This window comes from Zonotrichia leucophrys, chromosome 1, assembly GCF_028769735.1.
Source record: "Zonotrichia leucophrys gambelii isolate GWCS_2022_RI chromosome 1, RI_Zleu_2.0, whole genome shotgun sequence".
Classification (NCBI taxonomy): Eukaryota; Metazoa; Chordata; class Aves; order Passeriformes; family Passerellidae; genus Zonotrichia; species Zonotrichia leucophrys.
This window is the reverse complement of record NC_088169.1, coordinates 101,814,228-101,957,623: the sequence shown is the minus strand read 5'-3', so window position 1 is coordinate 101,957,623 and position 143,396 is coordinate 101,814,228. Positions and strand designations below refer to the sequence as shown.

Sequence of the window (143,396 nt, the reverse complement as noted above, 5' to 3'; positions counted from 1 at the left end):
GAACATCCCGCTGCTTCCCGAGCCTCTCCCGCCGCCGCTGGGAACATCCCGCCGCTTCCCGAGCCTCTCCCGCCGCAGCCCATCGCTGCCCGCGATGCCCTTGTGACGCTGTTCGTGGTTCTGATCGCCGCCACGACCCCGCCGCAGCCTGTCGCGATGCTGTCGGGGGTTCTGGCCGCTGCTGCGCTGCTGCGGCTTGTCCTGCCCGGCACCCAGCCCGAGCGGCGATGCCGAGGGTGTCCCGCCGTCCGTCCGTGCGGCAGACCCGCTGTCCGCGACCATCGGAGCCGCGGCTCTCGGGAGCGCTGCACGAACTCCCCCCGGCAGGGAGTGCACAGACGCCGGCTGCGGATCGAATGCCGACGGTGCATCCCAGGATCCTGGTGGTCACGTCCCTGTCCTCCATTCTCTCTCTGTGTCGTTCTTTTCCCGTCTCTGCTTGACTTTCTGGCCTTTTCTGGTCGGGACATGTGGGAACCCAGGACATCCCTCTGGCTGTCCAGGACGGCCAACGCCCGTGCCAGGGGGCTCAGAAGCCCTGGCATGGAGCCCAAAGCACCTGTGGTTTTGATTATGACCCATGGAGCAAATTACCAACCTTGTATGAAGATCAGCAAGTCACAACAGTTTATGTAGAATAGTAGTGAAGTTATCACGGGGCGGAAAAGTAGATTTTGGGGTTTTTGGTATGGGGGTTCAGGAGGCAAGATGGAGGGAACTGGGCGTGTCCAGCCTTTCTCCTTCTTCTTCTTGGCTCCATCTTCTGCTGTGATGCTGGCACCTACAGATTGGTTTAGAGTAGAAGCTCACTGTCTAACATAGGTGATAGGTATTGGGAAGTAATTGTGAACATTGTATACGTAGTTTTTAGTATAAAGACATAACACCGCCCTGGGGGCAGGCAGAGTGCCTGGAACTGTCCTGCTGGACGGATCTTGGCAGGGCAGGAGAAAATTTTTTATAGATAAGATGCAATAAACAACCTTGAGACCGAGAAATGAAGAGCTCTGACTCCTTCTTCAAGCGCTCGGGCTGGGAAAAGAGACTTATTAACATTCTCGGGGTCACAGTGACCCAAAAGACCCCGAGAGGGACACACACCCACCTTTATCAATAAATAGTTCTCATGTGTAATATTTGGCTCATTTGTGCTTGATTTCATCTGAGAAGTCCGTTAAAATGAACACCCCATGGTTTCTCTTACAGCAGAACACAACAAGGACACAATCCATAAATCAGGACAGATTGAACAATCCCAACAGTTTTGGTCACTTCACACCACAGATGCTGTTGGCCTCAAAGCCTAATTGAATCCTCCCTCACTTCTGCCCTGGTCTTTGATGGATCTGTCTGGACCCCTCCTTAGCCCCTGAACAACTTCAGTCACTGCCTCATTAAAAAGAACTAGCCCATAAATAAGGAGCTTTGCAGCATTAATCCCTGCCCATGCTGCCAGTGCTGCTGGTGACTAAAGCATCTCCAGTGTGAGCTTTACACATCTCCTTATCCCTGGGCAATGCTGTACCCTGAAAAATCAGCAAATGCCCTCAAAGCTGTGAGGCTTGGAGCCTACAAAGGGTCTAATCCAGTCTGAATCACTCTCCCAAGCACTTTCTTCTCCTTTGTTTTTCAGTACTGCTGCTCCTCTTCTCTAGGGAATATGTACTCCCTGGACCAGTAATCTTACCCAGCTCCTGGATGGAGGAACAGCAAACTTTGCCCCCTTGCTTCTACCTGCCTCCATTGCATTAATGTCTGAGTTTGAAATACTACTTTTCTTTCATTGCTCTAATTTCTGGTCTCTTGTGTTGCTCTTATTTCAGCCTTGGCTTTTTTTGCCTGGGGGATTTCCTCCTTTCCTTCAGCCTTACACATTTACACCACTGCTCACACAAACCAAAGCCAGGGCTGGAAGAACCTGCAACACACACCACAGATATAAGCAGGCATGCAAAATTCAGCAATATTGAATTAAGCTTGCTGGTGGGAGGATAATTCCTACTATCAGACGTATTACAGTAATTCCTCAGGATAAGATCAAGATGAGCAGGTCACAAAATTAGGGAAACTCCCAGCTGCAAAGACTTTGCAATCTAAAAGGAAAACCAAGGCAGGAAGTCATCTATAATACATAGGATAGGCAGTGCAGTTAGTAACTTGATTATTTTTGAGAGTAGGAGGAACCTGAGGACAACATAATATGTAGGGAAAGAAAAGGTAATGGAACAAAACGTGGAAGGAAGCAGGTGTCTGAGGATAGCAGCTTACACCAGGAGGGAGGGGAGAGAAATACTAGAAATTGAGAAAGTAATAATTTTTCTTAATGAACTGTAAATATTCCAGTTTGTGGCAAAATTAAAATTTTAAGGTGATAAGGAAGTGATGCTGGCCTGCATCCCCCCAGTGTGGGCAGCTGAGGAGGGGGAGACTCTGTCCTGTTCAAGATCTCCCCACCTGCATTGCTGCCTGCAGCTCTGCTGTCCAGCATTAGAGTGACATGGAGCTACTGGAGCCAGTCCAGAGGAGGCCATGGAAATGCTCCAAGGAATAAAGCACCTGTGTTATGGAGACAGGCTGAGAGAATTTGGTGTTCAGACTGAACACGTGAAAGTTCTGGGGAGACCTTAGAGCCCCTGTCAGTGCCTAAAGGCACTGAGAGAGCCACAGAGGAACTTTGGACAAAGGACTGGAGTGACAGGACAAGAGGGAATGGTTTCACACTGACAGAGGGCAGGGTTAGATTGGACATTGGGAAGAAATTCTTGGCTGTGAGGGTGGTGAACCCCTGACACAGGTTGCCCAGAGAAGCTGTGGATACCTTATGCCTGGAAGTGTTCAAGGCCAGGTAGGACAGGGTTTGGAGCAACCTGGTCTAGTGGAGTGTGTTCATGGCAAGGGGGTGGAATGAGATGGTCTGTAAGGCCCCTTCCAACCCAAACCATTCTGTGATTCTATGGTAAGTCAGAACACTGCAGTACTATATGAAATTAAATTAGAATTTTAATATTTTTTTTTTTGGTTTGTCTGAAATATTGTAGCCAGTCTGGTGGGGAAATATGTCACTATTTACACAGATGTTACACAAATGTTTTCTTCTGCCTTGATTTAGGTCAGCATCTAAATCAACTATACTTTTTCAAAAACTACCTCTGGGAAATTTCACATTCTTACTTCAAACACATTTCCCTACATTTCCCACTGGTGAAATGAAAGCTGGTGGCCACTTGTTCCTGCTCTTACCTTCAGGGAGCTGAAGAAGTAGGCAAAATGTCTGTCTTCTGGTGCGTGTTTGGGTTGGATTTTCTGCCTCTCCAAGCCACTCCTGATACTGAGGGAAGAACAAGCCTCTTTTTCTCAAGTTTTCCACTGTGGATATCTGGGTTACTACCCATAATCGTGTATAGATAAGATCTTTGGCTAACTGGACACCAACAGCTCCAGGGAACTAGAGCAAAACCTCCTGCAGGCAACCACCATCTGGCACTCGACCTTTGGACTGGTGTCCTCTCTAATAATTGTGAAATCATGGTAATTTTGTACAAGAACATTTAATTACTTAATCATATGTAACAAGCATCCTTGAGCTGCTGAGTGAGGCACACACTCAGTGCAATTATTCATAGACATTCAATCTCCATCCCTTTGTAGTGAATATTTAATTAGTTACTATGAGTTTCTCTTGTCAGAGTAACTCCTCACAGGATGGCTTATCTGGTCTGCCTATCAGCTGGTGGGATATCTCAGGGCATCTTCCCCCCACATGAAATTTGCTATTTGGTGAGATAACTCAAGTGGACATCTGTCTGGTAGTGAGTTATTTCTTGTGCCATTGAGGTGGCATTCCCAGCTGACAATAAACATCTTACCCTGAGAGTGAGATTGAAGGAAGAGAAGCTTGAATTTCTGACTGGCAAACACTTCACTTTACAAGCTGTAAAAGCTACACAATACTTTCACAAAGCAGAAGTCTTCTGCACATTTCCTGGAAGTGTGTGAGGCTTTTCCCTGAAGTCAGGACCACACTTTGTGGTTACTCTTCCAGACGTTGAGCGAAAGGACTCTATGTGTGATTGACTCATCATCAATTGGTGTAAATTACATTGACTCCTAATCGACACTATTTCTTTGCTAGCTATAATATAGGCACGTTTATACTGTGCACTGTTTTACGGAAATCTATTAGTAGTTCTTTGTTTTAACCCGTGTAGTAAGTAACTCTGTTTAAGGCCTTTTGTCTGTTAATCTTCTGTCTATTCATTCAGTAACTCATTTTATAATAGGCCTGACTGGCAATTCCTGAGAACTTGCAAGCCAGAGCTTTGAAGGTGCAGGCTGTCTGAGTAAAGCTGCTGCCAAAAATCTGAACCTAAGGCAGAGCTGGTCTAAAGGCTCCCACTTCATCTACAACAGGTTTAGAAACACAGTCATGACAAATATTCCTCTATATTTTATCCCTTTAAAAAGGAGGTTCTTTCCAACCTTCCTGCTACCAAAGACAACTCAATGTGAACATTAGGAGGAGGAAGTGGAGAATGAGGAGGAGAACAAGGATGAGGACAAGGAGGATGAGAAGGAGGAGGAGGTGGAGGAGGTATATCATGAACTTGCATTTTCACTTTGAAATATGTGAATGACTTCTCCAGCCCCAATGCAATCTTCATATGAACTAGACCCAGCAAACCAAACCCTCTGGATCTGGAGGGCTATGGAGCTGCCATGCTCCATGGAGTTCTCCCCACCTCCAGTGAAGTACCTGCTTTGCCTAACTAATTTGTGAAGGAAGAGCAGCCTTTTGCCTGAAGTTACCACTTTAGGAAAGTAAACCTAATCTCAGCTGTGTTAGAACACTTCAGCCTAAACCTAGAAATGTTTATTGCAGTGTGCTGAGCCACTGCCTTGCTGGAATTGCAGTCTGGGGACTCCATGCCATCTGTACAGGACAGGCTGTAGAACTGGATTGCATCTCCCATCATGGTGTCACATGCATCCTATAGGGATCATAAAGGTTGGAAAAGACCTCCAAGATCACCCAAGTCCAATTGTATGAACATATGGAACCTCACCCAGAAAACATGAACATACAGAACAACAAAATTTTTCCTATATTTCCAATTGTGAACAACCTCACAATTTTTCAGTAAAAAATGTTTTAGAAAATAAGCTGAGAAGAAATAGTAATTTGCCAGCTTGATGTCTTGTCCAGCATTTGATAAGGACTCTAGAATACCTCCCTGAAGAAGACAGGCTGAGAAAGTCAGTGCTGTTGAGCCTGGAAAGCAGAAGGTTGCCTTGATACCTTGAGAAGGCTGACCTAGAGCAGAGGCTAGACAGAATTAAAGAATAAAGTAGGGATTTATTAAAAGGCCTCAATGGATTCACCTTGGGCAGTACAAGAGCCCAGGCAGGGCTACACCCAAGATGAACCCAAAATGGTCACAGAAATGGATGACTGGTCATGAAGTCTCTCACTTTTATAAGTTCTTGTCCATTTGCATATTGGGGTAATTGTCCAATTACAGCTTCAGATTATGAAGTCCCATCCTTCTTGTTTTCTCTCTTCAGACTACCACTGTTTATGCTCTGGGGCCTGAAACTTGTAATGGTTGTCCTTGGTCCCAAGCTAGAAAAGGAATTGTTTTGTCTCCCTACTCTGTGAAGAGACCTTACCAACACTTAATATGATGCACACCTAGGGAGCACAGAATCTTAAAAATATGAAAGCTAAAACTTTAAGCATCACCTGGATACTTCAGAACATCTTCCGTTATCTGAAGGAGCCTACAAGGAAGACAGAGAGGAACTTTGAATCAGGAAATTTAGAGACAGGACAAGGGTCCAGACTGAAAGAAGGGAAATTTTGGTTAGATATCAGGAAGAAGTTCCTCCCTGTAAGAGAGGCAAGACCCTGGCACAGGTTTCCCAGAGAAGCTGTGGCTGCCTCTGTAAGAGCCGTAATGAGGGATGCAGGACTCCAGGTGGCTCTTTAAAATGCAGTTTATTGTATCCGATACATTACAGCAGTCCAGGGTTGTGGGTGACAGAGCTTGTGCCCACAGCTGTGAGCTCCAGCCGCAGGCAGGCCTGGAGACCCTTTGGTTTGCATTATATACTTTTCTTTGCTGAGCATCTTAATACAGAAGAACCAATCTATACCTTAACTTTTACCTATAGCCTATCATAACTACTATAATTACCATATTCATGTTACTATTCTCCAGTCAGTAAAACTTAGTACGTTACAGTATAAGCTAGAAGTTGTGTTTCAGTTTTCTTGCAGTGGAAAATTCTGAGACCTTTTTCTGCTTGCAACATTGGCAGGCTTATTTGCCTGTGCTATCTTTCTGCTTGGCAAAAAAATCCTTTCATTTGAGGTGGTTTTATTCTTTGCTCTAAGTCATAAAAACCCCTTCTAATGAACATACCCTTTACCTCCTTGGTTATCCAGTAAGACTGGCTCATCAATCCTTTCTTTCTATATCAAAACTTGCTTCCATCTCTATTTCATTCTCAGGTTCTACATTCAAAAATCTTTCTGCCAAGCATACATATCTGTGAGACCTTCTTGTCAAACTTTCATCCTTCCCAATATGCCTCCTTTCTGGAAGTCTTAAAGGCCAAGTTGGATGGGGCTTGGAGCAGCCAGGTCTAGTGAAATATGTCCTTCCCCATGGCAGGGCAGTGGAACTGGATGATCTAATAAGGTCCCTTCCAACCCAAATAATTCTATCATTTGCATAAAGTGATACCCAAATTGGCAATCAGTTGAATATTAACAGCTTCAGAAGAAGGTCTGAAATATCCATGACTACAGCACAGTGACAAGGGGATCTGCCAGATGTTGCACAAGGTGTGTCTCACCTGGCAATATCCAAACACAAGTTTTTGACAGTGTTTAAGAATTTACAATGTATTAAATCTTCCAAGGATCTTTGAAGAGAGTTGTCATTTCTAACAGCTAGGATTCTGGAATAATCTCTGAAATCCAGTGTGATCCTTCCACAGGCGATGGATATTAATCTATCTCTCTGTTGCCCACATGAAACAGAGAGACCTTTAAAACCAGTATTGCTTCCCATTTATGAATCAAGGGAGAATTGGACCCATTTTTTTTCTGTAACTTTGCTATACATAAATCAAGGCACAGACATGCTAACTGCATCACACAATAACTTCAAAGTGCTTGAGAGACAACAGAAGTTGTCATTCAGCTCTCACAATCAGCTTTATTTTATGCCAGCCAGACAATACACATTTCATGCGAACTATACATTTGCTCCAGCTGATGCTCAGACGAAGGTTCCTGACTTCATGTCAATTCATCCTTCACTAAGGTACTTGGTTCTTGCTCTGTAGCACCAGTGTTTGTTTCAGGGGTCCTGGAAGCAGAAGAAAGAGCATCATTGCAAAGCTATCAGAGCAATCAGCCGACCCATGAAAACAAAATGCCACCCCTGATGTGGAATTTGCCCTGTGACCAAGGCTCTGCAGTGTTCCCCAAGCAACCACACATTTGGTTTGTCCTCAGGCTGGCTGGCAAGTGGTCCTGCTCCCTGCAAGGAACTGGTCCAAAACTCATGGATGTCCACAAAACATGTGAGGGCTTGGGCTGGACTTTTTGACCAGCCCTTGGTTTAACTGTGACCAGGATCATGTCCACCATCAGCTACAACAAATACTTGCCAATTGATCATAACACACATCAAACGAACACCTTGCTGTAAAATTGCCTCTCAAAAAAGCAGTTTGTTTCCCTCATGATGGGTGGTAAAAGCCCTCTCACAGTGGAGCTGAGCTCTTGTGTGACTCAGGAAGCACCTGTTAAAAACAACCAAAGGAAAGTAAGCCCAGCTAACATATCCTAGCCCCAATTTGAGAGCACCCCTTTTCTCTTCGATTCCCCCAGGAGACAGCAGTAGGCGGTGGTGGCACCAAGGCACTGGATGACTGGCAGGGTCACCTTTGTACCTGGATAGTCTTGGATGGCAGCACAAAAGAAGAAAGGCACCTTGGAGTTAGGGTAGATGCTGCCAGTAGAAGCTCTGGACATGTGTTGGAAGGAAGGCTCGGTCCTGAGAAAGCACAGAGGGAGGGATGGGGAAGGAAAGACCTGTAGGGAACAAGGAAACCAGTCTTCATTAGGAAAGAGGAGGAGGATCTCTCGGGATGAGGAGAAACATGGATGGATGGGAATGGGCCTGTGAGGATTCAGAAAGCAGTTGATGATGCACGAGAAACCTGCTAAGATTTAAAATGGGCAGCTTTACATGGTGGTTTCATCAAGTGGAGATCCCCATTTGTCCCCCAGTTCTGCATGATTTTTGTGCAGGGAGTGGTTCCAGGTTAGAGGAGGGAAGGAGGGGCTGACACCATGGAGTGGCTGGTTACCATTTTCTTGGTCTATGAAATCAACCCAACCCAGACATTAGAAAACCTGTTTTTGTGTGGGGCAGGACCATGTGAAGAGCCCTGGCAGGACACCTCTCTCTCAAATACTCACCCTCACATTGCCCTTTTTGCTTCCTACAAAGAGACATTTGCTGCCAGGAGCTGTTGGCAGAGGTTGGTGGGAAATCTGCTGAGCTCTTTCAGCACAGTAGCTCCTATGGGAATGAGGTGAGCTCAGCACCACAAATCAAAGGAAAATGCAGAGCAGCTTCTCTTTGGAAAGACGCCCCACTGTCAGGGTAGGCCAGGTCCATACTGCTGATGCACAGGCATCTGCTGGGACAGGACCCATTGCCTGGTCTCTGGAGAAGGCTGGAGATGCCTGCACATCCTTGCCACTGGAAATGGTGCCCAACAGCACCTGCACTTGCAGTGCCTTTGAAGACCATCAGTAGCTATTGCAGGTACCAAGCACATCTTCACACCTCCTTTAGTGAGGAGGATGCAGGAACCATGGGGCATGATCTCAGGTTGTCCTGTCCCAGTGTGTACATGATGATCCAGGTTCAACCTGATCCAGGTGGGCCAACACCAGAGCCATCCCACCCCCTCCTTGGTATCCAACCCTGATCCTGCTGCTATACCCTGCATTTCAGAGGAGAGCTTTGAAAGTAAAAAATCATCTCTCCCTGAAGCAACATGAACTGTTTTCAATCCACCAACATTTTCCTGAGCCCTTGCTAGAATCACCAGGGAAATTCCTCCATCTCAGCAGCACTAGGGTGGTCCCTCCCTGTTGAGACAGTCAGAAAGCTGCTGCCTGCAGTGTGTGTTCTTCCTTTTAATCCACTGGCTCTTTTCCCATAACTGTGTACATCCTTCAGCCAGGGATTTCAGGATTGAGGAGGGGAAAGACACTGTGTCCTATCTGGCTTCTCCTTTGTTTGCATGAATATAGACAATTGTGTGATTGTCCGTCCAAACCTGTTTTAAACTGGAGGGAGTGTGAGTGGTAGATAATTATGTTATTTTCCCCCAGAACTGGTGTTCAGAGACAACAGAGCATGCACAGCAGAGAACAACCATGGCTGTTCCCCGCAGGGCTGCACAGTGAGGTCTGGCTCTAGGTACCAGCCTTGGGAACAGTGAGCTGGCAGTGTGCAAATAGGAGAGTTGAAAGGAAAGCCTGATCCTGAAACATAACAATCCCCAACACACATGCAGTAACATTTATAAATTACTACAAAGACAAGCAAGGAAAGAGTTTGAAGATCTTTGCCCTCATGAGAACTGCTGATGGCAAATTGTTGTGTGAGAAGGTGAGAAATGTAGAAGAGATGAATTTGAGGTGACAGATTTCTCCTCTTGTTATGTCTGAGAGAGTTGCAGAAAGAGTATGAAATTCAGCAGGGGTTTGTTTCCCAGAGTGAGCACAAGGTGTCTGGAAATAACTAGGGGTGTTCATGGGCCACCATGAGCACACATAGCACTATCCCCTCTTTGCTGGTCCTGATATAACCACATGGAGCTGGGATTTTGTGACTTGGGATCTAAACTTGCCTCTGACAGCTCCGGCAATATTATCCTGTTCCTCAGAGATATGGAGGACATGCTCACATCTCATCCCTGTTCCTCTATGAATTCACATATGGATGTTTTGGTGGCCTCATATCAAAATGAGCTGGTGACTTGTATTGTCTTCTGCAAAATTACTTTAATTTAAAGCAGTTTAGCTATTTGGGAGCTGTTATGAGTCAGTATAGGCACACAGAAAATTAAAAGTTGCCTTTAAGAGACCTAGAAGCAGCAGGAATCCTCTACCTGAATCAGTGGCACAGAAACAGCAAACAGCCTCAGGCACAGAACTTGGGTGCTGAAGGAATGTTTTAAAGAAAAAAACATGAGAAATCTGTCCTTTGTTTCCCAGAGAATTCAGGTGAGGAGACAGCTCTTGTCTGTGGAAGAACCACCTTTTGGTTGGTGCCCTTATCTAGGAGGGCATTGGCAGGTTCATGTTCCTCAAAAGATAGAAACTCATTGATTTCTGAGCAAATTCAATTCCCAGTTTATGAGTAGGTTATGACAAGTCACTTCTGTCTTCTGAATGCTGTGATGCCCTTTGTGCACTGAAGCTTGTTGTCTTTACAAAACAGCAACAAAAATGCAAACTTTGTTTGTACTGAAAAATGGTCTTAACACGGTCCTTTATAAATGGTCTCAGTTGCATTCTTTGGAAAAGGCACATCAAGAAGTAGACGTAACATTGTGAGTTGTATCAGGGAAGTGCAGAATTTTAGCCTTGTTCTGTACCTCAGCAAGCAGAGGGGTTGCTGTCCTTGCAAAGATGTGAGACTTGTACATGTGTGTTTGGGGCCAGCAAGGTCTGAAGAAAAAAGTGCCTGGTTGTGAAATCTGGCCTGATGTAGGTCTGGAATGAGCAACAAGGAACTCAGCCCTTCAGGGTTCAAACCACAGCAGCAGATAGGCCAGCTCTCACAGAGCTCTGCTAGCAGAAATGTAGATGTTAAAAGACTTCTGCATACCTTCAAGTGAGATGAGGACCTGAGCAGCATGGATGAATCACATCCTAAATACTACTCAGACCCTAAAACTGCAGCTGAGATTTTTTCAGTGTTTTTTTACTGGTGGAATCTATAGCTTGCAGGAGGAGGCAGCAGCCCTGTGGAAGCAAGGCAGGTGGAAGTCATGGTGGCACATAGGAGAGGATGCAGGATATCACCTACATCAAGGGATTGATCCTCTTTCCCAATGCTTCTTTCCAGCACCTACACCAAAATTCCTTCAGCCTGGAGATGTCAGGCACAGCCCAGCTTCAAGTCTTGCTTGTCCTAGATGGCATTTCCAGGCTTCTTACTGAGGATTTGAGGTCCCCACACACTTTATCTCTTCTGTCTGTTCTTGCATGGAGCAGGACAGGACAGGAACAGGCACTGAAGAAGCCCAGGGGACTGAGCATTGCTTGATCCCTTTCCCATCCATGTCCACCAATCTGCTTCGGTTTTGCCTCTCTTTAGGTCCTCAGACCCATGAAACCAGACTGGTGACCATGCTCTGAGCTCACTCAGCAGGACCAGGAGGCTCCTTTGCTTTCTAGCAGGCTGGTGTCACACCACAGGCAGTGAGGGTCACTGTGGGGGTAAAGGAACCAGGCTGCTCCAGCAACTTTCCGTGTCTATAAGGAGCACCCGGGAAGAAGCACCATCTCCATGTACACTAACAGCTGCAGCCAGCACCAACCAAACTAGCACTTTGAGGCAATAAATAGGGACAAGGAGGCAGCAAGGAGCCATCTGAGACTGAGTGACAATTGGGTCTTGACTCACAGGTAGAAGGACAGGTCTAGTCCTCGCCTGGGATGAAGGAAGCAGATGTCCAGGGCACCTTCTCAGCCACAAGAAGCTTCCTGGGCATCCATCTCTGAAACATGCTAAGCCAGCTTTTGCTGATTCACCTGAGAGATAGATCTGCTTGGATTTCCACTGACACATCTCTGCCCACTGCTTCCTCTCACAGGGGAATGTTGTTCCTTTACCATCAGCTGCTTCTGCTCTGGGCTACAAGATTTCTCGTTCACTCTCCTCGGCTGCTGCCTTTGTTGAGCCACCTGGCAGCACAGGGCATCTCTGCAGGAAGCTGGAGAAAGGCCAACCTCTTTATCAGATGCACCAGAATGGCAAGGGCCAGAAGATCCTGCAGCTCTGAATGTGCCAGGCTCCTACACTGACAACAAAGCTTGTCCCTGTGACTGTAAAAGAAAAGAAACAAAAGTACCAGAGGACAAAAGCATGAACAGGGTCATCCTAAAAGCAGACAGATCTGCAGAAGCAAGACTGACTGCTTGACTGGCCACCAGGACAGACACACAAGGCACTTGCAGACACATCTAGTGAAGTCACACCAAGAAAGGACAGAGAGAGAAAGGGCAGTTGGTAGGTGAGGTATCATTTATTCAAGCAGTGAGTGATATCACACAGTACAGACAAATAAAAAGGCTTACAGTCCAAGAGAGACAGGACATGAGACAGTATCTGAGGGAGGATGGGAAGAGAGTCCTTGGTGGAGATGGGTATTTGGGGTGATGTGGAGGGGAAAGGTGGGAGAAAGCAAAGGATTGGAGAAGCAGCTGTGGGACAGACACAGAAAAGCTGGCAGAGAGGATGGAGGGAGAATTCTTCTGAAGGCAAGAAGGAATGGTGGTGTGGTGGGCAAATGGGGTCAAGATGGGGAGGTGAGGGCATTGCAGACTGCAAGGGAAGGAGCCAACAGGGAGAGATCTCTGATCAGCAATGAACTTTGGGGAGAGGCAAGAGAGCAGGGGCAAGGGGGGCAAAGACATTCACTGTCCTGCAGCTCCAAAGCACTATCTGTTTCATTACATTCAGGGCACACTGGGGGGTTGTGTCCCTGCTGATAAATCACAGCATCACAGAATTATTTGGGTGGGAAGGATCTTGAAGATCCTCTTGTTCCAGCCCCCCTGCCATGGACAGGGACACCTTCCACTAGACCAGGTTTCTCCAGCTCCAGTACAACACTTGCCTTGAACACTTCCAGGGATGGGGCAGCCACAGCTTCTCTGGGCAAATCTATTGGGTCCAAGCAAGATGGCCACAGCTGAACTTGTCTTCAGTTGGGCACTAAATCCTGAACCAGGCCAAGGAGCAGGTCAGTCCAATGGCCAGGGGCTGGATTTTCCTGCCTTGACCATCTGGTACTGGAACCATCGAGTGCCTATAGGTGTTGTTAACTGACAAGAGCAGACCCATCTGCCACCCATCGTGAGGTGAGATTCCCCCCACCATGTGCCATGCAGGGTGCTCCTCACTCCTTGCTGTGACCCCGTTCTCCAACCTCTTTCAGAGCTAGAGAGGACACACCGGTGTCTCCAGCTCTGTTTGGGGACTTGGGGTTGTTGCATGCCACAGGCTAGGCTGGGGTGGGCAGAGGACAACAAGGAAGGTTCAGAAATGCTTTCCCCTTCCCATCTCTCACATTGAAACACACTGAAGGCAGTCAGGGCTCTCAAACATCACTAAGATCTGCCACTACCATCCATCATTTTTCTGGCGGCTGGTCTTTTCGTTGGCTTCCATGGAGCAGACTTCCTTCCCCTGAAGGGCAAGCTGGCATTTTAGAAAGCACAAAGATGCCTTCAATCCACTAGTAGGATTTTGTTTTATTCTTGCCTCACATGTCCTCCACCATGGCAGTCAAGATCAGGGAGTTGTTCCCAAGGTATCCTGCAACAGAAATTAAGAGTCTTTACAAGCAATTCAGAGCTCATGACAGACCACCAGTCCTGAAGTACTCAGAGCTGTGTTACCCCTTATCACACACCCCTGAGCTTGGAAGTAGGCCCAGTGGCATTAGTGGAATTGTTCCCAACCCAGAAAGCTCAGGTGAATAAGGACAAATGGAAGTAAGGTGCCAATTCCCCAAATGAATCAAACTTACCATGACACTGTTGGAACAAGGCAGAGCAGAAGCCCATGTCTGAACACCACAATATTTTCCAAATGTGGAAAAGATACTGTTCTTGGAGTTGAGCACATCCGTATCATCATGTTTATATTAGGGAATTTCTCCTTCCTGTGTGGCTCCTCTTCTTCATCTGATGTCAATGTTGGTTCTTATTCCTTGGATGTTGGGAGGTACAAGCTATGTCAGAAGCATCTTCTTAAAAGTCTCTTTCTCTCCTGCACTGGCACATCTCTAAATAAACCCTAAATCAAAAGAATATCATGACACACGAGGCTGCATTTGTATAACAGCTGATATGTCAGCTGGTGAAAACACCCTTTTACCAGTCAGGGATGTAAAAATTATAACGGAGGTTTTCAAAGGGAGCTCAGTTCTGTGCCCAGCTGGAGTGGAAGGATGGAGAGTCAAGGAAAAACAACTTCATCCACCCATGCACCAGGATCCCAGATGAGTGGACACCATGTAGTTAAAAGCAGCTCATTAAAATTGGAAGCAGGGAGGCAACTCCTCATGAGACTGCTCATGGCAGTCAAAGCAACACCTCTGCAAAGCCTCTGATCACTCTCAGATCACAGAATTATTTAGGTGGGAAAAGACCTCTAAAACACTCTGTTATTAAGTATTTGAGAGGGAGACTTGACTTTCAAAATTCAGTTTATTTTTCACTTCACCCAGACACTAACACTGACAAATAAGACTATTTCTCCTCCAGCCAGTGCCTCAACATCTCCACACTAAATGCTTTTGTAAGACAAAGTACTTCATTTTCAGTGAAGCCCTCCAGCAGAGCCCTTGGAAAGAGGTGGGCAGTGCCAGTCACTAGTGATTTGGTGAAGATTAAGGGGTCAGTCAGTACCAGTGGGTTCAGACAGTGAAGGTTAAAGCCCAGGGATGGCTCCTACTGTTCCCCTGAAATGCATCCTGCGCCCCATTCTGCATTTGGGCTTTGCAAGGCTGAGTGAGTTCAGAGATCAACAGGGCAGCGAAGGTGTTTTCCAGCACTCACTTTGGGCAGCTGCAGGGAGGAGATGGATTACCTATGAAGACTGCAGCATGGGAAAGACCCTGTGCCTGTGTGTCATGGGAGAAGCACTTTGTTGCCCATCGTGGATTGTCACAGATAAGCCCCAGTAGTAACCAATCCTTTAGAAATGAGCATTTTCTCCACTACCAGCTGTTCGGAGTGAAATGGTAAATCCTGCAACCTACATCCCAGCTGAAACACTCCAAAAATCCTATAGATAGGTGTGATTCATGAATGGATGGAAATGGTGGGGAAGGCAGGGTGATACAGAGGATATCAGAAAGCAGCACTGTTACTAGCATGTGGTCACAAATGGAATAAGTTCAGAAAGTGATTTGTAAACAAGGCAGGGATGTGAAATAGCACCCTTAGCAACAGGAAGGTAGAAGAGGTTTGGTGGCCCATGGATGTCAACAGAGAGGAGAAGGAGGTGGAGGAGAGGTTCCAAAATTATAGAATCATGGAATAGTTTGGATTGGAAGGGACCTTAGAGACCATCTAGCTCCAAACCCCCTACCACGGGAAGAGACACCTTCCAGTAGATCAATTTTTCCAGGTTTGGTTTAGGGAGGAAATAAAAGCTGCAGGCAGTTGAAAAAAGTGTAATTAACATTGGCAAATACACATCATCCACCCTCCCTCCAGCTCTCAATGGGATTTGGTCTCTGCTCCCTGAGCTAGGACAAGGTGGACATGAGCAAGGCACTGCACGGACTCTCCACTCAAAGATATTTTTTATAGAAAACAAAAGAAAATTTGGGCCATCCACATGACTTCACTGTCCATCTTTGCATTTGCAAACACTTCCAGCTCATGCCAGACTGGTCTGAGATTAGCAGCCACCTAAAGGAGTCAGACTGTGCCAGCCCAGCTGTCCCCACAGCAGGCATCAAAGTGGCAACTCTAGGCAACACAACCTCGTTTGGACAGACATTTCTTCCACTTAACTGCGCTTCTGATTGAGAAAACAAGATCAAGGAGGAGGTATTTGTCTTCAGCATTTATTTATCATTGGAAAAAACCCCTTTGAGCAAGCAAAGATCACAAGCACATCACAATCAATTGGCGGTACATTAACGTGTGTGTGTTTGTGTGTGTGTGTGTGTGTGTGTGTGTGTGTGTGTGTGAGACTCTCATCAGAATATCAACAATGAAAAAGCACCACAAGGAGGTGTGCTTAACATGTTTACAAGAGACAATTTGTGATACGCAACCAAACCCAGGCCACAAAATATTAATTAGACACTTCCTATCTGCCTCCAAGAGGCAAGAGGTTGTGGAATGCATGGGCACCAGGTTTTGGCACCGGCTGTGCTGCAAATGAAGAAGCAAGTGATCAGTGTGCAAAGCAGTCAGAAAACAGGAGCTCAGTCAGCAATTAGCACCATTTTGCAGAAAGGAGTAACAGTACAATACAGTGAAAATGTGAAAGCAAGCAATAGCACAGGAATTCTCACAGGGTAAAAAGCAAAACATTTCTTTTTTCCTTTTTACAAGAAAAGTAAAACATATTACAAATCAGCAGTGGAACAGAATCAGCATTGTGGTAGCTGGAAACACAGAAGAGCAGAGCACTGTTTCCCAGTGGGATTGACAAGTTCAGAGCCCAAAGTGAATTTGAAATGGCAGAGATTTGGTCTCCTTTCTGATAAACCTGAGTGGGTTAGATGGGCACAGAGTCTGTGGAAGGTACAGCAATGCAGGATTTCACCCTGAGGCTTGCCTCTGCTGTAGTTCCTGGTATTCAGCGCAGTGCCAGCCCATGTGCTTGGGTGTGTGTGTGCTTGGATGCATGCTGCAGATGTGGTGCATATGGAACACAAGCCAGGATTTCTGTTCCTGTTTTGCTGATGTGAGAGGAAGGTATCCAGGCCTTACCAGTCTCCCAGGATCTTTCTGCAAAGAAAACCTTTCAAGGACCATTCATTCCACCCAAAGACAGGTGTCAAAAGCAGGCAGCTCAATGGTCCTTGGAAAGTTCCTTCACTATAGAGGGAATTAAAACCACTGGCTAACACTTCATGCCTAGCTTTGTAGTGAGATCATGGAATGGCTTGGGTTGGAAGGGACCTTCTAGTTCCAAGCCCTCTGCCACCAAAAGACTTAATGTATCATGGAAACAGAAAGCTATATTTTGACCACTCACTGTGTATGTTTCAAATGCTGTGATAGATGCTCTTCATTAAGAAGAAACCATCCCAAGTTGGATAATCAGCAGTTCATCCAGAGCCATAGAGATGCTTGGATGAGGTGGTCTGAGCATCTTAGTGATGTTCCTTGGACAAAATTTAGTTCACCTTGAAGTCAAGGGCTAAATTCTCATTGAATTCCAGGTGAAATGGTAGCAAGTGTGGTGTACCTTTAAATGTGAAACTTAGGGCTGAAAAATAATAGGAAGAATTGTTTTGCATGGTCTGTCCTTATGTAAGATTGGTGTGTTGAGCCATTTGAACTGTCTAGTGCCTTCCTGATGTGTTCTGCCTGCTGTGATGTATCATCCTCACAGCTTATGCTACATCCCGTAGGAAAGGACATTACTGAGGAGTGTGACAATACATGAAGCATCTTAAAAGCCAAGGAATCACACCAAGTCTTGGGAGCTGCTCTTCTCTGGCCAGTTGTCCCTTATGTGACAGGTTGGAGGAGCTGTGAGCAGCATGGCAGCATGCCTCCCCGTGAGCTCAACACAAGCCTTGTGCCAAGTTGCTCTGGGCACGGAGCTGAGCAGTGCTGCAGGGGCTTCTGAGCACTCAGGAAAGCAATGATCAATATGGACAGGTCAGCATCTCCATGAGGCATGCACATTAAAAAAAAAATTAAAAAAAAAAAAAAAAGGCAAAGAAAAAAAGCACTACATTCACAAAGACTTCCACAGTTTTACTTCCTGGAGGATTTTCCCTGGTTTCCTCCTAAACAGCAGAGGTTTAAATATATATATATATTTCTATATATGAATATATATTTTCCACATACACAACCTGACTAGCTCATAGCACACAGTTCTAACACAGCTAAGCTGGGGATTACACCACTGAATTCAGAACACTACATTTACTGATACTCAAAGGTTTAGGCTGTTAGCGCAAGGCAAACAGGACACATCACATGATACACTGAACTTGGCATTTATTCATTACTAAGGCCAGCAAATGTCACTATCTGTATATCACAGAGCTTTCCTCCTCATTGGAACATTTCACTCAGCCTTTTAGCCCACCACTCATTTATGTTTCCAAAAGACTAATTCTAATGGGATGAAATCCCAAAAAAGGGACTCCTCACCCTCCCAACCCATCCATTTTTCTGCTAGATAGCTTCACATCTCTAAAATACCCCTAGCAATAAGACTTTCCTTATTTCACCACCTCTACAGCAACACACCACCTCCCCACTCTACTTCCCATCTCCGTCTTCATGCTTCCCAATTGTCCACTGGAAGTTTCAAGCTGGACTTCACATTAGGAGAGAAAATTTGGAGCTGCAAAAATAAGGAACGAGAACCTTGCACCTTAATTTGCAGCCACTCTGATATGGGAGAGTCTAACAGCTCAGTTTAGTGGGACAAAAATTAATCCTTATGTATTTAGGACCCAATCCAGAAGTTAGGCACATAAATTTGGATTGGGACCACAACTCTCCCACTGATCCAGTGACCCAGATTCTCTGGCATGCAATGCCCTTCTGTCGGGCCAGTTCATACTCGCTGACAAATGGTCCTGCTGTGTTTTGGGCTTCCAAACTGGTCCTGGGGATTTCCTAGTGTAAGAGCACAGTAAATAGGACTGAAACCCTGAGATCTTGTCTGGAGGGAGTCTAGGCATCCCAGAAACTTTTTTTATGGCCCTCTTGAGTTGCCCATGAGCCAACATGAACATAAACAGTTGGAAGAATAGACACAACGGGGGCTGACAGCTCTAGCCAACCTTGGTGACACATTTCTTTCTACCCTTTGGAAGGTCATGCCTGCAAACTAAACCACTTTTTGAAACCTAGCTCTGCCTATTAGCATCCCAGAAGTGAAGAAAGCAGATCAAGATTCAAAGCAAAACAGGAATAATTAATAAGACCCATAACTTAGGGGAAACAATAGGGAAGAACAACCTGCTGACAACCTAGTCTAACCTGCCATGTGACTGGAAAGTCTTCACTGCTCACTGCACCTTCCCTCACCAATTTTTTTTTTTTTTAAATCAAGGACTTCAAGTGGTATTGATGAATGAAGTTGCCTTGATGCAGCTAGATGTACTCCCACCTACCCTTGGGGAGGATTTGGCCCTTTACTTCCATGGGATCTCCTTTCCTGTTGCTTCTTGGAGCAGAATTCCCATCAGTGTCAAAAGGGGGAATCATTCTTGGTGACACCATTGATTTTGGTGCATTTACAGCATATCCATGGCACCAGGAATGAACCTGATCCTCTCTGCCTCCAAACCCCTTTGCCAAGTGACACCAGTGGGAGATGACACAACAATGGCCAACCCAAAAGGGCCTCATGGGATGAGAGCACAGGCCCTCCTTGGCTCAATGGGCACTTCCATGCTGTCAAAGCACTGAAGAACCAAGCCCAAGGAAAGGGACAAGCTGTTGGATGTAATCACTGTTGATCCATCACCTTCATCTCTCAGGACCCTGCTCATACATTCTCACATCCCTCACTCTGTGCAGAGCCGTGCAGGCAAAGCAGAACAACCTGACCTCAGAAACAAGGATTTCCTAATCCTCCTTGGAAATAAAACAGAAAAGCTTCTAATACAATCAGAACAAAAAGCAGATTAGAAGCCTCTAATTAATTTTGTGGCCTTTATTTAATCAAAGGGAAAAAAATAAAAAAGGAAGGAAGAAAGAAAGAAAGAAAAGGAAAAAAATGAGAAAGAAAGTGCAGTGACATTTACTCTTTTGCCTCAGCCAGTTTATTGTTCATCTCTTTACTTTTCTCCTTATCTTCTGGCTTTGCAGTGTTGGAGGTCTCGGCGCTCTTTTTCTTGGCAGCCCGGCCAGATGCAATCTGCTTGTCTTTGGCCTTTTTCAAGGGTTTATGGCTTGTTGTGGTCTTTTTTGGTTTGGAAGGCTTTGTGCTAGGCTTTTCCACCTGCATGGAGAGCGACAGGCAAAACAACGACATAGACATGGAGAAAGGGAGAGAGAGAGAGAGAGAAAGAAAGAGAGGAGAGACACAAGGACAAGCAGAAAACAGGATTCAGATCTGAAGCAGCACAAATTTTACTTATCTGCTCATCTCTGCGCTGCCACAAAGGCAGGGGACCAGCTGAGCTCATGCTGAGTGGCAAATGGCCAGCTCCTTTCAGGATGTCCTGAAGTCAGTGCCCCTAGAGCCAGCAGAGCCCATTGTATCCAGATCAGGATAGAGCGGGGTGAACAGGAGAGGGAATATTATCAGTAATTTTATCAATTTCTGCATCTTTGTCTGACTTCAGGAGGGATTTTGCAAACCCACAGAGGATTGTCTCTCTAGAAGCAGAGAAATGATGCTCAGGGCAAAGAGGCTGCTACAAGTCTCCTTCTTTCTTGCAGGAGACGACTCCTCTGTTTGTTTGTCCTTAACAGATTCCCAGAATGGAGGAAAATTATCTTGGGATACCTGAGGTGCAGAACACTAACTGGCACATGGGAAAATTCCACAACATCTTGTTTCTATGCCCCCAAAATAGGAAGGACAGTTACAAAAACTAAGGGAGAACAGAAGTCTTCATCTCCTACATGCTCGCCCTGCAATCCCTCTCAGTCCTCACAGATCTATGAACTCATCAACTTAGGGAACAACTTATGGTCCTCTGTTTAAAACTTCACAGACTGACTCCTTTAATATGCAGATCCTCTGCTGGTCCTAGAAAACAAGGCTGGAAAACATTCCAGCTCAGGCCCTTCTCAACACATGTTGTCGATCTCATCAAAGCCAGAAGTGCAGACTGTCAAAATCTGTGTAATGCTCTGAATTAAAGGCAGGTGTCTGGCTCCCAGCATAAAATGTAATGTGGGGCTCCTAAAGTTTTGGAGGGAGGAAGAAAAAGCTGCCAGGATAATTACATAGGAAGTGACAATAGAAAAACCTGTTCATCTCAGCCCTACCCTCACTTGATGTAGGGCACTGTTGTCTCCAAAGTGCCTCAAGCTGTTCCAGAGCCCATAGATCTATAGAACAGTTTGGGTTGGAAGAGTCCTTAAAGAACACCTCATTCCCTACTCCCTGCATAGGCTGGGACATCTTCTACTACACCTGGTTGTCCCAAGCCCCTTCAAACCTGGCAGTGGGCACTTCCAGGCATGGGGCAGCCACAGGGCCTCACCACCCACACAGCCAAGAATTTCTTTCCAATATCCCTTCTAGCCCTGCCCTCTGGCAGTGTGGAGCCATTCTCCACTGTCCTGTCCCTCCAGGCCCTCGTCCAAAGTCCCTCTCCAGCTCTCCTGGAGTGCTGTTTGGCACTGACAGGGGCTCTGAGGTCTCACCAGAGCCTTCTCTTCTGCAGGCTAAATAAACATCCTCAGCTTTCCCAAGCCTGTGTCCACAACAGAGGTGCTCCATCTCTTGGAGCATCTCCATGGCCTCTTCTGGACTCAGTGAAACACATCCATGTCCTTCCCATGCTGAGGACCTCAGAGCTGGGGCAGAATCCCCTCCCTGACCCCCCTGTCCATGCTGTGGGATCAACCCAGGACCCTGTTGGCATTCTGGGCTGGCAGCACACATGGCTGGGACATGTTTAGCTTTTTATTCACCACCATCTCCAAGGTAGATCCCAAGATGCTGGCTGGAATAAGGATCCCACACAAGGGGAGTGACAGCAAGCAGTGTTCAGCCCAGCCTGACTGCCTTGGACATGTCCCACCAGGAGCAGAGATGGCCCTGGGTCCCTTCTGCCGTGTTTCTCACCTTTGGAGGTTCTTTGTAGGGTTCACAGTAGAGAGTGCGTATCCTTCTGCGCTCCAGGTATTTGTTATCAGCTGGAGAAGGCTTACTGGTTTCCCCCTTGAACTGAGCACTGTAACTGGTTTCATGGATCATTTTCTCCTCTGGTGGCTTGTACTGGGGCTTTGCTTTTATCGCTTTCACGGGCTTGACATCTATCCAGGGTCTGAACTCGTTTCTACAGATCAAAAAGGAAAAGAGTTCAGGAATTAAACTAACAGGAGAGCAATGATAACATGGGAATGGAGTCCTGCATTGATCAACCAAGTCTATGTGCAAAGGATTTTGCCTCCATCCAATCAGATTAACATAGAAACTGTCTCCCAACAATTCATTTTTTACCTCATCCAAAACCTATTGACACATTATGAGAAATTCAAATGAAATGTAGTCTGTTAAAGTCAGTAGTCCTGGGCACCCCTTAGCCATGGCTGTAAGTAGAAATTGTTATGATCTCACCTACATTGCACCTGTTAGACAGAAAATTAGCAGTGTCTGCTAAGACCCTGGATTCCAAGGACCTTGAACGTCAAACTGAAGAACCAGGAATCTCCAGGTGCTCTCGTGAGGATGGAAACCCCAGCTCTGCCCGCAGACCAGCGGACACAGCTGCACTCTTCCTCCTCCTCCTCCTCCGTGCCACCCCTGGGAGCAGCTGCGGCGTGTGCGTGACCTGTCGAGTCTCCCCACCCAAGCTGATTTTTAATAAAGGCATTGAAAAGGAGAAACATCTCCTGCCCTATTTATTTCAGATGGTGAGGAGCTTTCTCCCAGCAATGGCAGGTACTGAAAAGTCCCAGTCCAGCAGTCGCTCCTGAGGGCAGTGGCCCACCAAAGGCAAGGAAAAATGGCAAGGAAGCCTCAGTGGTAGCAGAGAGTCCCCCTGGGCAGGATGAGAGGAATGATGGATTTGTCTTTACAAACAAGCTGTGGGTCTGCTGGTAGGTAAAACTAGCACTGGGAGATAAATAATGGGAAGGGTTCCACTGATTGATGAATGGAAAAAGATATTTGCCTTTACAAATAAACTTTATGTTTGCTGATAAATGAAATTAGACATTGAGAGATGAAAGAAACGATGGGGAAGAAAAACACCTAAATTCGGTAAGAATTTAAAGTTAAAAGGGAGGGTTATACATTAGAGGGAAATCTCTGGTATCAGGCGTTCCCGGGAAGTCTGTACCTCTCCAGCACCTCAGCCAATGGGGAAAGAGAGAAGGGAAATGTGCCCAGGAAATCAGGATAAAAAGGAGGCTGCGTCCTCCAAAAATTCGAGAGATCCCAGGGGAATGCCCCATGGCCTCTCCTTTTATTCAAATAGAGCCAGGAAGGACTGCTCTGTCTCCTTTTTGGACACAAACCTCTGGTGTTTTGTGGGTTGATTTTCCTAACAAGGAGAAGTCCAGCACCAAAACCCACAACCGGCAAACACCAAACCATCTCCAGATAAAGCAACTCCCGACCACCACACTGCTTCTCCCCCTCCCCCAGAGCCATTCCAATAATATGCCAAGGCCGTGGCTGCATCTTTTGTCTTTCAAATCAAGGTCCATTCACCATCTCTATGACAACAAATGGAGGAAAATTCCCTGAAGAAAAAAAAGGAAAACCTAACCCTCAACACTAGGGAAATTACCTCTGTAAGGGGGCTGCCAGTCAATCCCTTCCCCTAATACTTTTGAACACCTTAATCAGCTTCAACCAAACTTGTCAAACGGGAATGAAGATATTTGGGTTTACTTCTATGAAAATAAGCGGCTGTATTGAGTTCAGAGGATCAGGAAAGCTTAAGGATGGATATGTGCATGTCATCAGAGGATGCTCAGGCAGGGATGCTAGGGCTGAGAAAGGTCATCTGTTGTCCTGGCTGAGGACAGAAAACCCAGCCCGGCCACCCTTGCCTTGCCTGCCCTGTCGTCTCTTGCTGCTAGGAAAGCAAAGTGCATCCACGAGTTCCAAGTAGGAGCTCTCGATGTCAGGGAGCAGAGCAGCACCACCTTTCCCTTTGTCCTTCGAATCACACGCTCGACTGCAGAGCACCATCTTTGTGTGCGTGTGTGTGTGTGTGTGTGTGTGTCCGGTCTTTTCGTTCTGGGGGCAGTGCACTAGATTTAGAAATTTTAAATCAGTCAAAAATGCATATTTTTATGATTGGCTTTTCACAAATATTAAAATGATTATTATATGTTATGTTAGAAAGTTGTGTTATATCAATTTTTTTAAGTAGTGTGTTAAATATAGTTTGGGGTTATAACATAATGTTAAAATAGAAACTATGTATGTAAGATACTTTTTTTAAAAAGAGGACTCCCACCGAGATAGCAGCCACAGGACACCTAAATCTTTCAGAGAAAGAGAATTTATTGCTCCATTATCAGGAGAAATTAACTTCTTCCTGCCTTGGCTCAGGTGTCTTCTGAAGATGCCATTAGGATTAACAGGAAGAAGTTAACACTGACCACACAGAATCCTTTGTTTGAATGGAATTTATGCATCATGTATGAGATGTATGAATATGCAACAGGCTGATGTTTTTAAGGGTTAATCCTCTGTTAACGTGTGTCCTTTTTCGGGCTTGTGCTGCCCAGAAAAAGGTACCTGGACTGTCCGTAACTCTTTATTTTTATTGTCTCGTATTGTCCTAATATCAATTGTTCAAATTTTATTTCTCATATTACTATTTTATAACCATTTTATTATTATTAAACTTTTAAAATTTTATAAACAAGTTATTGGCATTTTTCACAAATCCATTTGTTATTTTTCCCTGTTGCTGCTTGTTAGTAAACTATTATTTTTCAGTTATCTACTCATCTTTGTTTCTTACTGGATTGTTAGAACCTATAACGGGAGACAACTCATTCCAGAGCATTATCCTTTAAATTGCCTCAAATCGAGCCAGAATGACAGACTCAAAGCTCATCCTAAACTCCTCAGAAGAGATTTCTTCCTAGGATCTACTTTTGTTCCAAAGTAGACTATATATTTTCAGTATGTGGAAATAAATAAAATGGTGGACTAATTCTCTCTGCCCATATCTATCTATCTATCTATCTATCTATCTATCTATCTATCTATCTATCTATATCTCTCAGATTTCCTTCCTAGTGTTATAGATGAGTATATGCAATGCAATGGCTGGCTCTCACAATTAAGAGATTAATATTATGTGGATGTTAAGAAGTTTTATTGATGTATAGTTATGTTATTGTGATGTGCTCTCCCCATACTCCTCTTTCCCCTCCCATTTTATTGTTGTCACGGGATGGCCTTGGTAGTCGGGGCATTTGTGGGAGGGCAGGCTTGTTCCTTGGGGGCACAGCATGGCAACACCTGATCTAAAATCAAACTGCAAGAAAGGAGTCTCCATCATTGGAAGGCAAAGAAGAGTTCACTGATGGACTTTGGGAGCTGCTGGGGTTACTTGATTCAACATCAGGAGTGTGAAAGGTGGAGCAGCCATTTTGTGGATGAGCACATGGCAGTTTAGTTCCATGCTCCCAGCGCTGTAATTTTTCCTTATTCAGTGTTTTGCTGTATTTTGTTAAGGTTTAATAAACCTTTGAAATTTTAAAAGTGAGTGTCGTTTCTCACACTGGCAACTTCAAGACCCATTAGCTATTTTCCATTGTATTTGTGGCAGAAGTAGAAATCTCAAAGGTGAAAATCACAATAGCTTTCCTCAAGATCAGTGAATGGGCACATGGGGAGTATCCAAATGGTGTTCTGCAGCTGAGGGAAAGAGGTAAAGTTCATGTTTCTCATTCATTCTCAGGACAGCTGAACAACCAGCCCCCATGGATTGCCGGGTAAACCAGCAAGACCACAGATTGCATCTACAGAACCAGAGACAAAGGACGAAAGCTGTTGTACCGTGGATGTAGGGAGTGGATTTTAAAGGTGGAACACAAACCAGATTTATTCATTCTTCTGCTTGTAGAATGCTGGTTTATATAGAAGTGAGCTCTGAAACAGCATGACTGTATTTGTTACCACATTGCCTAGCAACTTCATTAACAGATCTATTATGCAAACATAAACATGTAGGAAGTGACAGGCTTTTTCCCCAAACCCTTGTGATCTCTGCAGCAAAGGCACAGAAAAGCCTTTTATTTCCTGTGGGCTGTCAGGGAATGCTTTTCTGCAACAGAGCTGGGCTCTTAATGCAACAATCAGTTTCATTGGACTGTGAAAAAGGAGACTGCTTGTCTCCATCCTTGCTTTCCTGGTCTGAATGCAGATGTAACAATTCTGTGAGTACTCAGCTCCACTGTTCTTGGTGATTGGACTTCCCCCTTGACTACTTTATGCCTCCCAAGATGAGTCTTTGCAGGCAGATAATGAAACAGCCATTCTTAGGTATGGGCACATTGATGCACTGTGTCTACCAGCTCTGGAATAGCTCAGCCACAACCTCTGCAAAGAAGGCTGCTGATCTAGAAATACCACACTTTGTTGACAAAGGAATTCTAAATACCAGTGTGTCACATATGTTCAGTGCACATCTAGAAATAATGGGTTGCCCAGAGAAGCTGTTACTGCCCCATCCCTGGAAGAATTCGAGACCAGGTTGGATGGGGCTTGGAGCAACCTGGTCTAGTGGAAATTGTCTCTGCCCACGGCAGAGGGCTTGGAATAAGATGACCTTTAAAGGTCCTTTACAACCCTAACTATTCTGTCATTCTGTGTTTATATTCTAAATCTAAATCCACATCTAAATCCTTTTGAGGCAAATTTTTTAACATCACCAGCTATTACACTACAACTGGTCCCTTCAAGTATGTGAGAGAGCAGGGGCCACGCTCATATGGAGCTCTACCACATCTGAGATGGACCAGCAATTGTACCACATACACAGAACAAGACTGGTTTGATTTGAAAGGCACTTTTAACTTCATGTCACTCCAACTGCCCTGCCATGGGAAGGGACAGTTCTGACCAGATCACTGAAACACTCAGTGTGTCCAGCTCTCCATATCTGACATCCAGAGCAGCGGAAGGAGGAGAGAATCCCTGACATTTACTACAGCCACAGCTGGTGCAACAGGCTGGTCTCAAAGCCTATTATGATATTCAGGCAACACATAAGCATTAAATAAGTGTTACTAGATGTCCTGGATTGTAAAATAAGTGTGTATTCTATTTGCCATCTCTTACAGGTAGGGCAGTTATCTTCTGTCAGTTGGGCAGTTTGCTTTATCTCTTCCACAAATCAATCCTCCCTCTGGGAAATATCTTCTGTTAATGGGCCACTGAGTGTCTCTGCATGACTGATAAAATTACATCATCCATTGTGAGATGCTCTGCCCAGGTGGAGGAGCCAAGCATTCCTTCCTGGTTTTAGTCTGAGATTTTGGGACACCAGAGCAAACTTTTCCCACTGGATTCCCAGAGGAGCAGCTGTTTTCTCCACTGGATTCCTTGAGGAAGACCAGGCCCATCTACACCACCACTGGACCTTCAGTAAAAAGCTACACCCTTCTACAGGACCACTGCTCCAACAGAACCACACCTGACACTCCAGGAAGACTGCAGCTTTGAATTGGACTGCTACCAATACCCTGACCAACAGGGTGTCAGGTTGTATTCTGTCAATAGGGTTTTTTTGTCTGTATTATTACATTTGTACTTTTAGTTTTCCTAGCAAAGAACTGTTATTCCTATTCCTATATCTTTGCCTGAGAGCCTTTTCATTTCAAAATTGTAATAATTCAGAGGGAGGGGGTTTACATTTTCCATTTTAGGGGAGGCTTCTACCTTCCTTAAGCAGACACCTGTCTTTTCAAACCAAGCCACTAGTATAGATACACTCTGCTGATTTCATCAGTGCCCAGAAACTCAGCATGGTTAATGAGAATTCCTAAGTCCCTCCATCTCTACCACAGATGAATGAGGGAAAACAATCTGCTGGGAAGTGCCCTTGGAATATGCCAGTTCCTTAACCTAAGCAGACAATTGCCTGGAAAAGCATTAGTTACAACAGACCAGAATTGCAGCCAAGAGTGTGCTAGCAACTTTGCAAACTGGATCTCCATGTTTGAGTATCAGCACAGAATTTCCTAATGCAAAGTATGAAGGTTAACAGAAAATGTCTCCCAGAGGGAGGCAGTTGCCCTGCTTGGGGTCTGCATCTCTATTGCTTGCAGGGGTGAAGGGGATGTCTAGGAAGGTAACCTAAATGCCCCTTCCAAGTCTGATGACTCTCAATCAGAGGTCTGTCTGATACTGTTCAATGTCACCATGACCTCGTGTTGTCCAAACAATGCGTGGCACAGCTCCACTCTCTTAAGGCAGTTGTACTGTACTTCCTGTGCAATGCCCTAGTGCTGGAAGTCTTCAAGGTCAGGTTGGACAGGACTTGGAGCAACCTGGTCTAGTGGAACGTGTCCCTGCCCACGGCAGGGAGTTGGAACTGGATGGTCTTTAAGGTCCTTTCAAACCCAAACCATTCTGTGATTCTGTTACCTGGAACTGGCCTGATTCTCCAGGATCTTTATGTCACTCAGAAATGTTGTGTTATACATTTAAGTATTTCTTATATTCAGTGAAGAAGTGAGAGGAAAACTGGTAGCTTTATGAGTTAATTTAAAAAAATATGCTGGGTACAGTAAAAAATATCTATACTCTAAGGTACCATATTGGTTGCTCCTGTAGCACTAAAACTTATGCTGTTTTGGAGAAAGATCATGTCATTCTGAGACTTCCCTCATTATTATTCAACATTCCAAGGCACATTTGTGGGGAAGGTACCCAAAAAGTTACAAATTCCTTCTGCAATCTGAAATGAGCCCTGAAAATGTTACTTTCTCCTTATTTTCAGAACGGCAGGTCATAGTGGTGTCTAGACCTTTGAAGAATTCTGCACACCAAATTAGCTCTCAAAGTATTCAAGGAACATGCTAGAACCCATCCGGACAGAGGTCAGTCTCACAGCTCATTTAAACCTTTGCTCAAGTAGCAAGTATGAACCGTGGACCAGCTCCAGTCTGGATGTAACCAACAGGTTCAGTTGGTTAGTTCAGCTCTCAAATTTTTATCAAAGGGATTTTCAACGCTCTTAATTTTGCTGAGGAAGATTTTAAGAACTGAAATAGCAGCCAATTACGTCTCCTAATTTTCTGCCTCGCTCTGGTCCCACCCTTACAAAGAATAATTAGAATTGACAGGGAACCCAGTGCTGGCCTGAAATAAAACTCAGTGAAAAAGAGTATATCAGGTGTCAGGTGACCTTTTGCAAGCCACGTACAACAGAAAAGTTTCCCACTGAGGTTAAAGAGAGTTTATGTACCTACAGAGCTGATGAGAACATAAGGCTGTCCGGGACAGGGCAGATGCCTCACCAATGCATAGGCAGTGGATCTTATCAGATGACAGTAGCCTGGGGAGGTGGTGGCCTGATCCATATCCATTAAAGCCTGGCCTGGTCTCCACACGTACCAGTGAACACCACACTGCTCTTGCATGAGGCTTTGTCCACCCTGGTTGTTTTAATTGCATTTTCCCTTTGACTGAGGATTGCTTGGTGGCAAGATGAAGGTGACCTGAACACTCTTTTTCAGCCCAGCCAGGGAACACTGGGGTTAAAATGAGCTCCCAGTTGTCTCTGGAGATGCTTGTCAAGTCCTGTGTAGGCATAGATTGCCTTTATCCACTGATGTCAAAGGAAAGACAAAAGAGGAAGGAAGGAAGTGGCGGAAGGAAGGAAGTGGCGGAAGTGGTGGAAGTGGCGGAAGTGGCGGAAGTGGCGGAAGTGGCGGAAGGAAGGAAGGAAGGAAGGAAGGAAGGAAGGAAGGAAGGAAGGAAGGAAGGAAGGAAGGAAGGAAGGAACAGGACAAGGTTTAACCACTTCAAGCTTCCACCTTCTTTGAAGGACTTTTTAAAGAGAGGCTGCATTTGCTCAGCAATAGCACAGGGTGTTCAGTGTATTCTGCTGACAGCAGCTCTGCTGGCACTGAGCCAGGCCAATTCCCTCTTCTTGATGTACACGTACAAAATAATGAATAATGCAGAAAAAGGAGATGGGGGACTTCATGCTGGAGTCCTGCACAGGAGGTACATTTCTAGCTTAATCTGGAGAAGTACATCTTGGTGAAAAAAAAAAACCAACATTCATATTTCTCACTGAAAAAAAAGAAACCTTTACAAAATGTTAGGCCTGAAACATTTAATTAATTCTAAAATGAAACTTTAATTTTCTTTTTCAGTTTCTTTAATTCTTTCCCATCCTATTTTTTCCCCTTATTCTACTCAGGACAATGCCAAAAACTATGAATCCTCCTATGAAGCGAAGTCCTTCACAAGGAGTATTTCAGAACATCATATTTCTCTTTAATGTTTCTCTAAGCAAAACAGCAACAACACAAAAGGATACATTTGAGCCAAACTAAGCAGAAAATATGTCCAGAATTTTCAAATTATTTTTCCTTTCTGGAATGCAGTGTCACTTACTCTAAAGTATTCTCCTGCTCTTAAAACCAGAAAAGAGGAATTTGGTAAAATGAAGTAGTGGGAAAGCCAAAATCCATAATAATGGGTAGTTGAACTCAATGCCAAAGGAGGACACTGAACTTCAGTATATAATGAGATTTATTTAACTCATGGTTGTTTAGATGCATATCAAGAGTACTCAGAGCTGTCTTGAACTCAATGCCAAAGAGGACACTGAACTTCAGTATATAATGAGATTTATTTAACTCATGGTTGTTTAGATGCATATCAAGAGTACTCAGAGCTGTCTTCAGCATCTAACTGCTCCTGAAAAACCATGAGCCAAAGCAGGAGTTATTCCATTATATAGGAATCTCCTCCAGCCCCTCTCTGGATATCTGGTTCTGGCTGTGATTGGCCAAAGATGCTGGCCTAAATGGGTTCCAGGCAAATTCTGCTCAGAAAGGATTGCTCAGATGAGGAGCAGGCTTGTGTTTTGATCCTAAAGCTGTTCTCTTTTCTAAGGTGAACTAAAAGAAATACATTTGCACTCAGCATAACCAGGAACATTCTCCTGCACACTCAACTGATTTTAAAGACAAGCTGATCAATTGTTACTGCTCTGCAAGATCCAAAACCTGCCTCCTAACCCATTTCCAGCCCCAGAGGAATTCTGCCCCATGCTGAGGTCCCCCATGCAATAGTAAACAGTGCAATGTGCTCTTGCCTCATAGAGAAATAAACCTAAGATTCTGGGCCAGAGTGATTTCTTGCTTCCCCTGACATTTTACTGCAACACAGCATGTCCCCTGCACCCCAAAGTACTGGAGCTGTTGGAATGAGTCTGGAGGAGGCAGCAGAGATGCTGCAAGGGCTAGAATCCCTCTGCTCTGGAGACAGGCTGGAGAGCTGAGGGTTTTCACCTGGAGAAGGCTCTGAGATGCCTTAGAGACCCTGCCAGTTCCTAAAGAGGCTCCAAGTGAGCTGGAGAGGGACTTAAGACAAGGGACTGGAGTGACAGGACAAGGGGAGTGGCTTCTCATGGACAGAGGGCAGGGTTAGATGGGATATTGGGCAGAAATTCTTCCCTGTGAGGGCAGCAAGGCCCTGGCACAGGTTGTCTAGAGAAGCTGTGGCTGCCCTGTGCCTGGAAACATCCAAGGTCAGGTTGGATGGGGCTCAGAGCAACCTGGTCTAGTTGAAGGTGTCCCTGCCCATGGCAGGGGGCTGTAACAAGATGATCTTTAATATCACTTCCAACCCAAACCAGTCTGTGATTCTGTGATTCAGCCATTTAATTCCATTTTCCATCCCAGCCTTTTTTAGTTAAAAGGTCAAATTCAATCAATTTCTGTTTTTAATGGTCTTGTCAACATACAGATTTGCCACTGCAAGTGCAAGAACACCCTTGTCACTGCCTGCTGCATCCAGTGGCCCATCTCCAGCTCCTACATGGAGGCTTAATGTCAGATTCATCCTCTAATCCCTGTACTATTCTCTTGAACACAATAATTTACTGTTAAGCTTCAGTGAGATTTTGAAGGGTTCAAAGAAGCTTCTGGTGGCCAAGAGCATTTTTTCCCCAGCCATTAATAATCAGCCTTTAAGACATGCACATACACACACACAAACACATGTACAGAGAGCTAGTCTGTTTGGATAAGCCAATTGTGTATACAAAGACTAAAACAATGTGAAATATATTAATGAATTAATTTGAAACTTGGGCAATGGATAATGGAGTGATTGTGAGCAGGATGGGGAGGAATCAGTATCTAAACATCCCTGGTTAGGGCCCATCAAGCACAGCACTGGCACAAAAGAGGAGAAAATACTGAGTCTCCAAGAAAGTGATTTCAGCACTGGCAGAAGGAGGTTATGATCAAAACTATGACTGGAAATGATGAAAACAAGTCATTTGGCAGAGGAGAGCCATGTTGCCATCCATTTCTAAAGGCTGGATGAGCTTGAGTCAGCAGCTCCCAAATCACGGATATTGCATTGCCTGAGGACCATGCAATGTGGGCTTTCAAGGAGGATGAATTATTGTGCAGGCCATCATGATTAAAATGTGACAAAACCAGGACTGAAGGTCACAGTGAACACTGCAGAGGGCCAAAGAGCTGAGTGAGACACGGAGTTGTGGGTGAGTAACTCTAAGAGTAACATCCCAGCCAGTGTTGAGAGGCGCATGTATGATGCAAAAGGGTGAGATAAATCCTTGTGCCCAGACTGAGTGGCACATCTAGGCAGCTTTGTCACACAAAATCAACTTTGCAGACCTCAGGGTAAACACCAACACCCCCAGGATTGTTTCCTTCTTTCCACTGCTGCCTTCAACTTAGATCTGCTCTCCAGCACTGCACCCAGTGCCCTGTGCTCCCAGCCACAGGGAGAACAGAGTCTGAGCCTGATAAAGGATTTCCATCAGCATCTGCAACAGCCCAGGAGCCCAAAGCTATCCCTATCCCTGGCAGCTAAACACCTGCCAAAGGGAACAGCATGGACCCTGGGGAGCCTAACACTTGGAGATCCCACAGCAGAAATCACAGGCACCAGGAGAAGGTGCATCAGGGGATCTGGAGAGAGGTTAAACCAAACAACACTGACACTTCCTGGTGTGAATCACAGCCCTGTGGAAATTTGCCAGTTTGTACCACTCTGAATTTCCCTGTGTATTATAAATGTATGGGTTCTGCTAAGGAAGGGACACACGTTGCCCATTCCATATAGCAGTTTTCATGTTGTCTCCATTCAGGCTCAAGCCTGTACAGATGATGAACTTGATGCTGCTGTCACCAAGGAAGCCAGACCATGCAGCATGCTGGAAAAGCTCCCAGGGTGACCACAGCCTGAGCTTACTTGCAGAAATAATCCATCTGTAAATGTCATGTTCACCCCTGGAATATGGGTCAGGATCAGGTCAAAGTTCTGCTAACACACCATTTAATTGCCTGTACATCTATTCTCCAGTAGGTTGGTCTAGGAGCAGCAACTCAGCCCCCTTGTCCTCCATAAGGACAGATGACTGTAAAATTTGCCACACAGTAAACAAACAAACAAAGCAGTTCATAGTATGGATGCTTTGACACAACAGCATCTTTATTGACAGAGTGCTGTAGGATTGGGCAAAGTGTTGCTACAGGCAGATCTGGATAGGCTGCAGGAACTAGGACATCATGAGAAGAGCCTGTAGCAGGACTTCTGCCCCAGCCACTGGCAAGCTTATCTGTTGTTTGTTAGGTGGTGCAATAACTCAGAAAATCTTGCTCTGAGTTAAACACCACATAAGCCTTGGTGAAAGACAGTTTTGCCTTTTATTGAGTTACTTTGGTGCCACAGGATTGATGCTTTCAGCTGACAGTAAACATCTTGCTGTGGAAGCAGATCTGGGAAAATAAGCTGTAATTTCTGACTGACAGACTGTTCACTTTACAAACTATAAAAGCTACACCATATTTTCACAAAGCAGAAATCTTCTGCACATTCCTCAGCCTTCTCCCTGAAGTCGGGATGCCAACTTTCAGGGTTACTCCCCTGATGGTTGAGTGATCAGACTTTGTGTACCCCATCAAGAATTGGTGGTAAATTACATTGACTCCTAATCTATAGTGTTTCTTTGCTAGTTATAACATAGATACATTTATATTGTGCACTGTTTTATGTAATCTAGTGGTAGTCTTTTGTTTTATCCTGTGCAGTAAGTAACTCTGTTTAAGGTCTTTCATCCCTTAAGCTTCTGTCTTTTCAATAAATAACTATTTTATAATACACCTGATTGGCCATTCTTAAGAATTTGCAAGCCAGAGTGATTTAGCTGCTGGTCACCTGAGTAAAGCTGCTACCAAACATCTGAAACTAAGGCAAGGCTTGTCTCACACTCTCACTCAATCCATAATAGAGCCAAAGTGCTCTTTTGAGAGTTTGCTGGGCCAAAGAGCATCACATATCTGACTCTCTGTTCAAGACAACACACAAAAATGCACAGAAATACGGGCATGTGAATTAACTAGGCTCATCTATTAGGGTCCCAGGAATAAAAACCCTTAAGAAGAAACCTTCACATTAGGAAAAGTGGGAGAAATTGCAAAGACAACATAGCATTGGAAATTCTTCTCTCCTCTAAGTGCAAAAATTTTTTTAGTTTAATTCATGGTGAATGCAATGATGTAATTCAAATATCTGATGGGATGCAGAGAAACTGGCAGCTGCCTGCCTCTGCTCATCCCCATGCAAAAAGGGCACAATCAATCACTGAATCTTTAAGAATGGAAAAGTCCTCTAAGATTATCAAGTCCAACCAGTCCCCCAGCACTGCCAAGCCCACCACCAACCCATGCATCCAAGTGCTATAACCATCTGTCCCTGTTAAATCTGTGTGAAGTCCCTCCAGGATGGGGACTGTACCACTGCCCTGGGCAGCCTGTGCCAAGGCTGAACAACCCTGATCTGATGGCCTTGTGAGCCTTTGGTTCTAGTGGGATTCTTGGCAGAGAGATGTTTTCAGCACCTCATTTAAAGTGTCTGAAGACACAAATTGCAGATGAACTAAAAATACATTATTTCAGTTCATCAGAAAACTTCAGCATATGTGTAGTGGCCCTTAGCTGCTCCACAGAGGTAGATATGGACAATAAAAAAATTCCTGAATGAGAGTTTCATACTGCAAAAGCTATGAACGAATCCATGTGAATCCATTATGTGACTTGTAAGAGGAGAATCTGGTGCAGCAAAATGTGCTAATGGACACCGAGGAAAATAAGCTTTTTAAGGTCAAATGAAGCCATTGCATTTCACAAATCAGTGTCATCAGTCCTTGAGGGAGATCCATCAGCAGGATGAGGAGAGAAGCCAAAAGCATCAGCTTTCAGCAAAGACAGGACAGATGGTTGGTTAAAGAACTGAAGAGCTACTGCCCAAGGGGATAAAGGACAAGTGCATCTCACTACCTAGCACTGCTGACAACACCTCTGGTCCAAATTCATGGAATACCAGAATGGTGGAAGAGACCTTAAAACTCATGTCACTCCAATTGCACTGCCATAGGCAGGGACACCTTCCACTAAACAAGGTTGCCCCAAGTCCCACACAGCCTGGCCTTGAACACTTTCAGGAATGGGATAGCCACAGCTTCCCTAGGAAACCTGCACCAGTGTCCATTCACACTGCTAGGGAGGAGTTCATTAAGTCCAATTACTCTCATAGTGCTGGGCAGGGATTGCTGGAAAAACCCGTCTTCCCAGACTTTACTGGAAGCTCTGTTGTGAAGCTGCTTGAGCCCATCACCAGCTCCTTTTCCTTAAATCCTGCCCCTTCTCCAACAGTGATACTGAAGTCCATTGCATGGGAACTGCAAGGTTTGCCCTTGAGGCAAAAGATGGAGATGGGTGGTGGTTGAGACCACAAGAAAGATTTTGTCTGAATTTCTTCAGTTATTATCCAATTCATGAGTACAGAAGGATGGGTCTTTCTGGAGAAAGGTCAGGACATCACTGTTGGCAAGAAGTAGCCTTTCTGTTGCAGGAGTATAATTCAGCTTGCTGTATTTTGCTGCTCCCTGCAGGGAATCATTATTTCCATTCTTCCTTAGTGTTTCTCTGAGATTTAATTTCTAGTCTGCATGACAGTGTAATTGCTCACATGGCATGGTGGGGGGGAAGCTTTGGGCTCTTTGGCCGGTTTTTTCAAAGCCTTACTGGCGAGGCATTCTATAACTCTGTGTGGTCTGGTTTTACTTGCCTAGCTTGGTTTTGTTGGCCCAGGCAAGAATCCTTTTCCTTTCCTGGCCTTGGAGAAGCAGCAGCAGCAATCTTTTAGCTGCCTTTGAGGTGAACTGAACAGCTGCTGGTCCAAGACCAGAGAAGCATGACTGGCAGCAGCGGGAGATGGGTTGCTCCATTCCAGCCCTCAAACTTTGGGAAACTGAGATGGGGAGATAAAGCACACCAAGAGGCTCCAGCCCAGCTCTTTCATCTGCTGTGGAGAAGAGTTTGATGCCAGAGAGTCACCAAATTTTCATCTGCTGCTCAAACTGCTGTGAGAAGCTCCTGTTTGTTTGGGTTTTTTATCCTGAGAGAGAAGCTGGCACCATTTTGTACTGCATGTTGTAGCAGGTATTTTCCCTGGCATTTTGGTTTGGGTTTTTTTTTCCAGTGTGTGTGTGTGTGGATAAGGTCAGACAATTTAATATTTAGCAGTTATTTATGTTTTTCCCGCTTGCCTTGTGGACATTCTGTTTTTTAACAAAGTGTTTGGTTTGGTTTTTTTCCACTTTCATCCATTAATATTAATTTCCTATTGATGGAAAGGGATTATTGGAACCCTTTTAGAGGAGATGATTCATTAGAAGAGTGTTCTCTCCTAAATTTGTCTCAAAATTGAGACATCACAATCTGAGTTTCATTTAATATATGAAAGCAGTTCCAGTGGGCTTACATAGAAGAACTAGTTCACCTGGTTTCAAATAGTTTACATGTCCAAGATGGGAACAGGCAGATGCTGGGAAAAGGCAGGGTATGAATAGGGATCCCCATGAACATTTATGGAGGGGACGCTGAGGAACAAGGGGACTGAGGAACAAGGACCTCAACCACTAAGTAAAGAAGCAATAAACCAAGTCCTGTGGCAAAGCTAATACCCAGAATACCACAATGTTGCATCCCAAGACATAGACGGGGATGCTGAGGCAGGGATGCCTTTGGAAGAGGAACACAAAGTGATGCTCTCCCATAGTTCCTTGTGCCTTTATGTTAATGAGCCAAGTTATGTCATCCCTTTTCCCTCCTCAGTTCTAGAATGTTCCCCACTTCTGTTTCCCCTATTAGTCCCCATTCCTTGCAGCTCCTCCCCTGAATCCCAGTTGTTGTTACCGTCTAACCCTGCCTCTGTACCGCCCGTTCCCTCAACCCATTGTCCCTCAGATCCGACACTCCGCCTCCCTTGTCCCGTATATAACCCTGGACCCTCCTTTGTTCTTTGTCCCTGGTTCCCTTCAGTGTGCTCTTAATAAACACCCCTGGAATGCCAAACAAAGAACCCCTCCCTTCTGCTTTTCTCTCTGTCAACCTTCCAATAACATCCCATGGTGAGTGTGCTCGGTGCACTGAGCCATCCCCTTCTCTCGGGAGGGCGGTGGCTTCGGCAGCTCCGGCCGCGCCATCGCATCACAGAATTGCAGAATGGTGTGGGTTGGAAGGGACATTAAAGATTGTCTTGTTCCAGCCCCCTGCCACGGGCAGAGACACCTTCAGCAAGACCAGGTTGCTCGAAGCACCATTTAACCTGGCCTTGAACACCTCCAGGGATGGGGCAGCCGCAGCTTCTGAGGGCAACCTGTGCCTGGGCCTCACCACCCTCACAGCCAAGAATTTCTGCCCAATATCCCACCTAACCCTGCCCTCTGTCAGAGTAAAGCAGTTCCCCCTCATCCTGTCACTCTTTGTCCAATGTCTCTCTTGGAGCCCTTTTAAGTACTAGAAGAGGTTCCAAGGTCTCCCCAGAGCCTTGGCCCTGTGGTAATAAAATTTTTCCTTGCACTGGGCTGGAGCAGTGACACACGGCTGCAAGTCCAATGCAAACAGAGTCTTGAATAGCACAGAATACTTCTTATGTCCATACTGCTTGTGGAAGGTAAATTTATCATCTAACTCTGCAGGTGCCTGGCATTATCCTTGTGCCCACCTTCAGTGACCCTGCAGAGCTGAGGGAGATAACAGATCTGAGGTCACAGCCCTAGCTGCTCTCATCACAATGGATGCCTACAGAGCAGAAAAGCCTGAAGCTCAGCTCAGAGACCAAGCAGCCAGGATAACCTCTTGTTTTCTGTTCCATCACTGAACTTGGGGTTGTTGTAACAACCAGGCACCATGTAAGTGATCTTGTGTTTTAACATCTTAGAGCCTCCAAGCCAAAAGTACTTCCTGTGAAAGCAAATCTCACACACATGCTTAGGGTCCAAAGACACCCAATTTTATCCCATTTTAGTGTATAAGGTCAAATATAGACATATAAATCAAACTTGTATTTATGTATGCTTTGTGTGCATAATATCTTAATATTGGAAATGGAAGGAGAATTCAAATCCATGATGCTTTATCCATCCTCAAGGCTTATCTTCTAGTGGTAGTCCCCCTGTACAGAGGTTTAAAATCACAGATTCATGGAACAGTTTGTGTTAGAAGGGAAAGATCATATAGTCCACCTTCCCTGAAATGAGCAGGGATATTTTCAACTAAATCAGCTTGCCCAGATCAGGTAATTGTTTATATTTATTGTACAAATAAAATAACAATTAAAATCCATACTACTAATAAAATACATACATATTTATATATACTAGATAAATATTTACATATGCTATAAAAATGCATAGTAATAAAAATATTGTTGCAGATATTTTTTGCAAGAACTACTCCCCAGGAAACCCTTCAATCTGTCCACATATCTAACAGGTCTAATGAGATGACTATTCCACAGCAAACATTTCTGCAGCTCGATGAGCTGCATTTCCCCATTTCCAACCATGTCCCAAGTGTGTGACACATGTCAGGCTGCACACAGCATAGGTAGTGTGACAACAACACAGCCTTGAATAATGCAATACAGATGTGGATGAATGCAGATTAACCTACATTTGGTCCAATCATCTGCCTCTGCCATGCTTATGTGTGTGTGTCTGAGGTTGTCCTATTTCTTTACAAAATTTTATATATATATAATGCATCTAAAGTATTTTTTAACATTCAAAAGTGACAAGTCACTGGCTCTGACTGAATTCTGCTTGTCAATTGATGCCTTCCTGTGCAATGCCACCACTGAATGTTTCTGTAGTGGAAATTAAGAGGTTGTAATTCTTTTTAACTGGAAAAACCATAACAGATCTGGGTGTGAGCTAAGTAGATGAAAGAAGAGAGCTGGGACTTGAGCAAAGATTTTAAGATAAAGGATTACTGGGCTAAGAGAAAGGCTGAGTTGGATTTCCCCTCCCATCTTTACCCTTACATACTGTGTTATTGCAAAGGCTGCAAAATCCAGTTATAAAATTGGTTTGTGCTGAGACATTAAGGCGCAGAGTTTGCATAACATATGTGGAATTACTGGAGAGGAAATGTGGATTATTCCATTTAAATTGCCCTGGGTGCTGTGAGGAAGGTTATTCTAAAAAGCACCATGAAAATCTAGGACAAGGCAGAAGGGGTTTAAACCGAAAGCAGGGTGATTTAGATTAGATATAGGGAAGAAATTCCTCCCTGTGAGAGTGGTAAGGCCCTGCCCAGAGCAGCTGTTGCTGCCCCATCCCTAAAGTGTCCAAGACCAAGGTGGATGGGGCTTGGAGTAACCTGGTCTGGTGGAAAGTGTCCCTGTCCATGGCAGGGGGTGGAATTGGGTGGTCTTTTAAGGTCCCTTCCAATCCAAACCATTCTGAGACTTTGTGACTGAAGTGGGATGAGCAGAGAGTTTCAGGGCACAGTGTGGGAGAACAAGGAGTTGGGAAAGCTTCTTTGGGAAGAGATAAAGCTTAGGATGCCCATGCATTTTTTTAGGAAACCATACAACCCACCAGCACAAGTCACTGGGACAGTGTTGGTGCAATGGAGAGCAGAATCAGGGCCAATAAAGTTTATCACTTTCAACAGTGTAATACTCAGTTCATTCCACTTCAGTTAACATATCTTTCTTTAGAAGCTATCCCTACCAGAAGGAGACACAAAAGTCAAATGAATTGCTGGAAATGAAAAAATGCTCTGCATTTTTCTACCCCAAGTTTGGGAAATTGCCAGGATCACTTAGAAATCAATAATGTAATGGGGAGGACTCACTGACTCCAGCTCTGTAACAACCTGATTAGTCCCACGGTACCAAATCTGTAAATACTGGGACCACCAAAGCTGCCTTGGGGGAATATGGGGAAGAGACAGCAGAAGGCAGTGGAATAGATGCTCTATTGTGAAATCTCCTCCTAACTGCTTAAAAACAAGGACTGGTATGAGTTTATCAAAGTGATATGAGTGAACAAAGTTGATACGAGTGAACAAAGCAGCTAGTGGTCTCTGCAGGTACCACCCTGTCCACACCAAAACCATCACAGTGTAATAAAAAAGGGATAAGGATGACAGTAGGAAAGCTTTATATGGAAAACTTTGTATGTGAGAAAGCATGTTGTGGAAGAAAAGCTGTTTGATAATTAATTGGTCATTTTCAAGGGCTCCTCCAGTGTTTGCATAGAGTGTAAAGATCTGAAAGCAAAGCTCAAACCAAATGAGTTGTGTCTTTATATCAAAGGTGCTCATGTCTAGAGGCCCCCACGGTGCTTCATCAAAAGCATCATGGTGAACACACCTAAAATATCAGGGAGACTCACCATTCAGACATACCTGAGGAAAAAATCCTAGACTGTGTGCACAGCTGCCTGTGCCAGCAAAGGAGCTCTGTAAATATTGTGTGCAGCAATCAAGGCCTGGAGAGCTGCACAGATGGGAGGAAACCACAGAAACACCCAAGAGACTCAGGGCCTGTTCCCATTTTGGGGAGCATCTTGCATTGTCATGATTTGCAAAGCTGATGGGATGTTACCACTCAGGGATCTGATGTCCTGGGGTCTCTTGGCACCTCCAGGTGCCTGAAACATCTGGAGGAGGTTGCAAATGGGCTGCTTGCTCAGAGACAGTGCTGCACTGATGCTCATGTGGCCAGAGACAGCTGGACTAGATGATGGTGCCATTGTAATGTGGATGTAAATAGCCTTAAAAACATACCTGGGTCATAGAAACCCACTTCCCAAGAAAGGTACCATTAACATAGAACTGAATACAAATATTCCTCCACTGTGCAGTCTCTGCATGCATCACCCATGCCAGACCTACCTACCAGCACACAAAAGTGTGCACAGCAATCCTTTTCTTAAAGAAAAAAAGCTCCCAGGCAGTAAATTTAAGAACTAAAAAACAGAAGCACCAGTTTTATAAGTCTTCTGTGAAGAACTAGAAGGAGGATTTGTTGTTACATCCAATGCACTTTTGTGCCCACAGCAGATGTTTACAGCCTCTCTAAGCCATTTGTATCCTGCTGGGTAAATTATTTGTCTCATTTGAAAATAAGGCGATCTACAAATACTTCTTCCTTTGGAGTTGTTCCAAACTTAATCAAAAACTAAAACATGCTCGGGACAAATGTATTAAGCAGATATTTAATTGAGAGAAGAGATGATGGAAAAAGGCAGAGTTCTTGTCTCCCAGGCAGAGCATGCAAGCTTTAAACACACTCTCAGATTGATTGCAACTGACAGAGCAGAAAGGCTCAGAAAAAGCACTTCTTCCCTTCCCATAAATAATTCACCTCCTGTAGCAGTTTATAAAATGTTTATATTAAGTAATAATTGAATTTTGCATTGCAAAAAGAAACCCCAAACATGCTAGCCAAGAAAAAAATCAACCCAAAGGAGGATGGGAAAATAATTGCTTGGAAGCTGTCATGCTAAAGCAATTCAGTGGGGTCACTCTTGGCTGTACTCTGTTCTGTTTGGTCAAATCCTGATCCTGACCTGAATAGGGTTTTCCATTGATCTCTGCAACAGCTACATGAAGCCTGCTCTTGAGTCATAGAATCATTTCTATTGGAAAATACTTCTGTGATCATCAAGTTCAGCCATTAGCCCAGCACTGCCAGGCCCACTATTAACCCATGACCACAAGTGCCACATCCACACACTTTCTGAGCACCATCAAGTGTTTTCCAGCCAGGCAGGGCAGGTTCAGTGGTCCCACATTAAGCTCTGCTGTCAAGCAATGACGCTTTTTATTTCAAGTCAACATGAATGTCAGGAGGCTGTGAGCCCACTAAGTGGTTATTTGTCTTGGTTGCAAAAATACACAAGGTTTTACCATGGGGTAAGACTCCAACAGTTGGAGCCCAACATGGGATGGAAGACTGAGAGCATGGCAGGGAGCAGAGAGGGTACTGGGACAATGACTGATGATCAGCAGAGGTCATCAAAATAACAGAAATCAAATGTCACCACACATACAGCCAGGCAGCTTTTATTAAAATTGTAATTGCTTGATCCAACCTATGCCCTGGGGAGCATAAAGAAAAGCTAGCAGCACCAAGGTCACTGCAGACAAAAAAATCAATGCAGAGAATGAGTGATAATGATTTTCCTTTCTCCTACATTCAGAGAGGGAGACTGTGGAGATAGCCTCCTGGCATCTCCAGAGAGGCACAATATCCCTTGAACTTTGTCCAACAATGCACTTCATACACTTTTAACTTTTGACATCCAAGTTTGCTCCTCTGGGCTGTGACAACAGCAGGTTTGAGCATCCTAACCCACTGTTACATTTCATAGATGCAAAGTTAATAATCCATTTCTCTCTTCCAAAACCATTCCATACTTTCCAGCTTCCTGCAATGACCATGTCTGCTGCACTCCTGGCCTCTCTAATGGGTATCCTCAGAAACTTCTCTGGTCCATGACTACTGAAGTACAAAACCAAAACCTGAACAAAAAACTATTTACCCAAGTCTTGACTAGTGTGGTAAGATGTCACATCCTTTCCATGTATCTCAGTACTCTACTTGCCCCAAAGTATTTCGTTTGGAATGCTTTTGTTCTTAGTTTATTATTTTTTAAAATGAAGTAACAATTACTGGCATGTGATTTGTGATTCCCTGCAGAATTGTTCCTCCACCAGCTGTCCCCATCTGCACCAGCACCACTGCTGATCCCTACCTATCCCTGCCCTCCCCTCTCCTAAACTGCTGCTTCTTTGTTTCAAGAGATTTCTTCAATATGTCAAGAGCTCTTTGAATTCCAATTCAACCAAAATTATTTAGCCAAACATAAGTGAAGGACTCAGCACGAGATTACATGGATGAAATATGACTCTGGACAGGCTCTGAAGTGGTTGGGTCCTAATGCCACATTCTGCCCTTACAAATCTCTTACCTGTAATAAAGTGTCATGGTTTGGAATGGGAGGAAATTCAGACAAGTGGTGCAAAGTGTGAAAAATGCATACTATATGATTGACTCTTCACAAATATTAAAATGAATATTATATGTGTTGTGTTGGAAAGTTACACTGCATTAATTTTTTTAGTTGTGCTGTATTAATATTTTTAAGTAGTGTGGTGAATATAGTTTTTAGGCTACAGCACAATATTAAAATAGAAACTATGTGATGTAAGATACTTTTTGTAACTAGCTCTAGGAACAGATAAGATAACCAATAAATTCTTCACATAAAGGTAACACCAACAAGACACCAAAATCTCAAGAGAAGAATTATTGTCTCTTTACTGGGACAATCCAGACTTCTTCCAGACTTCTAGGAGCCAAGAAATGATGGGGAGGGGGGGAGCAGCAATTAAGCAGGAGACACCCTTTGTTTGAAAAGAATGTTTGAATCATGTATGAGATATATGAATATGCAACTGGCTATCAGGCTATTGCTTTTAATGGTTAATCCTTTGTTAGCGAAGAGTGCTTTTGTGTCAGAGTGCAAAAAGCACCCAGACATCCATAATTTTTTGCTTTTTATTGTCCTTTTTTGTCCTAACTTTGATTGTCCAAATTCTTCTTGTCCTAATTTTTATTACTATTTTATTACTATTAAACTTCTAAAATTTTATCACAAGTGATTGGCATTTTTCACGCAAAGATAACCCTTTCAATGCTTCAACACTCCCTCGAGTGAGAGAAAGGAGAAAGATGCAAGCATGTAAAGGAACAACATGAGGACACCAATGTCAGTGAAGAAGAAGTCAAGTCCCAGATGGCAGGGTGAGGAGATGCCTTATTTTTGAAGCTGAAATCCTCTTGTAAACTATGAAGAAAGGACTCTTTTTCCCTAAAATGCATGAAACTATGGGGAGATTAAGGGTTCAAACTGATATTGAGCAAAGGCTTCCATGCTAAAGTAAGCAGATGTTGAAATGGCTGTGATCCCATGAGAAGTTTGAACTGAGAAAGAGAGAAGAGCAGTCCTGTGCTTCCAGGAGAAGATCTCTGTTTTCAGGGTTTAACATGATTTTAGAGATAGATAATGAGAACTTTTGCCTTTGAACAGCTCATCTTTAAAACAATACCCCTTAAGTCGAGATATCCCATTGACAAGCTGTGGGAAGGCTTGTGGCAATAGTAAGGATTTCATGATGGCAGATTTCCCTGGGTGGCTGCTAGTGGTGAGAAAATTGAGAGCTGTGAGAGAGCTGGTTTTTCTCTCTTGTGGAGAAGTCTCCAATACCTTAACAAGAGGGACTTCTCTCCCTAAAGGAACTGAAGAAAGACTATTTTAGAGGTGGTAAACTGACTGGAAATTTTAAGTCTTGTTTCTTTACATTGTCAGTGGGAAAGAAAAGGTTGTGGAGGGTGGAAGAGTGTTCTGAAGGGTTTGTTTTGATTCTGACTACTTTTTTCTTTTAGTTGCTTTTAATAAAATTTTCTTTATACCCTTTTAAAGTTTTGAGCCTGCTTTGTCTTTCTCCTAATCCTGTCTCACAGCAGGAAATGAGTGCACTAGTGATTGGCCAGTGCTGAATCCACCACACTCATCAGCACATTAATTGGGGAAATCTCAAAATTGGGGAAATCTGAAAACTGGGGAAATCTAAAATTGGCAAACCAAAACCACTACACAAAAGTACCAGTTAGAATTACAGGAGGAACATAGCGCTGCAAATGCAAATTGCCTGTTGGATATTTAAGGCATCCTACACCTAAAGAGGCTCCAAGAGAGCTGGAGAGTGACTTTGGACAAGCGTCTGGAGGAACAGGACAATGGAGAGTGGCTTCCCACTGCCAGAGGGCAGGGTTAGATGGAATATTGGGAAGAAATTCTTCCTTGTATGGTCCTGGCCACAGGTTGCCCAGAGCAGCTGTGGCTGCCCCATCCTTGGATGTGTTCAGCATCAGAGAGTCCTATTGGTGGGCTATTCAAGGATGAATCTGAGATAAATGACCCCTAAGTGACATGAAAGACCTGCACAAAACTGAATTTGTAGTCATCAGCTGAGAAAAACCCAAGGAATGACATAAGAACTCAAAAGCTGGTGTCCACCAGTGATCCTTGTCAGATCACCTGAACATGGACATCTGTCTACCTGCAGGGTGAGTGTAAATTAATGAAATCAAAGGAAAAAGAGGAAAAATCTAGATTTTAATATATTTTATAAATAAATATCTTCTCCTTCCACAACATCTTACACTGAACTTCATACAGTAATTTCCTATAATATTTCCTAAGTAGAATATTCTTGATCATTTGTTGCTGTGGAAGCTTGAACACATTTCCAGCACCTGTGCAGCTTCCCACGGGATGTTTACACACAACAAAGAAGGATGCAGTGTCCACAGCAATTGAGGTCATGGTGATTCCCCTCATTTCCCCTTCTGCACAGCACATAAATGCAGTTTCTATGTCAATGTCATAACCCTGAACCTGGACATTGCCAGACTTCAGGACACAGTAATACTTCTGTGGGCTGGAATGTGGTGTTTGCTGAAATCCAGACTGGGGACCCAGGTTAAATCACAACTGTTTGCAAGTGTTTGGAGACTTTAAAACAAAATACAGCCTCTATTTCAGTGTTTACAGCTCCCTTAATTAGAGCAACATGGGTATGAAAGTGGGGTACAGCAGTGCACCACCTTCACATCTTCACTCTTCCCAGGCCATAATTACAAGTCAAGTCTCTGTTTCCTCCTATTTTGCACCATGTCCCAAGTCTGACATGAAAAGACCAATTTTGCACAACCATCCAGTTTGACTTCCCACCCAATTTCCATATTAAATATCAGTGTGACATAGCCCAAAGCCTGGTTACTAGATTCCAGCACTAACTCCCTGGAGCACCCCTACTGCCCAAGGAGGTGTGAGAAAGATGATGATGTGTACATAAACACTGATGGACCATGAGACATCAAGACCCAAGACTGAGATAGGACGGGCTGGACAGACACACCTGACTGCAACTCACAACCACAGTGTGTTAAATTTTAAGATTATATGGTGGCTCTAGTCCTGCTGGAGTGTCAGGTGTGATTCTGTTGAAGCAGGGATCCTGTAGAAGAGTGTAGTTTTCCTCTGAAGATCCTCTGAAGGTGTAGATGGGCCTGGTATTCCTCTGGAAATCCAGTAAAAAAGGCTGCTCTGGTGTCCCAAAATCTCAATTATATCCAGTTAGGAATGCTTGGTTCCTCCCCCTGGGTGGATCATCCCACAATGGGATGCTGTAATTTTATCAGTCATGCAGAGACACTCAATGGCCCATTAACAGAAGATATTTCCCAGAGGGAGGATTGGTTTGTGGAAGAGATAAAGCAAACTGCCCAATTAACAGAAGATAATTTCCCCACCTCTAAGGGGGCAATAGACACTTATCTTGCAATCCAGAACATCATATAATGACCTATTAATCAAAATAAAGCAGTTATTAATAGAAAGCAAAATTTGTTTGCAATAGAACACCTGCAATGCTGGATTTGGGGAGAAAAAATGAGTTGGAGTCTAAAGGAGTAACTTGGTGAACAGCCCAGTTTGTGTGTATAGTATTTCAATAATATATAAAAATAGATATACATAGATATAAACATAATATATAAAACATTAGTATATAAAATATATTAATATATAGAAATAAATAATATATAATTACAAATTATTATATATCCTTCCAATGTCCTTTATATATGTATATACACATATACCATATATATACGCCCATATACACCTATATATATGTATATAAAAAGGACATTGGGAGGATATCCAGATTATTGAGTTATACAACAAGAGAAATAAAAATTCCATTCTATAAAACTTTCCTAAAATGTCCCTTTCCCTCCTGGCTGGTGTTGACCATGATAGCAGAAGAGCATCCCTGCTCTTGCCCCAGTGGAGCAAGGCTTAGCCAAAGACACCATATGAATATATACATATATATATACACATACATACATATATATATAAATACATTCAGATCAGAGCAAAGAACAGTGAAGATTGATGCAAGATTGAGTGCAGAAGTACTTAGAAAGCTTATTTAGCTGGCAGGAGACAGGAAAAGGAAAGGTCATGCTCTAAATGCAAGATGAGACGTATTTATAACATTATATGTCTTAGTGATTTATTTGAAAAAAGAAAGGATGGGTAATCTAAATTAGTTGATCTCTCTCCTCTTTATTTACTTTGTGTTACAGTGGTGGCTTGAAGCCACCAAGTAAAAGTGGGATCTGCTCTCCAGCATCAGCTCGTGCATCCCAAAGAAGGTGGTGGTCTCACCAGACACAGAAGTGTGTGGAAGGGGAGGAGGAGAGATGTTTGACATGTCCTTTGACACGATAACTGACTTAACAGACAAAAGAAATGTGAAAATCTACTTGGTTTCAGCAAAGCATTTTATCCAGGGCCACGTGAGAAATGATTAATTAAGCCAGTGAACATGAACATCAGCAGAATGGGAACCTAGGGAAGGGAAATGACAGTGATGAATGTTGGAAGGCTGAGCTGCAGCCTGAAAGAAGGTTAGCAGTGTTTAACATTTTTGAGGTTGACTTTGGCACTAAAAAAAGTAGGGCAATGTTGATGACACCTAATGACACAATGCAACTGGGAGCACCAATGTGTAGGATTGGGAAATCACAGGGGAAGGAGGGGATTGACCTTGACTGCCATGTTCAAAATGGAATGAGAACTAGTAGTGAATTCTAGGCTTGGTATGAATCACCAGAATTTATTGCTACGGGATGTAACTGCCTAGGAAGGAGAAGAAGAACAGTATGGACATCCTTGTTATCAAAGAGTAAATGAGGGATTCATAATGAATCCGTGATGCCCACAAACACGACTCATTGAGTCTTTAGTAGGAATGGGGACCTCATCTCCAAAGGGCAGTAGTGTCCATCTCTGTTTAAGAAAAAGAGATTTCATCTCGGAAAAGTTAGAGAGACAAGGCTGATACCAGGAAGTAAAAATGTTTACTTCCTAGCTACAGAGCCAAACAATGTGGATACTGTACCTGGAGACACTGAGCAGTGACATTTGGACAGGGGAAAGTCACTAAGTATGCCAATAAAACAGGAAAAATATAAGAGAGAAATAAACCAAATAAAACAGCAAACTACAGCCTGTCCATTGGCCCAGACTGTAAATGAGTTGCAAATCATCAGAGACTGAGGCCTTCCTGCTGGCATAATGCAACTAAAAATTCTGCATTTCTGAGACAGAGCCTTTGATGGGACTCATAAAGACTAAATAACAAATCAGATAATTGGACTTCAGGGTTCAGAGGGTCCTATCCAGCTCCATGTGGCTGAAGGTCTCTCTGAGGTGGCCCAGCTGAGCAGGAGCAGAGGAATAGTTGCTCAAGCATGTTGGCTCCATCACCTGAATGCCACCTCCATCTCTTCCTCCTGCCCTACCATGTCCTAAGGCATGCACTGACCAGCTCCAGTCCACACACAGTCAAAGCAGCAAAATTCAGTTTTACCTACATTGCTGAGCAGCTCCCCCTTGGCTTTTGGGGCTGGATGTTGTCCACCTTGAACTGACTGCAGGGAATACATTGCCACATACTCCAATTTGGATCTTGCAAATGTCCCCAGGTTGGAGACACCACTGGTCTTTCCCAGCTGATGGACTGCATCCAGAGGAGATCAAGAGTGTGGCAGAACAGCTCTCTGCCTGCAAGTTGTGGTCTGACACTGGCCAGATGGCAGGCAACCACCACAGATGCTCGCTCGCTCACCCTCCGCTGCTACAGCTGGGCAGAGCAAAAAAATTAAATGAAGGGTTCATGAGTTAAGATAAGGACTTGGAGAAAACACTCCAAGGGCAGAACAGGCTCAACTTAAAAGTACAAAATCAATTTATTGCTAACAAAGTCAGAGGAGGATAATGATAAGTAAAATAAGCCCTTTAAACACCTTTTATCCCCATTCCTTCCTCCTTCCCACCAACAGCTCAGGGAGACAGGGGGTGGGGTTTTGGTCAGTTCATGACCTGAGATGATCTTCCACTGCTCAGGGAGAGAAGTCTTTCCCCTGCTATGTCATGGGGTCCCTTCCCACAGGAGACAGTTTTCTGTGAACTTCTCCAGCATGGTTCCAATCTCACGAGCACCACACCTCCCAAAACTGCAGCAGCATGGCTCTCTCTTTCCACAGGGTGCAGTCCTCCAAGGACAGGCTGCTCCAGCCTGGGAGCAGGGCCCCCTCTCTCCGCCAGGCCTCCCACTGGATCACAGCCTCCTCCAGGCATCCACCTGCTCTGGTGTGGACATCTCCCCCAAGGGCTGTGGGTGGATCTCTGCATCCCCCAGGGATCCGTGGCCTGCAGGAGGACAACCTGCTTCACCATGGACATCACCATGGTCATCACCATGGCCTGCAGAGGATTCTTGGCTCTGACACCTGGAGCACCTCCTTCCCCACTGCCCTTGGTGTCTCCATGTCATTTCCCTCACATGTTCTCACCTCTTCCTTTTCTCTGGCTACAAAAACACTGCGTCCCACTTTGTTTTGATTTTCTCCTTAAATCTGTTATCACAAAGGCGTTTCCACCATCTATAATTTTCCCAGCCTTGGCCAGCAGCATGTCCATCTTCAGAGCCATCAGGGCATGGCTCTGCCAGAAATGGTGGAAGCTTCCAGCACCTTCTCACAGAAGCCACCCCTGTGGCCACCCTGCACTTCCAAAAACTAGGCTGTGCAAAACCAGCAAAGCCTGTATCATCCATCTCCATGCTCTGTGTCTTAATAAACACTAGGCCATTATTCATTAGTTACTCATACAACCCATCCCTGTGGAATCACCAGACATTGTGTCTCCTCCTGCCACTGAAGGTTTGTATCAAATGACCCCTGAGACAGAGCTCAGCCTGTGCCAGAGCTGCCAAACACCTCTCTGAACAGCCTTTTCTGGATGGAAGAAAACATTCTGCCCCTTCCCTTCCACCTGAGAAAACTGGATCCTTCTGCCTACATGGTTACTTTAATACACACTCTCATAGCTGAAACAACAAGGATTTGGAGAATGGTATCTGCCCAGGAATGTTCTCTGGCAGTGGAGTCTGGGATAGCCCTCACTCTTGCTATTAAACCTCTTTAACCTCTAAACCCAAGGTGGTTGCATCCAAACTGATTGCAGGGATAAGTTCTTGGCTTGGGAGTGAGTGTGTGCTACCAAACCCAGTGTGAGAAGAGGGCTGGGGACAGTTCTAGGAACTGGAGTTTACATAATGCTTCCACACCCAGGAACGTGTCCTGGGACTCTTTAATTTACTAGTATAGACATAGCTATGGATCTGATCAGAAGTTTCAGAAGGCAATGGAAAATCTCCCATGTTACAGCATAAGCAGTGTTATTAGCATTTTCACCAAGGTAGGAGCTGTCCTCCACTGGAGATTTTCAAGAATACGTTAGATAAAATCACAGAAACACAGAATGGCTTGGGTTGGAAGGGACCTCAAAGCTTATCCTGTTCCACTGCCCTGCCATGGGCAGGAACACATTCCAGCAGAGCAGGTTGCTCCAAGCCCCATCCAATCTGCCTTGAAACCTTCCAGGGATGGGGCAACCACAGCTTCTGTGGGTACCCGTGCCAGGGCCACAGCACCCTCACATCTGTGACCGTGTTCACAGGGGTCCGAGGATGAGGGAAGAGATGAGGATCTGACTCCATGTTTCAGAAGGCTTGATTTATTATTTTATGATATATATTATATTAAAACTATATTAAAAGGAATAGAAGAAAGTATTTCATCAGAAGGCTAGCTAAGAATAGAAAAAGAAGGAATTATAACAAAGGCCTGTGTCTTGGACAGAGAGTCCAAGCCAGCTGACTGTGATTGGCCATTAAATTAAAAACAACCAACATGGGCCAATCACAGATGCACCTGTTGCATTCCACAGCAGCAGATAATCACTGTTTACATTTTGTTCCTGAGGCCTCTCAGCTTCTCAGGAGGAAAAATCCTAAGGAAAGGATTTTTCATAAAAGATGTCTGTGATACACAGCCAGGAATTTCTCCCTGGTATCCCTTCTAACCCTGCCCTCTGTCAGTGGGATGCCATTCCCCCATGTTCTGCCCCTCCAGACCCTTGCCCAAAGTCCCACTCTGACTGTTGGAGCCCCTTTAGGCACTGACAGGTGCTCTGAGGTCTCCCCAGATCGTTCTCCAGTCCAGGCTGAGCACCCCCAGCTCTCCCAGCCTGTTTTCAGAACAAGGAGGAGCATGGATTTCCTGCCCTTCTGTACCTTGGTCCAGCCTTCCTTTGTGGATATCCCTCCCCAAATTATCTCTGCTGTGTCTCTGAAAAGCAGGCAGCAAGTCTCCAGTGCTGACTCATTCATCTCTATAGCTACTACAGATTCTCATTTGCTCCACATCCTCAGTACCTCCAGGGTTTGGGATGAATGACAGAACATTAGCAACAGGCAATTCATTAGTACTAGAGGCAGCCCAAAATTTTCCATTGAAGCCTTTATTGTCTTGTTTCCTCTGCTAGGAAAGGAAGTTGGTGGGAGGGAAAAATTAATTGGTTTGGTAAAAAAAAAAATTAAATCTGGTTTCACAATATTACTTCTCACGGGAAATTAATTTTCTTAGTACTCATTTTGATACCTTACAAAGGGGGTAAATGTTTCCTTTAAGTTTTGTATCTTTTTTTTTCAGGGAATAAAGGTAACAAAAGAAGCAGAATGCAAGACAAAGAGAAGGGGGAAACAACACCCAAGAAACACCTAATTCTGTCCTTTTCACATAATTTCCAGATAAAAATGGAAAGTATTCATTCATTCCTTCTTTTATTTTTGCCAAAAGTGCTTTTAATTGTTTCACATCCACCAGCAAATGCCACATTTTGTTGCTTGTTCCCTCTGATCCCAAACTCCCAGAGCCAAGTCCAGCCCACTCCATCCTTTGGGAGAAATGCTCTGCCCATCCCATCCAGAAGTTCAGGAGGAGAAATCCCCTCACCCAACACAGATAAAGCCCTCACAGAACTGAACAAGAAAACAGCTTCATCCACCACCAGAGGCTTTCCATGGGGCTTGTCACTGACCTGGCTGAAGGATTTCCTGCTCCTTGGTGTCCTTCAGGGTCCACAGGCCACACTGGGAAGCAGGACCAAAGGGAAGGGAAGGGGGAGTGAAGGAGATGTAACCTGCCTTGGCTACCTATAAACTTGGGCAGCTCACGTGCTGGGGAGGGAAACTGAGGCAAGAAGCCCCTCAGTGCTGGAACCTTGCTCGACCATTGCACACCCAGTGAGAGCAGTGGGAAAAAGTCCATAAATAAATCCCATACATAACTGAATAGTTAATAAATTATAGTTAATGAATATATACATATAAAAATATAAATAATGTAAATACGATAAATAAGATAAGAATAAGAGAACTAAATACTGGAAATAAATCCTAAATAAATTTATTCTGTAGGATCCCTGGGCACAGGCAGTCTCTGGCAGACATCCACACTCCTGCCCCTCTGGCCTCACTGAAGGCTTCTGGCTAAAATGCTGATACAAACAAATCCCCCATCCCTCTGGCTGGGAGGAACCTCCATCTTCCATGGACATCACCACCAGGCACCACCTCTGTGTGGGCCTGGGAGGAGGTCACAGGCACATGGTCTCTGGGATTTTCATCTGTCCAGGCACACAGAGGTTAAAAAAGAGAATTCTTCCCTTTAGCATGGACTTCCCTCATGACCTTGGGCTAGCTGCTGACTCTATCCCATGCTCTCAGGTATTTCTCACATGGAAATAATACCCAGTGGGACAGAGCAAGCTTAAAAACTCCTGCTGGTCTGCTCTTTGGTTTCACCAAGGAATTGTCTCCCAGCCTTGGAAACATGGATTTGCAGCAGTGACAGAGGACTGTAAGGGAATCTCCCCCTGACTCTCTGCTGATGGAGAACCTTCATCCATGCACAAGGAACAAAGCCCCATGTGAGCCATCCTTGCTGCTCTCTAGCAAGAGGTCATGAGGGGGTAATTTTTGGCTGCTGGGTGGCCCATAAGGTTGCCCCAATAGGCTGTGAGTCTCCATCCCTGGAGATGTACAATATCCACCCAGCATGTCAGCAGACAGGCTGTTGGCAGTAATTAGGACTTGGAGAATTTGGCTTTTTATAAGAATCCAAACAATAAACAACACTTAGAAGATGCCTAATTTGAACAGAAAATGAGAACAATTAGCCAAAACATCACTTAGGCATTAATGAAGAGGCGCTTATGCTCTATGGCTGAGCGTCAGAGCAAACATTTCTGCAAGGAAGAAAAACATGGAAGTGGGAGAGCACTTTCCCAGGTGGGAAGAGAAGCCCCAAGAGTACTGTGAAAGCCAACAAGCAACACAAAGAAGGCTAAATCCTTCTAGTTCCTCTTAGGTTTAACATCCCTGCTGATCCAACCCCTTTCCTTGGGGAGGAATCCTAGCCCAGTGCCTTAGGAGCAGACTGGAGGGACAGGGAGGTGAGCAATCTGCATTTAAATATGCAAATAAGTGCAATTATCCTTTGTGGCAGTAGAAGAGAAACAACACATCAGCTCTCCAGTTCCAGGAGAAAGCTTTCTGCTTTAGCCCTGCTGTCTCCAGCAGACCTTACAAGGTGAGCAGACAAAAAGCTGAGTCTCGGTTCACAGCAGATTTCAGGGCTGTGTCACTCCCAGAGACTCCTTTCCCAACACTCTCCCACCCTGCAAAACAGAGGCCCCAAAAATCCCTGGGCACTTTTTCGTGTCTCAGCCAAGCACCACCATCACACCTGGATGCACCTGAGCCTCCAGCATTACCCAGGGAGAGTTAAGAACTGATGCCAAATGACAGCAAAAATCAGGATTTCACTGCTTGAACTGTTTCCCACTTAGGGAGGGGGGAAAGCAGATGACTGTCAGCTTTGCTCAGTGGGACAGAGGAGGCAAGTCCCAGCTTCATCCTAAATCTGCATTAATGTGTTGCTTGTTTGATGGCCAGGTGTCACCTCTATTCAGAGTCATAAACACCTCAGCATTCACACAGCTATAGGGAAAGGCAAAACAGCTGCAATCTCATTTTTTGCACCACAGCTTTGCTCTGTGCCACTTCCACCCTGGCAGGGGTGGGCTCTGCCAAAGAAAGTGCTGGAAAACACAACTGCAGCAAGCCCTCCTTGCAAACGTACATGCAGGGCAGCCACTCCATCACTTGTTTCTGCATTCCCAACACATCGAACGCCCTGACCCGGAGAGAAACAACAACAGCAGCTCGCTGCGAGGAGTTTCACACTCGGAATCCCAAACAAGGTCTCTGCTGCCGAAGTGAAATAAGGGCACGCATTCCTAGCTGGCTGGGGAGGTGCTGGGGGGACAGAGGGATGTGTCATCCCCTGCTGCGCTGCATTAAAACATGGCAGCGTCTGAAGGCTGCCCCACCCAAGCGGCCTAGGATGCGTGTCCCTCATCCTGGCGCATCCAGGGATGCTTTGTCTTGAGCGGGGCCAGCCTGAGACGCTTCCTGGGATGCTCCTGCCCCTGGGTGGGGCACTCATCTGTCCATGATGCGGTCAGGCTGCAGGTCCTTTGGGCTGGCTGCAGCCTGACAGCCAGGGATGTGCTCGGCAAGGACCAGAAGTGACTTGCACATTCCACGGAGGTGACCCCAAACATTACCCATACGGGAACCCAAGGTGGTGGGTGTCTTTGAAATTTGGAATGAACAGGAGGGGGGGGAACACAAAGACACTCAAACCCGCTGCCAAACCCAACAGACCGCCAACAAAAAGTGTGCATGTATTCACTATCTGTACAATACCTCCTGCTCCATCATCGATTCCCAGAGAGATGGGGAAATTAAGGACACTCCCCGCGCAGGAAATCGGCAAGCCAAGCCCCCCCCGGAATGTTTCACAGCCTCACTCCCTGGGTGGGATGCTCCTCCAGGGAAGCGCACAGGGGCTGGATAAGACCTGAGGAGGGGCCGGCAGGGTGGGGATCAGGATGGATGGGGTGGGAGTGGGGGGAGGATATGTCTTCTCACCTGTAGGACGAGCTGACCCCCGCCGCCACCTCCTCTTTGATCTGCCTGTTGACAGCATCGGCAGCCGCCCGGCCTCGGCTCGGCTCCGCCGGCTGCCCGCCCGCCTCCTCCGCCTTCTTCCGACCCTTGTCTCTCCCATCCCCGGGCCGCGCTGCTTTGGGATGCTCATCCTCCGCCTCGGGGTGCTCCTCCTTCTTCTCGGGAGCGATGTGCACCTTCCGCCGCTTCTCCTGAGCCGGCTTCTCCGGGGGAGCGCGGTCCAGGGCCAGGACGGGGGAAGGTCCCGGTTTGGGGATCCAGGGATGGTCGCCCCGCTTGGGGATCGGCCAGGCACGGAAATCCTTCTGGTACTGCGTCTCCTTCTCGAAGGGAGTGTCCGAGGGCTGGTACTCGCTCTTGGGCTTGCAGCTCGGCTCCGGCCGCTGCACCTTCCAAGGCTTGTAGTCGTGCCGCATCACCGAGTCGGCCGGGGGGGAGGCGTGCGGGGCCGGGCCGGGCCGGGCGGCGCCGGGAGCCGGCTCAGCTCCCGCGGCCGCCGCAGCCGCCTCGCCGCCCGGCTGGGTCTCGATGGGCGCCGCGGGGCGCGGCGGGGGCGCGGCGGGGTGCTCGGTGGCCTCCGAGTACTTGGTGAAAACGAGCGGGACGGCGATGTCCGCCTTGTCCAGCTGGTTCCAGAAGCGGGCGATGCAGCAGGCACGGGTGATGCAGGGCCACGCCATGGCGGCCCCGCGCCGGGAGCGACCGCTCCGCGCTCCGAGCCCCGCACCGCTCCCCGCCCCGAGCTCCGCGCTCCGCCCGCAACGCGGAGGCGGGGACAGCGGGAGGGGCTTGCACGCACACGGGCACGAGCACGGCACGGCACGGACACGGCACGCACACGCGGGACACACCTGCACATCCACGCACGACAGACAGTGTGATACATGGCCATGGGTGTGCCCACATCTGCACGGCTACACAGCTCACACACATGTGAGGATGGCTATGTGTGTGTGTGTGCCCACACCTGCACAGCCACACAGCTCACACACACGTGAGGATGGCTATGTGTGTGTGTGTGCCCACACCTGCACGGCTACACAGCTCACACACATGTGAGGATGGCTATGTGTGTGTGTGTGCCCACACCTGCACAGCCACACAGCTCACACACACGTGAGGATGGCTATGTGTGTGTGTGCCCACACCTGCACGGCTGCACACACTTGCAAGCACATGTGAAACACACGCATACAAGTGTGTACACACATGCTTGGTCACAGGCCTGCACACACATGTACAAGGCACTCAGGTGTGCACTCGCTTGCATGCAGGGTCACAGAAACCTGCACATGCACATTTTAAAAAGCTCATGTGTGTGTGTGCGTACAGCTGCACTGCCACAGACCTGCACAGCTGCACACACAGGAGGAGACACACCCATGTGCGCATAGACCTGCATACTTCAGACACACCTGCACAATCACACACCTGCCAAACAGGCAAACCCAACAAACACTCCTCTGTGTGTGCACACGTGCATTGTCACACACCTGTACACACATGGGCAAGTCACATATATGCATGTACGGACATGCCTGCATGAGTGATCACACACATCCACACAAATGTGCAAGGCGCCCATGTGTGCAAACATGTGTGGTCACACACACACCTGCATGCATACATAACAGATGTGTGTGTTTGTGTGCACACATCTGCACAGTCACACACAGCTGCACGCACATGTGGAGACATGCCCATGTAACTGCAAGGACACACACCAGAGCACAAACACGCAGGAAATGCCCATGCATGTGTGCAGACACAGAAATGCGTAGTCACGTACCTGCACATAAGTGTGCAAGGTACCCATGTGTTTGTGCACATGCATGCATGGTCACTCACCCCTGCACACACTCATGCACAGGAATGCAAACACACATGCAAGGCACTCTTGTGCGCACACACCTGCACAGGCATATTGCACATGCACACACATGTCAACTCACACACAAACACATTTGCACACAGACATGTGGACATGCAGAACCACACAAGTCACATTCATACATGCAGGTTCTCGTACAGGTGTGTATGTAATGCACACTGACATTTGTACAGAAAGATGTGCACACATGTACACACACGACTGTACACACATGCAAGCACATCCAAACACATGCACGTATACTCAAACCTGTACAGATACACAGAATTCACAAAATTCACAGAATTACTAGGTTGGAAGAGATCTTCAGGATCATCAAGTCCAACCCATGCCCCAAGACCTCAACTAAACCATGGCACCGAGCACCACATCCAATCTTTTTTAAACACATCCAGGGATGGTGACTCCACCATCTCCCCGGGCAGACCATTCCAGAACTTGATCACTCTTTCCCTGAAAAACTTTTTCCTGATATCCAACCTGTATTTCCCTTCTCAACACTCACCCCTGCACACACATGCCCAAACATGCACATGAATAACTGAAAATGCACCCCGTGCTCACACATGCACAATGGTATGCACACATGTGCAAGCACATACATGCACACAGACATAAGCATGAACATGCACACACATCTGGACACATACACAGCTAGACATGTCTGTCCACTCATATGTGCACGTGCTGCATATGCACATTTGTTCATGCACATTCCTATATGAACATGCATGCACACACATGTGCATGTGCACATACACACAGATGCACACACGCACATGTCCAGTCTCACAAATGTGCACGTGCATTACACATGCATGTGAACACGTGAACAGATGCACCCATGAGCAGACAGACGGACATAGACACAACATGTGTGTGCTCCCGTGTGCATGCACTCGTGCACAGATACTTGCTCATGTGTACACATATGAGAGCTGTCCATGTGTGTGCACACGTATGTGCAGACACACACACACACACTCTTCATTATTTCCTTTCGCCTCTTTTGCAGTTGCAAACCCACACCAAAACACCCCCGAGCCATCTCCTGCTGATGGCTTCTTCTGAAATCTCATTCCCAGGGTGGATTCCCAGCCCCAAATCCCACCCTCCTTTCTAGCTTTGCCTCCACCTTCACCCCATCCATCATGCCAGCCCTCCAACCCTTCTGCCATACCTCTGTTTCTCCATCCTGCCATCGGTCCCTCCACCCCTCCCTCACTCCATTCCTCCCTCTGTTTCTCCATCACTTCATTCCTCCATCACTCTATTACTCCTTACCTCCATATTTCCATACATCCCTCCATTCCTCTCTATCTCCATCCTTTCATCCCTCCATCCCATTCTCCCGCTGTCCCTCCATCACTCCCTCAACCCCTTTATTTTTCTCTGCATCTTTGTCTTTATTCCCTGGTGCCAATAAAGTCCATTTGCACCCAAATCACATCCACACTTGGAGCCCTCCAGCCTTTGTCAGCCTTGCAGGACTGCCAGCATTTCCACTGGGAGCAGAACTCAAATAAAACCAGGGAAATCCACACACCCAAATGCTGAATTACAAAGAGAAAAAGCAATTCCCACTCACAGTGACTGCAGCTGCTGGGAGTGCAGTGAAAAGCAGGATTATCCCTGTGGGGATTGTTTCTCTAGTATAATGTTTTGTATTCCCTTATTGAGTCTTAGGCCCTGAGGACTTTGAGCTTGGGTTTGGTATTTTTCTTCACTTGTCTTTGCCTGGAATGGCTTAATTTCATTCTTACCTGCAGGCAAATTGTGGAAACTCATTTTATGGATGGTATTGGAGCACTCAGTGCTGGGGATGGATGGCTCAAAGAGCCTCCTTTGGAAAGAGAATAAGTAAATTTCAACTAGAGGTGTCCTTACACAGACATTACTTTGTCTTCCAGAACTGTATCACTGCTGCTATTACATCCAGTGCAATTAAACGTGAGGATTGCAATTAAAGATTTAGGAAGCTCCTCAGTATTTCCCAAGCTGGGACCCAAGCCATAGTGCTCTGGGGCATCAATACACTGTGCATCACCTTTTTAAGTGTGTGGTGTGCTCCTGTACATCCACGACAGATGTGCTCATCTCTGCTTAGGCTGGCCTTTGAAACAGAATCACAGAATCATTAAGGTTGGAAAAGTCCCCTAAGATCATTGAGTCCAACCATTCCACCAGCACTGCCAAGGCCACCACTGAACATGTCTGTGAAAAACACGTTCACTCTCCTGAGAAAATTTAAAAAGTTTAATGAAGGACAATAGGAGAAAGTACCACAGAGCAAAGGTTATTATGGCCAGGTGCATCTTGGCACTCAGCCAAAACCACACTGTTATCTTTGGGGATACCCCTTAAATACCTTTTCCCTTACATCAGCTATTGCATATTCATAGACCCTTATGCATAATAAACTTTTCCCAAACTAGTTTGTCCGGATTATCTCGGCTGTTTGAGGGGCCTGGAAGGCCCGGAGGTGGCCTTGGGGCAGCCCGCGTATCGAAGGACGAGAAGAGGCTTCAGTTCTTCTTTCTGGTTTTATGTTTATTAATTGTTTATCTAAAAGATGTTCTTTCAGCCGAACAAAGATCCGCACAGCAGTCAGCCATGGGCACACTGTCTCTGCCCTCCGGGCAGCCACGTATCTTTATACCCTTTGCTACGTATACAATATTTATCATTTTTCCCCAATACCATCTATTCTTATAACTCGGTGTACTCTTAGTAATAACCAATAGAAAGGTGCCACCGTGGCCAAAGAAGATGGAGGAGAAGAGGAAGAAGAAGAAGGACAGGACACACCCCAATTCCTCCATCTTACTCCTCTAAACCCCCCTGTACATAAATCCTAAACCTTGTGTCTCACCCTCTAATTAGCTAATCCCTTCACCATTCACCCGGTGAAGCCCTCATCCTTGTCGTCTCCTGTGTAGGGTTAAAGTCCAGCTACCAGACACTTCTGGCAACATTCCAGGACTCCCGAGCCCCCCAAGCTGGTCTCGGAGGCTCAGCATCTCAGGACTGAGATCTTGAGATCCGACACTAGTTTACATATTTTTGCAAGACCCTTCCTTGAGTCCACCTTTTCAGAGCATGCATATTCCTTGGTTGTGAATTTAGTCCATTTTTATCATCATCTTCAGTTTTGGGCCTGGGTCCACACTGTTTTCAGACAGTGAGTGCTGATAGTTGGCATATCTGTAGCAAGTGTCCTATCCTGTGTTCACTGGATGTTATCCCATCCAAGCAGGCATTTTAACACAAGCATACTTATATCACTATTTCACTACTATGTCTAAGCTTAATTAACAACAGAAATAAAAACTGTATCTTTATGACAAAGTTACTTCAACATTACACATATAAAATCCATTTTAATATCTGTGAAAACCCAATATTATAATATGTATCTATAACATGTCCCAAATGTCTCATCTACATGGCTTTTAAATCCCTCCAGGGATAGGGATTTCACCACTGCCCTGTGCAGTCTTTGCCACAGCTTGACAATCCTGTCCATGAAGAATATCCAATCTAAACCTCTCCTTGAGCAACTTGAGACCATTTCCTCTTGTCCTGTTGCTTGTTACCAAGCTCCACCTGGCTCCAGCCTCCCTCCAAGGAGTTATTGTGAATGGAAGTGAGCTTGGACAAGTCCTGCCTTTGGCTCAGATTTCTGGCACTGCTCTGTTTAGGACAGCCTGCACCCAGATTGTTCTTGTTCACAAGTTCTTAATAATGGCTGATCGGGTCTATTACAAAATGAATTATTTATTGAATAGGCACAAAATTAACAGACATTAGACTTTGAACAGACTACTTGCTACACAGGATAAAACAAAACCAACTCCTAGTAGATACAATACAGTGCACAATAAAAAGGTACCTATATTACAGCTACCTAAGAGATAGTATAGATTAGGATTCAATGTCATTTACCACCACATTGATGATGGAGTACACATAGAATTCTTTCAATCAGTTTTTGGGAAGGTATCCATAGAATTTGCATCTAAACTCTGGGGAGAAGTCATTCACATTTCCAAGGTGTGTGTAGGAGGCTTCTGCCTCTGTGAAAGCTTGTGTAGCTTTTATAATTTGTAAAGTGAAGTGTCTGTCAGTCAGCAATTCCAGCTTATCTCCCCACATCTTGTTCCCAAGGCTAGTTATTTATTGGAAATTCCACCTGACAGAGAAATAACTCACCAAGTAGGCAAGCTGGCCTGTGTTAGCTCATCAATTCATGTAGGGCAGGGAGAAAGTGTCTGGAGCTATCCACCATCTGATGGATAGAGCAGATAAGCTCTATTGTGGTGGGGGGAGTCCTGCCCCAGGAGTTGAAGACAGCGAGAAGGTTCCCCATTTTCTCCAGGTTGAAAGGTGAAAAGGAGCCTTTTTTTCTCCAGGTTGAACCCCCCATATCCCTCAGCTGTGACCGTGGTCACAAGGGTTTGCAGGATGAGAGAGAGACGAGAATGTTAATTCCATGATCAGAAGGCTTGATTTATTATTTTATGATATATATACTACATTATAACTATATTAAAAAGAAATAGAAAGAAAAGGTTTCTTCAGAAGGCTAGCTAAGCTAAGAATAGAAAAGAATGATGACAAAGATCTGTGTCTCAGCAGAGAGCGAGACCCAGCTCTGCTGTGAGTGGTCAGTAAATCTAAACATCCACAGGAGACCAATCACGGATCCACCTGTTGCATTCCACAGCAGCAGTGAGAAGGTGAAGTTCAAGTCTGTGTTTATTTCTAAATAGTCTCAATAATTTCATTTATCTTAAAGCTGCCATGGTGATTTTTGAGAGTGTGAACCCAGTCTTGCTCTGAGAACTGCTGCCCACAGAGGCCCTGCAAATGTTTGTGTACTTTCCTGCAGAAAACCTTTCGAAGTGTGTTGGGAAGGATGAAAGTTTGACAAGAAAGTCTCACAGATATGTATGCTTGGCAGAGAGATTTTTGAATGTAGAATCTGAAGAAGGAATAGAAATGAAAGAAAGTTTGATATAGAAGGAAAGAATTGCTGAGCCAGTTTTACTGGATAACCAAGAAGGCAAAGGGTACGTTAGATAGAACGGGTTTTTATGGCTTGGAGCAAAGAATAAAACCACCTCAAACAAGAAGATGTTTTTACCAAGCAGAAAGATAGCACAGGCAAACAATCCTGCCAATGTGCAAGTAGAAAAAGGTCTCAGAATTTTCCACTGCAAGAAAACTGAAACACAACTTCTAGCTTAAACTGTAACGTACTAACTTTTAGTGACTGGAGAACAGTAGCATGAATATGGTAATTATAGTAGTTATGATAGGCTATAGATAAAAGTTAAGGTACAGATTGGTTCTTCTGTATTAAGATGCTCAGCAAAGAAAAGTATATAATGCAATGTAACCAAAACCAAAGGGTCTCCAGGCCTGCCTGCAGCTGGAGCTCACAGCTGTAGGCACAGGCTCTGTCACCCATGACGCTGGACTGCTGTAATGTGTTGGATACAATAAACTGCATTTTGGAGAGTAGCCTGGAGTCCTGCATCTCTCATTCAAGCTCCTATTAATGGCGCCCGTGTTTTAGTTGGCAAACTCTGACTTATGGGCAGTAAGAGACCTCCTGGTGAACTCAGAAGGAAGCGGCCACAAGGATCAGGCACCTGAAGGAGGGTGACCGGTGCCCGGACAGGAATTGCTGCTGGACAGTACCTGGATCGGAGCCTCAGTGTGCAGCACCTGCTGCATAGCTGGACAGAAGGTGAGCACTGGGAATAACAGGGCAGAATAGGTCTGTCACTCAGAGGGATGTGTATCAGCATTTAAAATCTTTTATTAAATCCAGTCCAAGTAAATTACCAAAAAAACCCTTAAAAATCTCCTAGCATGCACTGTGAAAAATGCGTATTTTATGCTTGGCTTTTCGCAAATATTAAAATGAATATTATATGTGTTATGTTAGAAAGTTATGCTGTATTAATTTTCTTAAGTAGTGGGTTAAATATAGTTTTCCGTTATAATATAATGTTAAAATAGAAACTATGCTATGTAGGATACTTTTTTAAAAGAAAGGCTCCCACCGAGATAGCAGCCACAGGACACCTAAATCTTTCAAAGTGAAAGAATTTATTGCCCCATTATCAGAAGAAACGAACTTCTTCCCGCCTCACTCAGCCCTGAAGACGCCGTCAGGATTCAGAGGAAGAAGTTGACACAGACCAGACAGAATCCTGTATTTGAATGGAATTTATGCATCATGTATGAGGTGTATGAGTATACAACAGGCTGTTGTTTTTAAGGGTTAATCCTCTGTTAACGGGTGTCCTTTTTGGGCTTATGCTGCCCAGAAAAAGGTACCCAGACTGTCCATAACTCTTTCTTTCTATTGTCTCATATTGTCCTAATTCTGCTTGTCCAAATTTTAAGTACTCTAATTATTTTACTATTTTTATAACCATTTTATTACCATTAAACTTTTAAAATTTTAAAAACGAGTGACTGGCGTTTTTCACATGCACCGAGATCAAATTCACAAATGCCGATCCCAGTCTCTATACCAGAGACTATTGGGACCCCGTAGGGGTCAAATTATTCAATGCCGTTTCTCGCCGCGACAAAGCAGCAGCAGCAGCAGATTCAATCCCCGCTTGCGGCACGCTGGTAGAAATCTTTTCCAGCCTTTTCCCCCTGCCATTCCACCTGGACCCTCCTCCCCGTTTCCAGGTTCTGGGGAGGAAACGCTCCCTCACTTTCCAGCCTCGCCCAGGTTCTGCAGCCGCGGGGAGCGGGGGAAGGGACGGAAGGAAACAGAAACTGCGGCGGCGGTGGCGGAGGTAAAATAACCTGGAAGCTGTTCTGCCTCAGGAGACGAGGCTGAGCCTTTAATTACAGGACTAAGAAACCCCGAAAAACAACCAGATTTGTTTAAAAATGGCCCCAGGCACTCCCCAGTGCCTACAGGAGAGGTTTCAACCCAAAAAGAAATGCCGAGCCCCTCAGGAAATTAGGGAAACTACAGAGCGGGTTTTACACCAGGGCAGCCCCCACGGCCCGGGCACCGCGACCCGCCGGGCGCTGCGGGCGCTCGGTGCACCCAAGGCGGGCGGGAAGGACCTGGATGGGGCCGGGAGTTGATTCCGCAGGGACAGCAGACCCGCCACTGTGAAAAATGCGTGTTTAATGCTTGGCTTTTCGCAAATATTAAAATGAGTATTATATGTGTTATGTTAGAAAGTTATGCTGTATTATTAAATATAGTTTTAGGTTATAACATAATGTTAAAATATAAACTATGCTAGGTAGGATACTTTTTTTAAAGAAAGGACTCGAACTGAGATAGCAGGCACAGGACACCTAAATCTTTCAGAGAAAAAGAATTTACTGCCCCATATTAGAAGAAACAAACTTCTTCCCACCTCACTCAGCTCTGAAGACGCCGTCAGGATTCAGAGGAAGAAGCTGACACTGACCAGACAGAATCCTGTGTTTGAATGGAATTTATGCATCATGTATGAGGTGTATGAATATGTAACAGGCTGTTGTTTTTAAGGGTTAATCCTCTGTTAACGGGTGTCCTTTTTGGGCTTATGTTGCCCAGAAAGAGGTACCCGGACTGTCTGTAACTCTTTGTTTTTTATTGTCTCATATTGCCCTCATTCAAATTGTCCAAATTATTATTACTCTAATTATTTTATTATTTTTATAACCATTTTATTACTATTAAACTTTTAAAATTTTAAAAACAAGTGATTGCCATTTTTCACAGCCACCACCACCAAGAATCACTGAGGGAGCCAAAAAATCACCCCCCAGATCTCGTACTCTTGAAGCTAGCAAGGCTTTACAGAAAATTACCAATGCTCTGCATAATAGACAAACACATCGCTATGTTCCAGATAAACCTTCTTTCCTTAGGAGAAACGCTGAGACTGTATGGCCTCATATTTCAATGGGACTCCTCTCAAAATGATCCTTTGTTGATAATTGAATGGGTTTTTCTTGCCTACAGGTCACCAAAGACAATCTTCCCATCTTTAGAGATGATTTCTCAAATTAACATCAAAGGGCAAGGCTTTTTTCTATAGCACAAATCTGCAATCATCCGTTTACCTATGATTAAATCCTATTTTGAGTGGGCAATGCAAAAATCAGAAGATTTGCTGTATGCTTTGTTAGATTTTCCACGTGCTTGCTCCATTCATTATCCAGCACACAATTTGATCAAAGCTATATGAGCTTTGTAGCTATATTATGCAACAAAGAGAAACCCCTGATCAGTGAAGAGCCTTTAGATGCAGGTACTCTCTTCACTGATGGGTCAGGACAAGCACACAAAGCAGTAATTACATGGCAAAATAAAAACACTAAATCCTGGGAACCAGATGTTCAAAAAGTCCAAGGTTCTTCTCAGATTATTGAATTGGCAGCAGTTGTAAGAGCATTTCAGCTCTTCCCAGAACCTTTTAACCTAGTCACTGATTCAGCATATGTTGCTAACATTGTAAAGAGGATCGAAGGGTCTGCTTTAAAAGATGTTAGCAGTGACAAATTGTGTCTTTGGCTCACCTGTCTTTTATCAAATTTTGGTACACAGAACTAATCCTTATTTTGTTGCTCACATCAGAGCTCACTGTGGTCTCCCAGGATTTATGGCAGAAGGGAATGCACGAGCTGATGCATTGGCATCCGCAGCGTGTGATGAGGGAACTGCAGGAGACATTGAAGATTGCATTTCTGTGCTTCCTGCAGCTACCTTGTCTAATATTGTTGAACAAGTTAAACTGAGTCATGCCTTTTTTGCCTTTTTTCACCAAAATGCACAGGCCCTCAGACGAGATTTTCACATCTCCCTACAGCAAGCACAAGCCATTGTAAGGGCTTACCCTGATTGCCAGCTTGTCCAACCTATCCCTTCTACAGGAATCACCAACCTAAGAGGGTTGGAAAGTTTGCAGAAATGGCAAACAGATGTCATAAAGTACCCTTCTTTCGGGAAGCCTAAAAGCATCCATGTCTCTGTTGACACATTTTCAAATGCAGTTTTTGCTTCTGTACATACAGGAGAAACAGCTAAGCATGTTTGCCAGCATTTTTCACAAGCATTTTCTTCATTAGGTGTCCCTCAAGAAATTAAAACTGGTAATGGCCCTTCATATGCTTCACAAGAATTGGCCTAATTTTTAAATTACTGGGGTGTTCACCATACAGAAGTGCATCTGTGTTGGTGTTTCAGGACTTGCTGCACTGAGAGCTGTTAGCGAAATGAGTTGTTCTTAATATAACAGGGAAGTTTTGTGGGAAGAAGGATGTGGACCTATTGGAATGAGTCCAGAGGAGGCCACTAAAATGATCACAGGGCTGAAGACCATCTATTGTGGAGACAGTCTGTGAGAGATGGAGGTGTTCACCCTGGACAAGAGAATCACAGAACCACGAGGTTGGAAGAGACCTTCAAGATCATCGAGTCTAACCCATGCCCCAACACCTCAAATAAACCACAGCACCCAGTGCCACATCCAGTCTTTTTATAAACACATCCAGGGATGGTGACTCCGCCACTTCCCTGGGCAGACCATTCCAGTACATTATCACTCCTTCTGTGAAAAGCTTTTTCCTAACGTACAACCTGTATTTCCCTTGGCACAGCTTGAGACTGTGTCCTCTCATTCTGCCAGTTGCTGCCTGGAGAGAGAGACCACCCCCACCTGGCTACAGCCACCCTTCAGGGAGTTGTAGAGAGTGATAAGGTCACCTCTGAGTCTCCTTTCTCCAGGCGAACACCCCCAGCTCCCTCAGTGGTTCCTCACAGGGTTTGTGTTCCCAGCCCTCTCCAGCCTCGTTGCCTCCTCTGGAGGTGCTCAAGCGTCTCCAGGTCCTTCCCAAACTGAGGGGCCAGAACCGGACACAGCACTCACGATGTGGCCTCACCAGTGCCAGTGCAGGGCAGAATGACCTCCCTGCTCCTGCTGGCTCCTCTTGCTCCTGGTAAAACACCTCACAACAGCCATTAGTTTCTTTGTTCTCTTATTTTTCTAGTAAATTGCTTAGGCAGGACTTTTTGGCTTAAGTTTGAGGTGAAGTCACTTCTGAGCTTTTTTCCTTTTCAAGGAGACAAAGGATAATTTTGTCACTCCGTCAACAGGGGGCACATTCCTACAGGCCTGGTCTTCCATGGGAATCCAGTGGAAAAGAAAGCTTCTCCTCTGGGAATGCAGTGGGAAAAGTCTGCCTCTGGTGTTCCAACTTCCAGTAATATCCAGGTAGGAATGCTTGGCTCCAGCCCCTGGGCAGAGCATCTCACAATGGGATGCTGTAATTTTATCAGCCCTGCAGTGACATTCAATGGCACATTAACAGAAGGTCTCTCCCAGAGGGAGGATGGGTCATGAAAAAGATGAAGGAAAACTGCCCCACCTGGTTTTAACAGGTAGCCCAATTAACAGCAGAAACTGCCCCACATCTAACAGATGGCAATAGAATACACACCCCCAGCCACATCTTGCATTTGCAACAGAAGACAATTCTCATTCAGGCAATAGCAATGGAAAAGCATCATCAAGTAAAATCCATTAGCTCTAATCAGTGGAATTGATGTGCTGGATGAAAACATCTCTGAGAAAGGATGAGAGTAAAATGGAAAAAAAAAAATCTGTTTTTAAATGACAGCCACCATGGCAGGAATGAGGAATTCCTTCTCCAGCCTCCTCTGGGAAAAGGGTGTGGCCAAGTGTGATGCCACATTGGGGGACATGGGGTGGCCAAGCACATAGGTGTCATTCAGCATCAGACTGCATCAGTCTGGGGCACAATCCTACCAAAAAGTTTACTATTAGGAAGAAATTCCTCCCTCTGAGGGTGGCATTGCAAAGATTCCCCAGAGAAGCTGTGACTCATCCATTCCTGGAAGTATTGGACAGGACTTGGAGCAATACACTCTAGTGAAGTGTCCTTGCCCGTGGCAGGCAGTGCAACAGGATGATGTTTAAGGTCTCTGTCAACCCAAGCCACTCTGTGATTGTATGATTGTGCTAAAGGCACCATGGTGTTGTATAAACCAGACCAAGACCAGTATTTTGCAGCCTCCAAAATCACCACTGGCTTTGAGCAGAGCACCAGGCAGTGGTTCCTTGTCAAGCACCCCCTGTGCAACAATAACCAGGATGTTGTGGAAGCTGATTAATAAGGTACCTGATAAACCTTCTTCTCCTGGCATCCTCACATCAAGCCAGGGCAACTTTCAGTCAAACCTAAGCTATTGGACACCATCCAGGGACATTTTTGGTAGCTTCTGCTGCATTTTGTGATGGCACAAAGAGCAAGATGACTGGCAATGACCATGTGAGCAGATGTTTCTATCTCTGCAGGATCTGATGACAAAGGTGGGCTGGCTTCCTTTCTCACACCACCAGCTGACATCTCATCACCTGCTGTCTGTACTCATCCTCCTCCACACCCAACACACACATATCCATTGGTTCTTTTAGGAAATAATGCTATGGCATTGCGAGAACAGCACAGCAAAGCTCAGGGCAAGACCTTATGGGAGTGCACTGTGGGTTTATTCAGGGAAAACTCCCTACAGTGGTAGCCATCACAAAGGCAGGCACCTAACTCCTTGGTAATCACTGACAAGAGTCAGAGGAAGGGGATGGCAGCTCATCCCATTGCTCCCAGGAGATCGCTGACAAAAGCTGGGATGAAGTGGAAATGAATAAAAGCAGGTAGGAGCCTCACATCTTCTTAGGAGCCTTTTTCCTCCCTTTTGTAGGAATGGAGATGCTCTGGGCTAAAGGCAGGTGAGACTCCATCTCCAAAGGCAGAGCCAGACCACACTTGCAGCTCCCTCTGTGCAGAGTGATCAGCTCCACAGTGCCCCAGGGAGATGCAGGAAAGCTCCATTTGCTCTGCCTCTTCCAGGCACTCCCTCTGCTCTGCAGGACATGTCCTGGCACCAATCCCTCCCATGGCCAGCATCTGTCACCAGGGACAGGAGAATATGACAACACTGCAGGTGACAATTTAAACGGGAGTTTTAGTGGCCTCTCACATCTTAAATCATTTTATGATCATGCACAGCTTCTTCCTGGTGGGTTCACCAGGTTCAGCCCGGGGTGTTCTTGTTTTCATTGCCAAATGTGCTTATGATTCATGTGTGTTGTGAGAGTGTTTTGAGGCCAAATGGGACAGGAGCCAAAGCAAATCCATATCAGAGTGCTGCATAAAGAGAATAATTGAAATGCATTAAAAAAAATTTGACCAATAAATCAAGTGCTCTAAAGGACATCAAATTCTTTAATGAAAATCACTGGCATAACACAGCCAGAATAAGAAGTGATTTCATCACAGGTAGATTGCTCCACTGAGTAACAATGGCCACTGACAGAGGTGTTACAGAAGATGACTTATTGAGAGATAAAAGGAGCTTAATTTTCCCAAACTAAATGCAAGCCATGGGAGATTGAACAAATGACTGTATATAACTGAAAAGGGAAAAGCCAAGGGGAATGTGGTTGGAGCTTTGTCATGGCCCAAGGTGTGCAAATGCCTGAGTGGGTTAGGAAATAAGACTGATTAAGATATCAGGATATTAGATACAGAGCTCAGAGCTCAGTGTTTGGGCATGTCTGAATGGTTAGTGAGTTCAGAGACACAGCTCTGCTCTTCCCTAAAACAGGAAGGAGGAGGCTGGGGGGAAAGGACACCTTCTTTCTCTGTATAACTTCCTGACAGGAGGGGGGAGCCAGGAGAGGGTCAGTCTTCTCACAGGGAACAAGAGACAGGATCGGAGGAAAAGGCCTCAAGTTGTTTAAATTGAAAATTAGGAAAATATTATTTCCCAAAAGGATTGTTGAGCCCTGGAACAGGCTGCTCAACAATCTGTGTTGTAGCAGAGTCCCCATTACTGGAGGGATTTAACAGACGTGTGGATGTGGCACCTGGGGACATGGGTTAGGGTGGCCTTGGCAGTGCTGGTGGAATGGTAGGACTCCCTGACCTTAGAGATCTTTTCCAACCTAAATTATTCATTATTCTGTGATTCAGAGATTTTAAGTTCTATTTTATCTATACTCAGCAAGGAGATGCATCTTTCAGTTCCTCCTGAGTGGAAATTCTGTGATTCCTCTCTTAATTAAGCAGACTTAGAAGTTTTCTAAGTCCTCCATAAGTATTTCTTTCTCTCTCCTCAGTTAAGAAAGTAGAAAGACAAAAAGCAAATGACATAACCACAGCAGGGCAGAACATAAATATTTATTACCCAGCTGAGCATTGCTTAACTCCTTGGTCAGGTCTTCCATGGGTAGCATGTTCCAGGGCTTGAAAACTGTTTTAGGGAAGGAATTTTCCCTAATAAGCAATCTAACCCCTTCTTGGTCCCACCATCCACCTCTCTGACAATGCTGGTGTTACACAGTCCAGGAAGACCAGGAGCCCTGGGCCCACAGATCTCCCCACAGAATTCTGGAAATCACCGATGGTTTCTCATCAGAAAACATCCTGTCTCCAGGTAACAGTGCTGAAAGAAGTAAAAACCTCTTTTGCTTTCTTGAAGCAGTCAGCCTCCTGACATTTGCAGTCGAAGACAAAAGATGAGGAGAGATTTGAGTGAAATCTAAACCAGTTTTAGCTCAATTAAAGCAACCAATGCTTTTAGGAAGAGATCCCTAGGGGTTTCACCAGAGCCCTGTTATCCTAGTGATTTGGGGAAACTGAGTCTAACAGATGCCTCATAGTCCAGCATCTTCCTAGGCCTGACAAAGGGGGGGATTATTTTTCAGCTAACATCTCTGATTTGCTTCTGCCAAAGTTCGTTATTAGTTTTATTCTGTAATTTTTGGCTGCAGTGATCTTGGGATTTGAAATGCCCCTTAGACATGTGAGTGAAGCCTTTGTAGTTGGCCAGTGCTTTCACAGTGCTCATTGTTTAGTTGACAGTATTATTCTCTATCCTGGTTACAGTGGGACCTTTGGGTTTCCCAGCCCTCTGATGAGATGATTTTGTTGCTTACCTGAGGGGCTTGTCAGTTCCTTGAGGATTTTTTCCCCCAGATTTCTAAATTTTTTTCCCATGTAGTCAATTGCATCTCTTTGCACTTGACAAGGCAGAGGCTCAGACTGTGCACCTGCTTGGAGATACAGATGCAAATCAGGAGGAGTATTTCCTTTCTGTATACAAATGTGTGCAAGGATGCATATGGAAACTCACGTGCCCCATCCATCCACCATCCACCCATGCCTTGGCAGAGGCATGAGGCTCAAGTTCCCTGTGCTCAGCAGTGAAACACCGTTGTGTTATCTCCCCTAATCCTTGGCTGAGACTGAAACTTATCCACATCACATCACCTGTGAACAAAAGTGACCTGCCTGTGCTCATCCCTTCTGATTGTCCCTTCCTGCTGTGCACAGGGTGATTTATAGGGGAAGGAGGAAAATAAAACTGGCTTAAAGGCCTCATTGTCTCTGCCAATATCCAAATATTGAAAAATTTTAAAGAGACAGGATCTTTTGAAAGCAGGCTTGGGTCCTGAATGAAGTTTACTTTCCAGATTTGGGTGGAAGAAGCATAAAATTGTCACCATCTAACAATGTTGTGAGTCATGATGGTTTAAAGTCCATGACACCTCCCTCTGCTCCCTGTATGGAATGGTGATGAGTGCAGCCACCACTGTGAGGATGTTGCACAATCCCTTCTACTGTAACACTGGGTAGATATTGACTTTGCACTTTGCATTCACCACTTGCTTCCTTCTCCTTGTGAGACGTGCATGCAGAGGCCAAGATGAAAATTGAGTTTGCTCCGCGGTCTGTGCCGCTTCAGAGAAGGCTTCAGACAGCAGCAGTGGCTCAATGGGTCTGCAGCTTCCTGGGTCTAGGTAAGAGACATCTCTCTTTCCTTTTTCTGACAAGCCAGAGAAGCTTTCCATAGAACTGCAGTATGGTTTGGGTTGGAAGGGACCTTAAAGATCATCCAGGTACAATCCTCTACATTTTTATGCAGCACTCTGATATGGATTTGCTTTGGCTCCTGTCCCATTTGGCCTCAAAACACTCTCACAACATACATGAATCATAAGCAAGTTTGGCAATGAAAATGAGAACACCCCAGGCTGAACCTGGTGAACCCACCAGGAAGAAGCTGTGCATGATTATAAAATGATTTAAGATGTGAGAGGCCACTAAAACTCCCCTTTAAATTGTCACCTGCAGTGTTGTCATATTCTCCTGTCCCTGGTGACAGATGCTGGCCATGGGAGGGATTGGTGCCAGGACATGTCCTGCAGAGCAGAGGGAGTGCCTGGAAGAGGCAGAGCAAATGGAGCTTTCCTGCATCTCCCTGGGGCACTGTGGAGCTGATCACTCTGCACAGAGGGAGCTGCAAGTGTGGTCTGGCTCTGCCTTTGGAGATGGAGTCTCACCTGCCTTTAGCCCAGAGCATCTCCATTCCTACAAAAGGGAGGAAAAAGGCTCCTAAGAAGATGTGAGGCTCCTACCTGATTTTATTCATTTCCACTTCATCCCAGCTTTTGTCAGCGATCTCCTGGGAGCAATGGGATAAGCTGCCATCCCCTTCCTCTGACTCTTGTCAGTGATTACCAAGGAGTTAGGTGCCTGCCTTTGTGATGGCTACTACTGTAGGGAGTTTTCCCTGAATAAACCCACAGTGCACTCCCATAAGATCTTGCCCTGAGTTTTGCTGTGCTGTTCTCACAATGCCATAGCATTATTTCCTAAAAGAACTGGTGGATATGTGAGTGTACTGGGTGTGGGGGAGAATGTGTACAGACAGCATGGAAGCTGTCAGCTGGTGGTATGAGAAAGGAAGCCAGTCCACCTTTGCCATCAGATCCTGCAGAGATAGAAACATCTGCTCACATGGTCATTGCCAGTCATCTTGCTCTTTGTGCCATCACAAAATGCAGGAGAGGCCATCAAAAATGTCCCTGGATGGTGTCCAATAGCTTAGATTTGACTGAAAGGTGTCTTGTGAGGATGCCACTCCCTCACGTGAGGATGCCGGGAGGAGAAGGTTTATCAGGTACCTTATTAATCAGCTTCCACAACATCCTGGTTATTGTTGCACAGGGGGTGCTTGACAAGGAACCACTGCCTGGTGCTCTGCTCAAAGCCAGTGGTGATTTTGGGGGCTGCAAAATATTGGTGTTGCTCTGCTTTGTACAACCCCATGGTGCCTTTAGCACAATCATACAATCACAGAGTGGTTTGGGTTGACAAAGTCCTTAAAAGATCATCCTGTTGCACTGCCTGCCACGGGCAAGGACACTTCACTAGAGTGGGTTGTGGGTTGCTCCAAGCCCCATTCCAACATGGCCTTGAACAGGGCCCCAGGGATGGGGCAGCCACAACTTCTTTGAGCAATCTCTGCCAGCATTTTTGGCTTCTTCTCACCACCTGATCATAGCAGGGTGGCACTAAGGAAGTGCATGGCTGATTGCCTATGCATGGGAATATTTACAGGTCTTTTGCAGCATCTAAAGTGGGTGGGGTTTTCTGCTTCTCTTGCTCTTTAGGTTTAGAGTTTTTGTGGTTTAAGGTGTTGCTCTGCTTGGTGTTAGGAATGAGAAATAGAATTACCGTGCTTGAGGAATGGTGCCATAGGAGGAATATTGGTGACTCTGCTTGTCTAGCCCTGGGAACAGACACTTCACTTTTTACAGATGTCCCTGCACATTCTAGAAGGTCATTTTTCCAAGAAAACCCAAACAGTTTGAGAAAAAGACTCATCAGCAGACTGAGCTGCAGACAAAGTCACTGCCTGGTGGAGGGCATCAGGTGCTAATGGAAATGACACAGGTGCTGTTTTGGATAGGATGCACAGGGAAATGATGATGGGAGACACAGAGGCACATTATCAGTGGAGTGGAAAAATTGCCTAGGGACATTTACAGCCCATCAGGCTGGAACTTGGCAATGTTTCCTAGTTTTATGGAAATAAAAGTATCAGAGGTAGGTTATCCGTGTAAAATGTCTGGGGCCATTTACAGCCCATCAGGAGCCAAGCTGAAAGGTAACATCAGAGCTTCCCATTGTTATGCCAGTTGTGAATCTCAGATGGGATGTGTGTGAAGCTCCTCCTCTGCTGTGGCAAGACAGCTGCTGACTAGCCCAAAACACAGCAGATCTTTGTACAAACATCTCCAGAACTATACCTGCACCGAAAGCACAGGCTGTGCTTCAGACTCCCACTCAGTTTCTGAGATGGGCCCTTCCAAAATCTGCTACAGACCTGAGCCTGCATGACCACCTTTGCACCAGTAATTGATGGACCAGAGGAGTGTGCAATACTGGTCCAGACACCCTGCCTTTAGCTCTTTAAATGTTTCTTGGTGTAGGATTGGCTCATGCTGTGTCAGGAAAATTACTCCACAAACACCAGAGGTTTATGTCCAAAAAGGAGACAGAGGAGTCCTGTAACTTTATTCAAATAAAGGGAGAGGCCATGGGCATTCCCCTGGGGTCTCTCAAATTTTTAAAGGACACAGCCTCCTTTTTATCCTAATTTCCTGGGCACATTTCCCTCTCTCTTTCCCCATTGGCTGAGGTACTTGAGAGGTACAGACTTCCTGAAATGCCTAATACTTAAGACACCCTTCTAATGCATTCTCCCCAGGCCCTTTTTTTTCCTTGTATCAATCAGTGGAATTCCTAAGGAATTTATGATTTTTCCAATTGTTTCTGTCACCTCTGAGTATTCAGTTTTATTTATCAGCAGACCTACAGTTTATTTGTAAAGACAAATCTATCTCATTCCATTCATCAATCAGTGGAATCTTTCCCATTGTTTCTTTTAGCTCTCTCAGTGCTAGTTTTATCTACTAGCAGACCCACAGCTTGTTTGTAAAGACAAATCCCTCATTCCTTTCAATCTTTCCTGTTTTATTTTCTCAGTAATTGTCTTTACAAACTTAAGTTATAATTTACTTGTTTTTCGTTCCTGGATCTCTTTTGGTATTGCAATTATTTGCAGCAACATAATTTTCTGTCCTTTTGTAGCTATTTCTGGATCAGTGGGCACGGCTACTACCTGCATCCCTTTGATCACATGTTGAATAAGTTGCACTAAGCAAGAGATCATGCCTGGTAAAAAGATTAGAGTTGCTATAGCACAAAAGAGGAAAAAAGCATTTGTTTAACCCAAAGTCCACCAGGTAGCCACAAACACATGTCCCATTCACATCCTTTCCATGTTTGGTGCAATACGTGAGCTAACTTTCTTATTCCTTTTGTTATTTGTTTCACCACTTTTCTATTTGCAAAAAGCAGTTTGAGTAATTTAATTTTCCACACACTCTCCCTTCTTCTGCTAACAGATAATCTAATGCCATCTGATGTTGAAATACTGCATTCCTCATCTGAGTGGATTTGTCAGCATGGTGGTCAAGAGCTGTAGCTGTCTGGTTGGTTATTATTTCAAAGACAGCTTGTAACCTAATTATCCAATTTAAATTATAAATAGGTTCTCTGGCATCTGATATTAATACATTGGGATTCCAGGTGTCTGCTCCACAGTATTGCATGATTCACTGAGGTGGGCATTCATCTTTTCCTGACTTTTGGGTGTTCCCTCCATCCAGGGATGCATCAATTGACCACTTTTCTCTAATTAAATCATCATATACCTTGATTACTAACTGATTTCCCTTTTAAAAAGTTTTGCAAGAATTGCAAATAGTTGTGAATTAGACATTTGAGTTGCTTTTATTTCAGTTTTATCTACTAGCAGACTCACTGCTTCTTTGTAAAGACAAATCCCTCATTCCTTTCATAAGTATCACTCTTCTGAACTACACCTTATCCCAGTTTGTGCAATTCAAGAGTCCAGGGGCCATTGCTGGTCACCAGGATGGATGAAACTACCTTTTATTTTTTGGAAGAGAAGCGCCAAACAGCCATCCTTGGTGCCATTGTGTACTTGTGTTATAAACCCTGGGTGTCTCCCTGAGCAGAAGAAATCCTATCTGTGATCAACATTCTAGTGAAGAAAAGATCCCATATATGATCAACCTCCTGCTACCAGAGAACACCTGGCAGGAGGATACACCAAGGTATCCTGGCAAGAGAGATGAAAATCTGGCAAGAGCCATGCAGTCTTGGACACAGCTGGCCAGACTGGGACATTTTGGAGTGCTCCATGATTCCCTCTCTGTCCCTGCATCTGCATTTCCTTCCACAGTCCATGATTCAGCTGGGATGTGGTAGAGACGTGGTCACAGTGTTATCAGGCGATCCAACAGCACATCCCCATTCTCAGCATGGACACAGCTGGGGCTTATGGAGCTTCCAATAAAACAATTTGTACTGGAGGTTTTTCCCTTCTTGGTATTGGGAGCAAGCTGGCACTTGATTTTCCAGAGATGGAAATAACTTCTAGAGCCAGCAGAATGACAGCAAATGGCCAGAAGGGAGGAATCCTCTGCAGCTGTAGGAGTTACTTGCAAACACAGGCTCTACCTCCTGCAGGGAAATGTAGATTGCTCTGAATGAGGATGAGACCCAAACCCACTCCTCCTCCCATGGCTGACCTTCAAGAGCTTATAATCTTTCCTGGGAAGAACTTGACTTGTTGTTTGGTGGTTTTTGTGTGTTTTTGCAGGTTTTTTGTTTGTTTGTTGGTTTGGGGTCTTGCACATTTTGTTTGGTTCGGTTTGCTTTGTTTTGGGGTTTGGTTTGTGTTTCTTTGGTGATACAATCTGAAACCAAAAACAGTTAAGAAATGCTCTTAAGAGGGGTACTAGAAAGGTGATAACAAAACCTTATGAAGCAATTTCAGCTGGTTTGGTTCCTTTTACAAAGTTTCTTTAAGCCTGGAGCTTTCCACCCAAAATATCCCAGTTTAACAACTGCAAAAGGAGGATGCTAAGAGGTACCCTTATTTTCATCCCATCAGCTGCCAAACACCCCTTGTTGCACTGTTATAATCCTCAGGCACGGAGCTCAGACTTTCTGTGGGCAGGATTTATCTGTCAGCTGCTCCTTTGTTTGTGCTTCTGCTGCCAGGAGAGGGCTTCTGAAACACCCATCTGGCCAGAGATGCCAGCAGCCCTGACTGCAGGCAGCTGTTGCCATGGCTGTGCAAACGCATCCCCTGAGAAGCCAAGCACTGTGGGAGGGACTCATTCATCCATGCAGGATGCTGGGTGAAGCAGCTTGGCCCCAGTGCCGGCAAGCTCTGCTCCAGCATCCCTTGCAACAGGCAGGCATTGACCATACTGCTGGTTTTCTTGAGGATGATCCTGACAAGAGCATGGAGACAAAAGGTTCTTTTTATTTCAGAGGCTGGAGGAGGAGTGCAGGCTGTAAGAATGTGTTGCAGGGCGTGGAGTGGGGATCCTATTGCCTTCCCAGTACATGATCTGAGCACTGACCAGTGCCTCCTTGTAATGGGGAGGAACCAGGCTACTGCAGAAAGCTGAAATCAGCAGGCTGGTGCCCAAGCCTGCTGCACTGCTTCCTTCTGCCTCTCTCATTCCAACTCTCCACTGAGCATGGACACCCATCCAGATACACCATGCAGAACTGTGAGTGCAGAGCTGAACCATGGCAAACAAACCCAGTGCAGGGCCAGGGCATGCTGCCTCTGCAGACCCAGCACACCACACCCAGACTTTGAACCTTCGAGTCATCAGGGTTGGCTCAAAGGGCATGTGGTGCCAGCAAGATCAGGCTTCCCTGGCAGCTGAGTGTAGTCCACAGCCTGCCCACATCAGCTGTGCCCAAGGGTGCACTATCTGTGTAGGTGGCCACAATCAGAACTCCAGGTGACACTGAGGACCTCTGCAATGTGCATCTTGGAAACAGTCAAGGGCAGTTTGGATGGGACTTTGAACAACCTGGTTTAGTGGGAGCTATCCCTGCCCATGGCAGGGCAGTTGGAACTGGATGGTCTTTGAGATCCCTCTAACCCAATGTATTCTGTGGTTCTGCAATGATCTTGCAAGCCCTACTGGCAAGTGCAGTATGAATCTGACTCACTTTTGGGCTGTTGTGATAACAAATATCTCTTTCTGTGGGCTGCAGTTTTCCCTATTTCAGGCTGATTTAACAAATTTTGGGTTAGGAGCACTTTGATGGGACATGGTCCCTGCTTAGACTTGGCCAGAGAAGTTCTCCATGTGCCTTGAAACCTGTGGCTCCTTTGGAAACCATGGCTTTCTTGGAGCCCATGGCATATTTGTGCTCTCTGTGATATGGTCATTTTCTTGTCCAGAGAGGGATTTACAGCTCACAGCAAAACTCAGCATAAGAAACATACCACTTCATTTTTGCTTCTTTGAAGCAAAGAAGCGATGAGCTTCTTTGAAGGAATCCAGCCCAGGAAACCAATTGACCTGTGGGAAAACAAACAAACAAACAAACAACCCATCAAATACACATGGATGTGTCTTTACTGAGTCTCATACAGCCATGGAGATGTGTGATGCTGGGTCCTAGACCATGAAAAGTTGCTGCACCCCTGCTCAACAGATGCACTGCAGAGTCCAGGACTATCCTGTGAATGCTTCATCCAGAGCCAAACCTCACTATGGACAACTATAGAGAAACCTTCCTGAATCTGGACTCATCAGAAAGTGCAAGATTTAGGGCCTGCATATAGCATTCCTTCTTGCCAGGAACCCTTTGGTTTTAGTTTTGGTTTGAAGCAGTCTCCACTTTCCATGACAGTGTAGACAGTGCAGCAGCTAATCTCAGCCCAGAATGATCTATTTTCAGATAACAGAACTGATCATCTTTAATGACTTGCATGATGCCCTTAACCCTGCTCTTACAGCCCTTGTCTGCCTTGAAAGAGCTCTGTGTAAGGGCTTAAGCCATTTTATAGCAATTTAGCATAAGCCATTGGGCTATAGCACAGAAGTCCAGATGTTGACGATGGAGAGAGATGGGGAAGACTGATTTGGTGATCAGAATCTGATTTTATTGTGGGATACAGATGCTTATATACTATTTTAGGGGAGCCTAGTAATGTGTACTGCAGTGATTAGGTTAAAATCACATACACAAACTTATGCATATCTCAACATCTCTTGCTTGCAGAGTTTAATGAGATTTGCTTTTTCTGGTAAACCAGTCTGATTGAATCTTCTTGCAATCCAGGTCTAATTTTCAAAGTTCCATTTGCTTTTGCCAAGGCATCCTCTTATCAAATCACTTATGTTAACCAAGCCCAAAGACCTTCATCTGTCTTGTGTCTCCCAACATCCCAACATCTCCCCTTTTCCTTTCAACAAAAAACACTCATTTAATGGCCTTCATAATTAATCCATGCACAAATTGAAAAATATCATAATTAATACAATTATTATAAAAATTATCACATACATACCTATCCTGAAAATAATATTTTAGTTAAAAAACTCCAACCCTAAAAGGCTCAGGCTTAATCTTCATAAACTAAAAGATTCCTGATGGCAGCTGCAGGGGCAGAGGCATTACTGGATTTAGAAAGGCTGCCTAAAGTATAATTGCAGTAAAAGGTTTGATTCTTTTACACAGGCTAATAGGGAGAAACATTTTTAGACTGATTCCTATCTGTGCATTTAAAATCAACACAAAAATCCAATTTCACAGAACCCAGGAACTCTAATTCTTGGGGTTCCAAGAGTTTCAGGATGGTAAGGGATCATATTTGATGTGACTTGATTTGCTTTCAAAATTTTTTGTGTAAATATTGGTGTAAAGTTTTGGAGGAGATATATCTGGACCTGCAGAAGGAGGAGATGAGGATCATGTCTGTTTCCAACCTCAAACCTGTTTGCAACTCAAACCTGCCCATTTCTGCTGAGCAGTGGGACCAGTGGTGGTGGACTTAGCCTGGGGACCTGACATGACTTTTGGAACACACTAATAGAGCTCTGTGGAAAATTTCCAGCCACTGGTGCCCCAAAAAGTGTTGGTGTCCAGACAGTGGTAAGGAGTTGTTCCTCCTCACCAAATTACAGACCATAAAAAATCAGGTGCCTGCCTAAGGCTGGAATTCGTTTGGATGCAGATATAACTGTACATTTTCTGGAACCTTCCTGTCTCTTTGGTGCCATCCACAGTAACTTTCAGACTGACAGTCCATTCTCAGACAGGAATGGGCCCCTTTCCCACACAGCACCAAAAGGTTTCAAAAGGAAAAAAATCCCCCAAATCTTGAAATTGAGTGAAGGTCACAAATGCAAATTTTGCTCTGGGGAAAAAAAAAAATTGAATTGCAAATTAATTGAGGAAGAAATTAATAATTATATAATTGTGAGATAAAGCATGGATTTCATCCAGAACTACTCCTTCACTTTGTAGAATGTACTTTGAGCTTTGCACAGTATGATAAAAGGAGAATTAGGCACTGTAGTTTCGCAGCAGACCTGATGACCAGGCTCCTAGGTGGAGTAAAATTGTGTTTGTTTATCATGTGGACCCTGGAGCTGCAGCTCATGTTGTATGCAGCTCTTGAGAGTTACAAAGTCTGTGTCTGTGGCATTTGGAAACAAAGCGTGAGCAGCAGGTTGAGGGAGGGGATTCTCTCACTCCATTCCACTTTTCTGAGACTCCCATTGGAGCAGGTCCAGAGGAGGCCATGGAGCTGCTCCAAGGGCTGGAGCTCCTCTGTTCTGGAGTCAGTCAGACCTGAGGGTGTTCAGCCTGGAGAAGGGAAGGCTCCAGGCAGACTTAGAGACTCTTCCAGTGCTATAGGGCCTCCAAGGGAGCTGGAGAGGGATTTTGGACAGGGGCCTGGAGGGACAGGACAAGGGGGAGCGGCTTCACCCTAACAGAGGGCAGGGTTAGATGGGATATTGGGCAGAAATTCTTGGCTGTGATGGTGGTGAGGCCCTGGCACAGGTTGCACAGAGAAACTGTGACTGCCACATCCTTGGACATGTCCAAGGCCAGATTTGAGGGGACTTTAATGATTCCATTAAAAGTGTGGCACCAGGTGTGAGCAGTGGTTCTTTCTGACCTGCATGATGCATTACAGGTTCAACCTCCTGCTTTGCCAAGACTTGCAGTTTTTTCGCACTGCAAAATTCTTAGTGCCTACCCAGGTGCTTGCTACATGCAATCGCATTTCAGCTTTAAGGGGATTTAGGATCCTGTTAGATTATTGCACTTTTTTTCCCCATAGGAATTATTGGTACCATCATGACAGTGTTCTAAAAAAGGACAAGGATTTGCTTTGTCATGCAAAGCTTTGTAATCAGGGTGACTTATCACGAAAAAAAAATGCTACAAACATGATCTACTGATTTATCCTTAAGTGAAAGCAAACAGGAGGTATATGAAGGTCTTAGATGAGAGCATCCTATTCCATGTCTCTGACAGGCCTTAGCTGAGAGGAAGTGGAGAGAGCAGGTATCAGGTGGCTCCCAAAGGTGGACAAGATGTCTCAGAGCATGAGGGTGTGGATGCATATATATCACAGCTGAAGCTGAGCAGGGCATCTCCATCCTCATATGTTCCAGCCCTGGGTGGAAGATCTGAAATGAAGACCCAAAGTAGAACAAAATATACAAAACATTATGTCATCCATGAGCTGGGGAAGGCAAAGGACTTGGACGAATCTTTGGGTTTTCTTCAGCTCAGTCTTTCCCTTCAAAAGCAATACCAAGGGTACCAGAGGGACAGATGGAGAGGACACAGCTCTTCCCTGGCACACATCTGCTTTGCCAGGTGGCAGCTTGGTGGCCATCATCACTTCCCAGTACCTGCAGACACACAGCGTTGTTGGTTTGCACAAATGCTTTTGTTCTCTTGTTTCTATGCCAAAGGAAGGTATAAGGGAGGCAGGAGGTAGAGGTCAAACCTGGCCAAAGTCCCAAGTCCCAAACACTGGACAAAGTCCCAAGTCATGGAAGTCATAGAGAATGAAATAGAGCATTCTTATAAAATCCATTATGACACCAAGTTGAAAGAACTGAAAATCCTGTGGAGCCCAAGATTAGATGTGGAGGAAAGGGTCCAAAATCAATAATAAAAAAACTCACTAAAGAGTAAAATCTTATCTATGGGTATATATCACAGACACAACTAAAATGGGGAATCATTAGCTCAAGATAAAGCTATTGGGGACTGTACAGACTGGACATAGGACCCTTCTTGCTGCCCTTGCAAAATATCAGGTGTCATCAGGGAGTATAAACAGGAATTTTGGGGTAAAACAAGGCCATTATTGTTGCAAAGATCAGTCTGACTCCAGAAAAAAGCAAGACAGCAGAGGGATAGAGAGCTGATCCATGAGAACACTGTGAATGGAGTGAGATTCATCAGCATTTTGGGAAGAGAGAGACGTGGTGGCCTTTGGAGAAATTGGTGGTTGCTACAAGGGAGGTGCTTGGCGTCTTTTCATGTCCCTGGGGCAGATAGAAAAGAAACCACATCTGCATCAGACTGACAAATTCAGCAGCAAGCCCAGTGGAGGCTCCATCCCAGGACCAAAACGCCTCTCCAAATGAACCATTCCTCCCAAAATCCACCTAATCCAACTATCAAGTCACTGCTGGCTTTTCTTTCAGCACAGTGCTGTACTGCCATCTTCATCGCCCTCCTCTTCACTCGTTTTTGGCTGATCAGTGCCCTCTATGCTGCATGGTGGTTCATAGACAGGGAGAAGCCCAGCAAGGGCGGGCGGCGGATCCACGTCTTCCGGAACTGCGCCGTTTGGAGGTACATGAGGGACTATTTCCCCATCACGGTAAGTGCCGCCGGTCCATCGGCCCTTCAGCGCTCCAGGGACCAGCTTTGTCCTTGGAGTCTGGACACAGTCTGGGGCCAGCAGTCATGGCGTGGGGCGCTGCGAGCTTGGTGTTGAAGGATAACCTTTCCAGCTCCCACATTATTCAAAGACCCAGTAACAAACGGGGATTACCATTTTTACAAACCGCATGCTTCAATCACCTCGCTTTTCCATACCTATTTAATCTTGCTGCATTCCAGCTGCTAGGGAAATCTCACCTTTGTTTTCCATGTCTATATTGCAACATTCCTGCCCTTCAGGTTGCTCAGAATTTACTCAGTGGGCATAGGGCCAAGTTTTAACCAAAATCCAAGAGTTCTTGGATGGTCTGCAATGTCAGTATCCCATTTTGCTGAGGAGGGGGATGGATGGGTAAAGCTGGGGGTGAACTGGGCAGTCTCAGAGAACTGCTGTTCTCTTGAGAAGGACTTCTGTGACATTCCCTGATTTACTTAATGTGCGTGGCTGGCCTTTGCCCTTATTCTTTTATCTGGTGTCCCGTTGTCATGGTATGGATGCATGGAGCTGTCGTTATAGAGCATGACACAGCACAAAGTACCACAACTCCCTCAGAAGCATGCAAGAGAGATTTATTATAGCAACGTGTTGCTTTTATACTCTTTCAAGATATTTACATTCACTCAACATACACATTCACTGTCTATTGGTTATAAGAAAGAAACAAAGTTCTCAGTGGGTGATCAGGGAGCCCACTGAGCTAGAGTCTGTATCTCTTAACTTTCTCTCCTTCATCACGTCTCCATGGTGACAACATTGGTGTCTTCCTCAGGAGAGATACAGGGCTTTCCTTATCTTCAGAAGGCCTTTGCAAGCTAACAAGAACAGCACAGAATGTCTTTCCTACATGGAGCAGCAGCAATCCTGCCTCAGACCTGTCACAAGTTGGAACAAATCTGACCGATGCAGGAGAAGAGCTCATGGGTTGTGCAAGGAAGAGAGCTTCAAGGATAGACCAGGCAGTGGGAATTTCTAAGATAATTCCTTTAGGAATACATTGCCTGTTGAGAGAACTCAGATGGGATGCACCCAGCTGTCAGAGATCACCAGGAGTCAGAAGCTGAGTGCTGCAGGCCAGGATAAAGAAGTTGGGAGCCCAAAAAGCCAAAGAACACACCAGCCTAAAGGAAAAAATAAGAACCCAGCCTAAGAGTCCATCCTGCATAGAGTAGGGCCTGGGATGAGTCCATCCTGAATGGAGTAGGGCCTGGGATGAGTCCATCCTGAGTGGAGTAGGGCCTGGGATAAGGATTAGGGGGGGCCAGAGCAAAGTGAGGATCAGAGATTACATGCTCATGCCCATCAGCTTTGCTGCTCAAACAGAAATAACCCTCTTTTCTGTTCTCATGAGATCACACCTGGACTACTGTGCACAGTTATGGAGTCTCCATCTTAAGAAGGTTAAATGGCACTTTGGGGCAAGTCCAGATGAGCCCATAAAGTCAGTGAGGGGACTGGAGCACCTGCTACTGGAGACAGCTGAGAAAGTTGGGGCTGTTTACCCTGGAGAACGTTGTGAGGACACAACACAACACCTTCCAGTATCTGAGGGGCCCTACAGGGAAGATGGAGAGACACTGTTCATCAGAAACTATAGTGATGAAACAAGGGGAAATGGTTTCAAACTGTAAGAGAGTAGATTTAGATGGGATATTGGGAAAAAATTCTTGGCTGTGAGGGTGGTGAGGCTGTGGTACAGGTTGCCCAGAGAAACTTTGGCTGCCCCATCCCTGAAAGTGTCCAGGGCCAGGTTGGACGGGGCTTGGAGCAACCCAGTCTAGTGGAAGGTGCCCATTCCCATGGCAGGGAGTGGACTTTTAAGGTCCCTTTGATACTGAAATCAGCCAGAAAATGAACTTTCTAATGAAATTTGAAGTGTTAGAAGGCAGGCATTCTTTACCTGTGCAGGACACATTGCAAGAATGTCTTGTTTAATCCAATGTGTGTGGGGAGGCTTTACAACATTTTAATCATATATATTCATTAAAGTGTGTCTCCTAGCTAATACATAAACATCACTTTTCCTAGAACTAATTTGCATGCAACTTCCTCCTACAAGAAATCATTTTATGTTCCTGGAAGGTCCTCTAAAGGGATCTCTGGTGATCCTATTCAGTGAATATTTCAATTTTAAATGTGACTTTTCCTTGAACCTTTTCTTTGGGCATGTGCTGTTGCTTCTTGTTACCTAACTTGCAAAAAAAACCACTGTAGCCCTCTTTATCTGTTCTTCCACTGGTAAACAACATTTATCATCCAGTGTGCATACCTTTACATCCTTTTATCTTTGTTTGTAGTTAGTCTTTAAGCTCTATTCAGCAACTTCTAAAGAACTGAAAATTTCTATTCTCTATGTTATTTATCACATGCAACCCAAACCATAAAGTAATTAAATTATTTATGTGACTGCAGTAATTATATGCAGTATATATTCTGTAAACTATTTGTGGCTCTAAGCCACCACTTAGTGAAGAGCTGGAGCAACATCTCTGCTGAAATTTAGGTGCCAGCTCAGGCAGCAATGACCCTGTCCCTTTGTAAAGAACATGGAACCCCACTCCTGAATGCCTCGCTGTGTTCCGTGTCTGTCCTTCCTGGCAGGAGGACACTAATACCAGCAGAGGGAGCATGGTATGGGGTTTGGCCGCAGCTCCCTCGGTGGGGGCTCAGAGGGCTCCATGGAGCCTTCCTCCCCACTTCTCTGGGACAAAGCAGAGGAAGTAACACAAAAGGACTGCAGAAAAATTTAAAAGATATTTAATACAGAGAGCATTATAGCCAAGCAATCATGTAATACTGTTTCTCCAAAATATTTTCTCAGTCATAGAATTATGGAATCATGAAATGTTTTGGGTTGGAAGAGACCTCAATGATCATGCAATTCTAAATCCCCTAACATGGGCAGGGACACCTTCCACTTAGACCATGTTGCTCCAAACCCTGATCAACTTGGTCTTGAAAACTTCCAGGCATGGGACAGCCACAGCTTCTCTGGGCAACCTGTGCCAGTGCTTCAGCATCCTCACAGCCAAGAATTTTTGCCCAATATCCCATCTAACCCTGTTCTCCGTCAGTGGGAAGCCATTTCCCATTGTCCTGTACCTCCAGGCCCTTGTCCAAAATCCCTCTCCAGCTCTCTTTGAGCCCCTTTAGCATGGGGCTAAAGCCACAGGCAGGGGCTCTAAGGTCTCACCTTTTCTTCCTCAGGCTGAACAACCTCACTTGCCCAAAGTCCCAGCAAAAGGGACACAAGGAAGTGACATCTGAGGACAAGGGCTGGGTTGATATCCAGGACTCTGGACTGTATTTGTGTACAGACAGAGTTTGTTAAGCCCTGGAGAATTAGGCGTTCTGGGAAGATTAAGTATGACTCCTAATCCTACCAGATCCCAGCAGCAAATTTAGCATGGTCAAGTGCTTGGAGGCAGCAAGTGCTGCCTGCTGTCTTATTTTAGGAAACAGCTTCAAACACTGCTTTTAAGGTATCCCTGTGCATGTTTGCTGTCGTGGAAGCATAGAGAGGTTGGCATGAGCATCTGTTTTCTGGGCAGTGTGAATCTGCAGTGTGCTGCAGTACCTGGAGCCTGCCAGTGCTGAGCTGAGCCAGGCCACTGCAGTGTGTGCAGGACGCACCTTCTGCTGATACCACCCCTGCACAAGTACCACTTTGGTGCTGGATTTATCCCCTTTGGAACTGACTGCAATTTAATTAATGATTTGAGAATCAGTTAGGCAAGACCCAAATGAGCTTGAGCGTTTTGAAGAGTGGGATGAGTGAGAAATCAAGTCAGGATCCAATGCATTGCCCAGGGAAATATTTCTGCTTAATTTTCCTGCATTTTAAACATATTCTAATTTATTTATTTATTTATTTATTTATTTTAAAATATACCCTCATTGTAGTCCTTCAATTGGCCTAGAATTGTTTCAAAATCATGTAGATGTGGCACTGTGAAACATGGTTTAGTGGTGGCTTTGGCAGTGCTGGGGTAATGGTTGGACTTGATGGTCTCAGAGGGCTTTTATGACCTAAACAAATCTATGATTCTTCAATTCCAATACATGACTGAGCTCAGCTGCATTATAATATGGAAAATATACCAAAAAGTTTAAAATTAATCTATTTGAGCTAGAGTATGTCTGAACAGATAACCTGTGATGCCTGCTGTGTTGATGTTGCCTACAGAGTGATTTTAGATGCAGTGGACTGCTTTATCTATGCTATGTTCAAAAAGCAGTCAGTAATCTGTCTGCTGCTGCCCAAACCCTATCTCCATTTTATCAGTGCATGTTTACAATGAAGGATACACCCAGTTTAACAGAAAAATTCAGTTCCCATGCCAAGTGAATGGACATTGCTGCTTTTTCTCCCCAGCCCCATCCTGTCATCCCTCATACATCCAGGGTGCTTTGGTAACCTCAGATGTGGAAGGTGAAATGGGGAAAGTGTAAGCATAAGCTTGACAATATCTATTTTTACCACAGTCCTCAAGCAGAAGTCACCATCTTGCTGACCGAAAATTGGGGGTGGATGCTTGGCTTAGGCAAGACGTTTCACCTTTGGATCACACAGCATGGGCTATGAGTCCGTTCTAGCAAATTAAGGTCTCAGATAATTTTGAGGACTGTTGTGGATTTTCAGGTTTCTCAGTGAACTTCTTCCTTCCCTTTGTTATCAGGGAGATGCTGGAAGGGATAGGGGGTGGCTTTTTTGGGTGAATAGTTAGCAATCAAGACACAGAAGGAAGTCTCCTGGCATTGCAGTGGAGTTTTTGTGGGGATGGGGAGTTTTTGGCTGGGGACGTGGGCTTTTCCATTCAGCAATTTTTCGGGAGTTGTGTGGTGATGCCACCCACCACAAGTTGTGATCTGGGACCCGAGACTTGCTGCGGGTGGGTCCGACCTTCCTGTCCTCCTTCCATAAGGGGCATGGAGGGACTTTGTGTCCTCGGCTCCAGGACTTTGCTGTGCTGCAGTTCGGCACTGCGGTCGCATCTGCCTGCTTCCCCTGCTTCTGCCAGCTGCTCCTTGAGGTGCTGAGACCGAACGCTGCCCCAGAGTTTGCAAAAGGAGCAATTTCCTTCCTTCCTCCCCTCCTGGCGCCGGCTGAGGGAATCACGGCTCCCTCTCTCGGCCTCTCTAGAGCGGGCAGCGAACTGTTACTCCTGTCTCTATTTTTTTCTTTTTTTTCCTTGAAAGCCATGTAATTTTCAAATTACAGTAATTTGGAGAGAGGGTTTTCTTCCCCAGGAAGGTTTCTACCTTTCTTGGTGGACATTTGTCTTTTAAATCAAGACAGGCACATATTTTGTTTTCAACTACTGTCGTCACTCAGAGCACCCCAGTAGGGATAATCATGCCGGCTTTATTCAGGGCAGCCTGGAAAGAACATGCTGTACAGGGAAGGTCCCTGTGGTCTTTGCCACGCTGTTTTCTCCTTGATATTTCTCACAGGCCTTGAGGTTATATCTAAGTGCCAGGTGGACCGTGTTGTCTGCAGATACCTCTGTCACTGTGCTTGTGGTCTTGCTGGTGTTACTGGCTTTTGTTAGCATAATTGAAATGAGTTACTGGAGAATTCGTTAAACCCTTGAAGCTTTGGGAAGTAATTTGGGAAGACTTCTTCCCATGATTCATTCATTCTCATCGTGGTTCTATAAATGAATACTCCAATTTAACAATTAAGGAAATTTATTAAATTATCAGAGTATAAACTTGGAAAAAGCCACAAGTGAATTGACTCTGAGCCAGGCGATCAGGGTCGGGGAGACTTAGGATTTGGCCTCTATTGCACCAAAGTCCCTGTGGGTCTCCAAAGCTTCATTTCAAAGAGATCCGTTTTATACAGTGTTTTGGGCTCTAGAAGGGGGCTCTTCTTTAGCATATTTTAGCATATTATCCTAGTTTTTCTTTCTTGCTGCCGTTTCCCAGAACCAGTGGAATCCTGTCAGATGAAAACTTCCTGGCATAAACTTCTGATGATGCCTATCAAATGCCTCCTGTTGGGGTTTTGTCAGATGAAAAAATCCCCTGAAACATACATCCCGGGAGACAGTGTCCTCCTGGTGTTTGAATCTCCATTGTTTATTTGCCAGACACTGGCTTGGTACACAAGATGCTGTGGTTTCAATTTCCTTTAGCACAAATTATTGTATAACATATTTCACAATGTCACAAACACTGATGGAGGTTATTTGAGTGTGTTGCAGTTCTCGGGAGTTGCAAGGCACTGTAGAGGGGACAGTTCCAGTTCATGTGAACCAATTCCTGCCAGGAATATTTCCTTTCTTTTCACAGAAGAGTGGTACTATTTGTAACTGAGGACTTATGCCATGGTCCATGACATCAAATAAAATTTCTGATTTCCAGAGGTCTTGACTGTTCCCTTTGCTTCCTTCTGTTGGCTGGAAAAGGGATTGTCAGGGAAAAAGCAAAGCATGGCCAAATGGCCCAAAGCCCCCATGCTATCCTTTTCTGATGAACTTCTCTGTCCCATGTGTTGGCCCTCTCTTTTCTGTTCTGGAGTGTCCTTAAGTAAGAGAGGTGTCACAGTTTGACGTGGAAGGAATTTGGGGACAGTCTGTTGAACAACTGAGAAGTTGGACATGCCTCTGTGAAAAACATATGTTAAAGACAAAAGAAACCCAGGAACTTTCTCTTTATTTCCCAGCCAGCAAGAAGGGGCACACCCCGGGCCCACTGGGCCCTGTCCTGGCCCGGGCCGGCCCTGCCGTGGGGCTGGGCCTCCTTTCCCCGTGCCGCCTGCTGGCTCCCCCTCTTCCCACATCGGCTCCCGGGCAGGGAGAGGGGTGTTCCAGGCCGGATGGAGCCGGCCTTGCTAACATCTGGCTGCTGGCGACACACCCACCTCAGCCCGGGGCCCAGCCGAGCCCGTCAGGCCCTGGGAGCAGCCCCGGGTCGGTGCTGGGATTTTATCCCATGGGAGTTGTCTGCAACCATCGGGCAAGGGGAAGGAGAATCCCCCGGTAATAAATGAGAAGCTTGACTAGGCCAATATTCAAGCAGCAATCAATTTATTAATTAATATGGTAAAGTATGAGCAATACTTAGTTTTTCTCAGGATGTATCACAGAAAGGAGTATTCCAGATGGTGGTGGTCCAGTTGCTGAAAGAAGGAAGAAGTACCCCATCTGGTGAAGTCCAGCTCTCCAGATATGGGTCCACCTTTTGATTGCAAGGACTATAAATCTCATAACAGTGATGTCCAGCTTCCCTTGTCGAAACTATTAATCCTTGAGTTAATGTTCATCTTCTTTTCTCAAGCTGCTTTTCACTGTCATAGTTGCAGAGGGGAGGGAGGAGGAGATGCCTTGGTCTTGGCGCTGAAATCCTCTTCTAAGTTATGGAGAAAAAGACTCTTTTTCCCTATAATGCATGAAACTATTGGGAGATGAAGAGTTCAAATTGATATAGAGCAAAGGCCTCCATGCTAAAGTAAGCAGAAGTGAGAGCAGTTGTGATCCCATGAGAAGTCTGAACAGAGAAAGATATAAGAGTAGTGTGGTGTCGCCAGGAAAAGATCTCTATTCTCAGGGATGAAGATTATTTTAGAGATAAATGAGAACTTTTGCCTTTGAATAGCTCATTTTTAAAACAATACCCCATAAGTCGACATGGCCCATTGACAAGCTGTGGGAAGGCTTGTGGCAATGGGAAGGACTTCTGCAGAAAGACTATTTTAGAGGTGGTAAACTGACTGGAAGTTTTAGTTTTTGTTTCTTTACATTGTCAGTGGGAAGGAAAAGGTGGGGGGAGGAGAAGTGTTCTGAAGGGTTTGTTTTGATTCTTACTACCTTTTTCTTTTAGTTACTTTTAATAAAATTTTGTTTACACCCTTTTAAAGTTTTGAGCCTGCTTTGCCTTTCTCCTAATCCTGTCTCACAGCAGGAAGTGAGTGCACTGGTGATTGGCCAGCACCGAACCCGCCACACTCTTTGGTGCATTGGCCAGGAAAATCTCAAAACTGGGGAAATCTGAAATTGGTGAACCAAAACCACTACAAGGGGGGCAGTGGCTGAGATCCATTGGAGGACTGTGTCCCACCATTTGCACTGCTAATCCACTGGATAAAGGAAGCCCTACAAGAGGAAGGGAGGACTTGAGCAATTTGGAGGTTCCATCCTTACCCTGCTTTGGGAGTGAGGGTGGTGAGGTCCCATCCAAACTCAATTTAAATCCACCTGGCTGGTCAGGTTCTCCAATATTTGCTGCAAAAGCAGCTCTGACCTAACATTGTGCCACCAGGAGAAAACCCCAGGGCTCAAAGATCTCACTGTTTCCAGCTGTGCCTCTCAAGCTCTCACCATTGCTGGGAGCTGAAACCCATCCTGCTCAGCAGCTGCTGATGGTACTCAGAAACTTATCCTTCCTTTGGTCTCCCATCCAGACACCCTTGGCTGGGTGACCTGCTTCGTCTCAGTTTGGCACAATTTGTCCTTCTTCAGATCTGGTTGGGTTTCCTGGATACCTTTGTTGGGCTTCTTCTTACAGAGAAACTGGCTGCATGTTCCATCCTGCAAGAGATGATTTTGGGAGGTGTCTATGGAGAGCTACAGACATGAGGATTTGTTTAGTACAAAGTTGAAAGGTTTATCCTACTTAAGAGCAGATTACTGACTATGACATCCATGGAAACAGAGTTTGGGACCAGAGAAGGATAGAAAAGCAGTAGCAACTCAGTTTGGGAGATTTTAAATGAAGAAGCCAGGAGCTTGCTGATCAGGTCTCCTATTCGGGATGTTAATGTGGATATAGCAGCTGGGGACATGGATTAGTGGTGGTCTTGGGGTGCATTTGGGGGTGCTGGGGGAGCATTTGGACTCCATGATCTTAGAGGGCTTTTCCATCCTAAACAATTTTATTTGTTAGAAAGGCCAAGATCATTCCCCACCTGGGATCCAGAAGGCTTCATAACACTTTTGAGAATGAATCATTACTGTGTTGGGAATTTAGCTGCTAGAGACTGGAAAAGTACAAAGCCGTGGCTAATTCCAAGTCCTGTACCTGTGTTGATAGCATGTCTTTGGGCCTAGCTGTGGTATAATAACAAACAGTGAAAGAGACATGAGAAAAGAGAGATGTAACCCCTAAGGAATGAGGAAGAGTTGATAGTATAGTTTAACCAATAGATTGCTTAGCTTACAGAATATTCATAAGCTTATTACTCGCTGTATTAGTGTCTGATGCTCTCTTCAATAAACAGAATTTGCTTATCACTCATATTGAGTGTCTGAGTCTCCCCTCACCGACAAATGGCTCGACCCTGACAAAGGCCCTCGTTTTCTCTGTGACATTACTGCTGGCAGCAGCCAAGGCATCAGCCAGCATCTTGACCATGCCAAAGGGAATCTCAAGGAAGTCAACAAACCCATGGCTCAGCTTGGAGAGCACAACCCTGAGCTGCTAACAGCTGCTTCCAGACCACAGGTCATACACATTAACCTGGCATTCCTCAGACACCTCTGAGATGAGAAACTGCTCTTATTTCACCAGAAAAACTCTGGGTTTTCTCATGCTCATGCACACACCAGCTTGTTTGGACTCTTAAGTACTTTGACAATTATTAAATGTTCAGTTCACTCATAAAGACTGGAATTGCAAATGCCATCCAGAGGGTGTGGAAAAGACAACTCATTTGAGGCAGGATGGAGGATAGTCCCACTCCTTGTCACCTCAAACCCAGTTCCATTAGGCAGTTTGGCTGGACAGCAGGAGGGGGAGGCTGTGCAGAGTCACATTATTAACCTTCCTGGAAGTTTGGAAATGGAAACTGACCTCTGCCAGGTGGAGGGGGAAGGAGTGAGGCAGTGGGAACAACCCAGAAGGGAAGATGGAGTTTCTGTATTGAAGAGTTTCCAGAGGGAAAAGGATAGTGTAGAGTCTAGACCTATGGTATCTAGAGACTTTGCCGAAGTCTCTACTCTGCTACAGATTTCCTTCTCACTCTTGTACAAACTCTCTGGTTTTCTCTGTGAGTTTTGGCCAAATCATCCAGACGTGAGCAGGCTCTGTGACAAAATGAGGACCTTCTTTCCTCAGGGCTACTGCAGGGGACCGCACTTGCAGAAACATCACACAGATCCACCAAAACTTGAGGTACTCAGCTGCTACCCTCCAGCTGCCCATGGCTTAGAGCAGGGCATCCAAACTCACAGATTCAAAGACTGGGTGACATTGCAAGAGAACTCTGAAGGTCAACATGCCCAACCCACTGCTCAAGCAGGGCTGCCCAGAGCCAGTTGCCCAGGACCATATCTTACCACAGAATCACAAAATGGTTTGGGTTGGAAGGGGCCTTACAACTGATTCTTGTTGGAACAAGAACACCTTCCACTAAACCAAGTTGCTCTAAGTCCCATCCAACCTGGCCATGAACACCTCCGGGAATGGGGAAACCACAGCTTCTCTGGGCAAACTGTTCCGGGGCCTTGCTATTCTTATCATAAAAAATTTCTTCCTCATAGCTAGTTTTAATCATCCCTCTCAGTTTAAAACCACTCTCCCTTGTCTTATCACTCCAAGCACTAACCTTTGTTCTTTCCTTCCTGTTCTCCTTTCTCTTTCATTGGGATGAGCACTGAGACAGCAGCTGGATGTTTCTTAGGGAGTGTTTTTACAGATGTGTGGTGTCTTAGCACAGGCAAACTCTCCCTTCAAGGCAATTTGACCGCTCAGTGGCTGCCCTCTTGTGTCTCCCTGCACGCACAGAGCCAGAAATGTAGCAGTTTCTAACACGCCTGAACATCTTGCTTCCCTGCTTATAAATCACTTGGAGATGAAGCATTGTTTGGAAGCTGAGGATGAATGCAGGAAGCTGAGGATTGATGCAGGCTGAGATTACTCAAAAAAGAGCAAATGGTGGGCACTTAGTGATTCAGCCATCTGCCTCTCTTCCTGCCTAGAGACCTCTGCACCTGGGCAGTAGTGGGACTTGGTTTGTCCATTCCCCTCATTAGGAGCAGCTGGAATGGGCACATGTACAGTCAACAGTGCTTTCAGACAGGTGGAAAATGAGTCACGATGGAAGAAAGCAAAATATGCTTTCATGGTTAACCTGCAGTTCTGTCAGCTTCTAGGAAAACACATGCACCATTAGCTGCACTCTGAGTGCAGATGGAATCAGGCTACTTGGAGGGGTGACACTTAAATGCCTAGGGCTCTTGCTGTTCTTGAGCACAAATGCCTTTGAGTTGTCTGGAAAGTTGCCTGATAACAGAATCACAGAATTGTTCAGGTTGGAAAATCCCTCTAAGACCATTGAGTCCAACTATTCCCCAGCACTATTGTAAATGCCCCTTAATCTGTTCCCAAGTGCCACATCTATATATTTTTGAACAGTTTCAGGGACTGTGGTCCCACCACTTCCCTCATCATCTTGTTTCAATGTCTGACCACCCCTTCAGTGATGAAATGATGTGATGACTAACCTTGGAAAGTTAATTCTTCCCTGCTGCTCTGAGTGTCCTCAGCATCCACAGAAATGGTGCAGAGATTTCAGCAGTCAGTTTTGCCTGATTCTGCCTGGGCTATGCACATGCTGGCTGGTGTTGGCATGGCAAGGTCTTCTTGGTACATGAGCTGGAGGCTGGGTTTGTCACACCAGCTCCCTGCCCTGGGCAGTCCATAACAAGTGCAATGGAAATCAAATTCCAGTTGTCCCTTATCTCCCTTTAACCATCCCCTCTTGTTCTGTGGTATATCTCCCATTCTCCCATGTGGTGTATCCCAGGCTTGAATATCACTTTCAGATTGGCTGAGGATTTTAACAAGCTGCTTAGTCAGCCCTCAAGGGCTGGCCATGAGCTGCCCTGTATCTGAAATCCATGCTGCCCATCCCTAAAATGCTGGGTATGGGAATTCTCTGTTCCATCCTGCCAAAGATGCAACAGCCTTGGGCAGACATCCATTGCTCTTTGATGGACCTGGGCACCCAACACAGGCACAAACAAACATCTGGCATCCTTCAGGCCTTCCCCAGTGGCAAGGAAACCATCTCTGTTAGATGTCTGGGAATTAGATTTCATTTTACCATGTGTGAAAACATCCAGGAATCACCTGGCACGTGCTTCAGGATGGGATAAACCTTTGATCCACACCAAGTCGTTGGGTGGGATATGTGCTTGTGCTGTGTAGTAGGTCTACCAGAGTGATTATGTACTCCCTCTGTTGTTTTCGTTGTGGGATCAAGAGGTACTGTGTGGAAGAAATCACCCTTTTCTTGCTTTCCCTCCCATATTAGAAAATTTATAGGAGAACATTTTAAACAAAATTGGTTCCCAATAGCACCTAGACCAGTTCAAGGCAACATAATGAGCTGTGCCATTAGAAAAGTCATTTTAGGCCACTGGGTAGCAGGAGATGGAAATATGGGCAATGAAATACATTTCAGTGAAAAATGGGGGAGTTGTTCCAGTTAACCTTTTCCAATAGAAAGGCATGGTGGGTGCATGATGCTCCCCTCCAGGAACACCATATCTGTTCTGCATAGCCTGTGTTCCTCCCTGCTGAGGTTACAGCACTGACCCTGACCACTTTTTGGCTTCATCTCTGTGTCCAGTTGGTGAAGACAGCAGAGCTGGACCCCCGGCAGAACTACCTGGTGGGATTTCATCCCCACGGAGTGCTGGCAACTGGAGCCTTCATCAATTTCTGCACAGAGGCATCCGGCTTTTCCACACTCTTCCCAGGCATCACCCCCCACCTGATGTTGCTTTCCCTGTGGTTTCGCTTCCCGTTCTTCAGGGACTATGTGATGAGTGGAGGTAAGGAGCATGGGCCAATGGCAAGCAATAATATGTGTGGGTGCTTTTTTGAGGAACACAGAGTGAAAATGCATGGGGAGGAGGAGTCAAGGGTCTGTTTTCCCTCATCTGGGGCCAACTGAATCCCATTCATGAACACAGCTATTCAAGATGGCAACTCAAAACCTCTGAAGTTAAAAATTGCCCTCCTTGCTGTTATCCTGTTGTTCAACTCCATAAATGATCTCTGTGCTCAGGGCATCACTGTGCGGTGCTGTGGAACAGCAAAATGTGGAGCAAATTGTGAACAGAAATGCTGAGTGCTGCAGGCCAGGATGTTCCTGTATTTCTTTCCATAAAAATTACATTCAGGCCTGAAACTGCGAGGAAAAAGATGCTCTTTCTGAAGGATCTGCTGCTTCCAGGGAAGCAGCATCCAGGGACAGAGGATAAAAATAGTAGCTCATGCTGCTGCAATGGAATGTGGCAGGGGGGAAGATGTAGTGGAAAAGAATAGGAAAAGGGACAGGTAAAAATTCAACTGAGAGAGTTTTGAGAGATTTTTGGACACCAGCAGGATGACCTCCATCTCTCAGCAGTGGGCTTGGCAACGGTCACTTTTCCAGCTGAATGTGGGCAGAATTCAGTAGGCTAAACACAGGCATCCAGTTCCATCTGATGTACCCCAGGGCATCCATTACCCTGTTTTCCTCATAAACTGGCTCCTGCTGCCAGAGTATTTACATGGAGAGTGTAAAATCCAAACAGTGAGATATATGAGACACTTATGACCCAGGTGAAGGAAGGTTTAGTCACTGTAATGTCAGAGTTGGGTGCATAACTAATTTTCAGGTCAATTGAATCCATTTCACAATGAGGTTTTAATGTGCAAATTATTTCAGCCCCTGAAACAAGGATTTTTTTTAATTAAAAAATATTGTAAAACAATGTTGCTTTGTCATTTCTGAATTAAAGACTTCTATCTTATTCAAGTAAACAATACCAGAGGACCAAATCCTTCATCAAATTCCACTTTCAATTAGCACCATCCACTGAAACATGTGTGTGTTTTGACCTAAAGCAAATGTTTCTCTGACATCAGAATTATTCAGAATTGGACACAGTCTCACTTGACAACAAATTGAAACAGATTTTTTTTAGGACTCAAGTGCAGCTATTTCCATCCTTATTTTTTTTCCTAAATTTTTCCCTCACTTCTCACTTCTGAGCCAGACAGCAGATAGATAATTGTGTTCTCACCCAGCAGAGCTGTGTGCACATCTAGCACCTTTTAAGGGAGTTGACCTGAGGCTTTCAGCTCTGAAAATAAAATTTTTAGCACCTCTTCAGAGACAGATTATGGGGGGAAAAAGGTGCAGAGCAAACCACAGACAGGTGGGCTTTACTTTTAATTTCTCCCTGCTCTCCAGGCCTCATCCCTTCTGACAAGGAGAGTGCATCCTACGTGCTGCAGAAGCCAGGGGGTGGGAACTTGCTGGCCATCATTGTTGGTGGGGCCCAGGAGGCTCTGGATGCCCGTCCAGGATCCTTCACCTTGCTGCTGAAGAACAGGAAGGGATTTGTGCGCCTGGCCATCCAGAATGGGTGAGGAAGGGGATGGAGTCAAGGGATAATGAGGGAGGGATGCTCGGCTCTGTGGCTGGTTAATGGGGTGTTTCTGTTTTGGAGAAGAACGAAGGGTTTTGGAATGGGCTTTGCTAATCATGATACCCTATTGGTTTTTATCCCCTGCAGCACCCCCCTGATCCCTGCCTTTTCCTTTGGGGAGAATGATGTCTTTGATCAGGTGAAGAATCCCCAGGGCTCCTGGCTGCGGAGGATTCAGCATTTTCTCCAGCAGATCATGGGCATCTCCCTTCCCCTCTTCCATGCACGAGGCATCTTCCAGTACAGCTTTGGGGTGATACCCTACCGGCGGCCCATCTGCACTGTGGGTGAGTCCATCCACAGAACCCAGTTTGGCTGGCCACACTGGGGACACAGGGACAGTCCCTGGGCTGTGTCATCCTCCTGCCAGGCTGAAGCCTCTGCCAGAGAGCACAAGCAGTGGTAGGCTAGAAATGTGCTGCAAAGCAGCGTTCCAAACTGTTCTTGTGTCTCACTGTTTTGGCAATCTGGTTTGATGTCATGACAGATCCCAGCCCATCTGGGCTGTGCTGTGAAAAGCCCCAGAGCAAATGTGGCCAAGCTCATTGCTCCTGTGAGATGCAGACAGCCCCAACACCACAATGTGTTTACAAAGAACACTGCAGTAGGGTTGCATTAAACATCTGCCAAGGCAGTTTTACGAAGACAAGTAAGACCAGCAGGTCAAGGGAGAGGATTCTGCTCCTCTTCCCCACTCAGGTGAGACCCTCTCATGCAGTGCTGCCTCCAGTTCTAGGGCAAGAGCATCAGAAGTACATGGAGGTGCTGGAAACCATAGAGAAGCTCCAAAGGTTTGGAGCATCTGCGAGACAGGCTGGGAGAGCTGGGGATGTTCAGCCTGGAGAAGAGAAGGCTCTGGGGAGACCTTACAGCCTCTGCCAGTGGCTAAAGGCCTCCAAGAAAGGGCAAATTTGAAGGGAATTTGAAGGGGGATTTTGGAAAAGGGCATGGAGTAACTAGATGTCAGGGTTAAATGGATATTGGGAAGAAATTCTTGGCTGTGAGGCCCTGGCACAGGTTGCCCAGAGAAACTGTGGCTGCCTCTCTTCTCTAGAAGTGTTCAAGGGCAGCTGGGACAGGGCTTAGAGCAGCCTGGTCTAGTGGAGAGTGTCCCTATTCAAGGTAGGGGGGTGGAATGAGATAATCTTTATGTCACTTCCAAGCCAAACCATTCTGTGATTCTCCAAACACTCAAGCAGTTTGCAGCTTTGCTCATTGTTCTGTGCAGACACATCTGCAAATCCAAAACTACTTGCATGTGAGGAAGATGAACCATTTTGGCCAGAGACCATGTCCGTGGGAGACCAGATTTCAGGAAAATCTTTGGTTTTGAATAAGTTTTCCAACATCTCCATGCTTGGTCCACCGGTGTGGCTGATACTCTGTGAATTAGAGCTTACACCACTGATTAAGTTTGACAATGAGCAATTACTTCTAATTGTATTAGAACCTGTTTGGATTGTCTCAATGGTTTTATGAGCTGTGTAGTATCACATGGGCTCTTCACTAATTGGATGAAGAATAGTCTGATAACATGTTGAAACCCTCTGTCACTTGACAAAAACAATTTGAGTAAGAGACCAGAGCAAAAGTACCTCATGGATCTTCACTGTCCCCTGCTCCTCGTAGCTCTGGGAGATGGAAAGGCTCTTCTAAAGACAGGAATCAAAATAACTAGATTTGCTGTTGAATAAAATATGATTTTTAAAAGATGAGTAGGTACTTGGTTCCTAATAAAAATCAGATCATTCACAGAATCTTTAATCTGAGCAAAGTGGAAGCACCTTCATTGCAAGTGTATTTAAATAGTGTGGGGCTCCCCTGTTCCTCACTTTCCCCATCTGCAATCTGCAATGCAGATTCCCAGGGCCATGTGGAAACAACTTGGAAAACCCAATCCAAATATTATCCTGTCTTTACATTGTGTTTATCTGCAGCACATCTGAGATGTGAGAAGCAGCTCTTGGGACTGCATTCGGATACAGCACTTCTTACTTCAAAAGGCTACACAGAGGGTCTTTGACATTAGCCAGACATTTGCAGATGGGTAAACTGAGGCAAGGACCAGTGTGATCCTGGAGACCAAGAGCTTGGTCAGGATGTGAGCCACCATCCCTCCTTGGCTGTGCTCTCTCCCAGGCTCCAGGAAATACCTGGGCACGCTGACCTGTCCATCCTGGATGGGCTGACCTCAGCTCTGGGCTAGGGTGAGCAAAGTGTTCAGAGATGCCTGACACTGGCTCTTCCTAACACCTGTACTTCTTTTCCAGTTGGGAAGCCAATTCCAGTGCAGAAGAAGCACAAACCCTCTGATGAAGAAGTTGATCAACTCCATGAAAAATACCTAAAAGAGTTGTCCGAGCTCTTTGAGAAGCACAAAGCTAAATACAATGTCCCAGAAGACAGCCACCTGGAATTTATATAAGGTGCCTTAAGCAAGGTGAAACCATGGAGACCAAGCTCCAAGTTTCCTCCTTCTCTGGAACTACTTCACAACCTCAACATAGTCACAGTTAACACAAAGTCTATATAGTGTAGGGAAAAGAGCTTGATTTTCCCAGTTATTGTATGGTTGTAGAGCCAGGCTTTTTCATTTTTTCTCCATGTAGAAGACATAAAAGATATAAAACAGAAGAAAAAAAATCTCATCTGTGGACAACTGAAACTCCTCAGCACAAAAATAACACTTCAGTCTGGCATGGATGCCAGTTTATACAGATATTTCCAGGCAGTTCTTAATTATTGAAATTATTTCCTTTGCAATATTTTCATTTTGAAATGGGACAATGAGCCATAATTTGTGATGAAGGCATATGGTTTTTAAAATATAATCCATCTAGATCAATAAGTGAACACAGGTTTTTTTGTGCTCTTATGTTTTTAATTGCTTTGGGCTCTTTTCTCACCACCTGAAGCAGAGTTTATCAGAAAGGTCCAGCATGACGCCAGGCACCCTCAGCAGCATGATGCCATAGCCCACTTGTGCAAAAGAAATTAAATAAATTTCATTAGAAATGTGTATTGGAACTATAAATTATTTCTAATTAATATAAAGAAACCAGGAGCCAGTCTGGCAGTCACACTCACACCACCAGAGCTGGGATTGAGCCTTGGCAGCTCCACACTCCACACTCAGTCAGATTGGGCTTCCCTACTGGCTCAGCCCCTGGTTTCCCACAGCACAGCCTCAGACATCTGGATCCTTCAAACAATTTAATCATACAAGAACGAAATAACAGCTTGGGGTGAGAGCCTCCAAAAGTGACAAGGAATCTCCAAGAAAATAAACCCTTGGCTTCTGTGCCCTTATTATCTGAGTGCATGGGAAAGTCTGGGCTCTTCTTGCTGAGTCCTTGGCTCCTGCTGTGTCTTGGAGTGTCCACGTGCCTGTCTGTGCCACAGGTCCCTGTGCCCTTTGGTTTTGCAGAGGGTCAGCAGTGGCTTCTTGCCTCCAGCTCTTGCCACCAGAGCTCCATCTACACCTGGCACTGCAGGCGCCCCTCAGCTGCTTGCTGCCTGCTCTGAATATGTTCTTTAATAATTAGTTTAGAAATATAAATTAGAAATAAATTTGTAATGTCTAGGGACTCATCCAAAGGGTTCACCATACCTGGGCTCTAGGAGTTCTGCTTCCAATTTGGTTTGTTTAGTCCCAGACATCTCTGCATGGGAACATGACCAGTCACCAGCTATGGTAGCAGGGTCACTGTGCATTTTTTTTACAAATGAGACCATCTTCTTAGGAAAGAGGAGCATGACTAGGACACGGGGAAAAGGAAATGTGATTTGGGCTGGAAATATCCATTGGGGTTTGGGGGAGCCACATTTGGCAGGTGATCAAGGCTCTAAATAGCTGCTTCTTTTTGATATCCAGAACTTCTTTAAACTTTGCACTTAATGGGATTTTGCAGAGTGGAAGTTTCAGGTGGCAGGAAGCCATCTGCTCAGTTCACCCTTACAGAGCCCTGATACTTTAATCTTCTTCTTTCTCCCTCCTTTCATTTCTTTCTTTTCCTCACATCCTACTCCCCACTTGAGAGCAGCCACCAAAAATCCTGCAGATCACACACACTTCATTTTTGTTCTTGAAACTGTAAGAAGTGAATTTAACAGAAAAACTTGTTAAAAAATTGAAAACTGTGTATCAACTGACAATACCAGGTCACCATTGGGGTTTATTTCCTTTTTCTGCCTCCTGTCCTGACCAAGGCTGCAAGGATTCCACTGGATTCTTAATCTGAATAACCCTCAGCAAATCCCTTCCATTCCTAGAAAACAAGCAGCATCAAGGAAGAAGTTAATGGAACCCTTCTCAACATTCTAAACACTCCTGTAATCCCACACTTAATCCAGTCCAATAAAACAGGTCACATGCTATGATTTCTATTTTTTTTTTTCTTTTGTTCTTAGTTAAGGACTGAGGTGCCCAAGCAGGAGGAAGATTTTCTGCACCAGAAACAAAAAGAAATATGTCTCCCACCCTTTTCTCTTGGAATTCATCACCATCTAAGCTTTACCCTAGCTCCAGGTTTTGTTCTCTATCCTTTCTTCTGCCTTTCCTTTTACGTGGCCATCCACACAGAGATCTCAGGAATGTTGCCATGACCTTATGGAAGCATCCCAGAGGAGATCAGTGCCAGAGGGAAGTGATGGAGATGTCTCCAGAGTCACAGCATGGTGTGCTGTGGGGATGGGGGAGGTCTCCCGAGGTGAGGATGAGGAGCTGAGATCTCAAGGCAAGGGGAAGAAGAGCGAAGGTGTTGCTGTTGGGGTGGAAATCAGCAGTGAGGGGAGGGAGAGGATTTGTGGAGATGTGGGATATTTTGGGGCTGTAGGAAATGGAGAGGGGAGGATGCAAGGTCACAACCAAGGATGGCAGATATTGGTACTGACAAGAGGGGTTTGGTCAGTAGGAGACACTTCTGCCCCACTGAGAAGCCATGTCAGAAGGTGTGTTCCCAACTGTCCACAGAGGCGTTGCTCTTACACTTTTGGGGCTGTCGAAGTGATGTCCCTTGTGCCAGAGACACACCCACCTGAGAGCTGGGCTGGCCCATCACCTTCCTGGCTTGTGATGCCATTCTGAAAGACCGAAAAGGCAGAAAATGGCTGGCCAGGAAAAAAATCTCAGGGAGGCATGGGAAGGAGGATGCTGGAGCTGCCTGAAAGTTGTTGGGGTGGTCAGAGAGATCCAAAGGTGGAGAAAGACCACAGTACTGGAGAGGAGGAGTCAGAGGAGAGTGTTGGATGTACATAATAGGCTTCCTTCAAGGCCAGTTTTATCTCACAGACTGGAAAAATACCCTTGATGCCTCAGGGACCTATATAACCCAATATAAGCTTGTGTTAAGTATAACAATAAGAACAATAATTCATAGGCATCCTTGTAGCCAGGACTATTCAGGGAGCTCAGCACAATGAGAGGTCCCATCTCAAGAAGCCGGAGATGTCTCTGAGCAAAACACTGTAAGCCAAGAAGCTTTTCTGCTATTTCAGCACAAAAAGGGGTGAATATTTCACACAGAGCTGTCTGGAGGATTAAAACTCCTCTGATGCTACACAAGGCAGGAGAAGCCTAAAGGAAGGAAAAGTGCTCAGATCAACCAAACCAAATAATGTTTAGATCTGACTCTTCAGTTTGAAACTGGCTTAATTGGAGTTACCTCGAAGGCACCCTTAACTGAGGGACCTTCAAGCTGTCACAAATAAGGACCACTTAAAGCTAAAACAATACCGTATGTTTCCTTCCAACATGTCCACTCCCTACTTACTCAGCTGTTTTTGATCTGAGAAACAAGCCCAAGGAGAAGAAACATCCAATTGCCTTTCTTGCAGAAATGTAAAATTTTACCCTTTTTGGGACTTCTGAATTGAAAAATACAGTAAGAAATAAAGTGTGGTGATTTGGTATTCCCCTCCTGCCTGTCTCTTCCTCCCACCTCTTCCCTCCTGATCTCTCCTGTATTTCTGTGGTGAGAGGCTCTAATCTGGATTTGCCTTACTTAGCAGGTTCAGATCATGAGGCTCAGAAGAAAACCTCTGATGACTGATGAATACAAAATATGGACTAATTCTCCAAGAGCAGGAAAGCCAAACAAAAAATGCTTTTTTGCCCTTTTGCAGCTCTAGTGCTGCAAAAGTGTTTTACTGCCCAGAGAATAGGATTAAAAAATTGCCTGCTGTTGCAAACAAAATTAAAAGGTTTTCTGCTGTTGCAGAAAAATGTGTGGTTTTCTGCTCAGGGAATGATTTGCTGCCTTTAGTTCAATAAAGTCCCAAAATGTGGGATGCTAAACATCCCTCCCTTATGGCATACCTTTCAATAAAATTAAATTGCAAATGCATCTGAAACCCATCACTTTGCACTAAAAAAAAACAATCAAAAAAAAAAACCAAAGAAAGAAACACAAAACCAAATCAATAAATTACTTTTTGTTTTGTTTCCTTTTCAATTTAAACATTTGGAAAAATAACATTTAAAACATTTGAAAGTGTGGGTCTCCTCATGAATATTGACTCTTATTTTTTGGGATAATCTGTTAGATCTGTCTGACTTGTAACCAATTAACTCTCTTCTGCATCTCCCATCACATGAGCTCATCTCTTGAGACAATTTTTCTTGGAGGAAACACCTGGTACAGCATTTTGGCAAACCACCCTGTTCAGATTATAAAAACCCATCAGTGAAGAAACAATCTGCAATGATCAACAAGGCAGGAGGGTATATACTGTATTTAAGAAATTATTTGGTATGATTTATCCATTTTTCAAGCTTGTGCTTGGTTTTACTCCTACCCATGTCCTGATCCCAGCCCCCTTGGAGATGCTAAGCCATTAAATTTGGGCTGGCAGCCTACTGAGCCACCACCTCTCTGGGACACAGAGTTTGTGTGTTTCAGGCAATTTGTCACCTTCAGAACAGAGAATGCACTTGTCAGGTGGGAAAGCACCTATAAAATCAGGTAGTTGTGAGCCAGCATCTTGGGTGTCAGGATACAAAATAATTCTTGTGAGATAAAGGGATTAATATTTCATTATATTATAAGAAGCCAACAAAATACAGCCCAAACATCATTTTAAGGAGCAATTCAAGACACACAGAAGATTACATACAGAAAGCACTATAGAAAGCATTTGAAATCACTTGGGTTTATGAAAACTAGGAATGCAAAGAATATCGTGTATTCACAGAAAATTGTGCATGCACAGAAGAAAAATAACGTAAAGAAAAAAAGTTCATGCTTTCTTCTTGGTAAACAAAGTTTTCAGATCCCCTAGAATAGACAGGGAACAAGGGAACAAGCAGTGCTTTTATTTTTTCACCACTGCCAGCAAGGACAGAACTTGGCTGCTCATTGCAAACAAAAGCTTCATGGACAAGGGCGCATGTGGATGCTGAGGAACTCACCTGCACATCACAGAGTGCTCTGAGCTGGGAGAGAGCAGTGTTGCATTGACAAGCACATGTAAACAGGCTGTGAGGTCAGGATTTTCAGAATTATTTACAAAGTGCTTAGCTTGTACCTTCTGAGAGGGAGATCCTCTAAGATGCCATTTGGAAAGATCTCCTAGGAAGGCTAAGCACCTCATTTTCCTCATCAGCAGCCCCAAAATCTGGAGATGCTCACTTGATTGCATCAGTGTGTCCCTCAGAGGAGGGAATGAGCTGGGTGCCAGGTTTTTCCATGCTGTGTTTTTGACATTACCAACAAATCCCACAGTGTGCCTTGCTTCCAGGAACTGCCAAGCACTTTACAAGTAAATAGGATCCATAATCCCTGGAGAGGTAGAACAGGAGCTACTTTAACCCCTCTGTTGATGCTGGGCTACTGTCAACCCAAGATCATGAACGTCACAAGGCCAGAGAGCAAGAATAAACATGACCTGTGGCCCAGATTCCTAGATCATCTTGTTCCATGTGATTTGTGGCTGGTCAGAGGAAGACTATAGCAAAGCTGAGACCCAGATCCTCCTGAAGCATAGAATAGCTCACCACCCTCATTGTAAAAAACTTCTTCTTTATATCTAATCTGAATCGATTCTCTTTTCTTTGAATACTTATAGTTAAGCATAGAGGGGAAGAAAAAAGGATATAAATCTAGGAAGAAAAAGGCCAAACAAGTTGAAATTACAGTTATTTTAAAGGAAGAAAAGAAGAATGGCGAAGTTATTATTTAAAAATTAGAAATAAAGAAGTGATGACCAGATTTGACAGGGATTTAGGTACAAAAATTATTCCCTTCCTTGGAGAGTCCAAATGACACAGGAAAACTCCTCTCCACATTAGCCCTGTGTCTCAGGAGTCCCTGCAGCCCCACCTGCTCTTTCAGAGGCCATCTCTGTTAGTCTCTATTTCTCTTCTCCTTCTTTCTTAGCCTGCTACTCTATTTGGCCTCAGTTCCCTTGCAGAAACTCTTGCAATCGTGTTGCATCAGACCTCCTTGTGTCTGGGATGTCCCCATCCTTTGGCCAAAGATGAGATGGAATGGATTTCACATCTTGCATGTGTGCAGCAGCACAGAGGTCACCGCACTGATGATAACAGGATGTGCTGCTGCTTCTCCCTTGCCAAACTTTAGGGCTGGCCGTGGCTGGAGCAGCAGGAAAGGTTAATCTTTGTTGAAAGCTTTATTTGGGTAAGGAGGCCATCTCCCACTTCACTTTCATTTGTATTGACCAGTGCAGAGCATTAGGAGTGTTAGAAGCATTAGAAGTAATGAAACCCAGTAACAAGCATAGCCATTGGACACTGGTGTCTGTTAAGAACAAAGAAATATTCATCACATCCTAGCAGGTCATGCTAAAACTGGCCTCAAGAAAGATCTTCCGAAGCCTATTAGCTGAGGCACATCCTGCAGGAAATCCTCTTAGAGCAGTGGAGGTGACAATGCAGCTGATGTTACAGTTCCCAGGACTGCAGTCACAGAGGAACAGGGCTGGGAAGGGGTATTAAGAGGTCAGTGGGGGCATGCCCTTTATCTCAAGGAAGGATCAAGTCCATCCATGTCATATGTCACCAGGCAGACATGGTGTTAATATGCTCTATGATAAAGATGCCACAACCTTCCCAGAGAATTTATACCTAACGCAAATTGTAACTCAAATTCTCAAGGATGTACTTTGGCTCATGGTTTTTTACCCCCATCCAGTATGTGAATGAAGATAAGGTTATTCCCTTCTCTGTCTGTCTTCATGTCATCACATGTCATGTCCTCTCAATCCAGTTTTTCAGGCTAAACCATGGCTAAACTCATCAGTTGGATCCACTAAAATCTCCATAATAATAGCTGTCAGAATGGTTGCTTGCATGTACACAGACTTGGATATTTTGATGATCATCTCAACTTCTGGAATTGGACAACACAGGGTTATGAGTCTGAAAGTACTCCAGCACAAAAGAGCTGCTAGAAAATGACCTGTGAAAGGAGGATTTCACTTCTTCCCATTTATACCCCAAAGCTGTTGATCTGTTTTTGGGTGTCCTCAAAACACTGGTCCATATTTGGCCAAGAAATTTCTCATGTGTCAGATCACTGAAAAGACCTGCAACAAGGTCTAGTTGAAAATGTTCCTGCCCATGGAAGAAGTGGGAGTTGGAATAGATGATATTTCAAGGTTCCTTCCAACCCAAACCATTCTCTGATTCTACAATAAACTTTTCTGAGAACATTCCAGAAACGCGGGATGAGATGAAGGGTCGTTGAAAGGTTCTGTAGAGAATAAAGACAACCTCAGGTGACCAGGTTAGTTTTTTGTCCTTGAGCCCTTAATGACACCAAGTACCACACTTATTCTGCTCTTCCTGCCCTGTTCCTGCAGCTGTGGAGTGCACAGGGAGCAGAAACAGTCTGGCTGCAGTCAGCGTGGCTTCCTGCTGAATAAAGGATTGCAAGACTGAGTCTGTCTGGTGCCTACAGCCCACATGCATGTGTAGAACAACCCCATTGGGATTTGCAGGAGTTGGGAAATAAAGCTGGTGCCTCTTCCTGCAGACTTTGTTAATTCTTAGTTTTTTATAGTTTTATATTTGATTGTGATGCAACCTCCTAAATTTAGCACTCAGGCAGCTCTAGTCCATCACATGTAATCTCTACATCAAATCCTGCAGTAGCAGGGCTGTAAAAATATTATAGAAATTATATGCTTTCCACATTTCAAGCTATTCTAACACAGTGGGAAGGCTCAGGTTATTGCTCAGATTGGCTGATCCAGGACGAATTAAGATTCAGCCTCCCTCAGGTTATCCACAAACCCTTTCTGCCATGCAACATGCAAAGTGCAGTGAGGATGGTGTGTAAGCTGCCTTCCTGAGGGAAGGAAAGGAATTCCTATTGCAAGATCCTTTTTCATTTATAATGAGGAGGTATTTTCAACCATGCGTGGCTTCTAGAGATGTGCTTTGAAATTCAAGAGCCAGAGCAGAATATCAAGCCATGCCTGAGTCAAAGACTCAGAGAAAAAGGTGTTTTGGCACCAAAGCCCTGCCAGTCAGGGTCTTTGGGGTTCTTTTAGCAGCAAGGGGTGCTGGAGGGTGTCCAGAGAAGGACAATGGAGCTGGGTGAGGAACTGGAGCACAAGTCCTGTGAGGAGTGTATGGAGGATCTGGGGGGGGCTCAGCCTGGAGAAAAGGAGGCTCAGGGGGGACCATCTCACTCTCTACAGGAGGGTGGAGCCAGGTGGAGGTTGGGTTCTTCTCCCAGGGTGCAAGTGACAGCACAAGAGAAACAGTTTAAAGTTGTGGAAGTTTAAGTTGGATCTCCGGGAAAATGTCTTCACCAAAAGGGCAGTCAGACATTGGAACAGGTGGTGGAATCACCATTCCTGAAACTGAAAGGTGTGTGGATGAGGCACTTGGGGACATGGTTTAGTGTTGCGCTTGGCAGTGCCAGGGGATTGGTTTGACTCAATAATCTTAGAGAACTTTTCCCACCTGAAGGATTCTATGACTCTAGGACTGTAAGTGCCTAAGAAGAAACCAGGCTGCAGAAGGAGCATCAGGAGAAAATCAGGTAGGTCCTGACACTTTGCTCTAAGAGTCCTATGCTTTGTCTCTTTGCATCTGCATTTCTAATTTTGTAATTGAACATTTAACTTTTTTTTCTGTGCTAAAATATCCCTCCGTTTTAATTGCTGTGGTGGCTGGTGAGCGCATTTGCTCTAAAACAGCAAACTAAAGTGTTGCCAACAAGCCCTAAAACCTTTCTCAATCCATTTCTGTAGCATAGAGAATAAATAGAGGTAATTCAGGGCAAGAGCATTTGTGTCTGCCAGACCACTGACAGTGATGCTGTCCTGCATTCAGAGGAGAGAGCTCTGGGACAGGGTGAAAGGAGGCAAAATAATCTTTGCAAGGCATAATTAGCAAGCAGGGGTTTCATTGCAGCTGTTCTGAAAGGTGAAGGCTTCCAAATGAGCATCTGCAGCAGATCTGGAGTGTCTTTTGAGTGTCCTGCTAAATTTCATATCATTATTACTGATCTGTGTTACAAGAGCTTCTTATGTGTGGTCCAAGAAATATCACAGTAAGTTTTGGTTTGGTATCACAATCCTGTCTTGTAGCTGGAAGTTGCAGCCAGACTTAGGCAAGGGGAGAAATCTGTGGAAATACAGGGGGGAAAAAAGGTTAAATCTCAGGTGGAAATGGTGAAATCAGCCTTCCAACATGCCTGGGGAGGAAGACCATTCTTGGGAAGGAGACTCACTGAGACTGAGACCCTTCTGAGTCCCTTGTTTTGCTTCCAGCCCCTCTTCAGCAGAAACCATTTTGTTCAAGACCTCAAAGGCAGCTTGGACAGACTAACGTGGGCCTCTGCACTATCCATAAAGCACAGGTAGGTGGGTGACAGTGTGTTCCCAAGCGTGTGGGCAGAGCCACATCTCACACAGTGGGGAAAATGGTGCAGCAGATGGCCATGTGGTTTTTATCTTGCACCTTTCCCCAGCACAAAGCTCACAGAAGTTCTAGTCCTGCAGACCAAGGATGGGCCAGGGCAGCTCAGACTGGAAGAAGTTTTTGGGATCAAAGAATCATGGGCTCATAGAATAGTTTGGGTTGGAAGAGACTTTACATCTCATCTCATTCCATCCCCCTGATATGGGCAGGGACACTTTCCACTAGACCAGGTCCAAACCCCACCCAACCTGGCCTTGAACACTTCCAGGCATGGAGCAGCCACAGCTTCTGTGGGAAACCTGTGCCTCACCACCCTCACCGCCAAGAATTTCCTTCCAATATCCCATCTAACCCTGTCCTCTGGCAGCAGTGTCCTGGTTTGCCAGACAGGCGTCTGCTAGGGAAGGCAGAAAGGCTCCCTTGGAATGGAGAATGTAAACCCCCTCCCTCTGAATTATTTGAATTTTGAAATTAAAGGGCTCTCAGGCAAAGATATGGAACAGGAATAGCAGTTCTTTACTAGAATGTATAATAAAGCAAACAACAACCACAACCGCGGCACTCACAGCAAACAGAACCCGAGCCCAGTTCCGGCCGCGGCCCTTTCCCCTTGGCTGCAGTTCCGCTCACGGCCAGCAGGGGCGCTGGCGGCGCCCGGTGGGCGGGGCAGGGGCGGGGATCCCCCCCGGGCCTGCAGGGGGCGCTGCGGCGCGGGCAGCGCGGCGCAATGGAGGCTCGTCCCACGCGGGGAGCGGCGGAGGAGAGGCTTTGATCCACAAACCCTGCGGAAGGGCAGGAGGAGAGGCTCTGACCCACAAACCCTCGGGAAGGGGTGGACGAGAGGCTTTGATCCACAAACCCCGCGGAAGGCGTGGAGGAGAGGCTTTGATCCACACACCCTCGGGAAAGCGTGGAGGAGAGGCTTTGATCCCCAAACCCTGGGGCAGCTGGTCCTGGTGCCCCAGCGGGGCTCTCGGAGGCAGCAGGCTGGAACCGCAGGGATGAGCAGAAGATCCCGGGGCAGTGGACATATCAGATGTAGCAGAAATTCCACGGCAAAGAGCTGGAGCCTGCGGGATGTCCTGGCAGGGCAGGGGGTGCATGCGGGGCTCAGCAGCAGAAGAAAGGTTTCCCGCTGGGTTATGCTGGTGGCAGCGAACTCCTTTCTCCAAGCCGCAGGTCTGACCGTCCTCCTCCGAAGCCCAGCTGAGCGAGAGCATTCCCAACTCTCCAGCCCTCGTCTTTTTATCTGCCTCTCTCTATTCTTGCAGTATCTCTGTTTCCGCCCCCCATCCCAGAGCAACTCCCAAAAACCAAAGGAGTTCCCCCACCCAGCAGCCTTAAGCACCCAGCCATCAGCGCTTCTTTGCAACTCAATGGGAAAAAATTCCACAAGTAACAAGGAAAGATAAGAAAAAACCCAACCCCCCACAAGTGGGAAACCATTCCCTCTTGTCCTATCACTCCAAGCCCTTGGCTAAAGCCCCTCTCCACCTCTCTTGTAGGTCTCCTTTAGTGTTGGAAGATCTCCCCTGTCCCGGTACTCTCATGCACATGCCCTTCCTCTTCTCCTTTGAGATCCACATAGCGGGGGTCATCCATGAGCAGTCTTCACCTCCTCTACTCCCACTGAGGAAAACCCTAAATGTAAACATGAACTTAATAACAAACCAATGTCTGTGTGAAAAATGTTTTTGCGATTCATGTCACTTGGCAATGGAACCAGCAAATGCTTGTATCTGCTGTGTTGAAAATAGATGCAAAGAATGGTTTCGAAACTTTCTGACTGAATAGTCAAATAAAGCATCAAATAAAAGAATTGTAGTAGAGCAAAAGAGATGAGGTAGCAAGACGACTGATGCTTAGAATAAAATAAGTTGCGGTAAAGTTAAGAAATATTGCAACAAAGTGACTAAGTGCTTACGTATAATAAAAAGCTTGATGCACTTGACATAATCATGTAGCAGACAGCAGTGTAAGGCCTCCCTCCAGATGACCACAAGGACAGGAAGCCAACGACTGCCTGGAAAGATTATGAAATTGCTGATTCCAGCTTATTGATATTTGCTGATTCGGACTAACCAAGCACATTGGAAAATGCTCTGTAGGCTTAAAACCAATATATATACTTTGGTGAACTTGTAGTGGTGTGTGCTGTGAGTGGAGTGGTGACTCCCTGGCCACCAGCACTGCTTGCTTGCTTTCTTCACAATAAAAGATATAGAAATAAAATTTGCTTTGGCTATTGAAATTTTATATCAGTCTGTTGCCTCCAAACTACACTGCCCATTTGCAGTCCTAAGGAACCCTTCCTAACATCTTAAAAAGGCCACAAGTATGCTCCCATAGGAGGGATCTGTCCTCCCTTTCTAAAGACCTACATTTTATCTTCAGTGAAGGGAAGAGACAAGCAGCCAACAACATGGAGCAGAAATACTGCAGCTTAAGGGAGACAGTCTCCTAAGAAACAGCCCACAGACGCTTCTCATGGAGCAGATGTTCCCAAAACATGTTATGCTACAGCCTTGAGGAGCCAAGTGCCTGTGAGCAGTGGGAACTTGTCTCTCTGCCATGTTGCAAGGTGGTCACTTCTCTCCAGTGTGAGAAACAACTGCTCACTTTGAAAATCTAAACAGGTTTATTAAACCTTAACAAAAATACAACAAAGGACTACATAAGGAAAAAGCTGCAGTGCTGGGAACTGCCCCTCATGGATACCACATGGCCAGTTCACCTTCAAGATGGATGCTCGGTCTTTTGTACCCCTGGGGGTTGCATCAGCCAGCCCAGCCCTCCCACAGTCTGTCACTCAGCTCTTCCTTGCCATTTATCAGTGGAGATTGCTCTCTTGTGACTCGATTGGAGGTCAGGTGTTGCCGTGCTGCACCCCCTGAGCAACCCCTGAGCTTTTCCATTCCCCCCTGCCCCATGCCAGGGACACCTGTGCAGCTTCTTTGTGCCTGTCCTGGACAGCCCCGGCTGTGTGATGGCAGCAACACAGGGGGAAAGGGAACTGTGGGGAGAGCAGAGGGCATCTGAACTGCAGTAACATAACTGTACATCACTAAAGCTTTTCTTAATGTTCACACAATAATTCTCTTTTAATTGCGAGAGCCAATCATCTCATTATCCATCTATAACACCAGGCTGCTCTGCAAGGCTGGGACACATCTTTCCTTCTTCCCTGCCCCAAGTCATCCTGTGCTCTGTGCATGGCTGAAACCTGCAGGGAGGATTGCAGGAGTTTGGGGCAAAGGGAGGATTTCCCAGTCTCTGCTTTTCTCTGCAAAGGGTGCTAGTGCTCGAGGGGCCCCAAAGTGCTCAGAGAGGTTTGCTGCAATTGGTAAAACCCTTGGAAGCTGGAAGGCACAGCATGTGCTAATTCCATGAGGCAATTCTTGGATATGTCCTTGCAAACTGCAAGTCCTCTGTTGGGTAATTTTCTACTTTCTTAAATCCATTTTTTCTTTGTGATCTTGGGACTGATGGATCCTCCACAGGATTTGGGGCCACTCCTGTTTTGCCCAGGGTGGTGGAGAGCCCTTGAGAGGCCTGGCTGGCTGAAAGGTCAGGGGATGGAAGGAGAACCTTGGCTAATAGCTTTAAGGCCTTGCTCATTGGCCCTTGCTGTGCCCAGGGGATGGAGGGTGTATGATGCTTTTGTTAGGAATTTGTCTGGCTGAGAGCTGGGATGGAGGCAGGGAGGTGCAGAGGAGCTCTTGCCTTGGCTTCACAGAAATGCATGGTCTGTGTGGCTGGTCACCTTGCCAAGATTTGTGCCTCAGTTTCCCCACCGGTGCTGTCCCATGGTTGTCTGGTTGCAGACACAGAAAAAAACCACAGAGGTTTGTGGATTTCTCGGGGAAGGCTTTAGGAAAATGCAATCTTCATCAATCTTCAAATGAGCTGAAAACGCTCATTTTCAAAGAAGTATAGCGAGATGCTTCCTAAAAGATCATGAAAGTCTCCCACCCTTCAATAATTTTTTTCCCTATTATATTTAACCACTTTCCAGTGTCTCATTCTTTCACACCTCTCTTAGCAAAAAAAGCAAACCTATTTAAGAAAAACACTAAAATCACCCTTTTCGGTCTGTGTGTGCCAATTCTTGTTTTACAGAACACCCTGCAATTGGATTAAAATTGGAGCTGGTCAACTGTCTATTAGTAATTCTCCACCTGGTCTCTCTCCTGTGCTGAAGTAGTGCTCATTCAGCACAGGGACCAAAGTTCTTTGGACATACAGTTAATTTTTAGGTGCTCTAATTTTAGACTGCAGCTAGGCAGCTCTACCATGACTTGCTGCCAACAGCCAAAATCTTTGCACCCTGACTTGCATAAATCTTCCTATCTGTCTGCTGGAAAAATGAGGGTAAGACTTTAAAATAAAAAATTAATTAATGCCCTCTAACACAAAGCTCACTGTGAAGTGTCTCTCTTGCAGTTTTGGCCTGAAGTTTGCTTCCACTTGTGAAAAAGAGGAGGTGTTAGTGCAGCTTGGGAGGGGAAGAAATGGCTCCATTTCAAAGCCTCTGTAAATGTTAAATAACTTAACTACCTGAACAAAAAAGGCAAGTGCTATGAAAACAGCTGATGCCAGCTTTGGGCTCTGAAGTGGTTGCACCATTAACCAGTGAGCTGCTGAGGAAATGCTCTTTGCTCCAATACTACAAAAATAGTGGCTGTGTACACTGAGCATGGAGGTTTGCAGACAATACTTACCCCAGACAACACCTAATATGTGGTGTGGCATCAGAAAGGATACAGGACCAGTATCCAACAGGAGGGCAGAAGAAATGTGGCATTTCCTCCTGGGCTGGGCACTGCTGAGGCACCTCCAGTGCTGGGGGTGTTCTGGGCCCCTCACTCCAGCAAATACATTGAGCGGCTGGAGTGTGCCCAGAGAAGGGAACAGAGCTGGGAAAGGGTCTGGAGTACCGGGAGCATCTGAGGGAGCTGGGGGGGCTTTTTCACTCTCCCCAACTCCCTGACAGGAGGGTGGAGCCAGGTGGGGGTCAGGCTCTGCTCCCAGGGAACAAGTGACAGGATGATAGGAAGCAACTTCAATTTGCCCCAGGTGTGGTTTAGGTTGGATATAAGAGAAAATTTCTTCCCTGAGAGAGTTGTCTGGCATTATAATAGGCTGCCCAGAGAAGTGGTGGAATCACCATCTCTGGAAATGTTTGAAAGGCATGTGGATGTGGCACAGGGAATGGGGTTTAGTGGTGGCCTTGGCAGTGCTGGTTTAACAGTTGGATATGATGATCTTAGAGGGCTTCTTCATCCCAAATGATTCTGTGATTCCATGGTCATTGGGGTTTTGCCCTCTGCTTGTACCTTTCTTTCCTCAGTGGTCTGCTTGTCCGTCAAATTTGCTTTTAACACAATCTGGATAAATTCAGGCTTTGCCCCATGGGCTAAATAAATGCTTGCTCTTCCTTAGTTTCTTTCCTGAGGATGTCCCAGATATGTGCTGGTAGGGGTTTTGAACAAACCCTACCAACACAACCCTGGGGATGCAAAAGTCCCAGAGATGTTTTGGTAGGGGTTTTAAACAACCTGGTCTAGTGGAAAGTGTCCCTGCCCATGGCAGAGGGTTCAAATTGGATGATCTTTAAGGTCACTTCCAACCTAAACCATTCTGTGATTCTGTGATTTTATGTGTCAGTGCCCATAGCTGCAGAAATCCCTCTAGAGAACAGGGTCTGCAAAGCTCTGTCATGAAAACATCCCCTTCCAAGCAAACTCTTTGAACAGGAAGGGTGTAAAGTGCAAATTGGCTGAAAATTCAAGCCATGGGCTGGGGGCTTGGACAATTTTTTTGGCCATATGACATGGATGCTCCATATGCAAAGGTCAGCCAGTTCAGGGATCACAGTGGTGCTCAGATGTCCACAGGTACCTCAGCATGGGCTCTGCTGAGCTCTCCTGGGGAGGGAGGCATTGCTCCCTGCTCACTCAGCTCTTTCTGGCTCTGGACATGGTAGTGGACCCTGTCTTGCACCCTGGCAAAACATAAGCCAGTGTCACTGGACCATGCTGATCACCTGGCCCAGAATGACTTCATGCATCTGTAACACGTTGTCCTGTTATGCTCCTGTTAGAAAGTGTATGGTGGCTTTAAAGTGGAAAAGAACAGGTTTAGAGTAGAGATTAAGAAGAAATTCCCATGAGGCCTTGGCACATGCTGTCCAAAGAGGCTGTGGCTGCCTCATCCCTGGAGGTGTTTAAAGCCAGGTTGGATGGGGCTTGGAAAAACCTAGGAAATTGCCTCTCTTCATAGCAAGGGGGCTGGGACTAGAATATCTTTAATGTCTCTTCTAACTCAAACCATTCTGTGCTTTTATGATCCTATAGTTCTATGACCAGTGGTTGTCATTTGTACAACAAAGAATGGCCAAGCACAATTTGTTAATGGCTTCAGAGATACCCTGGTGGACACTTATTTTGCATGTCTGAAGTGTGGCTGGCTTCTGCTTATATGGCAGGTGTCACTGACATATTTTCTGAAAAATACCTTTGCTAGGATTTTTCTCCTGAGAAGCTGAGAGACCTCAGAAACAAAATGTAAACAAGAATTATCTGATTGCTTAGAATGTGGTTTGGAGGTTGCTTACCAACAGATGCATCTTTGATTGGTCTCATGTGGATTGTTTGTACTCTATGACCAATCACAGGTCCATCTGTGTTGGGACTCCGGTCAGTCACAAGATTTTATTATCATTCCTTTCCTTGCTAGCCTTCTGATGTCTCCTTTCTCTCTCTCTTTCTTTAGTATAGTTTTAGTATATCATTTTCTTTTAATGTAATATCTTAAAATAATAAATCAGCCTTCTGAAACATGGAGTCAAGATTCTCATCTCTTCCCTCATCCTGGGAAACACCACCATAGGCAGGCACTTCTCTGGTGATGGAGCGTTGGAAAGTACCAGTCTGGGCTCCTAAAATCATAACACCTAGCTCAGAAGCATGGACAGGCAGTGATGTGAACCTGGGGGGACAGAACACTTCCACCCACCCACAAGAATAAACAGGACTTGAAGGATCTTACCAGAAGCCACAGCCAGAAGCAGGAGAGACCAATGGGAGCTTTGAAGCTCATGAATTCAAGACTAAGGAATGGGGTGAAGGACCAAGCATGAAATTCCCACAACTACCTAAATCTGCATTGTTTCTTCAGCTTAGTTCCCCAGTAAGCTTGTCCTGATAAGCCAAATACAGGAAGTATCCTACATACATCCAAGCTGCTGGGTGAAGACATTGAACACTGATTCTTTGAAAACAGAGCATTTTCTGCCTTTAAGTAGCTGCACAGGAATAAAGCTACAGAGCTGCAACCAAGTTCTGACTCAAAGCATTGCAAATCCACCCCACAACTTGCAAACAATTCCTGCAGGCTCTGAACAGAAGTGGGAAGGGAAAAATAAGTGTGTTCTCAAAAGTTTTATTCAATAGGCATTGCCCTAAAAATTCAGTATATGTATTAAAAAAAGGAGTCTAAAACTATTGTAAGTTGTTCTTAGCTGCAGAGAGCTGGAGGACTGGCTCCTATCTGTGTTTATCCATAGCCCATGTTTTTCAGACTCATGTGAAGTAATAGTAGGGTATTTGAAAACATGTTATTGTTCAAGAATAATCATGCCATACACACAGGTTAATAACAGACAAAGTTGTATATCTCCTGCATCAACCAAAACATCAGGAAAACATGTCCTGTATATTTCCAAAATCATTGTCAAACCATCACCTGGTGTATGGCTTCTTGTTGGGAAAAACATCCTTGTGTGAACACAGGCAAGATATTTCTAATCTATTATTTAGGACTGTTTGCTGATTTTCAGTGAGTGGGATGGGAGAGGAAAAAAAGAGTTTCAGGACAAGTACTCTTCAAAGAAGTGAGATACTGCACTGCACTGCTCAGGTAGTAGGAGTCAATCTGAGAATGGTTTGGGTTGGAAGGTTCCTTAAAGCCCATCTTGTTTAAACCCCCTGGGCAGGGTCCCCTTCCACTAGAGCAGGCTGATCCAAGCCCCATCCTACCTGCCCTTAAACACTTTTAGACATGGGGCAGCCACTGCTCCTCTGGGCAACCTGTGCCAGGGCCTCAGCACCCTCACAGAGAAGAATTCATTCTAGCCCTGCCCTCTCTCAGTTTAAAGGGATTCCCCTGATTGTGTCAACTGCATGCCCTTGTGAAGGTAGAGGCTGTTCTATCATCAGTTTGGGGCTTACATTTTCCTTCCTTACAAGAAACTTGGTGACACGATTTACAACTTCAAGTCATAAAGCAGGTGCTGAAGCTGGGGCTGTCTATGGTGGTTGCATCTTTACTCCTGACAGTTGTAATAATCCATGAAGCACTAAAGGATTTTATTATTATTAGTTTATTTATTTAAATATTAATGCGTCCATCTAGGCCGGGGTACCACTGCAGCATATGGAGTGAGAAAAGCATATGCAGCAAGAAAACCCCCATGTCCTGGGCCTGGGCTGATCCCACAGTGTGGGCAGCAGGTGATTTTGCTCCTCTGTCCCACTCAGGTGAGACCCCACCTGCAGAGCTGCCTCCAACATCAGGAGGATGTGGAGCTGCTGGAGACCTTAGAACCCCTGCCAGTGCCTAAAGGGGTTCCAAGAGAACTGGAGAAAGACTTTGAGCAAGTCATGGAGGGACAGGATAAGGGAGAATGGATTCCCACTGACAGAGGGCAGGGTTAGATGGGATATTGGGAAGAAATTCTTGTCTGTGGTGGTGGTGAGGCCCTGGCACAGGTTTCCCACTGTAGCAGTGGCTGCCTCATGCCTGGGAGTGCTCAAGACCAGGTTGAATGCAGCCCAGAGCAACCTGCTCTAGTGCAAGGCGTCCCTGCCCACGGCAGAGTGGTGGAAATGGATGAGTCTTAACATCCGTGCTAATCCAAATCGTTCTGTGATTCTATGAAACAGGGCATGAAACAGCCCGTATAGCAGCCGGGCCTCTGCTTGGTCTCCCCACTCCCTAAACCCCATCCCGTGTATCCCATGTAGAAATCTGCACCGTCGGCACCAGGAGCTTCCCCTCACGCCCGCGGCTGTGCTGAGGGACCCGGGAGCTGCGCCGGGCCCGCCCCTGCACCCTCCCCGCGTCTCCTCCTCCTCCTCCTCCCGGCTATATATGGATACGCGGCCAGAGCCTCTGCTGCTCGCTGGCTGCGCCGGGGCTGCGGAGCGTGGGGGGCTCCTCCGTCCCATGGCCCTGCCCGAGCCCTGAGCGCGCCCCCCACCATGAAGACCATCATCGCCGCCTACTCCGGCGTGCTCCGAGGTACCGGGGCACAGGGGGAAGGAAGGGCGGCACATGAGCCTCCTGCCCGGAGGGGATGCTGCGGTGCGGAGCAGCTTTCCGGTCCTTCAGGGGCTGGGGTGGGAGCAGAACCGAAACACTCCGCTTTTGATGTTCCTCCTTTTTTTTGGCCGTATGAACGTTGTTCACGGGGAATAGGGAGGGGGAAGAGCGATGTGCAATGGCGGGGAGGGAGCTGTGGCTTTCCTTGGTTGAGGATTACAGGTCTCTGCGCAGGTTCTGTGTTTTAGCGGCTCGGGGTGCGCTCCTGGGGCTGCTGGGAACGGCTCTAGTTGGGTCTTGTACATTTTGCAAAGGTGCAAATTACAGTGAGTTTGCACCTTTGCAAAATGTGGGCGTGGGGCACTTGGCGTGTAAACGACTCTTCCCCTCACCCACCCCTTCCTTTTGTCGGTGTAGGAAGAGAAGTGTAGTCGCTTTATCGGATAAAGTTCATTCTCGACTCTCTATTCACAGAATTGCATTTAGCTTGGGAAAGGCCTCCTCAGCGAGTCCAAGTGTTTCATAATGCTGTGTTCCCCACACCTACATCAAGGGGAAAATGGCAACGTGTTGCTATTTTTGCTGTCTTCTAATGAGGAGGTGAAGGTTCAGTGCTGAGCAGGAGTTTGGTGGTAGCCAGTTCTGCCAGGTTTGCTTTAGCTGGTGAGTGGCCTGTTGAGTGAAGTGGAACGGGTGTCGCCACTGGCACCCATCGTGGACAGAGCCGCTGCAGACACCCCACGCTTCCCTGCACGCAGGGACATGTTGGTTAAAGGCCGTGGAGAGAATACAGGAAATCCCAAACCATAAGCTACCTTGCCTGCTTGTAAAGGCATCTCAGAGGATCTTCTAGGAATTAATTCAGCAAGTCTAAATGTTTTGCTAGGGTTTTGTATGCCTTCTGCAAGGGTGCTTGTCTGGAGAAAGGTCAGGATTTGCAGACGGGGGAGCTTGGCGTGAAAATGCAGTTGGACAGCGATTTAACTTGTGGTTTGTGGAGGGTCCTTGAGTGCTCTGTGTTGTGAAAGAAAGGCTTTTTGCCCTCAAAAAGCAGACTGCTAATACCTCCTGGGATGAAGAGACCTGTGAAATGTTTTATTGGTTAAACAAATCGTTAGCAGAGCTGAAGGGACATGAACCTGGTGAATTAACCTCTGAAGTCTTGATTTTGCAATGGCCTCTCTGGTGCTGGGTGTAGAGCTGCTGGTGCATATCTCAGCCAGGATATTAGACTGATCTGAAGGCTCAGTTGTGAACTCACTGGGGAGAAGACCTTCATGTGTTTCCTGTGTTCAGATCTGTTTCTTAAAATAACTTCGCTTGTTTGCATGACTAACCGAGGACAAGTTATCTTTTCAGTTGAGAGAGGTTATTTGAATTAGCATCCTCTGAACTATTATATTGAGAGTTAACTGTGGACTAGGTGCAGAGAATAAATAATTCAGGAAACCTATAAAATATGTAGGGTTGACCTGAGACCTCAGCAGCCACCTTCTTGGCACTGGCCATGTTAATGTGGATCTAGGACACATGCATAATTCAAAATGGACTGTGGTTTAGGGACAGTGATTGGCCTCATCTCTAGATAATCCTGATTAGTGATGGAAAGCTGTCTTAACTCTCCTCAGGTCAGTTTTCCTCTGAGGCACCTCGTGGGGATCTTGCAGTGATATTTGTGCTTTTTAGCTTAATTTAACTTATTTCTGCCTGGGAAGAGAAGGGATGTTGCCTTGGTGACTGCAACATCTACCAACCCCTTGCCAGTGCTGTAGCTTGGGCAGGAAAGCACAGAACTGGCTTCAAAGCCAAATCCGGGTGCCTCCCAGAGGAGCTCTGTCTTGGACTGGGTATGGAGATAGTGGTGTGGGACCCTGCCGATCAAAACTGGCAGAGGTGATGTCGTGTGGAGGTTCATTCATGAGACCTTTTGTACTGCTTGATCGTGTTGGACAACTTGTCTCACTACAGAAGATGTGCAGAACAAGCCCACTAGATTTTTTTTTCCCTATGTCCCTGAATATTTTCTTCCAAGTATCATGCTTGTGCAGAGGGCTGACTTTGGGGTGAGCATCTGAATGGCTCATACTGTCGTTTAGTCTCACTGTTTTCCTAGCATCTAATTTTGCTTGTAAATTTGGCTGAATTAAGTCCGATCCTATTTAAAAACAAACCAAAACAAAAAAAAAAAAGAGGTGCAGGCATCTGCCTCTATATTCATCCCTTGTATTTATGCAGAGGAATGTTTCTTGATATCAACCCAGTACTGCAAAAATCAGAGCAGACTTTGTACTAATGCCTAGGGGTTGGATGATGCTCTGAGACACCTGGTTGGGGAGGAGGGGTTGTGGCCTCCTCATCCTGACCTGCCCCACTGTGGCATAGGAGGCCCAGGAGGTCTCCTTGTGTTGGGCAGGGCAGCAAGGAGGTCTCTCTCACCCCTCTCCCCTGAGGAAAGATGCTGGTGTGGCTGGAACCTTGAAAGGCTGTCCTGTGCTGAAATGCCTTTTCTAATGTTACTTCATCACCAAGAAGTTTGGGATGAAGATGATTTTGCTCAGCTTTACCTTGGAGTTAGTCTTACACTGTGCATGAGGTTACCAGACCGGAGTTGTGCTCTGGGGAGCCTGGGAGCTCCTGTTTTGGGAGAATAGGATCAGGCTGGCTGCATTGAGGTGTTGTCTCTTGACAAAGTTGTTTGGGAAGTGAAGGTCTGGGCTTGGTAGTGTGAAACCCCTCTTTCAGAGCCCCCATGTGCTCTGGAGACACTGATGAGCTGTAGTAGGATGGGTCCTTTTCTCTTGTCCAGACCTGTCCAGTGTTGCTAACTTAAATCTAAACTTCTTGGCTGCTCTGGGACAGTGGGGTCTTGTGGCTACATCACTTCAACACATATTCTGCTGTGAGTGTGGAGGCTGAGGGCTGAGTTTAGTGCTGTGAGTAAATCCAGAACTAACATGAGTAACCATGACAGATTTGTTTCCTGGGTCTGGAGAATCCCAGCTCCTTTCTAAAAGAGATGATAGAAATTTTTATTTGCGTGTCCCTGTTCAAAATATTGTTGATTTCCAGTCATAAACACACCATACTGCAGATAGTGTAATTGAGTAGCTTCCTGGGACAGGAGCAAACTGTTCTAAAGCCGTGTACAAGGCAGGGTAACTATACTCTGTGCTGTTTACTCATTATTTTCTCAACCAGTTGTTTACTTTATATTGAATATGCTTGTGCTTGAGGCACCCAAGTAAACCCAAAAGAACTTGTGTTGCTCAAGGGGTTTTACAGGTACTCCTGCTCTTGCATGGGTGGCTAAGTCCTCCTGAATTTTCTAGTACTGGTCTGTTTTTCTTGTCTTTGTTCCAATTTCAGCTTCTCTGCAAAGTACATGGCTCAAAATGTCCATTTGCAGTTTATGCTTTGATGGATCTAATATGGTTTTCTTCTAAATAAGCCATGTGAAGCAGTTTAATTATTAGCCAAGAATTAACATGCTAACTGTCTGGAAAAGGTGGCAAATGGAGCTTGGGTTTAACAAGGTTTCAGTCTATTTTTAGCTATATGTAACACTTGTACTTCTTCTCGGTTAATTTCCTTTGCTGACATTTAATTAAGTCATGTCAGTTGGGTGCCCACATGTGAAATCCTGTTTACTTCCACTCTTGGGATCTTTGATTCTACTTCCCTGCCCAGATAAATGTTGTTTGTGTAATTTATCTGAAATAAACTGTGCTAGAACAGCACCAGATGCTGAGTCCGTAATGCAGGAATCAAATGCTTGGTCGAACCATTTGCTGCTTCCAGGATCTCCTTGGTAGCAACTCCTGCATTGTGATGTTAAATGGAGCTACATGATAAAAGTGTGGTGAGCCCATCACCAGTTGCAGGATGGCTGGCTAATGCCCCTGAGCTCCCTTGGAAGGCTGCAGGTGAGCAGCAAGGGAGAAGCTGTACTCTGTCCATTGTGACAGGGAATGTCCTTGAGAAGTTGTACTCTCTCCATTGTGACAGGGAATGTTCTAGGGAGCTGTGCCTGGCTTAGTGCAGGGAGTATCCCATCAGGACTCCAGGGAATGGGTTGCAGTGGGAGCTGAAGACCAGCTCATCAGAGACCAGTAAAGTAAAGTTGGTAAAGTATGCCTTGTGTAGATATGGTTTGCCAAGGCTGATCCCAACAGGGCTTGAGTTAGAAAGGATCTTAATGATCATCTAGTGAAGGCTTCCCAGTTCTGGAACAGGTACCCTGGAAAATGCTCCAGGGGCTGTGCTGTGTGGCCAGCACAGGATCAGCTACTGTCTTCAGTGCCAGAAGATGGAGGTTTGGGCTTCTTCAGGATCCAGGATATTTCCTTGGGGAAAGACTGATAGGAATATACAAATTATAGTTATGTCTACTGGGCCCTTTTAAAGTAGGTTATAGGGATAATCTGTTCCCTGAAAGTTACAGAAAATGCCCTGGGATTTTAATATGTGAAAGGTTCTTGGTGTGTGCCCACAGGTGAGCCATTAGGAGGAAGTATTTTCTCTAATGGACTGAACTCAAATGTCAGTAGTGCCAACCCCCCCTTCCTCCCATTTTTGTTGACTTGTGAAAGCTCTACTGCTCTGTGGCACTAGTAACTGGTCTGGTTCTCCAGAGCATGGAGGGGTCTTTCCAAAAATGCCTCCTGGCTACTGAATCTGGAAGGAGATAATGCTTTCCTTGGGGGGTTGAATACAGCGTGTCAGTCAGACATGATGAATGAGATGCTCTGGACTGTCTGGAAGGGATTGTCTTGGCACTAAAATATGTAAATGCTTGGTTGATGAAATAGGTTAATCTGGAGTCTGCAGGTTTGGTGCAAGGGTAGACCTGATGACTTTGCCAGTTTGACTGACCATTCCCATGGTCCTTTCCTTTGCTACTGGGCATCTTTAATTTCTTAACTGGGAATTAAATGCTAATGTCAGACCATGGTAGCTACTGACTTTCCTGGTGTCTTGGTTTGAAAAGACAGGAACTGCTCCTGAAATGGGAGATGTAAACCCCCTCCCTCTAAATTGTTATGAATTTGAAATTAAGGGAGGGCTCTCAGGCAAAGATGTGGGAGTAGGAATAACAGTTCTTTATTAGAGAAGAAAATTAAAAAAAAATTAAAAAAACAATGCAGTAATACAAAACAACGCTGACAGACTCAGAATATGGCCTGACACCCTGTTGGTCAGGGTGTTGGTAGCAGTCCAATTGGAATTGTGGCTGCAGTGCTCCTGGAGTGTCAGTGTTGGAGCAGTGATCCTGTAGAAGGGCTGTAGTCTTCCTCTGAAGATCCCGTGGAAGAGGCAGCTGTTCCTCTGGGAATCCAGTGGAAAGGCTGTTCTGGTATCCCAAAATCTCAGATTATAGCTAGTTGAGACTGCTTGGCTCCTCCCTCTGGGCAGAGTATGTCACAACTTTTATCAGCCATGCAGTGACGCTCCGTGTCCCATTAACAGAAGATGTCTCCCAGGAGGGAGGATTGGCTTGTGGAAGAGATAAAGAAAAACTGCCCAAATAACAGAAGAAACTGCCACACCTCTAACAGATGGCAAATGGAATACACACATTGCCCTGCAATCTAGGACACCCGGTGTGGAGAATATTGTTCTCTTTGAAGGATGCCTTTGCTTTCAGCAAATAACTGACCCAGGACACTTGTCCAGGGGCAGGGGCTTAGAGCTGTCTGGCAAACCACTGCCTTCCCTCTGTCTGCAGGAACTGAATGTGAGTTTTATGTGGTTTGAAAAGCAAGCTGACAGGTTGACTTGTGCTACTCAATACTGGTCTATTTACTGGGCTGGCAATGCCTACAATTTGTTTGAGCATCTAGAAAATGCTGAAGTACAAATTCTCATCTAGAGGGATAAACAGCTGTTCTCTTTAGTAAGAGGATAGGGATTTAGCTGATCCAAGGCTGGAGTGTTTGGTTTATGAAGCCAGAGAGGTTTGGTAGTGTAAATGCGTGTGCTGGAACTAAAAAATTACATGGGGCTGGGCTTTTATTGTGTCACAAATAAAGACTTTTGGCTTCTTTTGGAGGACATAGACATATGTCTATGACACTACTATTGCTAAATGCTTTCTTTAAACTTGTCTGGTAATCCTCAGTCAACATCAAGTCTGTCCACATGCAGTTTTGTAAGGTTTTTGGGATAGCAAATACCTGGAGCTGTGGCCCCTCAGCAAGAGTTGAACAACCTGGTCTTGTGGAATGTATCCCTGCCCATGGCAGGGCATTAGATTGAGGTGAGCTATAAAGGTTTCTTTGAATACAAATAATTTTAAACCCAAAGATTTATTTTAGCCTTGAACAGGCAACTGGCTTTGTAAAAAATGGGGTGAAGTTTATCCCTCACCCCAAATTTGGGGATTTGCTGCTAGATTTTACAGCATGGCGTTTCTGAATCTCACTGCTTAGATACTGTAGTGTGGCAAAACCAATGCACAGTGACAATTTAACTCAACATATTCTCCTGTCTCACCTCTGAAACTATTTGCTGGATTCATTCTTAATACTGCACTATATTATCTTGTAAAGATAATATATATATATATATTATTTTTATATCTTTTATTATATATATGTATATAATATATAAAATATTATCTTGTAAAGAACTGCCTCCAGCTCTAGCTGTTGTTTCTACCTGGATTAGTGCTGTAGGTTTCAGTTCACTTGCAGTTGTAGTTGTATGATCTATCTCAGCCCAAAAGTTGGTCTGCTTAGAGTAATTAATGCCCAATGCACTACTGGGGTTGTTCATGTACCGTGGACTGAGCAGAACCAAGGTCTGAGCTGGGTGGCTAGCTCTAAATTTAGACTGCAGCCTGTGGTGTGGCTCCCCCTTGAATGTTGCCAGTGATGAGACATCTCTGGGTAATCTGTGCCAGTGTTTCACCACCCTCACAGTAAAAAACTTCTTCCTTAATTAATCTAAATTGACCCTCATTCCTATGAAGCAGTTGCGTATTTATGTATTTAAACGATGCACTAGTGAGAGTATCTTTGTAGAAACTACCAAAAATCCTAGTGCCTACTTATACTAGAGAAGCTATTTTCAGTCACTTTCATTTGACTGAGTGTGAACACTTGTGCTATTCCCACTAGCAGGTAATACCTTGTCAGCAAGAACTGGACCTGCTCAGTGTAATAGCTTCTTTCATTGTTCTAATAACAAGACAAAAGAAAAGATGTAATTACACATAAAGTGATTTGTATTTCTGTCAGTTTATTATGGTGCTTGTAAATAAAGTAATGAAGAAAAGTGAAGGAAAACCCACTTGCAAGTGCTTATTTCTGGGGGCTGTGTATGCTGTCAAAAGCTGCAGTGGGTGGTTCTTCATATAGAAAGCAAGTGTTTTTAGTGTTTTACCCACTTCTGGTTTTTTTTCCCTGCTTGAATATCTTAGGCTTCTACAAGAGTGGCTTTCAGCTCCTTCCTTCTTATTTAGTGCTTTGGGAATGCTGATAGTGCTCCTTACTCATGGAGCTGTGGATCCTCAGGGCTGTGTGTTGAGGTGTTGAGCCAGCATTTGGGCTGTGCTAGGAAGGCTGGAGCACAGAGCTTTCCTTGAACAGCCCTGGGAGTTGTGCAACAGGCCTTGTGAAGGGAGAATAGCTCACAGCACAGCCAGGTGTGAGCAGCTGATCTTTATCTTACTGTGAGCTCATGGGGTTCCCTTTTAGCAAACATCTCTGTGAGGAGCTGCCAGTGTGAGGTGATAGTGGGTGTTAGGAACATGGGTTAACATCCTCTCCCCTTTTATGGTCAGGTTAACAGAGGCTTGTTCGGATGGGTACTGATGATTACTCATTAATCCCCTCCAGTATTCTGGAAAAAGCTGGATGTTGGCACATGGCAATCCTTCCTCTTCCAGGATGCCCAAACTCCATGGAAAAATATTAGCTTTTAGCAAGGCTTGCTGTAAAAGCAAACTGCACGTTTATCTGAAACCTCTTATTAAAATAAGCCGGACTTGATGACCCTTCTGTGATTCTGTTTCAAAGGAAAAATATTGTTTCCTTTGCTCAGAGTGCAAATGTAACTTTATTTCTTGTATTTTTCTTTCTTTAGGCACGGGATCGAACATTCTTTCTGCTCTGCAGGATTTGTTCTGGCTATTGAAATCCAAAGTAGAGAAACAACTCCAAATCATCTCTGTGCTGCAATGGGTTCTCACTTTCCTTATCATGGGTAACACATTTTGGCCTAAAACAAAAGAGTTTTGGCTGTAATTCTGCAAGAATTTTAATGCAAAATGTTAACTTGTTTCATAAGTGTTAATTACTAGATGTGTAGTGTAGTTCCTGGGGTACGTGGTTACTGTAAATCAGTTACAGTGATATTTTCAACTATAAATGCCTTTTCCTGGCTCTAGAAAATCATAAGAGCTATGGAAATACTGACTGATGTTTAGCTTGTGTCAGTGTCTACCATGCAAATGAAGCTGAAACAATTGGAAATGCCTTTGTTGGCTGGCTCATGGGAATATCCACAGAGATTTCTTAGCAGCAGCTGGTAACTGATGCAAGTGCATGCAACAGGAATGCCTTCCTCTTGGCTTGGTCTGCTTCCAGGAGGTACCAGAGATGAGCAGGAGTTGTTTGTGTTAGACCAGTAAAAGAGTAAAGCCTGTTTATCCCTGGGTACTTGGATTATGTGAAACCTCAGGCTGCTCTGCTCTGTTGCATTGTTAATGATTAAACTGGAGAATGGCTGCTCTCAGCATCTCTCTCACTCTACCTTCCCAGTTCAGTTTGTGCTGAAATGTGTCATTTTTGGGTGGGATCCTTGGCACCCTGGTGGGATGGCTGATACAGAGCTGGTGTAACCTGTGGGAGATGTGTGTAGCTGTGGGGGAAAATCCCAGTGGTGTGGGCCACGGAGAAATCCTCATGCTCATCCAGTCTGATGAAGCAGCTGCCCCACCTGGAGATCCAGGAGATGCCTGGAGGCACCATGAAGGGGAAGTTGAGGTTTTCCACAGCTCTAGAGGAAGCTGCCTCAGCCCCCTACATAAGGGGCTTTTGACCAAATCCAATTTATTTGAGGATTAATGACATCAGACTGAGACTAAGATTTCAATATAGAAGAGTCAAAAGGCAGGGAGTGTAAATGGAGACCAGAACCTGCTGCAACCTTGTTTTCTTCTTTCTTGCACCTCTCCAGGTATTGCTTGCACTTTAATCCTCATGTACATACTGTGCACAGACTGCTGGGCGATTGCTGCTCTCTATTTAGCCTGGCTGGTATTTGACTGGAACACACCAAAGAAAGGTAAATATTGCAGAAGAGATACTTGTTCAAGTGTCCCTGTCTCCATATTTGGACAAAGAAGCCCTTCCTTGTAATGGATGACTTCTCTTCTTAGTGGGACTTGGCTGAATCACTGACCAAAGGCATTATTCAGTGTAGCATTTAAATGTCAGCCCTCAGCATGAACAGTGACTGCAGGTTTCAGTGGTGCTGAGGAAAACACAAAATTAACATTCACTGCTATTATTCCATTCCATTACATTTAGTAACATATTTATAAGGCATAGATTCTTTCTGTACTTCAGAAAGATCTAAAGATTCAAGACCTTTTTGTTCTGTCCAGCTCTTGCAAGGTTCAGATTGTGATGTCATTATCAAGGTGTAGCTCCTCTGTGGAGTCAGTGTTCCTACTGATTAAGCAGATTATTTCAGAAAAAAAATCCCAAACCTGTAGAAGCCAGCTCTGGGAACCAGCAGTGGTAAGCTTTGGCAACTGCTTTTATAGCCAGATGAGCTCAGTTGTCCATTGCTTCAAGATGACTGAAACCATCTGAGACTTTGTCCTTTCCTAAAGGTTGTGTTGGAGTGTTTCTAGTTTAAATTGTAGAGTTGTCTATCCTGAATTTGCAGTCAAGCCTTAATTTGTTTGAAGTGCCTTGTATTCCAGAATGTGCATTGATTTCAGTGAATGGTGCAGGTCTCTCACTTGGAGGAATGAGAGTGTTGATTCCTCTAGTGAGACAAGCAAACCCTGGCATCCTTTAGGCTTTCTGATGGACAGCCATGTGGAAAGAGCTTTAAAGTCATGATGCCTTTTTTTCAACAGGGGGAAGAAGATCCCAGTGGGTGAGAAACTGGGCTATATGGAGGTACTTCAGGGATTATTTTCCAATAAGAGTAAGTAAAAATTTAACTTTGTATCCTGAGGTTTAACTACTTTAGTGTCTTCCTCTGGCACTAGTCTATGACACTGAACTGTAAGCAGGACATGGCTCAGTTGCTATTGCCACACTGCTGCCTGTGGCAGCTGTGGTTAGAAAATCTGAAATGCATTACCAATGGTGGCAATGTGATTGCCAGAAGCTGCTGTGGTTTTACCAGATTGCTGGAGGCAGTGTGCAATCCTTGTTCATCTCTCCAGCTTCTGGAGACAGTGGCACAGGTTGTTCCAACAAGTGGTAGCTGCTTCATCCCTCAAAGTGTTCAAAGCCAGGCTGGATGGGGCTTGGAGCAGCCTGGTCTAGTGGAAAGTGTCCCTGCCCATGGGAAGGAATTGGAATTGGATGATCTCTAAGATTCCTTCCAATGCAAGTTACCCTGTGAGTCTCTTCTGTGCTGCAGTGGCCCTGTGTAATGCCTGACCCTAACACTGTTCCCCTGTCATAAATCATAACATCTAGCTCAGTTTCTGCCTGTTTTCCAGTAACACTTCTGCTCTGGGATGTATTGGGCCAGAATATCTGGGACCTCTGTGCGCCCAAAGTCAGCACTTCACTGGGAGCACTGAAATTTGTCCTGAAATCTTTTTGCTTTGGAGAAGTGGGTTTTCCAGCAGTGGGAATAGCTTCAGTTCTCCAGCTTGAAACTTGCTCACCACATACTTGTATTTTTCCTACTGGTTCAGATATGTTGCAGAAAGAGGACAGGGCTGCCAGGCTGCTCTGGGACAGCAGAATTAGCTGGATGACTTGGAAGGGAGCAGGGGTCAAATTCGGCTAGGAGGGAACTCGATCCTCTTTGGAAGGGCACGCAGCTGAAAGGACTATTATGTAAGGTTGTTGGCAAGTTTTACTCAGCTTGACTATGAGGGAGGGACCTTGATAGAGCTTTTGAGCTACCTATCCCCAAGATAGTCTAGCCTCAGGAAGGAACAGGGAATCCAGTTCCAGCAGGATGCCAAAGCAGCTTAGACTGGATTCTTCCCTTGCAAAGTCACTTGAACTCTCGGGGTACCTGAACGTGCTGCTGGTGAACAAGCCTTTTGTTGTCCTCTGAGAAGCACAGAACCATTTAGGTTGGAAAAGACCTTTAAGAGCAAGCCTGACCATTGACCCAGCACTGCCAAGTTCACCATGAAACTTGCTGTTAATAGGTAATTCTTGGCAAGTCTAAGTGTACACAGAGAAATTCACTATGTCTGCTCAGGCTGGAAGTCAGCCTGGGTCTCATGGCTGACAGAGAGCTGAGCAGCTCTGCTGTTCAGGATGGGTCTCAGATGTGCTGTGTTCTAGTACCAAGTTCTTAGTGCTGCATTAAACACTGCTGCCTTGGATATTGCTGGAATGGGCTCTTTTATGCTGGAGACTTGGTTCCAAAGGGTCACCTGTAGTGCTGGTTCTGCTGTTCCATCATTCCTTTGATGCACATTTATCCTTGTCTTCATGGAAATAAGCTCTGCACAAGCCCTGCAGGTCGGATTCACTGTGGATATTAAAAGTTTGTCCAAGAGCTGTGTTGTTTAGGTAGGTTTAGAGATGAGATGGGGTAGATAAACTAAACTCTGCAGCAGTTTTTATTTAAATACTTGCTAGTTCATGTATCCATTCGTGAGGACTTCTTATGGTGTAATTCCGTTGCTACTGAGGGGGAGGAATTGTGCAAGGTTTATGGAGCCGACTGGTATTTCACATGCAAAGGGCAGGACAGGAGTGCTGACAGCTGGGAGATGAGTCCTGCACGTGTTTTGGGGGAACAGCCAGCTGGCTGCAGGGCTGGGAAAAGCTGCTGCAGGATCTTAGGCTAGAGAGGTGCTAGAAGTGTTTTTCTGCAGTTATGGGACTGATGCCTGAACAATGAATAATGTCTCTGGATATTAAGAATGGTACCAAGAACCAGAATGCCTTGGGCTTGCTGAGAGCATGGGAACTCCTGGGTTAAACTAGTTACCTGTTCTTTCCCAAGAGGGAGATGGTTCTACAGAGGATCACTTGTTTAAATGTTCTTTCTGCAAAAATAATTTTTACTGGATTCTGCTCTGTGTAATGGCTCATGAGGACTTGGTTTGTGTCCCAGGCTTATGGTTTGTGAGGACAGTCCTCTGCTGCATCTCATCCCGTGTCACAGACACATTTTATGAAATATTCTTTCCTTAGGATTTTTTCTCCTGAGAAGCTGAGAGGCCTCAGGAACAAAATGTAAACAATGATTATCTGCTGCTGTAGAATGCAACAGGTGGATCTGTGATTGGTCTCATGTGGTTGTTTTTCATTAATGGCCAATCACATTCCAGCTGTCCAGACTGTCTCGGTCAGTCACAAGCCTTTGTTATTCATTCCTTTTCTATTCTTAGCTAACCTTCTGATGAAATCCTTTCTTCTATTCTTTTAGTATAGTTTTAATATAATATGTACCATAAAATAATAAATCAAGCCTTCTGAAACATGGAGTCAACCTTCTCATCTCTTCCCTGCGAACACTGTCACAGTCCTGTTCCATGTGTCTGCTGAGCACTGCAAGGACAGATCACACCAGTGACAGTCACACTGGTGGCACTTGTAATGGTGAACTTGCCTGCAGCAAAGTCTGCATGTAGAGCTGTGGTAGCTGCATCCATACCTGCACAGGTACCAGCTATCAGCTCAGATTTAATTCATAGAATCACAGTGCAGTTGGATGGGACCTTAAAGCTTGTTTCCTCCCCTCTGCCATGGTCAGGGACATCTTCCATTAGACCAGGTTGCTTCAACCAAGCTGTATAGCCTGGCCTTGAACACTTCCAGGGATGGGGCAGCCACAGCTTCAGGCAACCTGTGCCAGGGCCTCACCACCCTCACAGACAAGAATTCTTTCCTATTTGGCTTGCTGTATTAGAGCAGCTGCATGAGCACCAAGTTCTGCTCCAGTGTTGTGCTGATTAGGCTGGTCTCACTAGAGTCAGCAATGCCTCCCAGCCTGAAACACCAGGACTATTGTACCCCTACCTGGAGATATGAGGTCATGTTTTGTAATACCAGGTGGATTTGGAAAGCAGCCTGAATCTGTCTCAGCTACTCAGCATGAGCTGAGTTGGCCACATTCCCTGGAACTTCATGCAGCTGCTCTGACAATAATAAGCTATTTTAGGGCACTAGAAACTTAAGTTTGTCTGCTGGTTAATGGCTGGCCTTGCAAATAGTGCTTTAAGCTAAGCAGCAGGTAAAGTGGCTGAGGAATGTTCCAGTGAACGGAGTCCTGGACCTGAAGTGCAGGTGAAGCCCAAGCCCTGGCAGGTGTGTGCATGGGGCTGGACTGAGCAGATATCACGTGCACACACTCATCTGCACACACCATCTCTGTCTCATGCACACACTCATCTGCACACACCATCTCCATCTCATGCTGCTGATCCCAGCAGCCTCCTGAGCACATGCTGATCTGAGGATGTCGTGCTGGCAGTGCCATGACCTAAAGATTTTGTTTAGGTAAAGAAGCTGTCACCTGGGCATGTGAACATCTCCACATGCGGCAGGACCTCAGGTAGTCAGGGCTTCAGATCTTTGGCTTACCTTTGTCAGACTGTGAGCACTTCAGGTGTGTGCAGGGAGACCTGCTCACTGCTGTGGAAGAATTGGCATCTGGCCAGAGCAGGAATTGCTGCCAAAAGTCTTTATTTTTTCTTCAATTCATCTTGTATTCTGTGTCTTGGCTTGCTTCATGGCAAAGCTCCTCCTTAATTGTTGTACATGATTTACAGAATGGAAATAGAAGGGTTTGAGTGCTCTGTCCTAACCTAGTGCAGTGGAAGGCCCATGACAGGGAATTAGAACAAGCTGAGCTTTAATGTCCCTTCCAACCCAAGCCATTCTGTGAATTTGTGACATATGTAATACTGGGAGCCTGGTGAGGAGTCTTCAGGTCCTGGCTTGCACTGCTGGGAAGGGAAGATAATTTCTTCCATTGCATTGCTGGGTGTGATGTGGCTAAGTGCAGGTTTTGGGTTGTTTTGCAAGCTTACATGCTCATGGGACTTGCTGCTTGGATCCTGCAGGATGAGCTCTGGTTTTCTGTACTCTGAAAGCTTTCAGTCAGTGCTGCTCAGCTCCCACCCAGACAACTGATTTTTTTCCCTGCTTTCTGGCTCCTGGTGCTGAGCAGCAGTGGTTCTGCAGTCCTCTTTCTCCACTACTGAATGTGCCACTGTTGCTAAAAATAAAATTGGCAATATGGTTCCTCAGCTGTATCTGGCGCTGAAATATTAACACATTTTCTTTACACTGTTGCACTGGCTTACTGCTTCTGTAGGCTGGCTTAGTTCTGTGTAAAGAAATCTGTCATTATTAGAAAGGTGGATGGACTTTGCTCCCAAAGAAACAGGTTTGGTCTCTAACAGCAGCTGGGAACAGGTGTGTTAGTGCAGTGGGGTGAAGGTTCATCTTCACTCCCAGTACTGGTTGTCCAGCTGAGATGCAGCAGGGATGTGCTGACTCTGCCTCATCCTGGGAGCACTGAGGCTTCACAGAGCTGTGTGGAAATGGACAAGACCTTGGAAGCTAAAGGAAAAACCAGCTGGAGGTTCAGAACAGTGGTGATGTTCAATGACAGCCACAGCAATTCCTTGGGGCAGCCTGATAACACTGTTTGCTTGTGTTATCACAAGGGGAAGGGTTCAAAGAACCAGCAGTGAGTGATCAGCCTCCTGAAGAGAGGCATGGAATCCTAGAATGATTTGGGCTGGAAGGGACATTTAAATGCATTCTAGTTCCAAAGCCCCATCTTGTGCACTTCACTATCTTGCTTGAGTCTAGAATACATGATTTACACTACTTCAAAAACTCCTGCTTCTAGATTAAATTTAGGGAGAGATGGAGGTATTGGCACGTCATACCCTCCCTGGGCTGAGTTTGTGCATTAGCAGATTCAAGAGCTCTGCTTGCAGAGAAGTGCCCAACCCTGTCTGATGTCTGTTGGTCTTTGGTTCCCTGGCTTGACTTGGGTGGAAGCGCACATAGAATCACCAAGGTTGGAAAAGACCTTGAAGGTTGAGTCCAACTATTCCAGTGCCTTTTGGGTAATTTTTCCTAATACATGCTCTGAACCTCCCTTGTTGCTGCTTGAGGCTGTGTCCTCTTGTCCTGTCACTTCTCCCTAGGAGAGCAGGCTGAACCTCACCTGCACCCTCCATGTTTACCTTCTGGGAGCCTCTGTGCTGTGGGGCAGGTGGAGAGGGCAGTGGCAGCCTGTGTGGGACAAACAGGGGAAAAGCACACATGTATGAATGTGAGGTGAAATCTCAGCTCTCTCCCTTGCCTTTGTTTGGTTGGATCCCTGCACACCCCTTGCCCAGCTCCTGCAGAGCTGTGGGTGATGGATTGTCGTGGTATTGCCAACCCTATGGCTCCATAAGGGGAGCTCCTGGAAAGCAGCCACAGTGACAAGGCTGCAGCTTGGCTGGGGCTCCTGTGAGGTGTCCAAGCAATGGCTCCACTGGGATCTGGCTGTCCTTGCATGTGTGGAGGGGCTGGAGCAGGAGAACAGCATGTCTTCCATGTGTGGCTCTGCCAAGCTCAGCATGCAGATGCCTCGTGCTCCAGAAGGATGAGGACAAACCTCCTTTCAGCTGTGTTTCCTATTAAAGGAGCTGTGCTTGGTGCAGGTGAGAGATGAGGCTTGGAAATCACTACCTTGCTCTGACAGGAGCTTTAAGGAAGGGGTTTCTGCTGCTTGTGCAGCCAAGCCTTGTGTCTGTATCTACCAGACCTGTAGTCAAAAAGTCAGAATATTGTCTAGGTTGGAAAAGTCCCCCAAGATCATCAAGTCCAACCATTCTGCTAGAAGTGCCAAGGCCACCACAAACCCATGTGCCCAGGTACCACATCCACAAAGCTTTTAACTCCCTCCAGGGATGTGGGTCCACCATGCCCTGGATAGCCTGTTATAGAAGTCTCTACAACTGAGCAAGAATTGATAGATGGAAGGGTTGCTTACCATATCATGACTTTTTTCCTGGAGATGGGTTTTTGGTCTTCAGTCTGTGATTCCTGTTTCTTGTAACTGATCAAGGGGGCAGCCCTTCTATCCTGGAAGTGAAAGCAAAGTCATCTACAAATTGGGAAAGAATAGGCAATGGGCTCTGCAGAGCTGTAGCAACCACAAGGCTCTGTGCCTTCTTCCTGGAGTTCTACATGACCTCAGAGCCAGAGGAAATTGTGAGGAGGGCCAGTCACCTTGCAGAACCTGCTGCTGCATCATGCTTGTATCACAGCCACTGTTTTAAATAGCACAGGAGCTGTAGCTTCATCTGAGGACAAGGCTGAGAACAGGGAGAAGGGAATCAAGTTTCTGGGCACGCTGCTTTAGGGTGTTGCAATGGTACTTCAGCTCCCTGTAGCGTGATCCAACAGAAAGAACTTGCATAAACACTCCTTGTCCAAGGCAGTGGCACATGCTGGTGTGACATCTTGGAAATCTGTGGAGTTCTTTTTTCCTATGGAAACTGATGCAGAGTGGCCTTTGCAAATATAGTTTGAGGGATGGGGTGCCAAAGCCTCAGCTTGTAGATCTGAGAGCTGCTGGGGTGTTGCAGACATCTTTTCACTAAAAATCCTTTTTAGGATTTTTTCCTTTCTGAGAAGCTGAGGCCTCAGAAACAAAATGTAAACAATGGTTATCTGCTGCTGTGGAATGCATCAGGTGTGTCTGTGATTGGGCCATCTTGAATGTTTACAATTAATGGCCAACCACAGACCAGATAGCTTGGACTGTCTGTCTGAGCCACAGACTTTTGTTATTCATTCTATTTTATTCTTAGCTAGCCTTCTGAGGAAACCTTTCTTTCTATTCTTTTTAGTATAGTTATAATGTAATATATATATATCATAAAATAATAAATCAGGCCTTCTGAACATAGTCAGCATTCTCATCTCTTCCCTCATCCAAGAACCCCTGTGACCACTGTCACACTGGGGTGTTGCAGTTGGCAAAAAGTGGCACTGTTGCTTTCAGCCTGAAAAGAGGAGCTGCTTAGATTAGACATTAGGAGGAGGTTATAGACTCTTAGGGTAGTGAGGTCCTGGCACAGGTTGCCCACAGAAGCTGTGGCTGCCCCGTCCCTGGAAGTGAAGTGTTCAAGGCCAGGATGGATGGACAGGGGTTGGAGCAACCTGGTCTAGAGAAAGGTGTCCCTGCCTGTGACAGAGGTTTGGAACTGGATGATCTCTTTCAACATCAACCATTCTAACAGATGGAAAAAATTAAATTAGATCTCTATTTTTGTAGGATGATGCAGCAGCCCTGCTGTGTTTTGTCCTGTGCTTCCTCAGACTGCATGTGTGCTGTCTGGGGAAGATGCTCTGACACACGGGATGCTGCTGCTACCTATAGCATCACAAAAGCCCCCTCTGGCAGTAGTGGTACCAGGGAATGGGTTGCTCTGTGCTAGCTAAGACAGCTGTGGAGAGTCTGTGTTCTGCAAAAAGAGGAGCAAATGGTAGGAATATTGCACAGCCTGAAAAACAATGTGATCAGAACTCCTAGTGCGTGCCCTGCAGGAATCAGAGATGATTTAAGGTGTCTTGTTGAGCCTTTGGCATGTAGACCAGGGCAGAACCTCTAAAAAGGAGGGATAATTTCCAGTGTTACCACCCTTGAGCACATTTTCCCACTTGGAAGGTGGCCAACAGGCCCATTAACTGGTTGGCTCTTTTTTCAGGCATTAGCTGAACTTGCTTCTGCTGCAAGACAGTGATGTTTATGTTCTTTCTGCCTCATACTGGGATGTGAGCCACTAATGTGCTGAGAGGGGGCCTGGAAGGAGGCAGCTGTGGCTACAGGACTGGAGAACTTGATTGGTTTGGGCAAGAGGTGTGTCAGAATACTTTAGGAAGGAGTGGAGAAGCAAAAGGCCCAGGCTGCAGCAATCCATGCCCTGTTCCTACCTGGCTGGCCAGCTTTTTGTGTCTGAGATTAGTCTGTTTATCTTACTCCCTCTGTTTGGAAAACTGAAGTCTAAATGGCTGTTCCTACCAGAGCCTCTGAAATCCAGGAGAGTCTATACCTGAGCTCTTAGGCTGTTCTTCCTGATAGGAAGAGAGACAAAACCTAAAACCTGAGGGATATGAGGTGGTTTTTTTTTTTTTTTTTTTTTTTTTTTTTTTGCTTCTCCCACTTTTATTTACTATCTGAAAATATCCATCTTCAATTGAACTCTTTTTTCTTTCCTAGCTGGTTAAAACCCACAATCTGCTGACCACCAGGAATTACATTTTTGGGTACCATCCACATGGCATCATGGGCTTGGGTGCCTTTTGCAACTTCAGCACAGAGGCCACGGGTGTGGGCCAGAAATTCCCTGGGATCCGACCATACCTTGCTACCCTGGCTGGGAACTTCAGGATGCCCATCCTGAGGGACTACCTAATGTCTGGTGGTAAGCACAACCACACTGTGCCATTTCTGCTTTTGCTCTTGCCTCTGAGCTGTCTTCACCTCTGTCAAGTGTGTAGGAAGCTCATGTAACCACTTCCTGCTGGTAGCATAACCCAAATATGGTTGTCGAGAGGAAGCTGTGAGTAAATGTGAGAAATCCTGTCTAGTGGAAGGTGTCCCTGTCCCTGGCATATAGTTGGAACTGGATGATCTTTAAGGTCCCTTCCAACCTAAACCATTCTGTGATTCTGTGAATATGCCTGACTTGGGCTGTAGGGACTGCTGTTCCCTTGTGTTCATCCTTAACTCTAGGATACTCTTGTATCCACAAAACCATAGTAAAGATATCTGACAACTGTAGATGGAACCAAGTTATGTCCTAGTTAATGTGTGAAGGTACAGGAAGAAGTTGCACTGACTGAAAATACTGAGTAACCATGGCCAGCTCAGCTCCTGGGCTCACACCACATCACTTGTCACACATTTGTGTTTTGTGGTGGTGGTGGATGCTGTCTCCACCCAGTTGCACTGCTGGGTGCCTTCCAGGGGTAGAGTCTGAAGTACTGCAGGATTCCAGCTGTTCACAGACCTCCTTCCCTGGATGTGTTCCTGTAGATGGATCCCATGGATTATGCAGTGATCTAAGTGTGCCAAATTACATTAATAGGTCTGTTTTAATTTAGTCCAGGATTTTAATGCTAGAGGGCTTGTAAGTTATGACTGGGCAGAGGAAACTGTGTTAAAAATACCAATAAAGTGTTCTTGCATGGCCTGAGCTTCCTTTTTTGGAGTGAGGGCGCCTGTCAGTTAGATAGAGGTGAGGGAGTAACACTTAAAGACTGTGAATTGAGCAATCCAGTAACCAGTTTGCTGTTTCTGGAACTGATTCATCAATAAATGACTTTAAAATATCTTAGAGATATTAAGATCTCAGATATCTTAGTAAGTACCAAGGCTGGGAAGATGGTAGGAGTAGCTGTACCTGACTCTGACTTGTTAGAATGGATTATTTCTGAGATTACTGTCTTAAATGAGGGAGAGAAAAACTAACTGGATCTGGTGCAGAGGTGTTTGTCCCTATCTAGAAAGGGCATATCTCAGGCTGGTTTCTGTTTTCCTATACTGATGTTAGTTGCGGTGTGAAGCCCATAATTTGGGAATTCCCAGGCCAGCAGTGCATGAGAAGTTGGGATCTGCTTTCCAGTTTGTCATGTCTGTAAATTTAGTTGTGTTGCTCCAGTTTCCATGCAGCCTTTTTATAGTTTAAAAAACCATCTTTAACCTGTTCAGATTGGCAGATAAGTCTTGGGGCCAGCCAGAGCTGCTTTCTCCTTTTTTGGAAGGAACGTGGGAGTAGGCATTAGCAACATCATTGCTGGCTTGGCTATCCCTGAGCATTGTGCTTAAACCAGAGCAAAACTGTGCTTCTTCAGTTCCTAGGATCTAAGCAAGTCTACAGGTGACATGAAGTTAACCTTCTGAAAGCCATAATTTGTTTTTACTTTCCTATACTGGAACTTAAGGGTGCTGATACAAAGGCTTTATTTACATCACTTGGAAAGTGCTGAGAATTCCCTCAGTCCTTTTTTCTGTGGATAAACCATTTCCAGGTGAAATTATAACAAATCATAACACTGTACCAATACACACAGTTGGTTTACAGCTAGTACCAATTCTTAATTTTACAGCCTGCTAGAGGCTAAGGTACAGCAGGGACCCTACAAGGAATGAGGGCATGGCCAGTAAACCTATACTGTGTGAATGTGCTGAAGAGCAGAATTTTATCTATTGTCACTTGTCTTCACATCTCATGGGGACTGGTGCTTTAGGGCAGAGATTGCTTACTAAAGGTGAAGGGAGGTCCTGCTCTTTCCAGTGTGGAATGGAGGGAAAGACCTTCACAGACACTTTCCTCAGAGCATGGATTTACATAAACACTCTGTCCTATAAATTGCAAGAGCTTCATATTATTTCAGATCTGTCTTAAAGGTTTGTCCATTTATTCTTTTCATACCGCTAAATGTATTGCACTACCTAATTTTGTTGAGGAATTGGTGAATATCAGACTCTCGTCCATCAAAATAACACAACTGCTTTCTTCCTTTCTAAAGGTAAACCAAATCCTACTGTAAAGTTTACATGGAGGGAGGATGTCTGACACCAATGCCTTTGCTATCACTAGATATAGAAAATCCTTGCTCAAGTCTTTTGGTAAAGGAAGAATTTTGAGAAATGATGTTTGTGGAGTTTGACCAAGTCTAGTGCTGCCAGGTCTGTGAACTGCTTGTCTAGTTGAGGAATAGACTGCCTGCTCTGACCAGAGGGAGGTGGGACAGTCCACTTGCAATTGAGGCACAAACTTTGTGCTGTAAGTATGGCTGGGGACTTGAGGATCTTCTCAATCTCATTGCCTTGTGTCTGTGTCCTGACTGCAGGTATCTGTCCTGTGAACCGTGACAGCATAGACTACATCCTGTCCAAGAATGGCAGTGGCAATGCCATCGTCATCGTGGTCGGAGGGGCGGCAGAGTCCCTGAACTGCACCCCAGGGAAGAACTCTGTGACACTGAAGAACAGGAAGGGATTTGTGAAGCTGGCTCTGCGGCATGGGTAAGGGCAGCCTCAGGGCTGGAGCAGGACTGCTGCCATGGGGAAGGTGCTTTTATTTCAACAACTTGGTCTAGGTAAAGATGTCCCTGTTCAATGCAGGGGTACAGGACTAGATGGCCTTTAAAGATCTACTCCTGCTCAAACCATTCTGTGATTCTGTTTCCTGAAGCAGCTGATACCTTGGAGGGATTCTCTGTTCTGCAGTTTTGCTGCGTTGTCTGGGTGTTTGCCCAGAACATCAGACATGAGTGTCCTTTATCTTCTGCCCCTGAGCAAGGTGCAGGGCTAGGGGGATCCCTGGGACAGCAGGAGGCTTCCACAGCAAGGAGAGGCAGTGCCAGTATGGGGTGATGACCTGTGCAGTCCCCCTGTTCCCCATGTGTCTGAAAGGAGATGGCCATCCAAAATAGGAGTTGAGTATATATGAAAGCATGTCCCATGCCTGACTGCACAATGTTCCACAGGCCCATTGTCAGTACAATTCTCTGGTGTGCCTTCAAAGTATATCTGTTATGTCAGTACCTTGTGCTGCTAAGACAGCTCTGGGCAGTGGCACCAGCAGCTGTGCAGCCTGGCAGAACACACAGCAGCAAGTGTGGGGCTGGCATGTGAGCTGCAGTGCAGGGAGTGGGGTCCTGACTCTTTCTGTCTTTCTAGAGCGGACTTGGTTCCTGTCTACTCCTTTGGGGAAAATGAAGTGTACAAGCAAGTGATCTTTGAAGAGGGTTCCTGGGGAAGATGGGTTCAGAAGAAGTTCCAGAAGCACATTGGCTTTGCTCCCTGCATTTTTCATGGCCGTGGCCTCTTCTCCTCCAACACCTGGGGCTTGTTACCCTACTCCAAGCCTATCACTACTGTTGGTAAGATTTTGGTATAAACATGCTGTGTGCCTCTCTAGGTAGCAGAATACTTGAGTCTGTGCTGTACATCTGCTCTAGTTTGGTTTTGGAACCTTGACTATAAAATGGCTTTCTCTTCTGTATAAAAACCTTCCAGCAAAACTGAGAATGAGCTTAGAAGAGTTTCCAGAGGTTACAAGCCTTCAGTCAATGTTCTGCTTCCAGGAAATTTTGCAAGAGAGCTGTTTTTGTGGGGAAAAGACTGTAGCTCTACTTTCTTTGGCCTTGCATAGCTAAAGTCAGAAGTAACCTGGCCCCCCATATTCCAGTGGGATGCATGTCTGACAGCTGAGTGTTTAAAGCCAGGCCTAAATCTTGCATTTGAGTCTTCTAAACCAAAGCAGCCGGGCTTTAAGGGAGGAGGGGGAAAAGGTCAGCTTTGCTTTTGTGGTGTGTTTAGGGGAATACCTAAGAACTGACTCTTGGCTCATGTTAATTGAGGAAGGATTTATCACTCTGCTGTAAACAGAAGGGGGACTTCCTAGCCACTTTGAACAGTAGATGCATTTGTGCAGCTAAAGCAGATCTGGTATTGCTGCAGATTTGGTGTGTGTCCTTGTTGTGGGACAGTTGTGCTTCAGAGCCTGGTAAAGCTGTGGGGAATCAGGCAAACCTCTGCTATAATGGCAAACTGTGCTATGCCAGAATGGGTGTGCTGAACAACCATAGCTGTGTCCATAGGGGACAAATAACTTGGGTTGTAGGAGCATTTAAGCTAATATGGATTTGTCCCTTTTTTATCAGTTGGAGAGCCCATCACCATCCCCAAAATTGATAATCCATCCCAGCAGGATGTGGACTTCTACCATAGCATGTACGTGGACTCCCTGATCAAACTCTTTGAGAAATACAAAAGCAGATTTGGCCTGCTGGAGACTGAGGTCTTGGAAGTCAACTGAAGGCACTGGCTCAGGAGCACCTCCTCCTCTCAGAACCAACACATCGTTTCCAGGAGTCCAAGTTGTCACTGTGTACTTGAAAGCCTGTGTGGGTGTATGTATTCTTCAAAGCAAGTGTTTAAAGTATTGCTAAACCACTTAAAAATAATAAAGGCTTTGCTTTAGAGAAATCCCATTAAAACATCTTTTTATACAAAAAAAAAAAGGCACAACTCCCCATTGCTGTGAGGATTTGGATAAATCATTGCCTTTGTAATCTGCTGTATAATGCTGTTGGATCACCAGCAATGAATTAGAAAAATTCCTACAGCTACTGTGCCCTCTAGCACAAGCAGTTTTGGGAGAGTAGGATTCATTTGGTTTTCAATCTAAAAAGCAGCAGGTTGATTTGAGCAGCGTGGCAGTTCTGCAGGTGTGTTGCACAAGAGCCCTGTTGAGACATGCTCATGTAGTTCAAGGGTACTTTTCTGCTTTGGAAAAGCCCTTTCTGGAAGTACTGTTGGGCTGCCATCCCCCCTGGTGTGGCATCTGTGCTGGATGGTGCAGAGAGAGTCAGGTGAAGCTTGATCCATAGTGCAGTGGATGATTTTGTGGCTGCAAATTCACCACTGTATTTAAGATGTCAGTTCAGAAGCAGGTATGTCCCAGGTGCTGCTTGCACAGAGGCTTGTAGCTGGAAATATGAGGCTTCTTCATAGCCACAGAACTCCAAGGATAAGCTCTAGGAGCAGTGGGATGGTGCAGTTGTGTAGCCCTGGTGTTGCAGACTTTTAGGGTAGCCCTTAGGGGGAAAATGCAGTGGGGCAGTTGATGCAAGTGCTTTGGATCCCAGAAGTATTTGGGGAAATCTAGGAGTTACTTCTGGCCTGAAGATGGCTTCCAATTACTCCATCCAGTGAATGTAAAGGAGTAGCTTTTGCACACATAGGATCTAAAGTGAGCTACTTTTAAAAGTACTTATAAAACGTTTATGTGGATGTTAATGCTGCTTGTAGTGAGATTTCTTGGGAGTACAAATTGTTTGTGTATAAACCCAAAATGCTGCACTACTTGCATGTCTGACCTGCCTTTTGAACCGTTCAGTTGAGTGTATCTTGAGCTCTAAAATGTGCCTTTCTTCCATGCAAGAGGATGGTACTTCACATTCCTGGAATCTTGCCTCGAAAGACAAATGTTCATCTGTCATATTTGATAGATTATTGTATTACAGAGTATCAATTTTTGTACAAATTTCTAGAAATAAACTTGGGCAAAAATAGTGGGCTGCTTTGGTCCCTTCAGTGTTGCAGAGTTTGTGGCAGTAATTTGTATGATTGCAGTTGTGCCTTTTCTCCTACAGGGAAAAATGGTTTGTCTCTACAGAAGCTGACGCACACCAAAATCACCCTCTCTGGAAGTGTGTAGTGGTAGACCTGGAAGAGTTAGGTTAAGGGTTGAACTTGATCTTAAAAGTCTGTTCCAAGCTTAGTAATTCTGTCCTACCATCTGCATGCTCCCTGGATAGTTTAAGCAAATCTTTGTGGGTTAAAGTTGGGGTTTTGCCTGGGAGTGTACAAGGAGCTGAGGCAGCCTCCATCTGTGGACCTCCACTGAGCAGATACAGAAAGCCCATTCCCTATTGCCCCTTACAGCAGATTTCTTTGGGTTTTGTTGCTGCCCAGAACAGAAAATGCTGGATTGCATCCCTGGTCCTCAGGTGAAGAAATCCTCCCAGCCCCTTTCAGGACTTAAAGGGGAGCTTCATAAAAAAGAGTGACAAAGGGGCCAAATATTAACT

General features: G+C 45.4%; 3 protein-coding genes across 6 annotated transcripts; 2 read left to right on the top strand and 1 right to left on the bottom strand.

Moving 5' to 3' along the window:
* Positions 1–7,203: 7,203 nt before the first annotated feature.
* On the bottom strand, positions 7,204–56,088 carry MAP6 (microtubule associated protein 6). Of its 4 annotated transcripts, none has more exons than XR_010442076.1 (5): positions 55,286–56,088; positions 21,804–22,017; positions 19,804–20,000; positions 7,966–14,129; positions 7,324–7,376 (listed from the first exon to the last, which is right to left on the bottom strand). XR_010442076.1 is itself a non-coding variant. In XM_064726311.1 (4 exons), the coding sequence occupies exons 1-4, from the start codon at positions 56,002–56,004 to the stop codon at positions 7,307–7,309; spliced, it is 1,200 nt and encodes a 399-aa protein (XP_064582381.1). In that variant the 5' UTR covers positions 56,005–56,088; the 3' UTR covers positions 7,204–7,306. The 4 variants fall into 4 exon arrangements, 2 of the variants coding, with proteins under 2 accessions (XP_064582381.1, XP_064582387.1); XR_010442074.1 differs by lacking the exon at positions 7,324–7,376 and having other exon boundaries at positions 7,383–13,646; positions 13,861–14,129; XM_064726311.1 differs by lacking the exon at positions 7,966–14,129 and having other exon boundaries at positions 7,204–7,376.
* Positions 56,089–71,985: 15,897 nt separating this feature from the next.
* On the top strand, positions 71,986–99,810 carry MOGAT2 (monoacylglycerol O-acyltransferase 2). The gene is made up of 6 exons (XM_064703290.1): positions 71,986–72,079; positions 82,718–82,896; positions 95,534–95,738; positions 97,148–97,322; positions 97,473–97,672; positions 99,656–99,810. The coding sequence occupies exons 1-6, from the start codon at positions 71,986–71,988 to the stop codon at positions 99,808–99,810; spliced, it is 1,008 nt and encodes a 335-aa protein (XP_064559360.1).
* Positions 99,811–118,409: 18,599 nt separating this feature from the next.
* DGAT2 (diacylglycerol O-acyltransferase 2) lies at positions 118,410–142,877 on the top strand. The gene is made up of 8 exons (XM_064726301.1): positions 118,410–118,581; positions 126,688–126,807; positions 127,783–127,890; positions 128,696–128,766; positions 137,008–137,212; positions 139,647–139,821; positions 140,479–140,681; positions 141,465–142,877. Exons 1-8 carry the CDS (start codon positions 118,542–118,544, stop codon positions 141,617–141,619), a joined length of 1,077 nt encoding a protein of 358 aa, XP_064582371.1. The 5' UTR covers positions 118,410–118,541; the 3' UTR covers positions 141,620–142,877.
* Positions 142,878–143,396: the final 519 nt, after the last annotated feature.

What these genes read in the sequence shown, in the direction of transcription:
- MOGAT2 (XM_064703290.1), top strand. Translation starts at nt 71,986, where the DNA reads ATGAAAATTGAGTTTGCTCCGCGGTCTGTGCCGCTTCAGAGAAGGCTT. An exon ending in GGGACTATTTCCCCATCACG is followed by an intron (nt 82,897 to 95,533) that starts GTAAGTGCCGCC and finishes CTCTGTGTCCAG; the next exon opens with TTGGTGAAGACAGCAGAGCT. An exon ending in GGACTATGTGATGAGTGGAG is followed by an intron (nt 95,739 to 97,147) that starts GTAAGGAGCATG and finishes CCTGCTCTCCAG; the next exon opens with GCCTCATCCCTTCTGACAAG.
- DGAT2 (XM_064726301.1), top strand. Translation starts at nt 118,542, where the DNA reads ATGAAGACCATCATCGCCGCCTACTCCGGCGTGCTCCGAG. An exon ending in TCTCACTTTCCTTATCATGG is followed by an intron (nt 126,808 to 127,782) that starts GTAACACATTTT and finishes GCACCTCTCCAG; the next exon opens with GTATTGCTTGCACTTTAATC. An exon ending in GGGATTATTTTCCAATAAGA is followed by an intron (nt 128,767 to 137,007) that starts GTAAGTAAAAAT and finishes TTTCTTTCCTAG; the next exon opens with CTGGTTAAAACCCACAATCT.
- MAP6 (XM_064726311.1), bottom strand. Translation starts at nt 56,004, where the DNA reads ATGGCGTGGCCCTGCATCACCCGTGCCTGCTGCATCGCCCGCTTCTGG. An exon ending in GGGGTCAGCTCGTCCTACAG is followed by an intron (nt 22,018 to 55,285) that starts GTGAGAAGACAT and finishes TTTGATCTGTAG; the next exon opens with AAACGAGTTCAGACCCTGGA. An exon ending in CCTACAAAGAACCTCCAAAG is followed by an intron (nt 20,001 to 21,803) that starts GTGAGAAACACG and finishes CTCTCCATGCAG; the next exon opens with GTGGAAAAGCCTAGCACAAA.